Source organism: Pistacia vera, unplaced genomic scaffold, assembly GCF_008641045.1.
Source record: "Pistacia vera cultivar Batoury unplaced genomic scaffold, PisVer_v2 Contig609, whole genome shotgun sequence".
Taxonomy (NCBI): domain Eukaryota; kingdom Viridiplantae; phylum Streptophyta; class Magnoliopsida; order Sapindales; family Anacardiaceae; genus Pistacia; species Pistacia vera.
The window spans coordinates 729,056-873,234 of record NW_022196456.1 but is presented as its reverse complement, the minus strand read 5'-3'; the positions used below and the strand labels follow the sequence as shown (position 1 = coordinate 873,234).

At 37.1% G+C, this 144,179-nt stretch overlaps 14 protein-coding genes and 1 long non-coding RNA gene across 16 annotated transcripts; 7 read left to right on the top strand and 8 right to left on the bottom strand.

Moving 5' to 3' along the window:
- Positions 1-2,659: 2,659 nt before the first annotated feature.
- On the bottom strand, positions 2,660-5,937 carry LOC116110644 (putative disease resistance protein At3g14460). The gene is made up of 5 exons (XM_031396862.1): positions 5,569-5,937; positions 4,953-5,456; positions 4,005-4,751; positions 3,301-3,450; positions 2,660-2,737 (listed from the first exon to the last, which is right to left on the bottom strand). The coding sequence occupies exons 1-5, from the start codon at positions 5,935-5,937 to the stop codon at positions 2,660-2,662; spliced, it is 1,848 nt and encodes a 615-aa protein (XP_031252722.1).
- Positions 5,938-6,845: 908 nt separating this feature from the next.
- On the bottom strand, positions 6,846-7,943 carry LOC116110643 (putative disease resistance RPP13-like protein 1). Its single transcript, XM_031396861.1, has 2 exons — positions 7,368-7,943; positions 6,846-7,265 (listed from the first exon to the last, which is right to left on the bottom strand). Exons 1-2 carry the CDS (start codon positions 7,941-7,943, stop codon positions 6,846-6,848), a joined length of 996 nt encoding a protein of 331 aa, XP_031252721.1.
- A 29,630-nt stretch (positions 7,944-37,573) lies between these two features.
- Positions 37,574-38,482, top strand: LOC116110642 (pentatricopeptide repeat-containing protein At5g16860-like). Its single transcript, XM_031396860.1, has one exon. It carries the CDS (start codon positions 37,574-37,576, stop codon positions 38,480-38,482), a length of 909 nt encoding a protein of 302 aa, XP_031252720.1.
- On the top strand, positions 38,420-44,118 carry LOC116110678 (pentatricopeptide repeat-containing protein At5g16860). Of its 2 annotated transcripts, XR_004124937.1 has the most exons (3): positions 38,420-41,371; positions 43,104-43,369; positions 43,476-44,118. XR_004124937.1 is itself a non-coding variant. In XM_031396903.1 (2 exons), the coding sequence occupies exons 1-2, from the start codon at positions 38,811-38,813 to the stop codon at positions 43,105-43,107; spliced, it is 2,565 nt and encodes an 854-aa protein (XP_031252763.1). In that variant the 5' UTR covers positions 38,420-38,810; the 3' UTR covers positions 43,108-43,444. The 2 variants fall into 2 exon arrangements, 1 of the variants encoding a protein (XP_031252763.1); XM_031396903.1 differs by lacking the exon at positions 43,476-44,118 and having other exon boundaries at positions 43,104-43,444.
- Positions 44,119-47,458: 3,340 nt separating this feature from the next.
- On the top strand, positions 47,459-48,524 carry LOC116110683. Its single transcript, XM_031396909.1, has one exon. The coding sequence runs from the start codon at positions 47,621-47,623 to the stop codon at positions 48,407-48,409; it is 789 nt and encodes a 262-aa protein (XP_031252769.1). The 5' UTR covers positions 47,459-47,620; the 3' UTR covers positions 48,410-48,524.
- Positions 48,525-56,765: 8,241 nt separating this feature from the next.
- Positions 56,766-57,146, top strand: LOC116110641 (secreted RxLR effector protein 161-like). Its single transcript, XM_031396859.1, has one exon. It carries the CDS (start codon positions 56,766-56,768, stop codon positions 57,144-57,146), a length of 381 nt encoding a protein of 126 aa, XP_031252719.1.
- An 8,571-nt stretch (positions 57,147-65,717) lies between these two features.
- On the top strand, positions 65,718-68,184 carry LOC116110640 (pentatricopeptide repeat-containing protein At3g12770-like). Its single transcript, XM_031396858.1, has one exon. The coding sequence runs from the start codon at positions 65,718-65,720 to the stop codon at positions 67,677-67,679; it is 1,962 nt and encodes a 653-aa protein (XP_031252718.1). The 3' UTR covers positions 67,680-68,184.
- Positions 68,185-68,237: 53 nt separating this feature from the next.
- LOC116110639 (calnexin homolog) lies at positions 68,238-70,075 on the bottom strand. Its single transcript, XM_031396856.1, has 5 exons — positions 70,064-70,075; positions 68,877-69,980; positions 68,707-68,778; positions 68,470-68,592; positions 68,238-68,390 (listed from the first exon to the last, which is right to left on the bottom strand). Exons 1-5 carry the CDS (start codon positions 70,073-70,075, stop codon positions 68,238-68,240), a joined length of 1,464 nt encoding a protein of 487 aa, XP_031252716.1.
- A 986-nt stretch (positions 70,076-71,061) lies between these two features.
- Positions 71,062-76,382, bottom strand: LOC116110666 (DNA replication licensing factor MCM2-like). The gene is made up of 16 exons (XM_031396889.1): positions 76,144-76,382; positions 75,861-76,051; positions 75,107-75,442; positions 74,781-75,000; positions 74,494-74,701; positions 74,200-74,334; positions 73,920-74,111; positions 73,655-73,827; positions 73,373-73,561; positions 73,151-73,267; positions 72,722-72,806; positions 72,482-72,634; positions 72,246-72,371; positions 71,947-72,129; positions 71,425-71,592; positions 71,062-71,325 (listed from the first exon to the last, which is right to left on the bottom strand). Exons 1-16 carry the CDS (start codon positions 76,335-76,337, stop codon positions 71,209-71,211), a joined length of 2,787 nt encoding a protein of 928 aa, XP_031252749.1. The 5' UTR covers positions 76,338-76,382; the 3' UTR covers positions 71,062-71,208.
- Positions 76,383-77,549: 1,167 nt separating this feature from the next.
- Positions 77,550-78,648, bottom strand: LOC116110602. Its single transcript, XM_031396807.1, has one exon. The coding sequence runs from the start codon at positions 78,535-78,537 to the stop codon at positions 77,956-77,958; it is 582 nt and encodes a 193-aa protein (XP_031252667.1). The 5' UTR covers positions 78,538-78,648; the 3' UTR covers positions 77,550-77,955.
- A 25,846-nt stretch (positions 78,649-104,494) lies between these two features.
- LOC116110689 lies at positions 104,495-105,789 on the bottom strand. Its single transcript, XM_031396913.1, has one exon. The coding sequence runs from the start codon at positions 105,729-105,731 to the stop codon at positions 104,901-104,903; it is 831 nt and encodes a 276-aa protein (XP_031252773.1). The 5' UTR covers positions 105,732-105,789; the 3' UTR covers positions 104,495-104,900.
- A 4,432-nt stretch (positions 105,790-110,221) lies between these two features.
- Positions 110,222-118,011, top strand: LOC116110614. Its single transcript, XR_004124926.1, has 3 exons — positions 110,222-110,259; positions 115,726-115,789; positions 117,977-118,011. It is a non-coding gene; the product is annotated as an uncharacterized LOC116110614 (long non-coding RNA).
- A 13,637-nt stretch (positions 118,012-131,648) lies between these two features.
- On the bottom strand, positions 131,649-134,396 carry LOC116110675 (probable 3-beta-hydroxysteroid-Delta(8),Delta(7)-isomerase). Its single transcript, XM_031396899.1, has 4 exons — positions 134,151-134,396; positions 132,446-132,592; positions 132,228-132,336; positions 131,649-132,105 (listed from the first exon to the last, which is right to left on the bottom strand). Exons 1-4 carry the CDS (start codon positions 134,281-134,283, stop codon positions 131,841-131,843), a joined length of 654 nt encoding a protein of 217 aa, XP_031252759.1. The 5' UTR covers positions 134,284-134,396; the 3' UTR covers positions 131,649-131,840.
- Positions 134,397-138,396: 4,000 nt separating this feature from the next.
- LOC116110672 (60S ribosomal protein L27a-3) lies at positions 138,397-139,037 on the top strand. Its single transcript, XM_031396895.1, has one exon. It carries the CDS (start codon positions 138,476-138,478, stop codon positions 138,914-138,916), a length of 441 nt encoding a protein of 146 aa, XP_031252755.1. The 5' UTR covers positions 138,397-138,475; the 3' UTR covers positions 138,917-139,037.
- Positions 139,038-139,706: 669 nt separating this feature from the next.
- LOC116110682 lies at positions 139,707-141,635 on the bottom strand. Its single transcript, XM_031396907.1, has 4 exons — positions 141,408-141,635; positions 141,181-141,256; positions 140,979-141,074; positions 139,707-140,222 (listed from the first exon to the last, which is right to left on the bottom strand). Exons 1-4 carry the CDS (start codon positions 141,572-141,574, stop codon positions 139,896-139,898), a joined length of 666 nt encoding a protein of 221 aa, XP_031252767.1. The 5' UTR covers positions 141,575-141,635; the 3' UTR covers positions 139,707-139,895.
- Between the last annotated feature and the right edge of the window lie 2,544 nt (positions 141,636-144,179).

The window sequence follows — 144,179 nt, the reverse complement described above, 5'->3', positions numbered from 1 at the left end:
TTTCTCACTACTCATGATAATAGGCATGGTATTATGCATTGGTATGATGCATATGCACAAATGCATAGGATGTGCATTTTCTTTTCTGTTTTTCTATTTTCTTATTCTGTTTTCTGTTTCTTTACTTTGTATTTCTTTCTATGCTTCATTCTATTCTTTCTTTCTTTCTTACCGATTAAACTCGGCTGAGACATGGATTTGGAACCCTGGCCCTGTGAGTGTATTATCTAATTATGGGTATAGTCCTCATCCACATGCATTTCTAATGGACTGTACAATTCTTCTTTCTGATTCTGAGGTCGCTCACTAAAGGCGACGTGCATGCGGTGCTAGGTCACTCACGAGTTCTCCATCGCAACAACCTTCTCTTCTCTTATCTTTTTACACTTCTTTAAATAAAATTTTAGATTTATACTTCTTTAATATTTCTCTTTATTCTTTGTTCTTTAATGCTCTTATGAGTATGTATGCATGTAGATGGGCTCATGCTTATTATTCTTTCTAAATTCACATGTTTGGATGCAATAATGCAATATGGAATGTTAACATGTCATTCTCTACCATCTACAAACTGATCTCAAGGTATCAAGTAATCATAATCATGCATGCACTTCTCTTTGACATTTCATCAAACAATTTATATGCACACACAAACTTTAAATTGGCTACACTTCTACATCTCTTCTAAGCCACCAAAATTTGGAACAAAACTCACCAAAATCAACGTCAAACATGGCCAAGATTTACACTTCATAAATTCTACTCCAATTCTTCCATAATTCATCCAAACTCTCATCAAACATCAAGTACACAAACACTATTTCTCATGGATAAATTCTAACCATCATTCAACATCCATTCGATCAACAATTCTTCATATATAAGCACATACATGTATAAAAGAAGTTTTCAACACAATATTGCTTCAATCATGACTAGAGTTGGATTTACTTACCTTAGATGTGAGTAATCCAACACTTTAATAGTCTTCCTTTAACACAACTCCCTTTCTCTTAAATCTTATGAACACAAATCATAAGAATTCAACACTTTAAAAATTAAATCTTACATCTTAGTGCAAGGATCTTACCTAAGGATGCTTGGGATTGAAATTCCACTAAAAATATACCAAGATCTATGAATTTTCCTTGAAAAGTGATTGAAGAAATTTGAGAGAACTCGGGTGGAAAGTGGTGTGAATGGAAGGGAAATAATGGCTAGGGTTTCATTCTTGAACTCCTAATATAACAAAATATTATTTATAGTTTCCCATTTTACCCTTGCACTTTCTATGAAATTTCATCTATGTCCCTTAGTCAATTACCATAACACCCTCATTTTTACTAACTTCTCCATGTTATTCTACTTCTTTTCACTCCCCACTTTTTCAACTAATTATGAGTGAAAATACAATTTTACCTCCAATGAAGGTTTAAGGAATTTTCTTCACACTTGTTCAAGATAACTTTAACAAATTCAATTAAAGGTATTAAGGCATAAATAAAGTTACAAACCTCGATGTGGGCGTTACATGTTTGCTATAGGCACTCCGACGCTCAAGTCAGCAAGGTTGAGTGAGACTAATTTAGTGAGGGTTAAGGAGAGAGAAGGTTACCGAAAGTTTAGTCAGAGACTATAACTATGATTGTGATGTGAAATTCTCGAGAGTGAGAATTGCGGGGTCTGAAGGTGTAGTGTCTATCTCTTGTGAGAGGATTGGCCTTTATTTGATTAGTAACTGTAGGATCTTCGAATCCTAGTAGGACTGTGAGTCCTTGGAGTTGAGGTTTCATGAAAAGGAGAACCTTTGGTTCCCTTACCTTAGTGGAAAGAAGGAGTCCCAACGGGTTTAAGACACAGATTTTAGACGAATTAGAGTAGTGATAGACCTCTTCGATAGAGTTCAGAGAGTACCGAGGTAAGTAGGCAACCCTGGGCTCCAAGTAGATCCTAAGCCTAGAAGGTGGTCTAGGATCAGAGGGCCTGGGCCCAGATAAACTGGTGGTGTGACCTAAACGAATCGGATCTCTATTGATTAGGTCCAAATGGTGAGCAGTTGGATAGGTGTACCGGATTGACCTAATATGCAAACTCTGTTGCGAGCCCAATCGGAATTGGGCCTTCGGCTTCGATTTTTGTTGAAGATGTCTTCATCTTTGGGCCTATTTGGACCGAAGACATTTTTTGGCCTTAATATAAAGTATGATATGTTGTTTAGTGAAAATATAACTTGGACAACTTGTCATTGGAGCAATATGTATTCGCACGACTGCTTTTTCTCTTATCCTTTAGTTTGTAATAATTATTCTTACCTTTCTGTACAGTCCTACCATATGTTTGTTCAAATAGAGTATTTTATTGTATTTCAGAAATCTACAAAATACAATAATCTCAAAGTATCCCAATTCACTCATGCAATAATTTACATTCAATAGCGGGACTCTCAAATATGTCAGCGTAAGTCGATAATCCGTCAAGGTCATACGAAGTATAAACCATATCAAACAATGTCATAGGAAAGCAAATTGTTACAGCGACAAAAGCATTTCTAAGAAGTAAAATCTCCAAATGTTGCTGGAAAGAGTTCATCTCGAGGCACTTCATTGAAAAAAAAAATGCTCTCTTCAGTAGTCATCCTTTTCGTTTGCTTCCAACACTCCTATAACTGATCTCCAGGGAATTGCACACATAGATCATCAAGGATAAGTACTTCATCAACCATCAATTTCTGTATAATCTGCTGGAATGTAAACACATAATTTAGTTTATCGAAGAAATGAGTTCGATTCAGTTTGTCAGTCTCTTTTGTAGGCATCTTGATTTTTTTAAATTTGGACTTTAGCTCTTTCTAACGAGAGTTAACTCTTGTATGCGAGATTTCAAAGAATAATTCTGACTAGAAGTAGAGAAGAAATTCATTCGTGCCTTTGGATATTTGTCACTTTATTTGTCCACTCTTAGCATACTATAAAAATAGAACAGTACGAGATAGGGAGAGCTAAAGCCAAATTTTTCTGCTAATGATGACGGCTGTATCAAACTCGAAATCTACACATTGTTATTGCAGAATATCATTAGACCAAAGTGGCAGATCGATGTAATTGTTCTTGATCTTAATGCGTGCTTAAAAATTCAGAAAAAAATAGAGACTGATTGTTTAGATGAGCTCCCAAAATTGCCAAAGGTGCACATGAATGGATCAAATGAGAAGAATATGTAAATAAAGTCAAGTATTTGCACCTTAACAAATTGTAAAATTAGAGCCCAAAATATTCAATGTGCTCAGTGAATTCTGAATACCAAATACAGAACAGTCAGGTTGAAGGACATTGGATAAGCAACTTCAGTCTCAGCACAGGAGATAAGTTTTCCCTGATATCTGAAACTACTATTAGCATTAGCAAGCCTCTTCTGGAAAGCAAAATCAATTGCTAAGATAACTGCATCAAACTGAAAGCGTGAAAATATTTATAATGTATAGAAGTACTAATTAACATTTATGATAGAAAATTGGGGTATAAGATTTGGTAAGTGTAACAATACTCTTCAAAAGCTTACCATTGCACTTGGTGTATTGATGATAGATTACAATTCAGATTTCAGTTGCTTCCTTCATAAGAGATTAAGACACTCTGTTAGTATAGAATTCTGAATAAGCTGGTCATACTTTCAATTGAAGGTAGATAACTAGTTATTATTGACTTAACTAAGGACTGAAAATATCTAAATCGAAAAGTAGAATTGATTGACCTGATACTATTTTTCTAAGTTCAATTTTCCTCCTCTGGATTGTAGATAAATCTTCCATTTATTTCAACACAAGGAATGTCAACTATCTTAGACCACTCTCGTCCTTTATCTCTTCTACATTGTTTTTCTAGGAGAGGACATGAATCTATGTATAACCGCAAAAGTAAGGATAGCAAGCCTTCCTCTAGGAAAGATATGAGCCTTGGGCAATCCTCAATCTCCAAATTTTCAAGAGACAATAATTCTCGAAAAACCTTGGAAGATAAATATTTCAATTGCGGAAATTTAGAAATGACCAAGTGAGTTAGAGAGCTTGGGAGCATCATTCCCATCTCCTCCTGCGGAAAACAAACTACATCTGAACATCCACAAATCTCCAGGTAAGTAAGAGAGATGAACTTGTGAAACCCCCACTCCCTCAAGGACTTATAAATTTCAAGATTATTCAAAACTGAAAGTCCTCTTAGGCTGGTAGGACAACCTTCTACCAGAAATGATCTAATACTTGGACAATCTTCGATTTCCAAATATTGGAGACGGCCGAGACTTTGACTGTGGTTGGGCAGGCCCTTAAGTTTCTCACGTCTATAGAAGGACACCTCAATTAAATTGTTGTTGCGAAGCCCTTCTTCCGGGAAGGAAACAAGATTTGGACAGTCTGGCAAATCAATCTCGTAAAGATAGTTAAGATTGCGCAGTCCTTCAGGCAAGGAGTTAAGATTCTCACATCTCTTTATACGTATTGATCTAAGAGACATGTTACTTCCGAACTTCTCTGCTATCAACTCTAGCTTTGAGCAATCCCAGATTTTGAGATTTGTGAGTGACATAGGTAACTCTCCAGTTAATGAAAAAGTTGTGAGGTTTGAGCAATTCCGAATTTTGAGATGTTTGAGCTTGTCAAATAATTGACCTCTTGATGACAAACAGGTCAAAGATGGACAATTCTCGACATACAACGACTCAAGAGAAAAAGTATCCTCTATATCATCAAACAAAACCTGCAGGTTCCCACAATTTACTAGTTCAAGCGATTTTAGAGATGGAGGAAGATGCCCTTTTGCAATGGATGCTATAGAAGGATGACCTTCGATTCACAATTCTTGAGGACATGTATTGCCATGCTTTATTTCCTGTGTCAAGGATGATAGAACATCGCCATTTATAATCTCAAGCATCCTTAGAGGGGAAAAAATGCTGACATCTGGAAACGGAACAAGAGTTGGGGAATCTTGATTACGTAGTGACTTGAAGGAGTTGCAGGTTTGCAACCCTAGTGGTGGCGTCTCAAGAGAAATCTCATTGTGCCACAAACGGGCGAGTTTCTCACAATTAACGATACTTAATCGTTGTAATTTCTGATACCCTTGCCGTAACCAATTGTCAAACTCCGAAATATTTTCAGGAGTCGAAGCATTCTGTGAATTGGAGTCAGCTGGATTATAATTGCCCGTAGGAAGGCTTGGGCATGAAACCACCAACTGCGAACATTCGTGAATTTCAAGCTCCACCAACGAAGGAAGCTTGTCTGGTAATCTTCCAATGAGTTTGGGGCATTTGACAATTGAAAGCTTGAGGAGTTGAGGAAAAATTTCAACATTCTCACTTTCTTGGATTAGGTTCCAATGTATCCATTCTTGCAAATCCTCGGAAGAAAGAGTCTCTATAAAAAGCCTCTGAGCATCTCTCTCCAAAAATCTCAGAACCTATGTTTCTTATTTTTGTCATCCTTCTGATGGTGAGATCTTTGAGTGAGCTTAGTTGTCCAAGAGGAGGTAAAGATTAACATTCTGCATAACTTTCCAATCTTAAAACCACCAAGTTGGAGAAAGATGAATCTCCTATCCAAGATAGAAATCTCTTGCCACCATAGACATTGATTATGAGTCCTTTTATATTTCCATAAGGTCGAAGCATATCAAGTACATTTTCCTTTGCCGCCTTATTGCTTGAGTTATCAGATTGAGAGCGCCATTTCAAAGACAATATTTCTAGGTCTTTTTTATCTCTTAAAATCGTCTCTCCGATATCTTGTTCATTAGTCACATTCTCTAATCTTGAAATGAAAAGTTCTCCTTGGAGAAACTTTAGATCTTTCAAATCTTTCAATTGGGATCTAGTGTCTTTGCCCACAATAAAATTAGACAAAGTATGAAGACATTTCAATTCTTTCATTCCCAATGGCATATTTTTCAGTAAATTTACACCTCTAATATCAAGATGACGTAGACTGATCAAATTTCTCATATTGAGAGGCAACTTCAAAAGACGAAAAACAATTTCGTAATATTAAACTTTGCAAGTTGAGCAATGAACATATTGATTCTGGTAAATTTCTGATCTGAGTATGAGAAAGATTGAGGTACCTTAGATGTTTCAAAACTTTGATTGAATCAGGTATCTCCATGATATAGTACCTTCTTAAAGATAGCACCCATAATTTTTTGAACTTTAACAACAAATTAGAAAGCACCATATGTGATATATAATAATAATTGTCTTCATCATCCTCATCATCGTCTTCATCATTGTCATCATCACCATCATCGTTATTAACTTCAGCATTAGCATTATCATCTTCATCTTCATCGTCATCATCATGGTTTTCATTCTCATTGTCACCAATTAGTAAGACAATAAGCAGGAATGTTCTTAAGTTCTCAAGTTTATGGAAGATCTCAAATTTACTTTTGCCATCAAAAGTACGAGAAATATAAGAAGAATGGTGCACCCTTTCAACACTTTTCAATTGTTTATTCTAGGCCATTACATCCTCCAGCCTAAAACTTGATTCTTCGAAAACCCATTGAGCCAGACCGTTGACAAGGTCATGCATTAAAAACTTAGAATTATTACTACTTGATCGTTGAAAAATTGACCTTGATACTAGATCACGAAAATACTCACTGCCCAAGTCTTCTAATTGCTTGTTACCTTTGGATTCTCTAATAAGACCTTCGGCTATCCATAAAAGGACAAGTTCTTTTTCTTCAAATTCATAACCTTTTGGCAAAATTGCACAATAGGCAAAACATCTCTTCTCATGTGAAGGAAGATGATGATAGCTTAGCATTAACACCGGTAGGATCTCATTTTCATTTGGTAAAATCCCAAATTTTGCTGTTCAGTATGTTGTCACATTCATCATCTCTTGTCATGGAGTGTAAAAGTCCACCAAGAGCCCCTGCTGCCAATGGCAAGCCTCTACACTTTTCGATCACTTTTTCACGGATCATTTCCACATTTCTACGCGCACCAATATCTCTGTCGTCAAATGCATGCTTCATGAACACGAACAAACAATCATAATCCGATAGAAGCTTTAAGTTATAGTATACACCAGGCGCTATAGTCAATGCAACATCTTCATTTCGTGTTGTCACAATTATTATACTTCCTGAAGCTCCAACCATGAAAGGAGATTTTAATGTTTCCCACAAGCCATAATTAGTGCTCCAAACATCATCTAAAACTAGTAAGAATTTTTTACCAGATACTGCCTCTTTTAGTTGAAGCTATACAGGATTTAAATCCTTTAAATCACAGGATGAGAAAGTGATAGACTCCATAATTGCTTTTGAGATTCTCAAAATATCAAAGTCACTAGAAACACAAACCCATGCCTTTTTGTCGAACTTAAAATCTTCCATTGCCTTATCGTTGAACACATGCTGAGCAAGAGTTGTTTTAACGATGCCTCCCATACCAACAATGGGAATCACAAGAAAGTTGGCATAACCCGATTCAGCGGTTGACATGATTTTGATTATTCTGGCTTTATCTTCTTCTCTCCCATAAACAGCAGATTTGATTGGCAAACTTGTTGTGGGTGGTGGTCTTTGCCATTCAGCAGGAATTGATGACCCTCTAGCAATCTTCTCCAATCCAAGATTAGTTATTTGTTTACAGAGATCCTGCATCCGGCGAGTGATATCTTTTATCTTGGACCGCATGCTAGCATTGAATTTAATAGTACTTGGTCTGCAAGCACCGACGCAAGAAGGGATGCGACTTTGAGCCTTGCTAGTGCTAGCCTGATCCTCCTCCAACTTGCACCTTAGTACTTCTGTAGCGAACTCCTCTAGAATGTCCTCCACATCATAAGCCAAGTCTTGGAGATCATCCAACCACATTTTCACGGCCCCATTAGTCAGTTGCTTCTCCTCTGCATCGTTGAGCACAGCTTCAATCATCTTCAACGTTTTTTCCCACTTTTTTAGCTTTCACGCTACTCTCTCCTGCTGGACGCCAGTCTGTCAAACAGCAATTGAAGGAAGGCAGAGAGAAATACCTCTGATAAAACCATGGCGCAATTTCTCTTTTGGAAATAGGGTTATCACAGGAATGAGATGGATGAATGCAGGTAACATGGATTTTCTTTCTTTTCTTCGAGAGAGTTCTTTTCTTTTTCTTTTGCAATTAAAAAGAAAAAAATAAAATAATTAAAAAGTTTTAACTCTTCCCACTTTATTTAGCTTTTTCTACTTCCCCTTTATACCTTGTCTCTTCTTTCTCTTTCTCTTTGCTATTTCTTCCCTCCTAATAATTTTTTTTTTTTTTTGGTTGAAAATAAAGGTGCATAAAATCACTCACGACTCACTTCTTATCTATCCCAGATAACTCAGGGTTGGTTTGGTTTAATATTTCCCACTATCCTATTCATACTATTTTCAAAATATCAGTTTGTTTCCTATTTTGAAAATACTATTATATTTTCTTCAACTACATTTTAAACCTTTTAAGTTTATTAATTTAACTAAACACCTCCAGAAAAAAAATTTAAAAATTAATAAAAACAACTCCATTCACTCACATTTGTCAAATTCTGACTACATCGTCGGAAGGTAGCTGGAATCTGGTATAATGACACACTACTGGCTGGATCTGATCGGTAGTGCGTTGATCTATCATTTTTCGGCCAGATCCACGGCCAAAGACATGGTCGTCGTTGACAACCAAACATGGCCAGATCCACGGTGGATCTAGTTGGAAAAGGCCATCTCGGTGCACAACCAGTCAAATCCAGGCGGTTGTGCATCGATACGGTGGCTTCGGCCACCCTCCGACGGTTGTGGCTGGCTGTCGGACTTTAATGGGTGAGTGGGAGTGTTTTTGTAATTTTTAATGTTTGTATTACAGGGGTGTTTAGTTATTTAACAAACTTAGGGGGGTGTTTTTGTTAATTTTCAAATTCTACCATGTTATTCCCACCCAACTCTAAAAATATCAAAAATATTATCCAAAATACTAAAACAAACGCACCCTCAGATGTTCATAATTATCCAGTTTAATCCAGACTCTCAACCATACTCTTCTTAAGAGAGAGAACTCCAAGAAGCACAACTAATGAATATTATGCAAACAGGACAAGAAAAAACAAATCACTAATACCTTATTCTCTTCATATAAGCATCCAACTCAACCATCAAACAATTGCTCAAATATATAGACCTCACGAAATCGGGATAGATTTCATCCAAATGATGTGGTGTCTTGACTTTCGTGAACTTTAATAATGGTTTATACAGACCCCACAAATCGGGGTAGATTTCATCCGAACGATGAGATGTCTTGACTTGCCGACGTTTGTTTCTTGCGTTAAAAAAAAAGTGCATATGGTTCATATGGTGTATAAGCACAAGACTAGTCATGTCTTATGTAATAAGTCGGTTTGGTCATATGTTATTCATGTGCGAGGACAAGTGATGGTCAAGATGGGATCCGTTAACTCAAAATAGTCCAATCTCGACTTCCTAGACGAATGTCAATAAACATTGGAAAAGGGAAATCTCTGGCTAGAGTATAATGAATGTCAAATGAAAAGTAGTTTCATGTTGACGAGTTCCATTGTATCAATTGACAATTCGATTAAAGATTAAGTTAAATGTTTTGACATACTATGAATCATTCTTAATCGGGATTAGATAACAGAGAGATTTGACTACACGATACATACGATCAGAATAGGTTCATTGGAGTTTACACTTCATTGTGGTTTAGGGGTTATGGAACATTGCTAGACGTCTACCATAATCAGTGGGAGTTTCGATTATAAAGAATTATAACGAAACATATCAAAATCAGATATTGGGCCCACGGTTAGATCACAGTGAAATCAAAATGGTCACACATAAAACCAAGCTCAAGGAGAGAGAGTAATACATATAATTAATCAGATTAATGATGTTCGGACGTAAACGGTTGCATCCGAATTAATATATTGGTGAGAAATGATTATCCATGGATAGCTAGCACTAACCAAGGGTAATAAGGATTTATTAAATATTATTATTGAATTGGATTCAATGATGGGGGCAAAAGTGCATTGGCTTTATTCTAAAGAGTTAGAATATTTAATGGAATTAAAATTTGGTCTAATTATGAATTAACCATAAAACCAATGACTTGACATAAATATTTATTCTCAAGTTAATTTTAAATTGTTTGAGGCCTTCCCAAAACAATTTAAAATTACACTTTGTGCCCATGGTATATAAATTAAGTTTTATACCATTTTAATTCAATTGAATCAATTGAAACAAAAAGCAATCTCTCACTTTCTCTCTTACTCTCTCGGCTCTCTCATCTTTGGCTTGGGTGGACTTCATTTTGAGTTTCTTCATTTTCTTTTGAAGAATCTAGACTCCAAGTTTCAACATCAAGCTTTTAATAGTAAAATGAGTTGGTAATTTTCTATCATTTTCTTATTAGTTTGTTATCCGGGCTTGCGTGTCCTAAATTGGTTTATGTAATCGTACGACCGGACAAATGATGGAGATTCGATCAATCACCAGATGAAGATCCGCAAGGAGTAATAGAATTAGGTGAATAGTTTACCTAATTAGGATGTATATTCCAAAACCCCATGATCATCCCACCATGTTTTATATTTATATGGATGCATTTGAATTAATGTATGTGATAAATGTAAAACATTTTTTAATCAAAGGTTAAACCTAATAATCTCCCTAACAAACAATATTAGATCCAAGCCTTCCATTATGGGCCAATTAATTCTTTGGCATAAAATTAGAGATCCCAAGATTTCTATTATGTGAGAGATGCTAATTTTATGACATGGAATTAATTATCTTAGTTCTTGGATAGAAATTTTCATAATACCCAAGATTTCTATTATGTGAGGGTATAATGGAAATTCTATTTTAAGAAAGCATAATGGGTTGGATTTAACTAGTATAGGGTACCAAGATTTCTATTATGTGAGGTATCCAAAACTAGAGGCAATGATTGAATCATAGCTTATATAGTGATATAAAAGGAAATAGTTTCCTACTTGTTAAATTTAATTGACCAAAATTTCTATTATGTGAGGTTTAATTAAATTTAATAAAAATTTGATTCCCCACTAGAAATTTTTTCCAATGAAATTTTCAAGTAATCATTTAGGGGAGTATGGGATTTGAATAAAATAGTGAGAGCTAATAAGATTAACATTAAAGGGTTTGAATTTACAAGACACTAATAAAACTTATATTTTTCCTTGTAGTCTCTTTCGGTATTTTGTGATATTTAGTTAATGAAAATAAGCAATAACTTTCTTTTGAGGATTCTCGATAACAACATGCTGATCGGACCTAATTTTAATAATTGGTTAAGGAATTTGAGAATTATTCTCAATTCTGAAAAGGTCGGGTATGTCTTGGAAGCAGCCCTTCCACTTTCTTTGTCTCCTGATGTCACACACAAGAAATGGAAGTTTTCAATAAGTGGTAGAAGGATGACTTACGAGCTCGAACCTACATGCTAGTATCAATGAATGTTGAGCTCCAGGTTGAGCATGAAAAGATGGAAAGTGCGAATGAGGAGATAATGATCCATTTACAAGAGTTGTATGGTGAGAGCTCAGTGGTGAAGCAATACGAATTGTGTTTGACACTATTCACAATGAGGCTTAGGGAGGGACTTGCCCCAAATGATCATGTTATGAAAATGAGTAATATTATAGGGCAATTGCGTACACTTGAGATTGTAATGCCACACAATCTTGAGGTGAATTTGATTCTGCAATCCCTTCTACCAAGTTTCAAGCTCTTTTTCACAAATTATAATCTCAATAGGATTGAGCGCACTTTTGCAGAACTATCGAATGAGATTCAACAATTCGATAAGCAGGGAAGAAAGGAAAAGGGGCAAGATGATATTTTTGCAGCTTCTTCTAGTAAGACTAAGAAGATGCAATGGAAGCAAAAGAAAGGTCCAAAAGTTGGACCACGGAAAAGGCCTTTTAAGAAGGATGCTTCTAAGACTGAGAAGGGCAAAGAAAATGTCAATGATAAAGGCCAGTATTTCCACTGCAAGAAAGATGGACATTGGAAGAGGAATTGTCCTCTTTATCTGAAGAGCTTGAAGAAAGCTCTAGCAAGTATGTTCCATTCTTATGTTATAGAATTAGAATTAAATGTTAGTTCAAATGATCATTCCTAGATATTAGATTCAGCTGCTACATCTCACATTTGTGTTTCATTGCAGGCACTGCGGAATAATTTTGCACTGTTAAAAGGTGAAGTAATTTTGAAGATGGCAAATGGAGCAAAAGTTACGGCCAAGGTAGTGGGGACTTGCCATTTGACATTGCCATCAGGACACATTTTGTATTTGTACAGAACTTTGTATTTTGCCAAAGCAACTAGAAATCTCATTTCTATTTTTGTTTTATATAAATCTGGTTACAAAATACAGTTTAATGGAAATGAACGTCTAATTTATTTTGGAAATGAATTAGTTGGCAAAGCAATTAATACAAATGGTTTGTATGTTTTGTATGTTTTGGTAATGAATGATTATGACATAATGAATGCCATTACAAATAAGAGATCTCGAAATGAAATTAATTCAAAATTACTTTGGCATCATCGATTTGGTCATATAGGAGATAAAAGGATAATCAGGTTAGAAGCAAATGGGTTTTTAAGCCCATTGGGTTCAGAACCATATCCAACTTGTGAATCTTGTCTTCAAGGAAAAATGACCAAATCATCCTTTAAGTGTAAAGGGGAAAGATCTAAAGAATTATTGGAGGTTGTACATTCAGATGTATGCAGACCATTTAATGAAATGGCTCGAGGAGGTTTTCAATACTTCATTACCTTTACCGATGATTATTCTAGGTACGGGTATTTGTATTTAATGAAATAGAAATTTGAATCCTTTGAAAAGTTCAAAGAGTTTAAGAATGAAGCAGAGAAACAGACCGGAAAGAGTATTAAGTCTCTGCAATCAGATCATGGTGGTGAATACTTAAGTACAGAATTTCGAGATTTTCTAAAGGAGAATGGTATAATATCCCAGTTGACTCCTCCGTATACACCGCAATATAACGGTGTGTCTGAAAGGAGGAACTGTACTTTATTAGATATAGTACGGTCGATGGTAAGTTTTACAGACTTGCCAACGTCACTATAGGGATTTGCCCTTGAATCCGCTGTGCATATTCTGAATAGGGTACCATCTAAATCTATTAAGATGACACCATATGAGATGTGGTATGGTAAACCTCATAGTCTCAAATATATGAGAATTTGGGGTTGTCCAGTTTATGTCAAGATTGTCAAGACTGACAAGTTGGACGTTAAATCTGAGAAAGGTCGATTTATAGGGTATCCAAAAAATAGTTTAAGATATTATTTTTACTTCCACACTGATCAACGAATTTCGATCAGTAGGAATGCACACTTTCTTGAGAAAGATTTCTTAGAAGAGAGTGTTACGAGAAGAAAAATTGTGCTCCAGGAAGAGTCCGGGGAGCCTCCGACCGAAAATACTCAAATGGGTGGTCCCTCTCTGGAAACATTAATACCTTAAACGGTTTCGATTCGTAAATCATCTAGAGTATCTCAACCTCCAGAAAGATATGGGTTGCTTCATGAAGAGATTTTTGAATCTATCATGATTGGAGAAGTCAGTCATGGAAATGATCCTAGAAGTTATGAAGAAGCGATATTAGATATCGATTCTGAAAAAAGGCTAGAAGCTATGAATTCTGAGATAGAATCCATGCATACTAATCAGGTATGGACTCTCGTTGATCCTCTAGAAGGAATAGTTCCTATTGGATGTAAATGGATCTTCAAGAGAAAGATTGGCAAAGATGGAAATGTAGAGACCTACAAAGCAAGACTAGTTACGAAAGGTTATACTAAAAAACAAGGGTTGGATTATGAGGAAACTTTCTCACCAATCGTTATGCTTAAATCAATCAAAATTATGCTAGTCATAGCTGCACACTATGATTATGAGATATGGCAAATGGATGTCAAAACAGCATTCCTCAATGGATTTATTGAGGAAAATATCTACATGCAACAACCTATAGGTTTTGTATCTAGTTCTGAAAGAAATAAAGTGTGCGAGCTACATAAATCCATTTACGAGTTAAAAAAAGCTTCAAGAAGCTGGAACATTCGGTTTGATGAAATAATCAAAACTTTTGGTTTTATAAAGAATTCGGATGAACCATGTGTTTATAAATGGACAAAGGATCATGCAATCATATTTCTCATACTGTATGTAGATGACATACTATTGATGGGAAATGACATTGGGATGATGACTGAAGTTAAGTTGTGGTTATCTGAAACTTTCTCCATGAAAAACTTAGGAGAAGCGACCTACATCCTAGGAATTCGTATCTATAGAGATAGAACGAAATGATTAATAGGCTTATCCTAAAAGATGTACATAGAAAAGATGCTGAAACGGTTCAGCATGCAAGACTCCAAAAGGGGAATTTGCCTTGCAGTCACGGAATTCATCTTTCAAAAGATATGAGTCCAAAGACTGATCAGGAGTGTGAGCGGATGCATGGAATACCCTATGCTTCAGTCGTAGGTAGTCTCATGTACGCTATGCTATGTACTAGGCTTGATATTGCATATGCTGTGAGTGTTACAAGCAGATATAAGTCCGACCTAGGGGAAAAACACTGGTCAGCTGTTAAGACAATCCTTAAGTACTTAAGAAGAACTAAGGATCTAATACTAAGTTATGGAGGTTTAGAGTTGAAAATTGAATGATACTCTGATTCTGATTTTCAATCAGATGTGGATGATAGAAAGTCTACATCCGGGTTCATTTTCATATGCAATGGAGGAGCAGTCAGTTGGAAAAGTTCTAAACAATCAACTACTGCCGATTCCATAACTGAAGCTAAATACATTGCCGCTTCAGAAGCAACAAAGGAAGTTATCTGGATGCGCAAGTTCATGATTGAACTTGGTGTGGTTCCAAACATGGTTTATCCGATAACCTTGTACTATGACAATACTGGTGCTATTGCACAGGCAAATGAGCCAAGAGCACACCAGAAGTCAAAACATATTCAACGTAAATATCACATTTTGAGATAATTCGTTAGAGCTAGAGAAATTTTGGTGCAGAAAACACCTTCAACAGAGAATATAGCAACCCACTCACTAAAGCGATGACACAGAAGCAGTTGGACTATCATCTTGAGAAGATGGGTATTAGATACCATAGTGATTGGTTATAGTGCAAGTGGGAGTTTTGTTACTGTATGCCCTAGGAACCAATCGTGTTGTCGGTTTCAGGACATTATATCTTGTAAATGTATTATGAATAAAAGAAAGTGTTTTTATTTCACATGTTGATTTTCTACTTCATTTATATTATATTATATTTAATATTGCATGTGAAATGTCCGGATAACACGGATCTTCAGAAGATCAAATCATTAAAGAATTCCCTACGCAAGTAATGTTAATTGGGCAATAACATTGCATAGTAGGTATGTTGAATATCTCCATTGAATATCATGTGATGGTATTAGTGTGGGTGATTATAAGAAGTATGTCACCAAGGCATTAGCATGGATAAACGGTTAGTGAACTGTTTATCGAATACGACCGATTACGATGAATCACATGGATATGGTCAATGATGCATCGTAGGATCGTGCTAGTGTACCACTGATCTTTAGACCTGAGACATCATGATTGGATTCAACATAGGATGCACATGGTTCATATGGTGTATAAGCACGAGACTAGTCATGTCTTGTGTAATAAGCCGATTTGGTCATATGTTATTCATGTGCAAGGACAAGTGATGGGATCCGTTAACTCAAAATAGCCCAATCTCGAGTTCCTAGATGAATGTCAATAATCATTGGAAAAATGAAATCTCTGGCTAGAGTATAATGAATGTCAGATGAAAAGTAGTTTCATGTTGACGAGTTCCATTGTATTGATTGACAATTCGATTAAAGATTAAGTTAAATGTTTTGACATACCATGAATCATTCTTAATCGGGATTAGATAACAGAGAGATTTGACTACACGATACATACGATCAGAATAGGTTCATTGGAGTTTACACTTCATTGTGGTTTAGGGGTTATGTAACATTACTAGACGTCTACCATAATCAGTGGGAGTTTCGATTATAAAGAATTATAATGAAACATATCAAAATAAGATATTAGGCCCACGGCTAGATCACAGTGAACCAAAATGGTCACACATAAAACCAATCTCAAGGAGAGAGAGTAATACATATCATTAATCAGATTAATGATGTTCGAACGTAAACGGTTGCATCCGAATTAATATATTGGTGAGAAATGATTATCCATGGATAGCTAGCACTAACCAAGGGTAATAAGGATTTATTAAATATTATTATTGAATTGGATTCAATGATGGGGGCAAAAGAGCATTGGCTTTATTCTAAAGGGTTAGAATATTTAATGGAATTAAAATTTGGTCTAATTATGAATTAACCATAAAACCAAGGACTTGACATAAATGTTTATTCTCAAGTTAATTTTAAATTGTTTGAGGCCTTCCCAAAACAATTTAAAATTACACTTTGTGCCCATAGTATATAAATTAAGTTTTATACCATTTTAATTCAATTGAATCAATTGAAACAAAAAGCAATCTCTCACTTTCTCTCTTACTCTCTCGGCTCTCTCATCTTTGGCTTGGGTGGACTTCATTTTGAGTTTCTTCATTCTCTTTTGAAGAATCTAGACTCCAAGTTTCAACATCAAGCTTTTAATAGCAAAATGAGTTGGTAATTTTCTATCATTTTCTTACATTAATATGTTAATGTTATAATGGTTTGTTTTCTACCTTATGTCCATCATTTTGATCATTATTTTCTCTCCATTTTCATGTCCATAATGCATGAAACCCAACAGGTGTTCGGTTCCTAGTCACAATGAAGCCAGTGTCTTGCCACCGACATAAGACAGGACATAGTAAATCATCAACAAAGCCCGTTTTGTTTGTCCATGATGAATTCCAATATGATTTTTACTTCTATACACTGTATCGACTACTCATTAAAAGAAAAAAAAATGGTACGAGTCCATTTGGTTCACTCTTTAAAAGAGTATTCTACTTTTCTCAATCAGGTTAAACAGTAAAATATGCCTTTGGTTGCATATTCAATTCAAAACAATTCAAAATACTACTCTATTCAACTTTTTGACCGTTGTGAGTAGTCTTTTTCATAACTTTTTCGTGCTGACATTTATTCCTTCTTCTCCTTATTTACTCTTCACCAGAATACACCAATGAATCCCTTCCTCTCTCTCTCTCTCTCTTCATCCGTCAACAAAGCACGAAGCACCCATTTTCTTCTCTTCATCACTCAAAAGGCTTCCTACATTACTTTTTCTCTTACACCTTCAGACACCATTATTCCTTCTTCTCCTTCTTCACTCAACGTTTCAGACCTGTGAATCTCTTTCTTTGTTGCGATCTCTCTCTCTCTCTCTCCTTCCAGCAACAAAGCAATCTACATCGATTTTGGGCTTTTCCTCACTACTTCGTCACTCCGGTGAAGGCCACCTTAGTTCTCTCTTGTGTGGTCTCTCTCCTTCCGTCAACAACCCTTGGAGAAGCAAGCTAAAATTGCTATGGCATGTTGTGTAAGTCACAATTTTATCAGAAGGTTCGATATTGAGGCCCCTATATTTGAAAAGTTTAATGTCGATAGAGTTTATGAGGAAGGGAATGGGGCGAGTTCGAATCAACCACATCAGCGCAATACAAACGACATGAGAACTCTAAGAGATAACAAAACTAATGCTATGTGAGCAAAACATGAACCCATGTCGTAATTATTAATGGAATATAGGTGTACGAAAGATTCTAAGGGATGATTATTAGTAGCTTCGTATTATTAATTTAGATATATATTAATTTTGTGTTTTTAAATGATACATTAGTAGTTGAAATTATTACGGAAAATTGGTTTTTAGTTTAGTGATAGAAAAATTACCAAACAACTAATTAATATTATTTAAATGTGAATTGAAATGTTTCGGAAACAAGTAATAAATTTTTTTAATAAAAATGCACCAAAATGTTCTATCTTAAAATCCTTTTTGAAAAAATATATCAAAAAATTATTCAACAATTTATTTAACTCTAATATAATATTCAAATAATCTACCAAACACTTTTTCCAATTCAAATCATGTTCTACTAAATACAATTCAACTCAACTTTTTTCAAAATACTATTCTAAAAAGTATTAGAATAGTAAACTAAATGAAGCCTAGCTTTTGCTGGGATTATGTGCCCTACATCATATCCAATGAATTGGTATTGAAATGGCAAAATTGTTTTTAGTAGTATTGAAATTCAAATTTTACATTTTTAACAATTTCAACGGAGTCCGTAACTAGCCAAAAAAAAAAAAGTGTTAGTCAATTTTTCTCATTACAAACTCTAAAAGTTTATTATATCAGCAGTTTCTGATACAAGAGAAAATCGATTACCACCCCTCATATTTCAGAAATCATCAACTATGTTGATGCTTGATTTTGACACCAACTATTTGCATGTGGGAAATGCTAAAGAGAATTAGAAGTCACACATGATATGAGAGTATTGAATTTAATAAAGGGTGAAAGGCAACGTTTAAAATGGTTCGGATGCTCAAAAGCGAATCCTACGTCCACTGATATTATATTAATGAGAGTAAGGTCAAGTCGCGTTTAGCGAACTGAGTTACAGCTTAGAGAATACAAGAGAGAGAGAGAGAGAGAGAGAGAGAGAGAGAGAGAGAGAGAGAGAGAGAGAGAGTTATTCTAGAGTAAAATTAGTTAATCCCGCAAATGAGAGAGAATGCATCTATTTATAGTGGGATAAACCAAGGTAATGATTACTAAATCTGCAAGTGGATGGGTACCGTACAAATCCTTCTCTACGTCCCATTACTCACCTGCTCGAGTGATTTTCTCGACGTATGTAGGGATTGGACACGTGGACGATTTCCAACAATCCGCTAACCTGACACTTACCCACTTCACTGACAGAGGCATGCCACTTACATCATTATGCGACGTGGCTGCGTCTGAATGGTCGCAAAACCTTCCCAAGTTCTGACCACCCCATGCTGACAAGACTCTACATTAGCCCTATTTTTTCAGACATAACAGAAGTCCCCTAGTTTTTAAGGTTTGAGTATCGAACCTTGAGAACTTCCCAATTATACCTTGATTTGATATGTCCCGAATGACGCCTGGTCGATCCGACCTAGCTATAAGGAGGTCGCAAAACATTTTCTTACAAGTGACCTGATATGGTCTCCTTCCGCAAGGTTGACGACCTAGATTAGACCCTATTCAGTGTCGTATCGATGCGTCTCTTATCTTAACCGAGGTCCGCGACCTGGTTATACTTACCATATTTCTGCTGAAGGCAAGGAATCACATCGCTCCGCAACTGACATGCGACGAAGAGTGTTCTGTCCCCACGACCTATTCAGATGTTATCCATTGCGGTTGGTAGATAATCCATTAATGAAGTATCATTTATTCTGACAAACGTGCCCTGTGCGCAATAAGTGCTAGTCATACGTATTTAATGTAAGCCATGCTTAAACGACATTCTTTATCAGGGCATTAAATGCAGATGAGAGCGCATTTAATGTGGAGGAGGGAAATGAGCTATCGCTCGATTATTTCAATGGAGAGAAGCGATGATTGAATTTCTCAAAGCGTGGCGATTACTCCTTCTCGCTGATTGACGACACATGGTCGCGATCAATAGCGAGAGATGATTTCTGCCCAAACGTCGCTTGGCTTCGGAAAAACCAATCGCCATTTTCTCCACTATAAAATCTCAGGCTCGCCTTAAGCAATGTCATAACACCCACTCTTTCAGAAAAAGCAAGAAGCTTTCGCGAGGCTAGATTTTCCATTCTTCGAGTTGGTGCGCATTTGACGTTCATAGCAGGAAGTTCAATCCCCACACCCAAGAGGTAAAGAAGATCCTTCTATTACTTTCCTTTTTCTGTTTTGTAGATAACCATGCGATAACAGTGGGTGTTTTTCTAGGGTTTAAGGAAGACACATTGTGTTTTTCTGTTCTTCTACGTCATCGTATGAAACTTTGTACGAAGACTGAGTAATCCCTGCATGTCCCTCTTTTTCATGCCGTAGAAGAGATGGACCCTTCAGCAACCAGGACAGACGAGGGGACGAGCTCGTCGGTGCAGGATGCCCCAGCAAGTCCCTCGCAAGAAATTCTGTTAGTGGCCACCAGAGCAGAAATACAGAAAGCAGTTGACCAATACGCGCTTAGCGTAAACGTTTACCAGTACATGGCGCATACAGCTCAGGATTCGCTAGAGGGAATGGTTGTGATATCCAAGAATATATTCAAATACAGAGCGCTGCTTCCCTTCCATCCCTTTATAAGGTTGATTCTCGATCACTTCGGGGTCGCACCTTTACAGCTGATGCCCAACGTGTATATGATAGTCGTGGCTATGTATATAGCGTGCGGCAATAATGGTCTTGGCGAGTTGACTGCGCTAGAGCTCGCTTGCTCGTATTATTTGAAAAAGAGTAAGGACAAGGACTCGTATTACTTCTCGAAGCGATCCACGATTGAGGGAGGCATATTCAATTACCCTAGTAATGTCGAGCATATGAGACAAAGTTTTTCTTTTCCAATTACGATGGCATTTGCCATTTTAGGGACCCGAGTAGGTCTTCCCTTCTTTTACTTGGTAAATTTCTTTTCTTTTAATCTTTGCTAACGAACTCTTCCGTGTCTTTGTAGAAAACAAGACAACCAGGTTAACGGTTCTCACTGACTTTAACAGAATACAGCTTTTGGTCTTCTGCCCGATCAGAGTCGCGACGTAAAACTACTCGTGATGACTGCTAACTTAAGAAAGTATAGCTTTTTTAATTCCGAAGCGACCTTGGAATCCTTACCGAGTAAGTGTCTGTAGCCTTAGCCAATCTTATTTTTTGCATGCAGCGAACTATTTTGCTAACGATATTTGCATGCAACGACCATGCCACTCAAAGTACCCAGGTTGCTGAGAGCTAGGGAGTTCGTCTACCCTCAGGTTGGTACCACGGGACCAGCCGAGGCGAGCCCCGGTGGTACCCCTGTTGGAGGAACGTCGACGGGAGTGCCAACTCCCGTCGAATAGCCAGCGGATGCTCCGCAACCTACGGCTACTCGTCCTAAGCAGAAGACTGTGGCCCAAAAATCCAAGAAAAGGAAGCAGTTACAGGTCAAGGAGTCAAAGTCTGAGTCTGAGTCTGAGTCTGAGTCTGAGCCGGAGGGCTTGGGCATACAGCTTGGGAGGTCGTAGCCTTACCAAGCTTTTGGCTCGGGAGGGCCCTCCAGGAGCGTAACTGGCATCACACTTGCCTCTGAGGCTTCGCGTAGGAGGCAAGGGGGGACTGCGACTCCTGGGAGGAAAGGGGGTAAAGAGACGGTGGGCGAGACGCCACCTGCTGCGGGAGCTGGCACACCTATGCTGAACTCTATGCGGCAATTCCCGGAGCACTTGCAACCGGTGATGTTCACCCTACTAGAGTGCTAGCTCGTAGAGGCCTTTGAACAGTTCATGGCCTCTGACCCTGTGGACTTGATAACCATGGCGTTTCTGCTGCAAAGCCAGGTAAGAGGATTCGTCCTCGTTGAGGACTTTCTTATATTTCCCTTACTTTTTCAATGAAATGGAATTTAACCCCTTGTTCCCCTTGCTATGCAGTCTTTGCTCGCTATGCACTTGGCCCAACAGAAGACTCAACTGGGAGCTGCTGAGGGGCTCGTCGAGCTGAAAGAGGGGAATGCGCAACTGAAACGGGACATAGAGGCCGCGCAGATGGAGATGAACCTGTCTATCATTCAGGAGAACCAATACCTGTCAGAGAGGAATGCTACGCTTGACACGGTGGACTTTCAGAAGGCTGAGCTGGAGAAGAGGGGAGAGGAGATCAAGGAGCTCTAAAAGACAGTGGCCAGGCTTACCAAAGAGGCTGGCGAGAAAAAGCTAGAGCTACGAGCAAACTCTAAGCGGGCCTTGCGAGCAGAATAAGAAAGAGCGCGGTTGTGGGAAACCACTGAGAAGCAGAGGTGGGCACTTGAGGTAGAACTCAAATTTAACCAAGGGTGTGTTACTTCGTTAACCGAAAAGATGAAGCGACAAGAGCTGAAAATTGAGAGGAGAGTCGCTGACTGGTCGATCCAGTCCATTTATGCCCTACGACCAAAGAATCCGAACATGGACCTTATCGATCTCCCAGGTGACTACCAAAGGATCCTTGATTCCATGGCGCGGGTCGACGACGAGGAGGAAGATCAAAGGCCTTATTCGAAAGACGATCATCCAGAGGAGTATGTTCCGGAGGAACCGATAGCTGACCATGTGGTCGACGACCAACCTAGAGATACTAAGGTCGCTCCTTCAGGTTTATCTAAAGGGCTTGGGAACAAAGGCCAATGATTGTTTTTGCTTTTCTTTTTTACAACCATACTTGTGCTCGTATATCTGTATTTGCATTTAACTATAATAAGTAAAGAGACTATTTCTTTAATTATTTGTGAATACTTATAATTTTTCGTGCCACAAACATTACACATGTGGACGCAAGGTCGCTTTCTAACTATTTGTGATAGTACTTGTACAAATATTACATATGCGAACAAAAAGGCACACATGCGAGAAACAATATTATATAAGAGTTATCTTATTTACAAAGCTTAAAAGAGTAAATCTTTACAAGAAAATTAGAAAACGAGTTCGGAATTACTAATAATAGGGGCGAAGATGTTTAGCATTCCAAGCTCATGGTACTTCTGAACCGTTGAGCCTTTTAAGGTGATAAGTCACTGGTCGTATCACCTTAGCGACGCGGTATGGGCCTTCCCAATTTTGCCCTAATACTCTCGCACTTGGTTCTCTTGTACCGAGAAGGACTTCTTTCAAAACCAAGTCGCCGACCTGGAAGTCTCTTCTCCTAACTTTAGAGTCAAAGAATCTTTTCGGACACTACTGGTAGGCCGTTATCTTCAGCTGAGCCTTGTCGCGATGTTCTTCAACTAAATCTAGACTTGCACGCATAAGTGCTTCATTGTCTGTTTCATTGAACATGTCTCTCCAAAGTGAACCAGTCCCTACTTCCACTGAGATCATTGCCTCACATCCATACGCTAGTGAGAAAGGTGTTTCTGAAGTAGAGGTTCTCGGAGTTGTCCTATATGTCCATAGGACTTCTAGGAGGTCATCGACCCAATTACCCTTGATAACGCCAAGCTTAGCTTTCAAAGTATGCTTGAGGGTCTTGTTGACAGCTTCAACATGGCCATTTGCTTGTGGTTTTGCGACTGAGGCAAACTTTTTATGGATCCCTAGCTCATCGCAAAACTGCTTGAATTCCATGTTATCGAACTGCTTCCCATTATCAAAGATGAGGGTATGAGGAATTTCGTAGTGGCACACTATGTTTTGAAGACAAAGTCCTTGAGCTTTTTAGTAGTGATCGCAGCCAAGGGTTCGGCCTCTAGCCACTTAGTGAAGTAATCCACCGCAACCACCGCATACTTGACCCCTCTCTTTCCAGTTGATATGGGTTCAATAAGATCAATTCCCCATATGCAGAATGGCCAGGGGCTAGTCATGGTTATCAACTGGTGGGAAGGAACTCGTGGTATATTCGCGAACCGTTGGCATTTGTCACATTTTTTTACAAATTTGAAGGTATCCTCTTGGAGTAAGAGCCAGTAGCACCCTTGATGAACAACTTTGTTAGCGAGGAATCGCGCGGCAGTGTGGTTACCGTAGATCCCTTCATGTATCTCCCTCATGATATAGTCTGCTTCCTCATCAATTACACATCGAAAGAGAGGGGCGCTAAACCCTCTCTTGTACAATTGATCTCCTATAAGTGTGTAACGAGCAGCTCTAGTCTGCATGGTTTTTTGCCTTGATCTTATCGTTGGGTAAGGTCCCATCTCGGAGATACTGAATAATTAGGGTCATCCAGGAAACTGATTCTGTTGCATTCACGGCCTGTTCGGGCGAGCTGATACAAGGGATCTCTTTGAACCGAATGGGAATATTTTCTAGTGCATCTGAGTCCAACGACGAGGCTATTTTTGCCAAGGCATCCACGACAGAATTACTGTCTCTAGGAATCTGCGTGATCATGAAGTGTTCAAATGGCTCGAGCGCGGCCTTAGCTTTCTTCAAATAACTGTTCATGTTTTCTTCCTTGGCCTAATATTCCCCCAAAAATCGGTTAACAACCAGCATGGAGTCGTTGTGAATACTGATCGCGGTTGACCCCATTTCTTTTGCCAACCATAGACCAGCAAGCAATGTTTTGTACTCGGCTTCGTTGTTGGTCACTTTGAACCTAAACCGAAGAATACCGTGGATGCGAGCCCCTTCGGGACTAAAGAGGAGAAGGCGTGCCCCGGCCCTTTTCCTGTTTGAGGATCCTTCGACATAGAGGCTCTAGATCGATAGATTTTGAATGGTTTCTTGGGTGACTTCGCTGGCCTGTTGCTCGAATTCCTTAACCAGTTGATATGAGAACTCCGAAATGAAATCAGCAACCGCCTGCCCTTTAATGGTTGCTTTCGGTCTGTGTTACAGATCAAACTGACTTAGTTTCATCGCCCACTTGAGCAACTTACTTGAAGCCTCTGGTTTCTGGAGGACTTGCTTGAGCGAATAGTTGGTCAATACATGGATTGTATGGGCGTGGAAATAAGGTCGCAACTTCCTAGAGGCGATTAGCAAGGCATAAACTAATCGCTCCATTTCTGAATACTGTATTTCGGCATCTAGTAAACATCTGCTCGCATAATATACTGGTCATTGGACCCTATCTTCTTCCCGAATTAGAGCTACACTGACCGCATGCTGAGAGACGGACAGATACAGAAGCAGAATTTCCTCAAGGAGAGGCTTAGACAGAAGATGTGGCTTTCCGAGGTGCTCTTTAATGCTTTGGAAAGCCTACTCGCATTCGGGAGTCCATTCGAACTTCTTATTAGCCTTGAGTATGTTAAAAAATGGCAAGCAGCGATTTGTTGCCCTTGATATGAAGCGACCGAGAGCTGCTATTCGCCCATTAAGACTCTGAACCTGTTTTCGATTGGTCGGGCTTCTCATATCAAGGAGAGCTTGGATCTTTTCGGGGTTGATTTCTATTCCCCTCTGGTTAACCATATACCCTAGAAATTTTCCCGAGGATACTCCAAACGAACACTTGAGAGGATTGAGCTTCATTCTGTACCTCCAGAGTATACCAAACATCTCAATGAGATGCGTTATGTGATCTGAAGCGACATGCGATTTGAGCAGCATGTCATCAACATAGACTTCCATTGATTTTTTTATTTGCTCTGAAAACATTCGGTTAACCAGTCGTTGGTAAGTCGCCTGACCTTACCATCAATATTTAGGGCATGGCATATAACATTTCGGCTGATCCCGACCATGTTAGCATGAGTCCATGCGAATACGTCGATATTCTCCCTAAGGAAGCTGGTCAGGTCGTTGGTAAGTTGGGGGTTGAGATTACTTCGATTCTCAACACTCGGCTCGCTTTGATCGATCGATACCTCAAATAGGTCCTCGACCGGCCCATTGCAAGGGCATTCCTGGATGCGGGGATCCATGTTATCCTCAACTAGGCCAGGCTGTGGCTCGATCCTACTGATCGTCATTGCCTGCTCAAGGATGCCGACTAGAGTTCCTTTTCCCTTGCACGTCATCTGCACTGCCCTTACATAACAGTCGCGAGATGCGCGTTCAGATCCACTTACTTCCCCTGTCCCCGTCGGGGTGGGAAACTTTATCTTTAGATGGTAGATTGAAGTGACTGCTTTGAAACTTCATAGTAGAGGTCGTCCCAAGATGCCATTGAAAGCGGACGGACAATCCACTACTAAGAACTCAGTCATTTTGGTCATCTCGTTGGTCTCTCCCAACGTGACCTAGAGCGAGATCGTCCCTTTGAGAATCAAATGATCCCTGGTGAAACCATACAGAAGGATAGAGGCAGGCTTCAGATCTACCTCGTCTAATTTCATCTTCTCGAAGGCACGCTGAACAAGATGTTCATGACGCTTCCATTGTCCACCAACATTCTATAGACCTCGCACCGACCTATTTCAGGCGCGATGACGAGAGTATCGTCGTGGGGATGATGCAATCGCATCGCGTCTTTCTCAAAGAAGGTGATTTCTTCCTCCTTGCGAACCTTGGTGGGTCGCGGCGTCGTGCTCATCACACTTATGGGGTCATGACGGGCTGCGTAATCATACCTTTCTTGGGCACCTCGAGCATTCCCTACGAGGTGTAGTCCTCCAAAGATGATCCCCACACAGTAGAGACATTTGCGACCATGATGCTTCTTTCCCGGTTCCTCTTGATTTTTGTCCCAAACCGGAGCAAAGTCATCGACATACTCTTTGAAGTGCCCCTTCTTAATGAGGTCCTCAATTGCTTGCTTGAGGGCCTGACACTCATCGGTGTGGTGCCCATTATCCCGATGATAGCGATAGTATTTTTAATTGTTTCTGGTTGAAGGGGGATTTTACATGGGCTCGGGCTCTCCGAGCAAAACGGCCTCCTCTGATTTATCCAAAATAGTTGATACTAAGGCATTTAGAGGAGTATATTGACTCTTGTCGCGATCGCTATGAGGAACTACGGCATAGGATTTCTTGGGCTCGTACCGCTGCTTCTTTCTTTTTCGCTGATCATCATTAGCCTATCTACGATCAGCCCTCCTATTCTCCCCCTGGTTGGGAGCACTGCTCGAAGGACCAGGGTCGTGGTGGTTGAGTGCAGTCACGGAGTTTTCAATGCGGAGGTAATTTTTAGTAAGGTTGTAGAAGCAAGTGAGGGAAACATCATCCTCAGATTGCAGCTCCTTCCACAAGTCTATCTGCAGGCAAACTCCCGCGATAATGAGAGTTCGAATGGACTATTCGGGAGTGTGAGCCACTTTGTGGAGCTCCCTATGGAACCTGACTATACAAGATTGGAGGGATTCATCCCTCTCTTGCTGTATGTTGCCTAGGTAGCTTAGCGGCATTGAGAACTTCCTGTTCGCCTAGAAGTGCCTTAGAAATGTCGAGCTCATTTGAGGCCACGAGCTGATTGATCCTGCTGGGAGCGACCTAAACCATCGCTTGGCATCGGAGATAAGGGTTACCGCCAAGCAATGACATTTTACCAAGTTAGAGGCTTGGTGGAGTTCCATAAGGTCGTTCAACTCGTACAAATGATCCTACAAATTGAAATTCTCATCGAATGCTTGCATGTCAAGCATTCTGAATCTCGATGGGAGGGGAGCACCTAACACTGCCGGAGAAAAGGGAGACACCTCCGCGACCTACCCTTGTTCATTTTGTTGAGCCTTAAGCTGATCCAAAGCTTGTTGTAACTCCTCAATCTAAGGCAGCGGAGCTTTCTGGGGATCACTTTCCGCAACGTGAGTTCGACCCTCACGGTTGCGGTTGAGAAGAGATAGCAAATCGGACTCCTCCTCACCTCGGTCGAAAGCTCCGACCAATCTCGACACATGCTGGCTAGAGCCGTGTGATGGCATTGAGTGGTTCGGGGAATCTTCCCAACCTTTACGATGGTACGAACCGAGCCACGGACGATGGTAATCCCCTGCACGATGATAATCGAAGTCGTCACTTTGGCGATAATGGGAATCTCCTCGCCTTGCACTTTTGTGGGAGTGCCCGTACTATGTGGCACGGGATGGCTCATGCCATGACATGTCACCGAGTCGCAACGCCAGGGGTATTTTACCCGGGGTGCGATCGGTGTTTGCTAGTCCCTCGAAGCCTTTGGGTTGTTAGGCGCCACTTGCTTTCCCTTTCTCTGACGCGCTGCAATGCATGCAGCATGGGCTTTTGCCCTCTTCTGCACTTTCACGCGACCTGCAAGCGTCTTTGGCGGTGGCATCGCCTCATTGGATTCAGGTGGCACGACTCGATCCAATCGGTCTAGCCTTTGGCTGACCATTTGGAGAGTATTATTAAACCTCTCTAGGTAACTCATGACGGCTAGATCAAGCCACGAGCTTGAAGGGATATCCCCCATGATATTTTGCTGGACTGGCGGCACTTCGGGAGAAGTGTCCTCCTGTACCTGGGGGATCTCTTCATTGCCATAATTGGTGTGCTCAGATTCGAAACCGCGAGCCATTTGCTGTGGTGGGACTGATTAGTTAGAGATTTGTCTAATGAAGAGCAAGTACTAAATCAGGATCTCCTTCTAGCGCCAAGCTGTTGATGCTTGATTTACACACCAACTATTCGCACGTGGGAAATGCTAAAGAGAATTAGAAGTCACACGTGATATAAGGGTATTGAATTTAATAAAGGGTGAAAGACAATGTTTAAAGTGGTTCGGATGCTCAAAAGTGAATCTTACGTCCACTGATATTGTATTAATGAGAGTAAGGTCATGTCATGTTCAGTGAGCTGAGTTACAACTTAGAGAATACAAGCGAGAGAGAGAGAGAGAGTAAGCTATTCTAGAGTAAAATTAGCTACTCCCGCAAATGAGAGGGAAGGCCTCTATTTATAGGGAGATAAACCAAGGTAATGATTACTAAATCTGCAAGTGGGTGGGTACCGTGCAAATCCTTCTCTGCGTCCCATTGCTCACCTACCCGAGTGATTTCCTCGACTTATGTAGGGATTGGACACGTGGACAATTTCCAACCATCCGCTAACTTGGCACTTACCCACTGCACTGACAGGGGCATGCCACTTACATCATTATGTGACGTGGCTGCGTCTGAACGGTCGTAGAACCTTCCCAAGTTTTGACCACCCCATGTTGACAAGACTCCGCGTCAGCCCTACTTTTTCAGGCATAATAAGCTAGATGTTGATTATTACAAATTTAATAAAACTCAAGACATAACTATTTAAAATCTATCACTAACTACCTCAAATCCTAACTCCGTGGAACTTCTATTGATGAATCCATTTGAAAAGACTAAATTGCCCTTATTTTTTGACATTGAAAAGAAAAAAAAGAACCAATCCCGTTGAACCAGCAATGTAGCCACCGTGCCCATCTCATATCGCTGGGACAACACATAACAAAACACCTCCACACCAACCCTCTCAACTGGCCATCAACCACCCGCTAAACCTACCGTGCTAGCAGCCTTGTCTCACCAAATAACCACCACCACTTCGGCACCCACACAAAAAAAAACCACCAACACAACCCCCACCCCTACCTACCTTCCCACTACATCAAACCCTCTCCATCCCGCCTTCCCACCCCATTAAACCAACAAATATGCCGCCACAACCCACCAAGCAAACCAATCACCACCTCCGCAAAATAGCAGCCACCTCCGCGAAACATCACACACAACACATAGAAAGCAAATCAACCTAACTATACATCGCCAAATCAAAACCAGAAATTGTAATGATTTCACCAATTTCGACAATATTCTGTGAAGCCATGGTCAATTTATTTCTGTTTTCTGGTTCAAGGAGTAGTGCATATTTTAAGTACATGCTACCGTGGCATTCTATAATACATTCAAAAATTTAGTTCTAGAAAAACAAGGAAAAGAAAATATTTAATCATGCTCAAGTAAAATTGCCTAATTAAGGTCCACCTTTGATGAATTTTGTACATATAGCATCAATTTCCAAGGCTTCCTTATCCAAAAGGAACCCAAAGAGTACACCTTGTAGACAAACAAACATTATCTTAGGGATGGGCATAATCCCCGCCATGTGGGGGACTCGGCCCGGCTCGAACGAGGCAGAGTTTTCTCAAATTGTTTGGGGTTCGGGTCGGAGTCGGGCTGAAAATCAGTCTTTGAATTGTCCCCACCCTGACTTCCCTGACCTAGCCCATATATTATAATAATAATTACTATTATTATTATTATTATATGTATAAATATTTGTAGTAAGGTTTAATTTTAACCATTTGATCCTATATTAATTTGAATAGTTGAAAATCAATCAGTGAAACCATAAAATATACAAGAACAAATTATAATTGTGTGAGTATTTTATGAAACCATATACAAATGGAATAAATAATAATACATTAAATATAATGAATCATTATAAATATTTGTAATACATAATAAATATATTATATATGTATAATGTATCATTTGATATACATAATATATATATTGTTGTGTGTGATTTTTCCATTAAGCTCGGAGAAGTCAGAGTTCCGTGAGGTTATAGTTCAACCCAGAATCAGTTCGGCTCAATACTTGTCCGACCCAGCAAAAGCTCGTCAAGATATAGCTCGACCCAGCATAAGTTAGTCGCGACCAATCCTGACAGTTGTTCAAGCAAGTCACAGATAAGTTTAGATCCCAGGTATTTCGAAAGAGATCAGATCAACAATTATGATAGCGCGATCTTAGCGCTCGATCGCGAGAATATCAAAGTTGCATTGTAATATTGATTGCAATTCCTTTAATTTCATTATTTCCTTTGTAAAAAACTTGTATATAAACCCTCTCCAACGATGGAAGAGAGTTAGAAAATTTTTCTAGGCATTATATTAATTTCTTATAAGCTATCTAAGCAAATAAAAAAAACAATGGATGTAGGCTCAAGATTCAAACTTGCCGAACTACTTTAAAAACTTTTCGTGTTCTTTACATTATTATTTTTACATTCATTGCATTGCTAGTTATTCGTAATCACGCCCACATCGGTTTTGATTCCACCAAGATCAGTCGGATCGCTCTAATTGGTGTAATTCTTGCATCAACATATATTTTATATATGTATAACGTATAATACATATGTATTATATTTAATATGTACATTATATATTTAATTTCTTTTTGGATGATATACATTATAATTTGGAGAAAATGATAAGATAGGATGCAAAACCCCCAAACGGGGATTTAAGAGATTCCTCAAATTCTTCATTTGGGGATCGGGCCTAATTCGGGGATTCCCCAAATTTCCCGTTTGGGCTTTGAGCTGGGTCTGGGACCCGTGCCCATCCTTACACTATCTTAAGGTCTAGATTCAATCAAGAAAAAGTTTATATGTACACCACAACAACACAAGTGATATGAACAAACCCTCAAATGAGCAAACCCTCGATACTACTCCAAAGTAAATTTTTCCATCTAAAATTTGGACTAAAATTACTAGTATATACTCTATGGACTGGCATATTTACCCAAAATCACAACAAATCTCAATACAAAGCTATTATAATTGCATTTTACACAAATGAACAAACCAATTAAAACCGACTCAAGAAAATCTAACCCGTTTCCTATCACAGATACAAATGTATCACAAAAGATCAACACAAAACTCCGAATCTTCAAAACCATCAAATTTTTCCGGTTATAAGTTTCACACGTGTACTAATATATGAAAAGTTATACCATATGCATGATTTCCTATATGCACTATTTTTCCTCCAACTTACATAAATTTTAATCATCATATTTCAATAGTTGTAGATAATCACTATAAACTCATGGTTATTAGTATCCTACGATATTTAATACATATCCTACGATATGATTTGATACGGGTCGCCAACGATACATATCAGATAGTGTATCCTAAACTTTTCGATACATTAATATATATCCTACGATACGATATGTATCGGTTCGTATCCTTAAAAATATCGATACGACTTTATTAATTTGAGCCGAAGGCTTAAAAAAAAATTTGGTTCAGGTTGAAATAGATCGAGTCAAATCCGAGTCACCCAATCCGGTTCACTAAAACCCGCCCAAATTTACTCATTTTACATGGAAATAGTGAAGAGAAATATGTGTTGCTCATTTTGCATGATAATAATGACACAATTGGAGATATAGATATTGACATTGATCTTGGAAATACTATGAATGGTTGAGAGGAAATGATATAGATTCTTAATTTTGGTTATGTAATACCATACTTTAAAACTTATAATATCACAAAATTTGTTAATTAATCTTGGGAATAATATTAATTTTAAGAAAATTTTCATTTTTTTTTTTTTTTAAAGAGGCGTATCCTACGATATGATACATTACGCGATACACGATTTGAAAAATTAGGTTTCGATACACGATACAATACGTGATTTGACAATCATGTCTAAACTTGTATCCGCCATGACTCATTGATAACATTTACTTCAATTTCCTAAGATTTTACTCATAAAATACACAAAATTGCAGTCAACAAAATTTACCAAGGTCACTACAATAATGAACAACTTAAATAAATGAAATATGAAATCTTCAAAAACTCTCATGAACTTTTTAACAATTGTTAGTAAATTAAGAAAAAACACAGATTCCTAATTTATCCTAACATCATATCAACATGTCATTATTGCAATCACACTTCATTAATGAACTGCAATAAAAGATTTACAGCATAAATACCTCTTGTAGACCAAGTTACAGTATAGCTTTGCACAGAAATTTCCCCAATCCAAAATCCTCCAACTGCAGAGAAAAAAACAAGAACAACTTTTCTGTTTTTTTATTCTACGGACATTTCTTAATTTGCAATTCTATTACTCGTTTATATGTGTGCAGTTACCTTGAAGTTATCAAGGTAACTGCTTGGAGTTGGATTTGTGCTTGGAGTTGGATTTGTGTGTAGTAACTGTTGTAACAGTTACCATCTTTTATTTAGATATAAACTACAGGTGGGTTCCATCATGGTTGACCCACCCATGTCCAATATCTCTCCTCACACATGATGAGACTATCTTTTATTGTGCTTTTACAAGGTTCATACTTTAGTAAATATGTCGTGTGACCATATATACATTGAGAGCATATTAGTTATGTATCTGTTAGGAATATATTATTGCTCGAATAATGAAACTTGGATTATATGACGTATGCAATACCCTAGATTATTTATCACATCTTTCTCTAACAATCTCATTTATAATAAATATATGTTGTATTCATAATTATGTTTTGTCTTTACATAAAAGCAAAACATAATTGGTCAACCAATTAATACACAAGATTATAGTGTGATAACCCAAAAATGTAATCTTCCTCTTTTTTCGATTCTTGCAACTTTTATTTAATTTGTTTTTCCAGAAATGTCCCAACAGATTGAATTTTTCTCAATATTTTGGCAACACTCTAAGATACCAATCATTAAATAAAGTTTTCAATAGACAGAATAGAGTAATAAGGGTACTCTATGAGATTTTATTCTTATATAGGGTTTCTACAATGTTAAAGTTGAGATTTTGACTTTCATTACCCTCTTGGTCAATATTTTTGCACATGTGGTATGAATCACATACTACAACATTTTCTCATTTCCCATGGAGTGCATGTCTCTTTTTTCTTGTAAATGTCGTACAGATTTTAGTTCAGACATACCTAACGTCTAACTTGAGTTCACTCTACATATTTTTAATTCATCAGAACTCTAACATGACAATTAGACAGATAAAGTAATAACTTTGGATAATTTATCACTTACGGTCATACTTCATTATGACATTATTTTGTTTTTGTTTTAAGCAACGTTAAATATTTTAAGTTTGGCTCTCTATTATAACCTAGATAATAAGCTTAAAACAAAATAATGGAGACGATTGTCTGCATAAGAAGGCCAATCTAGTATATTCATTCGTTGTTGGCCAATATGGTCAAGTCTTGCATGGCATACATTCACATCATCATTATTAGAAGATATAATAAAAGAAAAACAAGCATAAGTATAATTATAACCAATATCTAGAACAATAAAATCATTAGAAATATAACCACAACCATAATAATTTGTGTCCAAAAATAAATTGACACCAGTACTTGAAAAGTACTAAATTTCAGGTCGGGTTGACCCATTTGTGCTTTGACTTTGTCAACTTGACTCCGTTGAGCGTTGACTGGGTTTGACTAACCCATTGACCACCCGGGTTGAATATCCGGGTCAACTTGACCCATTCGACTCTATTATGGTATCAGTATCAAAGCTTGGTTCTTGTTTTTTGTTTAGTGTTAAGATATGATATGATGAAATATACTTGATTATATATATGCTTATTATTTAATTTTGATTATTTCGTACTTATGTTTTAAGAATTGTTTTCTGGTAAAACTAATTAGAAAATTAAATTTCTTGTGAAATTATGGAGAGAAAGGTTTTTTAATCGAAAAAAATGGAGTTAAAATGGTTGAGATATGTTTAGCTCTTATACTTGGCCCCTGAACCATATGGACCGATTGATTTGTTTGTCATTTGATTGATTATAGATTTTCTAATTTAAGTCTGGACTGAATTTTTTTTATACCATATTTAAAAGTTAAAATTTCATTACTAAGAATTCAACCTCTCTCTCCTACGTGAAAGCCAAACCTACTGACCATAGAGCTAAATTTTTTTGTTAATCAATCTTGAATAGTTTAAGATATATTAGCTTAAGCCCAATCCATAACAAAGTCAAACGGGTCAAGTTGACCCGAATATTTGACTCGAACGATTGATGGGTTAGTCAAACCCGACCAACAGAGTCAAATCGAGTCAAGTTAACCCAGTAAAAGGGCAAATGGGTCAACCCGACCCAAAATTTAGGGTGCGGTGAGGGTCCCACGCATGCCGCGTTGATACCAACGCGAGAAGGCGCCTGGCGACGCATGTATAGGTTCTAACAATATGATTTTCCTTTTTTAAAAGAATAGAGTGTATACTTGGTATGAAATTGCGAGTATATTTTTTGTTTTTAAGCCATAAATACTTGTAAATAAATTTATTTGTCAAATATAATTAACCTTGATTTGATAAATGAATAAAAACTTTTTTGTATTTGTTACGAAAAAAAAATGTTATTTATAAACATGTTAAGGTTGCTAAAACACCCGCTCAGAAAGAAAGGATAATGAACATGATTAGAACTCTATAAACTCATATCTTAATATTAAAAAACACATAGGATGAGTTGGCATAAATAGTGAATCATTCCCTTATGTGAATAAAATAATGCAGGATATTGTCTGGCGACGAGGATTAAATACAATCTCCTTAGGGAGCGTTTGGTTGAGGGTTATGTAGGATTACTGGGGTAATGTCAATCTTATATTACTTGATTACCATATTTGGTTGTCAATTAATATAAGATACCGGTAATCTTCAAATACCAATAGTGGTTACTATTGGTAATATGGGAGGTAATCTGATTACCTCCATTTTCTTAGGTATTCTGAGATTACCCAGGTTATTATTTTTTGTTACAATTTTATCCCTTATTAATAAAATTTTTAGACAATAATACCCTTACTTTAAAACAAATTTACATTACTATCCTATTTCAATTTTACCCTTGTTTAATTAAAATTTTGGACAATAATGCCTTTATATTTAAAATAATTTACAGACCACCACTGCCACCCAGCCATCACCACCACTGCCACCCAGCCACCACCGCCGACAGCGAGCCAACCACCATGGGCCGCCGCCGGAAAATCACCGGAGTCCCCAAAAAAGAACGAGATTCGGTGGGAGACTCTTGGAGGCTTTAATATGGCCGTTTTCGGCCAAATTGATGGCCGAAAACGGCCATATCGAGCCAGATCTGGTCGGAAATGGCCAAAACTATTCTAGCCATTTCCGACCAGATGGATGGAACTGGCCATTAACTGCCAGATCTTGCCTAGACCTGGCCGCTAATGGCCAGGGATCTGGCCGTTAACGGCCAGATCTGGCCTGATATGGCCGTTTTCGGCCATCAATATGGCCAGAAACGGCCATATCGGAGCCTCTTCGTCACGGTGAGGTACTCACGGGTACTTTCAGAGATTTTCGACGGTGGTTTGCAATGGCGGCAAGCGGCGGCAGGAGGTGGGGGTGATTTTGTCATAAATTAAAGTTTTATATAAGCAGAGGTGTTTTAACTAAATCTGAAATATTGGGGGTTAAAAGAAATTATTCAAAAATTAATAATAAAAATAATCTTATATTAATATTTAAAAGGGGGACAATTTAATAATTTAAATAACACACCCACAATTTATTCCCCATGACCAAACATATTGATATTACATACCCACCAACTAACCAAACACATTTTTTTAAAGATTCCTAGTAATCTTCCAAGGTAATCTATCTTTCTAGTAATCCAACATTTCTAATAATCTAATATTCCTGAACCAAACGCCCCTTGAAGAAATTTTTAATTACCCTAGTCTCTTTGGTCTCAAATAAACAACACAAACACACTACATTAAGCAACAAAAATGATCATCAACTAATGCTACACTTACACAGTCAAGATCGCTACTTTGAATCCAGCAGACTAATGAAGTGACAACGCCACAATGAGTTAGGAGCCAAAGTTGTGATCTGAATTTGTATACATTTTGTAAAATGCCAAAAAAACAAACATCTGATCCGCACACAACATTTACTCACAAACTACTGAACCCAATAACGAAAACTCACATGCAATCTACTAAAAACCAAAAAGAAATGCAAAAGAAAAGAACCTGCCAATCCAGAAGGAAAGAGAAGCTCCAAGAAGTTTAGCTGAGAAGACGCATAGCACAGCAGGGAAGAACAAGAAAAGCGGCGGCCTCAAAGAAGACGGCATAAGGCAAACAAAGGGCCATGGTGAGAGTGAGAAGTCCAACAAAATCCGGCATCACCCAAACGCCGACTTGATCAGACCACTGGCCCAAAAATTTGATGGTGTATTTTCCACCATTTCGCCATACTTGTTCTTCTTGTTTTTGGCTTTTGTAAGACTCTGGGAAGCTCGGCATCTAGATTAAGACAACGTGAATATTGGCTTTGTTATTTTCTCAAACATATGGGCTCAAGGCCCATTTCTCAAAAAGCCCATTAGTGTAATTCACTCACATAATTTTTTATTTAGAGTATTTTCATTAAAAAAAAAAAAAAAAGCAAGACAAAACAAATATACTGTGTTACCGCAGAAAGCTCAAGCTCTACTCAGGCACCGTCTGTTTGGTTACAAAGAAAATGTAGGAAAATAACTAGGTGGATAAACTAACGTCTTTAGATGATAATAATTGGGTTTTGGTTTTTGAGAATTTAGAATATTTATTGTAATGTTTTAGTGTTAGGCTTAACCATAAACTTTCTTAATGTTTTAGTGTTAGGCTTAACCATAAACTTTCTTACACTTTTGTTTTGCACACTTGCTGTTTGCTGAAATGCTTGAGTTAGGATTCTATTTAAGTTAATTATTGTTATTGATAGTTAGATAAACTTGGAGAATTCAATGTCCTTCGACGATGGCTGTTTGTAGTTAGAAAGTTTAGGGATGATGATTATTCTTTTATTTTCCAGGTGCAGGTTTGCGAGTTAAGATTGTTTTTGTGTTGCATGAGAAGAATTGTTGGTTTGATGTTATAGATTATGACAAAGTGGATAAACCTCAACATCTTGTGATTTTTCTGTGGCAATTTGTGAGGTAATGCCTTTTAGTTGCTATATAACTAAGACCATCTTCTTGTTTCCGTTCCACATTGAATAATCATTCGAATCTCTTGTCACAAGCATCGCCATGCTACACTATCTTTTCCATGTTAAGATTAAACCATCATTTGCGATCAATCCATTTGCCACCATTAAGTATTTCTCCTCCTCAGCGCCTTCTATCACATCTTTTCTCCTAAAACAATGCAAATCCTTAACCCAAACCTACCTCATCCATCAGCAGATGGTAGTCCAAAACCTTACCCACATCCCCACTTCCCACCTCATTGCTGCTTACATTTTCCACAACTCTCCTTCCCATGCTCTATCCCTTCTGATACGCCGTTCACCCTCAGCTTCCTCCTCCTACGGGTGGAATATGCTAATCCGTCGTGCTGTTAACCTTAGGCTACTTCACAATGCACTCCATCTTTTCCTCCTTATGGTGAGGTGTGGATGGCATCCTGATCAGTACACTTTCCCTTTCGTCCTTAAGGCCTACGGGGAGCTCAACTACTTTTGTAGTGGCTCTTCTGTTCATGCTCTGATTTGCACAAGTGGGTTTGATTCAAATGTCTTTGTTTGCAATGCACTAGTGGCTATGTATGCTCGATGTGGGGCCTTGGGCTATGCTCAACAGATGTTTAACGATATGTATCAGAGAAGGATTTATGATAGTGTTTCATGGAATACAATTGTAGCAGCTTACATGCAAAGCGGCAATGTAGAAACTGGGTTTATGTTGTTTGATAAAATGACTGCTGATGTAAAAGTTCGGGTGAATGCTGTTAGTCTTGTCAATGTGCTTCCTGCATGTGCATCCGTTGGCTCGTGGTTGAGGGGTAAGCAAGTGCACGGTTATGCAATGAGGAATGTGTTGTTTGAGGATGTATTTGTGGGAAATGCATTGGTGGATATGTATGCGAANTTCTTACACTTTTGTTTTGCACACTTGCTGTTTGCTGAAATGCTTGAGTTAGGATTCTATTTAAGTTAATTATTGTTATTGATAGTTAGATAAACTTGGAGAATTCAATATCCTTCGAAGATGGCTGTTTGTAGTTAGAAAGTTTAGGGATGATGATTATTCTTTTATTTTCCAGGTGCAGGTTTGCGAGTTAAGATTGTTTTTGTGTTGCATGAGAAGAATTGTTGGTTTGATGTTATAGATTGGATTATGACAAAGTGGATAAGCCTCAACATCTTGTGATTTTTCTGTGGCAATTTGTGAGGTAATGCCTTTTAGTTGCTATATAACAAAGACCATCTTTTTGTTTCCGTTCCACATTGAATAATCATTCGAATCTCTTGTCACAAGCATCGCCATGCTACACTATCTTTTCCATGTTAAGATTAAACCATCATTTGCGATCAATCCATTTACCACCATTAAGTATTTCTCCTCCAGAGCGCCTTCTATCACATCTTTTCTCCTAAAACAATGCAAATCCTTAACCCAAACCTACCTCATCCATCAGCAGGTGGTAGTCCAAAACCTTACCCACATCACCACTTCCCACCTCATTGCTGCTTACATTTTCCACAACTCTCCTTCCCATGCTCTATCCCTTCTGATACGCCGTTCACCCTCAACTTCCTCCTCCTACTGGTGGAATATGCTAATCCGTCGTGCTGTTAACCTTAGGCTACTTGACAATGCACTCCATCTTTTCCTCCTTATGGTGAGGTTTGGATGGCATCCTGATCAGTACACTTTCACTTTCGTCCTTAAGGCCTACGGGGAGCTCAACTACTTTTGTAGTGGCTCTTCTGTTCATGCTCTGATTTGCACAAGTGGGTTTGATTCAAATGTCTTTGTTTGCAATGCACTAGTGGCTATGTATGCTCGATGTGGGGCCTTGGGCTATGCTCAACAGATGTTTAACGATATGTATCAGAGAAGGATTTATGATAGTGTTTCATGGAATACAATTGTAGCAGCTTACATGCAAAGCGGCAATGTAGAAACTGGGTTTATGTTGTTTGATAAAATGACTGCTGATGTAAAAGTTCGGGTGAATGCTGTTAGTCTTGTCAGTGTGCTTCCTGCATGTGCATCCGTTGGCTCGTGGTTGAGGGGTAAGCAAGTGCACGGTTATGCAATGAGGAATGTGTTGTTTGAGGATGTATTTGTGGGAAATGCATTGGTGGATATGTATGCAAAATGTGGAATGATGGAGGAGGCGAAGAAGGTTTTTGAGAGGATGAAGGTGAAGGATGTGGTTTCTTGGAATGCCATGGTTACAGGGTATTCTCAAATTGGTAACTTTGAAGATGCTCTTGGGTTGTTTGAGAAGATGATGAATGAGAAGATACAATTAGATGTTGTGACGTGGAGTGCTGTGATTTCAGGATATGCACAGAGGGGACATGGGTATGAAGCGTTGGACGTATTTAGACAAATGCAGTCTTGTGGGTCAAAGCCAAATGTTATTACTCTTATGTCACTTCTTTCAGGTTGTGCTTCTGTTGGAGCATTGCTTCATGGAAAGGAGACACATTGTTATGCCATCAAATGTTTTTTGAGTTTAAATCTAAGCGATTCAGGAGATGATCTTGTGATAATTAATGCTTTAATTGACATGTATGCTAAGTCCAAGAAACTTGATGTGGCGCGTGCAATGTTTGATACAATTGCACCAACAGATAGGAATGTTGTGACTTGGACTGTCATGATTGGTGGTTATTCTCAACATGGGGAAGCCAATGATGCACTAAGACTTTTTGCTCAAATGGTCCAGCAGGATAGATCTGTAAAGCCAAATGCTTTCACTTTATCTTGTGTTCTGATGGCTTGTGCTCGTTTGGCTGCACTGAGGTTTGGTAGAGAAATTCACGGTTTTGTTTTGCGGAGCCAGTATGAATCAAATATTCTATTTGTGGCTAACAGCCTTCTGGATATGTATTCAAAATCAGGAGATATTAATACTGCTAGAGTTGTATTTGATAACATGCTGCAAAGAAATGCTGTTTCATGGACATCCTTGATGACAGGTTACGGTATGCATGGGCATGGAGGTGAAGTTCTCCAGCTTTTTGATGAGATGAAAAAAAAAGGTCTAGTGCCTGATGGTGTAACCTTCCTTGTGGTGCTTTATGCTTGTAGCCACTCAGGAATGGTTGATCAAGGATTAAAGTATTTCCATGGCGTGAGTAAGGAATTTGGTATTAGCCCAGGGCCAGATCACTTTGCTTGCATCATTGACTTATTGGGTCGTGCGGGTCATTTGGATGAAGCTATGAAACTTATAAAAGATACGCAAATGGAACCAAGCCCTGTTATTTGGGTGGCACTGCTTAATGGTTGCAGGATCCATGCTAATGTGGAACTCGGGGAATATGCTGCAAATCAATTGCTAGAATTGGAGTCAGAGAATGATGGCTCATATACGTTGCTCTCAAACATCTACGCAAATGCTGGGCGTTGGAAAGATGTAGCCAGGATTAGATTTTTGATGAAACATACTGGGATTAGGAAGAAGCCTGGTTGCAGCTGGGTACAGGGAAAGAAAGGCACTGCAACCTTCTTTGTAGGTGACCGGACCCATCCACAGTCTCAAAAAATATACGAAATCCTTGCAGACTTGATTCAACGCATTAAAGCCATGGGATATATCCCAGAGACAAGCTTTGCACTTCATGATGTGGATGATGAAGAAAAAGGTGATCTTCTTTTTGAACACAGTGAGAAATTGGCTCTTGCATATGCAATCCTAACAACAGCTCCAGGGGCACCCATCCGGATCACAAAGAATTTACGCATCTGTGGTGATTGCCACACTGCTATAACTTACATATCCATGATTATTGAATATGAAATTATTTTGAGAGACTCAAGCCGCTTCCATCATTTCAAGAACGGATCTTGCTCCTGCAGAGACTATTGGTGACGCNAAATGTGGAATGATGGAGGAGGCGAAGAAGGTTTTTGAGAGGATGAAGGTGAAGGATGTGGTTTCTTGGAATGCCATGGTTACAGGGTATTCTCAAATTGGTAACTTTGAAGATGCTCTTGGGTTGTTTGAGAAGATGATGAATGAGAAGATACAATTAGATGTTGTAACGTGGAGTGCTGTGATTTCAGGATATGCACAGAGGGGACATGGGTATGAAGCGTTGAACGTATTTAGACAAATGCAGTCTTGTGGGTCAAAGCCAAATGTTATTACTCTTATGTCACTTCTTTCAGGTTGTGCTTCAGTTGGAGCATTGCTTCATGGAAAGGAGACACATTGTTATGCCATCAAATGTTTTTTGAGTTTAAATCTAAGCGATTCAGGAGATGATCTTGTGATAATTAATGCTTTAATTGACATGTATGCTAAGTCCAAGAAACTTGATGTGGCGCGTGCAATGTTTGATACAATTGCACCAACAGATAGGAATGTTGTGACTTGGACTGTCATGATTGGTGGTTATTCTCAACATGGGGAAGCCAATGATGCACTAAGACTTTTTGCTCAAATGGTCCAGCAGGATAGATCTGTAAAGCCAAATGCTTTCACTTTATCTTGTGTTCTGATGGCTTGTGCTCGTTTGGCTGCACTGAGGTTTGGTAGAGAAATTCACGGTTTTGTTTTGCGGAGCCAGTATGAATCAAATATTCTATTTGTGGCTAACAGCCTTCTGGATATGTATTCAAAATCAGGAGATATTAATACTGCTAGAGTTGTATTTGATAACATGCTGCAAAGAAATGCTGTTTCATGGACATCCTTGATGACAGGTTACGGTATGCATGGGCATGGAGGTGAAGTTCTCCAGCTTTTTGATGAGATGAAAAAAAAAGGTCTAGTGCCTGATGGTGTAACCTTCCTTGTGGTGCTTTATGCTTGTAGCCACTCAGGAATGGTTGATCAAGGATTAAAGTATTTCCATGGCGTGAGTAAGGAATTTGGTATTAGCCCAGGGCCAGATCACTTTGCTTGCATCATTGACTTATTGGGTCGTGCGGGTCATTTGGATGAAGCTATGAAACTTATAAAAGATACGCAAATGGAACCAAGCCCTGTTATTTGGGTGGCACTGCTTAATGGTTGCAGGATCCATGCTAATGTGGAACTCGGGGAATATGCTGCAAATCAATTGCTAGAATTGGAGTCAGAGAATGATGGCTCATATACGTTGCTCTCAAACATCTACGCAAATGCTGGGCGTTGGAAAGATGTAGCCAGGATTAGATTTTTGATGAAACATACTGGGATTAGGAAGAAGCCTGGTTGCAGCTGGGTACAGGGAAAGAAAGGCACTGCAACCTTCTTTGTAGGTGACCGGACCCATCCACAGTCTCAAAAAATATACGAAATCCTTGCAGACTTGATTCAACGCATTAAAGCCATGGGATATATCCCAGAGACAAGCTTTGCACTTCATGATGTGGATGATGAAGAAAAAGGTGATCTTCTTTTTGAACACAGTGAGAAATTGGCTCTTGCATATGCAATCCTAACAACAGCTCCAGGGGCACCCATCCGGATCACAAAGAATTTACGCATCTGTGGTGATTGCCACACTGCTATAACTTACATATCCATGATTATTGAATATGAAATTATTTTGAGAGACTCAAGCCGCTTCCATCATTTCAAGAACGGATCTTGCTCCTGCAGAGACTATTGGTGACGCTGGAATGTTACTGTCCAGTTGAGTAATTAAATGTTTTGAAGCTTTTGAAATGTAAATTTTTTTTTTCTGTATACTTTCATTATACTTTTTTGCCAGGTATTTGAAGTCGGCAAATAGAAATAGTTTTTTGACACTGCAATTTGTTTGTGTGTGTGTGTGTGTGTATTTAAAGGTTGTAATGGGTTCAATATTCTTTTAGTAAGCGAGTATTGGTAGCTGGAAGTTGATGGCCAGCTCTCTACTCTATGCGAAGCAATTCGTAAGCTCAAACTCCCCTTGTTACATTTTCTTGTTGGAGAGATTCGAACTAAGTCGTATGTGCTAAGTCAATTGTTTGAAGACATCTATTCTTATGGCCATTGCAGGGAGATCAATACAAATTGTTGATCAGTGCTCATGTTTACAAGAAGCAATTCTTTCTCAAACTTGTCCACTTCAAAAAATTAGTAAACACTTTCATTTCACTTCAATTCTATGCTTGTAGGTTCCCTGTGCTTGGCTAGTCTATGAGAATTTAGTCCCCAATTTTACCATTTATGATGTTGAATATCCAGATCATCTGTTTTGCAAGTTCACTGATGACAGTCAATACCTGAAAAGTTATGCAGAAACCATCAGGATGTGATTGTTTATAGACCAACATGGCTGTTGTTTTCATGTAAGGAGGAATATCATGAAAAGCCCGGAGGTTTGAGAGTTTTTTCACCCAAATATATACAAGGACTTTTTTTTTTTTTTTTTTTTTTTTTTTGTTTATGATGGAGAATAACAAATTCTGACTTGTGCTACAGAGAATCTGTTCCATTCATAGAAAAAATAACATTTCGCCTCATGAGGTTGGATGTAATGGTCCTTCTTTATGATTCTATTAATATAGCCAGTGAAAGCGTGTATGGTTGTAGGATGATTTACTGGCATTGTTACCGAACCAGGAACACAGGAAGCTTTGTTGATGTGCAGGCAGTTGGTATATTTTCTTGCGGAGATGATGGCCTTCACGTATATCAATTTTCTAGCTTTTGACGTGAATTCTGTCTTCAGCAGCATGCATTTTGTAATTGTGCTGACTTGTCATGCAGAATTGCTCTTAATAATATCTGAAATTGAAATTTCACTTCATTATTTTGTTGTTATTGTGACCATAAATTACAAGTTTTTCATGAAGAAGAAGAAAAAATAAAATACTCTTAATTGTAAAATCGTGTTGTGTAACATAACTCTAAAGACGTCAGTTTATTGAAATTTGTGTTCACTTCCTTTTAGTTTTTTGAAATATGTCCTCTAATTCCTTCCAACAAACAATTAGTTAGTGATAATTGGAAATACGAATCCCATGGGTTTTTGGCATTTTAATTTCCACATATGAATCACATGATGATTTCAACCGAAACCGAAAGCTGGCATTTAGCTAGTCTAAATCCAGACCGACATTACTCTTGTCTTCTACCTCTTTGGACCAAAACATAACACGTGCGGTTTCAGAGTCAAAGATTTTAGGTCAAAATCACATGCTTCCTCATTTTACTTTTGAAAATTCAAACTTCACCCCCCACGCTTTGGATTGTATTATTTTCTAAATTGGGATGGAAGTTTTTTGAGCCATGAATCCTTTTCCCTTTCGCTTTCGCTTTCAAATTTCATAGCTAATTTCTCCCGCATGGCATCGGACACAAACCTACCCTTTTTTTAACATAATGGAACATCATAATTTTTAGCCAATAGCTGGTGTTTTATGGTTGCTACCAAGCACACGTGATTTTAGCTGGCCTGATAAAATATTATTGATCACAAAGTTCATTCTTGGGCTCAAAGAAAGTTCATGATTGTAGATATAAAATTAATTAATTTTTTTTTTATGATAAAAAATAAGATAGAATTTGGTTCGTTAATTTTTTTTTAAAATACAATCCTAAAAACTAATACAAATCTAGAAAATGAAAAAATAAATACCGTTTTTTTTTCTTAATTTCTTTTACAATTTTTAACTTGGAAAATGGTTTTCGAATACCATCCTAAAGTCAAAAGAATATTTTAATATAACCTAGATTTTTAAACTATATTTTNAAAGTTCTTTCTTGAGCTCAAAGAAAGTTCATGCTTGTAGATATAAAATTTAAATATTTTTTTTTTTTATGATAAAAAATAAGATAGAATTTGGTTCGTTAATTTTTTTTTAAAATACAATCCTAAAAACTAATACAAATCTAGAAAATGAAAAAATAAATACCGTTTTTTTTTCTTAATTTCTTTTACAATTTTTAACTTGGAAAATGGTTTTCGAATACCATCCTAAAGTCAAAAGAATATTTTAATATAACCTAGATTTTTAAACTATATTTTAGTTTATAAAATTATTTTCGGATTACAAACCAACCTTAACGTGCATTATGAAACTTGCCCTTTTTTTTTTTTTTTTTTTAATGTGTAATTTAACTAGATATTCATTATGTTACTAATTATCATTACTATTATGATAGCACACTCATATTAATGGAACAAATTAATATTGCACTACACTTTTTAGTTCAACAATAATTAACTAATTAGATATTTGATAATATTACATGATCCATTAATATCACCCAGTTTACAAACTAAAATAATTCAAAATTGTGTCTTGGAACATGTTGGGTCAAACTTTTAAGAACCCAAAACCCCATTAATTCAATTAATATAATAAAATCAAATTAAATATAATATTTTGTAGTATCAGAGGGATCTCCTTGAAGAATCTCAGACACAAATACTTGTCGTACGCAACCTTAATACTGTGGAAGAGAAGAAAAAGATCATCAATGTATTTGCCTTTAAATGTTTGGTTGCTTTACATGTAAGTCACAAAGAATGAGGTCAATGGTATAAATTAAAACTCCCAGAAAACCCTCTTGGGAATTACTTGCATCTATTTTTTAAAAGGATAAAGTTTTCGATTGAATGGTCCAATCAAAATCTTGTTGATTAAATAAATAATATTGGTCATTTGCAAAATTGTAAAGTGTTGTAACCCTTTCATCAGACACATGCAGGAGAAATCCAACGATAAAAGAGATATTCTTTTGTAATTACACCAATTAATCACTTTGATTAGCTAATAATTATATGGTTAATTAGATGATGCCCTACCTAATAACACTTCATTCTACTTTCTACCTGCTTTTGCCTTAGTTAGTAAGAAATTTTATTTAACACAAAAACGATAATTTTATTTACTCTCATAAAAATGGTAAGAAATTTGTCAATAAACATACGAATAAAACTTGAAAATGTTTGATTGAGTTGTATAATATTTTAATGTTTTTACTAGCATCATTTAACAAGATCATATGATATAAATAATATGAACGCACCCAGTCCAATAAAAATTTACCTCTTTTTTATGTTTATTGTACCATAATTGATAAGAGTAATATTACATTTACACCACTCTTTTATACCATATTTATTATATCATGACGTGACATATGTTATAACCATATAAATTTTTAATTATTTTTAATTTTTAATATTATAATAAAATTTGTGTAGTTGTGGTATATGTCATGTCATGATGTAATAAAAATGATGTAAAAGAGTGGTGTAAATATAACATCATCTTTTTTTAAATCCAATCTAACTCCCACACCAAAAATATTAAAAGATAAAAAATTTGAATTAAAATTAAATTATGTAACCAAACATAATCCATATTTTAAAAATATAGAAGACTTGGATTTGGATATGTAGAGACTATTCTTATTTAACCCAACGCCATCTAGAAAGCTATTGTATTGGATGAATCCATACCTAAAAATAAGACGAATTTGGACTAGAAAGCTATTTGAATAGGATTAATGAAAGACTTAAAAAGTAAATTATGGTCCAAAGAGAGAGGTAGTGGAATCTCTCTGTCAACACCACAAACCTTAGACTTAAATCTTATGCTTATTATCTCTTACCTTTCTAAGGTTTAAGAAAATATTAACAGGGCCCCATAGGTATTACAAACTATCAACTACCTCCTTTCACATTTAATAAAATCAATACTTACTCCACTGATAGTTAATTTCGACTATCAAACTTCAAAATTAAAAGGATGTAAGTGATGATTTTTCCAAATCTAAAAGAGGTTATCATACCTTAAAAGGTTTGGTAAAGGGAGGTCATTAATGATTTCTCATATCTTAGGGATTTTACGAAAATTGCCTTAAACCTGAGGGTGATGCGAGATTAAATCTTAATTACCTTCATCGTAAGGGCGGGATCCAATTCAAAATTCCATTTGGCCTCAATATTGGCGTCCGGATAAAGGCAATTTCAGTCAAACTTCACAGTGTCAAACTTTCAATTTTTTATACAAACTGCTTCTCTTCACAAATTAATAATAAACATAAAACCCTCCTCTCACCAAATCCCAAACTCATCAAATCTCTCTCTTCTTCCCTCATATAAAACCATCGTCTTCTCCTCCTAATCCATCAATCCACATAAATTATTTGATTAACCAAGAAATCAATAGTATTATTATGTGCTGATGGGTATCAAGCTTTTGAATCTCCAGCTGATTCCATGGTGTTTTCACTTCACGGGCAATCCCATATCTTGTTTACAGCTCCAGCCCGACCAGTCGCGGCTCCGGACGATAAAGCTGATAAAATCCGATGGGTTCGTCAAGATCTACGACCGCCCCATCCATGTCTCGGAGCTCATGATGGAGTTTCCGAAGCATCTCGTATGTCGCTCTGATTCGTTTTACATCGGTCAGAAGATCCCGGCGTTATCGGAATCCGACCAGCTTCAGCTCGGCCATAAGTACTTCCTCCTTCCTAAACATTGCTTTCAATCCGTTCTTTCCTTCGTCACCATCGCCTCTTTGGCATCGCCGCAAGCTCAGCCGTCTTCCAGAGAGTCGAGAAACGCGTTTCTGAAGAAGGCGGCGTCCTGCCAGCCGTTTGATATACAAAAATCTCCATCTGGCTGTGCGAGAATACGCGTTTGTGATGAATTTATATCGCAGTTGATGGAGGAAGGGAAGATCAAAGAGGAGGAAGAAGAAGAAGAGAGTCTGAAGAATTTGAAGAGTAGAATATGCACGACGGTCCAGTTGCAGAAAGATTACACGCGGCTGGTGGGTTGTTCACGACAGTGGAAGCCGAAGCTGGAGACGATAAAAGAGAAAGAAAAGAGAAGACTTTCATCGTTTGGAATAAAGAGAAGGAAGAAATCTCAATCAAAAGGAAGCCATCTTCATCTTCATCATCATCATGTAACTTCAACGAAACCTCCATTGAAATCTAAGATTAAATCAAAAAAAGGATGGTAGTATTTAGATTTTTCTTTTTTCTTTTTAGTTTTCTGGTTGACTTTGTAAAATGATTATACTAGTTCTACTTTAGATTATACAAAAATTAATCAAAGCTCTCAAATTGATTATCATGTGAGTTTTTTTTTTTTTTTAATTTTTGTTTTGATTCATCAAACGTATTATCATAACCGATTTATGTTATTATTATTTAGATAAGTTTTTATTTGAACAAATACAAAAAATAATTTTACAACTCAATATTTTTAATAATTTTAGATTTTATTGACTCTTAATTTTAATTTCGTCGGTTTTCCTTGACCCCTTTTTTTTGTTTGGGTTTAGAATTTGAGGTTTCTTGTTTTCCTATAAAGTAGATATGAAATTTGGTGTAATTCTGAAAAGAAGACCAAACCAACATTTGGATATTGGTCGAAGAGGGTTGGCAATAAATAGTATTAATTGAAAGTAAATGATTTTGGTCCAATGAATGGTCAATTAAAAATGCAAGAGTAATGCTACGTCAATAACCTTTTTCATAAATTTCTGTTACAACTTTTGACCTAACAGCTAAATTGACACTGTCACGTCAAAATAATTTTGACTAGATCAAAGAAACGATCATTTCTTCATAGAGAACGATTGTTGTTTATTAAAGAATAATCGTTCTTCACAAAAAGAATGATCGTTCTTTATGAATGAACAATCAAAAGATTATCGTTCATAAATAAGGAATAACCATTTTTAATGGAGGAAAAAATCATTCCTTAAGGAACAATCATTCTTTATGAAGAAATAATTATTCATTCTAAGTGAATAACCATTCGTTTCTAATAGTGTCTTTGGTGTTTTGGGTACAGTGAGAAGTACTGACGTGACAGTGTCAATCTGTTGACACATTAAAGTTGTAAGAGAAGATTATAAGATTAAATTGTGTCTTATAATTATTCATTCTAAGATTATAAGATTATAAGGAAAAATCATTCCTTAAGGAATAATCATTCTTTATGAAGAAATAATTATTCATTCTAAGTAAATAATCGTTCGTTTCTAATAGTATCTTTGGTGTAGTGAGAACTGACGTGACGGTGTCAATTTGTTAACACATTAAAGTTGTAAGAGAAGATTATAAGATTAGATTCTACACCTAATATTATTCAAAATACAAAATTGTAGTGGGTCAAGGCTCCTAAATGATGGACAACAATTTGCATAAGTGGATTTTAGGACGTAGACATTTTAGTAAGAAAGAGAAATATGCACATCATATATCAAAATCGTCTAAATGAAATGGAAAATAAATATTATGCAGGCATTTTTTTTGTTGACGTGGACCACAAATAATCTTCTATTGCAAGAGTTCTAAATTATACGTTACACTACTAATAAGTTTTTGTATTCCAAATGATGTGATATTTAAAATTAATTTCCAAATGAGAATTTAATTGAATGGATAGTATAATACATTTAGGGAGTTGCTATTCTTACAAAGAAGCCTACAAAGGAGGCATACAAAGTTAATCTCCACCCTTCATCTTCATCATTTCCCTCTCTCTCTCTTTCTCTTTTTCCGTTTTTCTTTTGTTTTTTCCTTCACTTTGTAAGCTACTTTGTAAAATTCTTTGTAAGGATAGATTTATCCATACATTTATGATTATAAGTATATGTGCACTTGGGGATGACGTTGCGAAGATTTATTAGTTGAATGGGGTATTTATGATTACGGGGGAATTGTATCAAGTTGGGTAGGCAGAACTGGGAGTGATTGATAGGTGCCCAAAAATTCAAACTAAACGACAAAGTATGAGTCAAAGAAAGTCAGCAACTTGTTTCAAGTATGCGTGCCTGCGTGCGTCTACTTCATACTTAACGTGCGCAGTCATCCAACCTACGATGTCGTTTCTACGCAACTCTCTGTCTCACATGCTCTCAACTTCAATTCCTTTTCTTCTTTCTTCATTTCATATGCATGCACTTCCCAAAGTACATGCCTGGTCAAAATAGGTCAATTAGTCTTAGTCAATTATATCAAATCATTTATATATGTATATATATATTTTTTTTTTAGCTCCTTTTAATCGATGTCATATATAATTTTTCTTTTAATGTTATATGATCATAATAAACTAACGTTCATATTTAAAAAAAAAGGATTAATCATTTATATATTTATTCAACGATATTTATAAACACATGTTTATTTTGTTTCAAGACGTAATAAGATGTTATCGAGAATAATGAATGTGATATGCTTGTTTTGACCAAATTTCTTTTTCATATTTATGTTCCAATTTTGAAAAACCTCTAAAATACATTGTGCCTACTACATAAGTTAAAGAAACATTATTATTCATTGTTTTTAATAAAAGTCGATACTAAGTCAATATTTGGACGATAACATCACTAGCCATTCTATACTATTATAGGTTCATCGCTCCTATTATAATTCTATTATCATATTATAAAATTTAATGATAAACATATATATATATATACACTTACGTTCACCAACGTTACTCATGTAACGTTGATATTTTCATTAAATACAAATCAGTTTTAAAAATTAATGGTTCACATTTGTTATTTCAAATGTTTTTGTTTAGCCATTGATTGTGATTTATAGCTACCATTAACCAATGTCATTAAGAGTTTGAGGGAAGCTTGACTATATATAATGTTTTGGTCTCTAAGCTCAAGCACTCAACTAAAACAAAATACACCATCAATATTAGAGTGTCTTGAGAGCTTAGAAGAGTCAAAATACAGCTTCGTGAGTTTGTTTCAATAGCTGGAGGTAATCCTTGATTCTTGGTTTATAGTCTAAGAACATTGTATTCTTTGTATTTTTTGTTTATGTTATGCCTGAAAAGGTAGGGCTGACACGGAGTTTTGTCAGCATGGGGTGGTCAGAGCTTAGGGAAGTTCCGCGATCGTTCAGACGCAACCACGTCACATAATGACGTAAGTGGCATGCCCCTGTCAGTACAGTGGGTGAGTGCCAGGTTAGTGGATGGTTGGAAATCGGCTGTGTATCCAATGCCTGCATAAGTCGAGGAAATCATTGGGGCAGGTGAGCAATGGGACGTAGAAAAGGATTTGCGCGGTACCCACCCACTTACAGATTTAGTAATCATTACCTTGATTCATCCCACTATAAATAGAGGACTCCTTTCTCATTTGCGGTATTGACTAATTTCACTCTAGAATAGCTTACTCTCTCTCTATCTCTTGTATTCTCTAAGCTGTAACTCAGTTCGCTGAACGCAACTTGACCTTACTCTCATTAATACAATATCAGTAGACGTAGGATTCGCTTTTGAGCATCCGAACCACTTTAAACATCGCCTTTCACCCTTTTTTTATTAAATTTTCTCTTATCGCATTTGACTTCTAAGCCCGCTTAGCATTTCTCTCGTGCGAATAGTTAGTGTCAAAATCCAACATCAACAGTTTAAATTGAAGATAAGTTGCTTACGGTTGGTATCAGAGTTTTATAATACCTCTGCCTTGATGTTTTGCAAAAGGAATTTTTGAAGCTCTCTGTTCATGGCCGTTTGAATTTTTTTTTTTTTTTTTTTTTTAAAACAAAGTTTGCTTTTTAGTTGTTTTTAATGCAAATAAATTTTAGAAATTATTAGTAAATTGGATTTCTATCATTTCTAGGCTTTGAAACAATCATTTTGGCGTTTAAATGGTGGATTTCCACCTGGGTTTGGCTACTAGGTCGTTTTCGGTTCGGGTATCCGGTTTCAGACCCGATTAAAGGTTGAAGACGACTGGAGCCCAAGATTAATGACAGTCGTTTACTTGTCAATAAAAAAAATTAAATCTGACAATTCTGGGATTTGAACACGTGATCTCCAAGTAAAGAAAGTATGGTACCAAGCCAAACAAGCCACTTACGTTTTTGTCATTTGATTGGTAAAAGCAATTTATACTATGTCTAATTTTGCTCATTTTAATTATACATATTATATTAATTTTGGTTTAATCAAATGCATTTTTGGATAAGTTAAATTGTGCAAAATCCTAAATTAACTATGCTCATATTTATTTTTCATCAATTGATTATATCTTTTCTAAATTAATACATGCAATTTTTGAATGAGTATATATGGATAAAAGCATAAAATTAAATGTTATGCAAATTATGCAATATTTTATGAGAATATTTTATGCATAATAATAACATGTTAGTTGTAGATTGAATTATGCAATTTATTCTTATATTGAATTTTCTTATGCTGGAGACATATTCTCATAAAACTTAAATTTATAATGTCTTGTGATCCATATAATTTTAATTAATTAGAGATTAGCCACAACATCTTTAGTTAAATAAAATTATATATTATGATTGTTTAGGATCACATAAAGAATTATAGACATTAATTGTAATTAATTATACTTAATATAATAAATTTTAACCCACAAGATATTTTTGTTATATTTATATAATTAATTAGGATAGAATATCAAATTATATTTCTTAATTTATTTATAGGAATTAGGAGAAGGAACATAATTTGATAGTTTTACCATAAAGTTTAAGATAGAATATCAAATTACTTTCATAACATACCCACTAATTATGAATTAAGAACATAATTTGATGATTCTATCATAAGCTATACATGAATCTACTTGAATTAAAATTTAAGCTCACAAGCAAATTTTATGTCATTAGATTCAATTCTTACATGTTTTACATTGGTAAAACATGAAAATTATTAGACCTCAAATTTTGACATAAGCAATTTTAATTAATGTAGCTTCACAACCTGCTAGTTTCTTTGATATTCGTTGCGATATCCCTAAATTGAAAGGTGATAACTATAAGGTATGGAAAGAGAGAATTCTCCTCCATTTAGGATAGATAGATATTGACTATGCTATTAGGAAAGATGAGCCACCAACTATCATTGATACCAACACTCCAACGGATATCATGCTTTATGAACGATAGGAGAGATCTAATCGCCTCAACGTGATGTTCATTAAGACTAAAATTTCTGCTAGTATACGTGATTCCGTCGATAAGCATAAAAAGGCTTGGGACTTGCTGAAAGCCATTGATGATCAGATTATCACTTCAGATAAAGCACTGGCAAGCACCCTAATCATGAAGTTTTCATCCATCAGACTCATCAGCATGAAAGGTGTGCGTGAGCACATCATGAATATGAGAGACATTGCGGCTCAACTTAAGAAACTTGAGGTTGAGATGTCTGAATCCTTCCTGATGCATTATAACCTGAACACCCTCCCACAACAATACGAGCCATTCAAAATTTCGTATAACACACATAAGAAACAAATGGTCAATCAATGAATTAATGACCATGTGTGTTCAGAAAGAAGAAAGGCTTGTGATGGAGCTTGGTGAAAGTGCAATGCTGGCAACTACACGCGAGAAAGGCAAACCTCAAGCCAATCAAAAGGGGAAAGGTAAAATACCACCGCAAGCTAATATCAAGAAAGAGGCCAAATGTTTCTTTTGTAAAAAGAAGGGACACATGAAGAAAGAATGCCCCAAATTTCAGAAATGGCTTCAGAATAAAGGTAATCCAACCTCGTTTGTTTGTTATGAATCTAATATGGTGAATATTAATATTAACACCTGGTGGATTGACTTTGGATCTACAATCCATATTGCAAACTCCTTGCAAGGTATGCAAAATCTAAGGAAACTAGTGGGAAGTAAGCAAAGCATCTTATCTGGAAACAAGATGGGCTCACATGTGGAGGCCATAGGAACATGTGTTTTAACTTTAAGTAATGGTTTTGTATTAGAATTAGATAGGAACTTCTATGTTCCAAGTTTTTCACGAAACTTGATTTCAGTTTCCAGACTTGTACTTTTGGGTTACTCCTTTAATTTTTCAAACACATTATTTAGTTTATTTTATAATTTTAATTGTGTTGGGAATGGTATTTTGTCTAATGTTCTTTATCGTATTAATTTGCAAGACAATATCACTTATAATTCAATGCATGTTCACACTAGGTCTAAGCGATGTATTATTAATGAGGACTCCTCTATGTTATGGCATCGGAGATTATGACATATCTCCATAGATAGAATTAAGAGATTAGTGAATGATGGTGTACTTAGTACTCTAGATTTCACTGATTTTGAAACATGTGTGGACTGCATTAAGGGAAAGCAGGCCAACAAATCTAAGAAAGGTGTCAATATGAGTTCGGACATATTAGAAATCGTACATACTGATATATGTAGTTCAGACATGGACTCACATGGTTAGAGATGCTTCATCACCTTTATTGATGATTACTCATGATATATGTATCTCTACTTACTTCATAACAAGAACGAATCATTAGATGCGTTTAAAACCCTTAAGACTGAAGTAGAGAAACAATGCGGAAAGCAAATTAAGATAGTGAGATTAGATAGAGGTGGTGAGTATTATGGTAGATACAATGAGAGTGGACAAGCACCCGGTCCGTTCGCTAAGTTTCTTCAAGAACATGGGAGAGTTGCCCAATATACCATGCTTGGTTCACCGAACCAAAATGGTGTGGTAGAAAGAAGAAACCGAACATTATTGGACATGGTAAGAAGTATGCTCAGCCGCTTCAATCTTCCTAAGTCCTTGTGGACTGAAGCACTTAAGACGGTTGTGTATATACTAGACCGAGTTCTAACCAAGGTTGTCTCAAAGATGCCATTTGAATTTGAAAGGTTGGAAACCGAGTTTGCGACATATGTGCGTTTGAGGATGTCCGTCTGAGGTGAGAATCTATAATCCCCAAGAGAAGAAGTTAGACCCAAGGACCATTAAAGGGTACAAATTTTATTGTCCATTTCACAATACTAGGATTGTGGAATCAAGAAACGCCAAATTTCTTGAGTATGACTTGATTATTGGGAGCGATCAAATCAGAAACAATGTTCTTGAACATGATCATTCAGATTTTCGTCCTTCCACCTCAAGTGATAGATTGGTCATAGTTCACAACACCCCTCAAGTACAAACCAGTGTTGAACAGCCAATCATTGAAGTTCCACAAGCTGCTGACAATGTTCTAGTGGATCAAGTAGTTTAGGAATTACTAGAACCTTCTGAACATCCAGTTGAACCACAAGCTTGTCATGAAGATAATGGTACAATATTAAGGAGATCCACTAGAACTAAAAGGTCAGCCATTCCTAGTGATTATGTAGTGTACCTACAAGAATCTGACTGTAATATTGGAGGTGAGAGTGATCTCGAGTCTTTTTCACAGGCCATGAGTTACAAATAGTCAGAATTATGGTATAATGCCATGAAGGAAGAGATAAGTTCCATGAAGAGTAATGAAGTTTGGGATCTTATTGAGTTGTTTGATGGTGTAATAGTCATTAGATGTCAACGAGTCTTCAAGACAAAGAAAGACTCATTAGACAACATAAAGAGATACAAGGCAAGACTTGGTGCTAAGGGATTCACTCAAAAGGAAGGAATCGACTATACGCAGACTTTTTCTCTTGTATCTAAGAAGGATTCATTACGCATCATATTGGCATTAGTAGCCCATTTTGACATTGAGTTGCAACAAATGGATGTAAAAACAACATTTCTCAATGGAGACCTAGATGAGGAGGTTTATATGAAACAACCTGAAGGATTTTCCTCTAGTGATGGTGAGCACTTGGTTTGTAAGCTTAAGAAATTTATATACGGTCTAAAACAAGCTTCTCGCCAATGATATTTTAAATTCCATGGGGTAATTACTTCATTCGGTTTTGTTGAGAACCTCATGGATCAATGTATATACCAGAAGGTTAGTGGGAGTAAGATATGCTTTCTTATTTTGTATGTGGATGATATTTTGCTTGCAACCAATGATAAGGGTTTGCTATATGAGGTAAAACAATTCCTCTCTAAAAATTTCAATATGAAGGATATGGGTGTCACATTAGGGGTAGGATAAATAATCCGAAAACTAAACCAAAAATTAGGTTTTTTTACAAACCGGTTCGGTTTTCGGTTTGAAAAAAATTTCAAACCGGTTTTACCCTAAATATAAAAGCAAATTTTTTTTTTTCAATGAAACATAAATATTTGAATTTAGGGACTTAAATAAAACATTAAAGAATTTTAAGGATTAAAGGATAATTTGAAAACCGGTTAACCAATAACCGAACCGAAAATTCGGTTCGGTTTACATTCGGTTTTTAATTGAAATCGGTTCAATTTTCTGTTTGAATAAACCGGTTCGGTTAACCAGATTATCCCACCCCTATGTGACATCTTATGTCATTGGCATCAAAATCCACAGAGACAGATTACGAGGTATCTTGGGTCTGTCTTAAGAAACTTATATCAATAAGGTTTTAGAGAGATTTTGGATGAAAGATTGTTCACCAAGTATGGCTCCTGTTGTGAAGGGTGATAAGTTCAATTTGAACCAATGCCCGAAGAATGATTTTGAAACGGAACAAATGAAGAACATTCCATATGCTTCTGTTGTCTTAAGCCTGATGTATGCTAAGGTCTGTACAAGGCCTAACATTGCATTTGTTGTTGGAATGTTGGGACGATATCAAAGTAATCCAGGTATAGACCACTGGAGAGCTACAAAGAAAGTGATGAGGTACCTTCAAGGAACCAAAAACTACATGCTTATATATAGATGGATGGACAATCTAGAAGTAATCGGTTATTCAGATTCAAACTTTGATGGTTGTGTTGATTCACGCAAATCAACATCAGAATATGTTTTCATAATGGCTGGTGGAGCTATATCTTAGAGAAGTGTCAAGCAGTCCTTGACTGCTACTTCCACTATGAAAGTTGAGTTCATTTCCTGTTTTGAAACTCATTTCCTGTTTTGAGGCTACTTCACATGGTGTATGGTTAAAGAATTTCATATCTGGGCTTATAATTCAACTGCTGTCTTTATGGCTAAGAACAACAAAAGTCAAAGTCGAAGTAAACACATTGACATTAAGTACTTAGCCATAAGAGAACGTATTGAGGAAAAGAAAGTGGACATTGAGCACATAAGTACTGAATTGATGATCGTTGATCCTTTTACCAAAGGCATGCCACTATTGAAATTCAAGGATCATGTAGAAAAAATTGGACTTCATTCCACTATGTAGATGTATATACAATGTTTGAATGAAACTCTTATTTATTGTGATGTTTTCTCATATTCATATGCACCTTAATATCATTTGAGAAAACTCATCTGTAGGACCAAGAATAAGCATAGGGTTTATTCATTAAGTAAGGTTGTCATATATAAAGTAAACTTAAGAAATCAAATGCATTGTAGTACATAGAAGATAATACTCATTTTTTAGGACCTGTCGCCATGATTCGTGTATTTGTTTCTTAATGAAATAATGATTAAAATGTAGACCAAGTGGGAGAATGTAAAACTTACGTTCACCAACGTTACTCATGTAACATTGATTTTTTCATTAAATACAAATCAGTTTTAAAGATTAATGGTCCACATTTATTGCTTAAGTTTTTCAAATGTTTTTGTTTAGCCGTTGATTGGGATTTATTGCAGCAATTAAGAGCTTGATGGAAGCTTGACTATATATAATGTTTTGGTCCCTAAGCTCAAGCACTCAATTAAAACAAAATATACTATCAATATTAAAGTGTCTTGAGAGCTTAAAATAGCTAAAATACAGCTTCGTGAGTTTGTTTCAATGGCTGGAGGTAATCCTTGATTCTTGGTTTATAGTCTAAGAATATTGTATTCTTTATATTTTTTGTTTAGATTGCAGATAAGTTGTTTATATATTTATACCTTGTAGTCTTTTTGAGGGAATACCATTTTGTTCTTAAGATCCGACCAAAGTAACACTTTTTTCAATATTTTTGTTTTAATGGTTGCTATCTTTATTTTCTTATTAAATATTAATAAATTTTATAATATATCATTTGTAAACTTCAATAAAAATCAAATTAAAAAGATAACTTCAAATTCCAACCTAATACAAATTTACAATATATATTATAATTATATTTATAAAATCTAATTAATTGTATCAAAAACCAATACCCTAACCTGAAACACAATCATTTGAATTAATTTTTTTTTTGGGAAAAAATGTAATGGAATAAATAGCTTGTAGTTGTATCATGTAACAATGTCTTATTTAATTCAAGTAAATAAATAAATAGCAGGGGTATTGTAGATTTTACATAACAATAGAAGGTGTTGGTGAACAATTTTGTTTAATGGTTGCCAATATAAAGGTGATAGTGTCACTTCTTATAACATCAAGTGATAAAAAGTCATTTTTTATTAGAATAATACTATACCAGCATCTTATCTTACAAACATTTTCTCATAATTCTGACGTGACAGTTTGTAGTTGTTCAATTTACAACGAGCCTTACATGGGTTTTGCATAGGTCCCATTAATTAATTAATCAATTGTAAACTATTATGTCACATTAATTAATTACAAGTTGATCAATTATAAACTATTATATCAGAATTATAAGAGAAAGTTGTTGGTGTAGTATTACTCTTTTAATTATTATTATTAATACAATGTAAATGTGACATGAGATATTATTGCGATATATATTTTTGTCTGCATAATTTACCTTCATTGGATCAAAGCCCCGGAATTATTGAGTGTGAATTAATTGAAAATCTAGAATCTAGAGCCCCGTGAAGCTTATTGTTAAAATAAATAAAATTGGTTTTTATTTTTTGAATTAAATATTAAATATGTCAGAAATGCTTGACCAACTACCCCGATACCGATATTGCCCCTCCTAGGCTTATTTTATCTTTTAAATGATTCCTCACATCAATAAATCTAGTACATCATAGAATTTTCAACATATTATTTAAGTATAATATAATCTACTATGGGTCAGTTTGGTCCGGGGTTAAGTGACATTACTGGAGTAATGTCATCTTATATTACTTAATTACCACGTTTGGTTGTCAAGTAATATAAGATACCAGTAATCTTCAAATACCAATAGTGGTTACTATTGGTAATATAAGAGGTAATCTGATTACCTCCATTTTCTTAGGTTTTCTGAGATTACTAGGGTTATTTTTTTTTGTTATAATTTTATCCCTTATTAATAAAAATTTTGGACAATAATACTCCTACTTTAAAACAAATTTACATTAATATCCTATTTCAATTTTACCCTTGTTTAATTAAAATTTTGGACAATAATGCCCTTATATTTAAAATAATTTACAGACCACATGCCACCAAGCAGCCACCACCACGCCACCCAGCCACCACCGCCGACAGCGGGTCAACCACCACGGACCACCACCGAAAAATTACCGGCCAGATCTGGCCCGATATGGCCGTTTTCGGCCATCAAACGGCCATAGCGGAGCCTCTTGGTCACGGTGACGTACTCACGGGCACATCCGGCAGTGGTTCGCGGTGGCGGCTGGAGGTGGGGGTGATTTCGTCATAAATTAAAGTTTTATATAAGCAGGGGTGTTTTAGCTAAATCTGAAATATTGGGGTTAAAAGAATTATTCAAAAATAATAATAAAATAATTTTATATTAATTTAAAAGGGGGACAATTTAGTAATTTAAATAGCATACCCACCAATTTATTCCCATAAAACATATTAATATAACATACCACCAACTAACAAACATATTTTTCTAAAGATTCCAGTAATCTTTCAAGGTAATCTATCTTTCCAGTATTCAATATTCCCAGTAATAACATTCGTGAACCAAACGCCCCTATATGTCACCAATGAGGTGGGTAAATTTTTTTAATTTCTCTAATTACACATATATAAAAAACTACTTCCTCTTACATGATTTTCGTCAATCTACTTCCTTATGGGCTTCCAAGCTACTTCCTCTGGGCCTCGTTACTTCTTATATAATTTGTTAAGAAGCTCCTAAAATATTCATGTTCTTGTTACTCTTAATTGAATTATTGTGTCTTACTTAGCAAACAAAAAAAAAAAAAATTATGTGTCTTTACACGCTTTACACTTATAATCCATCCTATGTATACGTTAAAAGGTTCACTTTATTACCCATATGAGATCGCTTAATATGAATGCATCCACTATTATTGATTTTATTTTTTTTCAAATAAATTCTTATAATTATCAAAAATCTCCCTTAAAAATGCAAAACTCTCCATTAAATTAATCTTTGTATAATTAGCAAATGTCTGGTTCATATAAATAAACCGTACTAGAAAATGCTTAATATCTATTCATCATATGCCTCTTGGAAGCAATTTTGTTTCATGTCTTGTCAAAATTCTTTTATCCAAACCTACTTATTAGGTTAGGGTTATGAAAGTTGGATTAGGGTTTATGTAAGATAAAAGGTTAAAATTAAAACGAAAATAGAAATAGAGAAAAATGTATTTAAAAATTATAATGTTATTTCTATTAATTTTAATTAAGGCTAAACTTGTCAAAAAAAAAAAAAAAAAAAAATTCAGTTCCCATTAGATTGTTAGGTCTATTTTTATTTCAAATATATCCAAATTGTTCAATAAATTCTCTCTCATATTTTTCTTGTGTTTAATTAAACAAAAATAAAATTGATTAAAATTAAGTTTGTAATCATGTTGAAACTTAAAAGTTCACACCATAAGTTGATAATGAACTTGAAATTTTGTTGACTTCATATAAAGAATGAAAAAGTTTCAAAATTCAATGCAATATGAATTTTTAATTTTTCCCTACAAAAACATTGTAAGTTTTATTTCTTAACATTTTTATATCATTTATTGTCATAGAACTTATTTAAAGTTAAAAGCACTTTTGTAATTGTTTGGTTGAATTTCAAAAGTGCTTACAAGATTTTAAATTTGATTTAATCTATTCTTGTAATAATAAAAAACCTTTTTAAGTAAAAATATTAAAAGACTCTATAGACTTTCTAACTTTTTTTTTTTAATAAATTTCATAAAGAATTATTACCCTCACCTCCCCTAAGGTTTCAATTTAACAGTCACACCCCAAAGGTATGAAAAATTAGCTCTGACTCACACACTTTGAAGATATCGAATCCCTCACCTTATGGCTGAGTACTTTCACCCCAATGATACCGGTTAATATTTAATCCAGTTTATTTGAATATGTTAAAAACACCCCGTTGTTAGTGATATATTATACTCCATCCACTTAACAAATTTCTTAAATCCTTCAATAAAAAATTCCATATATTATTGAAATTGTGCTTTAAAGGGATGAAGTAGTAATAGTTATTGATAATTATCTTACAAAAAAATGGGATTATATGAAAAAAAAAATAAGTAAATTAATCATACAAAACTCATAAGATGCTTGGTGGTTAGTTTGTAAAGTAGACATAGAAAAGTAGGCTCTGTTTGGTTCATTATTCTAATAGTTTTTAGAATAATCTTTTGAAAAAAGTTAAATTGGGCAGGTATTACGATGTAAGATTTGAAAATAACAAAAATATCCCCTATGTTTATTATTTACTAACACTCCTATAATAAAATATTAAAAGTTAACAAAATACCCCCAACCCACCCATTAAATACGGACAGCCGAAGTGTTTTTGTAATTTCTAAAAAAAATATTTAGGGGTGTTTAGTTAAATTAACAAATTTAGAAAGTTAAAAAAAATTAAAAAATAGAATAATATTTTTGGATAATGACATTTTATTGTTTAACTTTTTAGGAATACTAATAATGTATTCCCAAAGCGAAACAAACCAAGCCGTAGTTTCTTTACTACGAAGACTAAACAAACATGTTTCCACCAAAGTTAAGCGAAATCCTAGGCTTCGTTTGGTTCAAAATTTGGAGGTTTTGGGAAAAGTTTTTTGAAAAAAGTTAAAAAAAAGTTGAATTGGCGGGGTATTACGATGTAGGATTTATAATTAATAAAATACCCCTTATGTTTGTTTTTTTCAAAATACCCCCTATAATAAAACATTAAAAGTTAACAAAAACACCCCAACTCACCCTAAACACCCCAGCCGGCCACCACCACGGAGGTGCCGGAGTAGCCTTATCGGCGAATGATTGGCTGGATCTTGCCGGTCATGAGTCGATATGGCCTTTTCGGCCAGATCCACGGTGGATCTGGCTGGCAAATGCTAGATCTACGGCCACTGGCCGTCAACGGTAGATCTGGCCGTATTTGCTCTCAACGACGACCACAAACGGTCGTCGTGGCCAAAGATCTGGCCGTCAACGGCCAGATCTTTGGCCTTAGATTAGCCTTTTTGGCCAGATCCACCATGGATCTGGCCGGAAAAGGCTAGATCGACGCACTACTGACAGATTCAGCCAGTAGTGCGCCATCCACCAAATTCTGGCCATTTCCCGCAGTGGTGGCCAGAATCTGGTAAATGGGATTGTTAGGGTGTTTTTGTAATTTTTAAAAAAATTTAGGGGTATTTAATTAAATTAACAAATTTAGAGGGTTTAAAAAAAATTGAATAATATTGAAAATAGTATTCCCAAAAATAGAGAGTTTTTGGGTTTTTTACTGTTTAACTTTTTGGGAATACTAAGAGTAGTATTCCAATCTTGAACCAACAAAGCCTAATGTAATACCATTGGTTTTATTATTCCAATATCTTGAAAGATTCAGCATGCATGAAGAGTGGTGGAGAGGAATGAAAGCATGAAAGCATGGATTAAAAAAAACGGTTTACATGCAAAGCTGGATATGAGATTATACCTACTCCTTTGCTGGATTGATGAAGATTAGTTCAAAAGGATGAACCTCCACACTTAACACCACCTTGAGAGGATTAGAGAGTGGCCTTGGCTAGGGAGAGAGAGCTTTTAGTTTGTGTTTGAGTGAACAAGTGAATAATGAACAAAAATGCAACCTTTTGCACTTATATAATTGGGCTATTTTGCAATTATTTATTTTTCACTCAAGCCCAATAAAATCTTATTTATAAAGGGACCCCACGAATTTAATATGCTACCCTTTGAATAATCAATATTATTCAAGGGCCCATGTAAACTAAACTAGTACATTAACAACCCATAAATTTACCCTTTTTACCCTTTAACTATTAAAAGGTTATTTTTGTTCATCTCATTAATCTTAACACTTTAAGATATAATAATTAAATATAATTAATTATTGCTTGACCATTTTAACCCTTAAAATGTCACAAATTGTTTTCTATGTAAATATACTATAGAAATCCGTTATTCCCTCGGAAGGTGCTAGCCCTCTAGATAATCATTTCTCTCTCTCATCATTCTCAACTTCTCAAGGCTATTGGTGTGACCATGTAGGTCCACGTGGATAGCGTGAGCGGTTCTGGATGAATCCGGAAACCCGTCGGAGGCCCACGACTATGGTAAACATCTAGCAATGTGCCTAGTCCCTAAACCACGATGAAGAAATACTTCATCGAACCCATTTCAGATCATACGTACCACGAGGAAAGTCCCTCCATTGAGATATCCTAATCGAGTAGGATTCATGGAACGTCAAAATCCTAAACGTTCTTCTACCGAATTGTCGATCAATATGTCGGAAATTGTCATCACAAACTTACTTTTGTGACTAATAATAGACTCGGCTAGAGATTCAATTTTCCGACATTTATCGATGTTCGTCTAGGAACTCGAATCGGATGGATCAGCGGTACTCCGATCCTATATTTCCGAGTCAAGGATCCCCTCGACCATCGTTCGTTTCGCATATGAACAACGCATGACCAAATAGGCTTTATGTACGAAACATGATTAGTCTCGTACTTATACACGATTGAACCATAAGCATCCATATCGGATCCGACTACAATGTCTCAGGTAAAGGACTACATCGTGCACTGTATAACCAAACGTAAATCATTGACTACATGCTTTTCCAGTGATTTGTCGTTATCGTCACGTTCGAAAAACAGTTCACCAACCGTTAATCCATACCAATGCCTAGTGACATGACTACATCGTCATCCGTACTTATATCAACTCATGATATCTTTCGGAAGCATCGGCTATGCCTACTGTACAATATAGTTGCCCAAATTTATATTGCTTCCGCAGGGAACCTTTTTCGATAATTCATTTACCTATTAAATGAATCATCTGGACAATTCATATACATACTTTATTTTAAATGCATGACTGAATAAAGGAAGCAATTTACATATATGAATTGAAGAACTCTTTCTTCTATTATTTATGATATATATAGATACAAGACAAAATACTCTGAAACCGACAACACGAATGGTTTCTAGGGCATACACTAATATACACTAACAATATCCACCCTTAAATTAACACAATTTCCTTTATTTTAACAGTGAAGGGGCAAATTGGTCTTTTTCTTTTTCCCCCTCTTCCCTTCCCATTTCTTCCCCAGTACGCCTCCTCCTCTCATCTTCTTCCTCTTCCCTTTCCCTTTATTCCTTATCTCCTCCTCCTCCTCCTATCTTTTCCTTTTTCCCTCCACACCTCCTCCTCCTCGGTGCCTCACCATCCCAACCCACCCCCTCAACCACCTTGACTCCCCTTTTCGCCGTCACCCTTCACCTCAAGTGTCGCACTTCGCCAACTTCTTTCCGGCAGCCCCATCACCAAAAATCTTCATCAAACCCACCATTTAACTCATCAAAGAGCCCTCTCCAACAACCCATGATTTCCATCCCCGATTTCTCACCTTTCAACACCGATTTAAGCCCTCTCTCCCTAGGGTTTCTATTTTGTTTTTTGCTTTTGCTTTTGTATTTTGTATTTTGTTTTATGTTTTTTTTGTTTTTCTTATTGAAATGGTGTGATTTTTGGTGGTTGCTATTGGGTGTGGAATGGGGTGATTTGGCCGACTGTGATAGTGGTTTGGACGCTGTGATGGTTTTGGGATGGGGTGGTTTAGAGTGGGATGTGGTGGTGGTGGTTTGGTATGCTGTGGGATTTGGAACGGGGTAATTTGGATGGCTATGGTGGTGGTTTGGGATGGGGTGGTTTGGAATGGATTCTGGTGGTGGTTTGGCTGGCTATGGTGGTGCGGTGGTGGTTTGGCTAGCTATGGTGGTGTCGTGATGGTTTGGAATGGGGTGAAGGGCGGTTTAGTAATAACATCCGTCAGAACCCAATAATCACTAACTGTATTAATTTAAGGGTGGGTATTTAAAATAAATGAAATAGGGAGTATTAACTTAGGCTTTAGCTAAACCTTGGGTGGGAATATTTTGTTTACTCTTACTCGAATAAGATAGATGGATAATATGCACCTAGGAATCTCCGCCAAAACTGAAGGATCTTTACCCACTCAAGTGTTCTCTCTCGGTTTAAATTTCAATCGTCTGCCTTTCCCCATTACGAAACACAACCATTAAACCCACAAAATCAAATCCCCGGCAACAACTAACCAAAATGACTACCCTTTCATCACCACACAGCTTATGTTTCTTCAAAACAACAACAGTGAACAAAACCCATCTACCTCAAACCCAAAACCCCGTAAAAATCACTTCCCCCCACCAACTGCTCGACAAAATTTCTGCCAGAAATACATTCTCTTGGAACAACCTTATCCAAACCCACCTGACTAACAAACACCCTCACAATGCGCTCTCTATATATCATCAAATGCTCCTCCTTGGCGTTCCTCCTGACAACCACACGCTCCCTCGAGTTCTAACCGCCTCTCGTTGCTCTGGTAACTTGAATTTTGGCAAACAAGTTCATGCTCATGTTTTTAAACTTGGGTTTTCTTCTGACCTTTATGTTATCTCTGCTTTGATTGATTTTTATGGCCGGCTTGAAAGCGTTGATTCTGCCAAATGTGTTTTTGATAAGTCTGTTAATAGTGGGTTTAATTCGGTTTCTTGGACAATGTTGGCTAGGTTGTACATGATGCAAAATAAACCCGGTTTGGCTGTTGAATTGTTTCATAGAATGGTGGAGTTAGGTGCTGAAGTGGATCATGTTGCGTTGGCAACGGCTATTGGGGCTTGTGGTGTGTTGAAATCGATGCAGGAAGGGAGAAAAGTTCATGGCGTTGCAAGGAAATGTGGGTTGGAGTTTGATGTGTTGGTGAGTAATTCGTTGTTGAAAATGTATATTGATTGTGATAGTATTGAAGATGCTCGTGCAATTTTTGTTAAAATGCCGTCTAAAGATGTTATATCGTGGACTGAAATGATTGGTGCTTGTGTGAAAAACGGAGCATTTAATGATGGCTTGAAATTGCTTCGGCAGATGGTTAAAGATGGAATAAAACCTGATGCGCTGTCATTTTCTAGTGTTCTTCCAGCTTGTGCGAGAATGGCAGCGCATAAGCTTGGTAAAGAGATTCATGGTTACTTGCTTAGAAATGGGATTGACTTTAATATTATGGTCCAGAATGCTATCATGGACATGTATGTCAAGTCAGGTTTTATTCAGTATGCTTCAAATATCTTTGCAGGGATGAAGGAGAGAGATGTTATATCTTGGACTGTGATGATATTCGGTTATACCTCACATGGACAAGGAGAGGTAGGGCTAAGTTTGTTTCGTGAAATGGAGAAAGATTTGAGCAGTGAAATTGATCAGTTCACTTATGCTACTGTTCTCCATGCTTGTAGCACTGCATGCATGGTTGAGGAAGGTTGGTTTTACTTTAACCGTATTAAGGCACCTAAGGTCACACACTGTGCTCTAATGGTTACTATTCTTGTTCGTGCTGGACTCTTTGATGAAGCAAGGATTTTTATTGAGGAACATCGAATTGGAAGGCATCCAGAGGTACTGAGAGCATTGCTGGATGGGTGCAGAATCCACAAGGAAGTGAAGATAGGTAAAAGGGTCATTGAGCAGCTTTGTGAGATGGAACCTCTTAACGCTGAGAACTATGTAGTACTATCAAATTGGTATGCTGACAGTGCAAAATGGGATATGGTTGATAAACTAAGAGAGACGATTAGAGACATGGGATTGAAGCCTAGAAAAGCTTATAGTTGGGTAGAGTTCCGAAACAAAATTCATGTATTTGGTACAGGTGATGTATCCCACCCAAGATCAGAGGGAATATACTGGGAGTTAGAGTGTTTGCTGAAGAAATTGGAAGATGAAGGACATAGGCCCAATCCAGATTTTAGCCTCCATGATGTAGATGAAGAACGGGAGAGCATTCAAATTGGGCATAGTGAAATGTTGGCGCTGTCTTTTGGTCTAATTAGTACACAAGCAGGGGCAACTGTACGTGTTACTAAAAACCTTCGAATGTGTCGCAGTTGCCATGAATTTTCAAAGTCAGTATCTAAGATAGTGGGGCAGGAAATAATAATAAAGGACCAGAGTTATTTCCACCATTTTAAGGATGGATGTTGTTCATGTGGGGATTTTTGGTAGTTCAGTATTCCAAATCTTGATGCTCTAGTCATTTAGGCCTTCATATTATAGCGTCACAGGGTTTACAGTGTGGTTTGACTTCTGATATTCCAGTTCGGTTCAATATTTGAAAGATGCTTGAGTTGTATGTGACTGGATTTTAAATTAACAATTTTTTAGTGATTTTTCAAGGATTAACATGGATTATTTGGTCTGCTGCCTAGCAGTGTTTGATAATTTGGGGATATTAGAAGACACAGAGCAGAGATGCAGGAAATAGCACTATTTAATGCCGTACTATATAAAGAGATTTTATCGAAGCTGTCTGAGGATGAGTAGAGATGGATTTCTAATGGTGAACAATGAACTGTCAAATGGAAATAAATGATGAGAATTACTTCCGAAGAAGTACATGAGGCAACATTATCAGGGCAAGAGGGTTTTGCCTATCTATAGAAAGTACTGTGCAACATAACTAAAATTAAATATTCAGATGCTTAGAAATAATCTAGCGACAGAAGTCCCTATTCTGATCAAAATGTCTTAAAACAACAACTGGAGGCCATTCACATGCCTCGTTCAAGCATCCCTTCTCCCAGACTTCTTACGAGGAACAGCAACTGCGGCTTTCTCATTCTCTTTTTCAATCTCATCTTCCTTTTCTTTGTTGCTTCCTTGATTATTCAAAGTTTTGGTGGCAGCATTGTCCTTTTTCTTGCCAGCGACATTGACCTGCATATTAGAAGGATGAAAATGTTAGTACAAGTGTGTCAAATTATAGTCCCAGCAATATGTTCGAGTTAGTGCTTACACTTGCAGAACATTTCTTAATGCTGAAGATGATTGTGAAGGGAATTGTCAGAATAACAACGATGATGGAAATGAAAACGCCAAGTGTTGCTTTAGGTTGATCTTCTACTTTCTCAATGATATCCTGCAAAATACAATCCTTGTTGTAAACCTTCTCCTAGCTGGATTTAGCGAAACAGTAAATAGAGCTACAGATTTCTACAAAACTTCTATTCAGACGACAAGTTTATTCACGCACAACAAAGTGATGTTTGTATGCTTCCATGTGAGGGTGGTCTGCTATCCTGAACAGCATGTTGACTGCCCATTGCTGCAATTTTTATTCAGAAGAATTAGTTATGGTGGGAAGTAATATGAAGTTATTATAATATGAAGAGATCCTTGTGTATTAGAGGAATACTAGCTTACCTGGAATCTGGTGACAAAATCTAAAGGAGCAAGTTCCTCAGCTTTTTGTTTCGCTTTCTCTACATCATACTTTGGCTTCCATGTTGTGTCCCTGTAACGGCTAGCAACGTGCTCATCCCTAGTTATCATAATGTTGTCGAACAGAAGATCCTCTTGCATTGTCCAGATCTCAATACCAATAGCAGCAATAGGCTCAAAATTGGAGGTATCAATCTCAAAGTAGTTAGGGTTCTTAATCATTCGGGGTTTCCAAATTCCCTTAAATTTTGGGTTTTCAATGTGAGGGCGCTTCCACTTTCCTTTGTAAGCAGGATTCTTCTTCTCCGGTCTCTTCCATTTGCCACAACCAGGTGCCGGAGCACACTTGGGGTTAGGAACTTTTGGGGGTTCCCATTCACCATCCTCCTCATCATCCCAAATTTCCGGCTTTGAAGCATCAGGATCATCAATCTCCGGAGGCACATCATCTAACCAGCCTTCAGGTTTTACAGCATCCTCATCTTCAATCATCGGAGGCGCATCCTCATCCCAATCATCAGGCTTTGGTGCTGATGGATCTGGAATTGTCGGACGATCATCCCAGTCCTCAGGTTTCTTATTCTTCTCGTCAGGAATCATATGAGGTGGAATCAATGGGGGTTTAAAATCATCCACAGAAAGCAGATACGCCATCCTTCGCTCATCCCCATCGACAAGAATGGAGACTCTATTATCAGGTCTTATTATTGCCGTGTAGACATGGGAGAGCTTATCGGATGGCACAAAAGGAGGCTCCTGGAGGTGATGCTCTGTGTACTCTCCATTCTTGGGATTCTTGTGGTTGAAAATGAAGTGAATTTTGTCTGTGGTGCCACATCTGTCAGGTCCAAACATGATGGAATATGGAGCTTCACTGTCAAAATTTTCAAGTTTCAATCCAGATTTTTGGGGTCTCAGAAATTTTATGTAAGCTCCCCCACATTCTAGCCCATTTTGGAGCCTAACTTCATACTGTAATACAGTTTTTTGGCCCTTCAATTTCACTTTCTTATCAAGCTCCTTGACAATGGCATATTTTTTGGCCTTCTCACTCACAAGAAGCCCGTAATCTTCATGCCCCTCACTCTGTGAATGCTTCCACACACCTATTGATGAGCAGAATCATTAGTAAAATACAGTAGAGGAAATAAATGTGAAGTGAAACAAACCTTGATATTCATGTTTTTGAGAGACAGTCCACCGGCCATGAAAAGGTTGGTTAAACGACTCATAAAATATCTGAAAAAAAAAAAGGGAAGAAAAGTAAGGAAAGAAAAGATTAGAAAAAGAAAAAGATGAGAGAGAAAAATTACAACGTCAGAAGTAGGTTTGATCTTGAAAACAAAGAAACCAAAGAGCAGCAGCAAAAGGGTTATCACTCTCTGCATTCTGTCAAACCAAAATTCAGAAAACCAACTGAACAAACAAATTCACCCTCTATCAATTCTGAGTCAACGACAAGTGAGGATCACATTACACTTATAATTCTCTTATTTTTACATTTATCAAAAATGAAATTTTAATCACCACCCACATATTAAAATATCAAATGGGTTATTTTATCACTTATTTTAAAATTAATGAAATCATTTTGATTATGTACTACTTGTTATTAAAAAAAATTATATTATTTTATTAGTCAGCAATAAGCGAGGATGACATTAAACTTATAATATTTATTTTGTATGATGATATAGAAATAGAATAAAAGCATATTTATTTTGTTACCAATAAGAGCTACAAAATTCATTTCGTTTTTGTTTTATTATATTGCATAAACGATCTTAAGTTCTTTTAATAACTAAATATGTTCATACTTAATAACTCTAATTATGTCATCAAAAATTATAATCATAGTCCAATACATATTAACGTTCAATACAATTTTCATGTAGTGATGTGATTCTTTTTAGGCCGTGTAATACAAATACGTGTTCCTGATTCTCCCTCTTCGTGTTGCAGTGCCCTATTGGGCCAACTTGAAGTCGAGATCATCCATGATAAAGAAGCCTACTGTCTGCTCGTCTCAGATATAGACCTACAAATGTATAAATATATAACTGCTACAATTGAGTTCAGCATCAGGAGAAGGGTATGTATTGAACAGAAAGCACTGAGTTAACAAATTCTAATACAGTATAGAGTTGAACATTTTTTGGATTGGATCCTGTTAAAAGTCTTCTGTGTAAAACCAATAACCAGCATTGTCTCTCATTTCTAGATTGCTCTTCCATCACCTACACAGCTGTGCATATAATTTGTTGAGAAGACACTGACGAATGATTGCCTACTGAGTAAAGCTCAAACTGTTGTATCATCTTGCTAACCGGTGTCTGATTATTCCTCGTTCTTCATCCAACTGAAAACCAGCTCCAGAAAATTCAGCACTAGAAAAGAATGGCTGTAGATCATAAATTTCACGTTCTTGTGCCTGTACAGAGAGCAGTTAAACTCAAATGTCAGTACTGTGATTGGCTCTGGAAGCTAATCTGGTAAGAAATTTGTGAGAAGAGCCTCAAGTTTTTGTTACCTTGTATTGAAGTTCTGCGATTTTAACATCAATATGGGAAAGCGTTGAAGTGGAACTATACCCAGAAACAATTTCTTCAAAGTGCAGTGCATTCTTCACAAGTTCACGAAGAAGTTCTAGCAGCAGCCTATTGTAGTCTTTCTTGAAAGTCATATATTTTCTGAAGCTCTGCAACAATATTAAATTTTTATCAAACATTATTCTCAGAAAAAATAAAAGTAGCAAAGTCCCACAATTACCACAAGAAAATAGTCAATTCGCTGTGATCAAAATGGCAAAAGTTTGAATAAGTCATATAATGTTAGCTGCCGATGATGTTCCTTCTCAACATCAAAGAACTGCAAGGAATTACTTTTAAGTAGAATTGATTGCGGTCTAATAGTGCATCATTTCCCTATAACTGTGCGTAAATCTAATTGTATTTGTGCTCCATAAAAGCACTATTAAATGTCAGATGAATAGAGCTAATTAAGATATTTAGAGAGGTATTTACAACCAAAGGGAAAGGATTTCTTGCTATACCTTTTGCAAAGCTTTTTGAACGCCAAATTTTTGTGTTGAAATAAATGAATCAAGTAGGACACGAATTGCCATGTCGACATCTTCTTGTATTACATGTTGCCTGAGGTGCATTCGGGCATGTGCTTCAGACATCCGTATCATTGATTCTATGTGCCTTACAGCTATGGGGACTCCTTGACCATGCTAAGGGTTATTATGAAAGAAACAAGATTTACCATCAGAATATCAATAAGCAAGATCACTGCATAAATCACTGAGTGAGAAAAAGTGCGATCAAAGGGGAAAAGAAAGTGACTCACCGAAGATTCTCTCCTAAGCTCAGCATAAACATGTGTGAGCTTATCCATGTCAGAATCATGCAACCTTGGGAATATGTTCAACTTTGCATAAGTAATGTATTTCTTAAGCAAATCTTGAGGAAGTATCTGAAAAAAACAAAGGAAGTAAATCTCTCATAATTATTGAAGTCAATAATCAATAGCAAACAAATCCACAGAAGCTGAATTAAAGATGGGGTAGGAATCAGAGTATAGACCTCAGGGTCAACTGGCCTATCACAGGCTTGAATATCTTCTCCAGCATCATTCATAGATTTCTCGTCTAAGTTAGTGCCCTTGGGCTGTGACTTGGAATGGCTCTCTACTACAAACTTTGCAAGCATCTCATCGGTTACAGGGTCAACCACATCCTGAAATTGATAACCAAATTCCTTCTCTGTTAAATCCAACTAAAAGGTAACATGAATAGAGAGAAATTGAGTTTTCAGAATAGTGACCTTCACAACACAGAGAACGTCAAAACGAGAGATGATAGGATCTGTCAGTTCAACATTTTGTGAAAATGTTTTTGAGGAATCATATCTGGAAACATGAGCAGATAAGATTTATCAATTAAACTTACAAGTAAATAATTCATTTTTTAGCACATTCAATCTGTCTGTTTGGTGGCCAATTGATAGAAGAAGGGGGGCTTTATTTGGTTGTTTTAATCAATATACAAGTAATAATTACTTCAGAAAAATTTATTAAGAACTGAAATTTTAAATGATTTTAATCTTGTATCAATTGGTCCATTCAGTAGGCAGTAAATCACATAAAAAGCCCTCAATGTCAACTCAAGCATAAATAACAACCACAGTGATAATCTAACTTCCCCTTGATCTTAGATAATTTTCCAACACAGATAAATTGATCATTAAACATACCTTCCTCCAACTGGATTTGCAGCAGCAATTACAGAGCAACGGGCCTGGAGAGAAGTAACAATACCAGCCTTTGATATGCTTATACTTTGCTGCTCCATTGCTTCATGGATGCTCACCCTGATAATGTTGATGCTCAGATAAATTCTTTGGAAGAGGAGAAGACGGAGGGTTGGAAGTTTAAACCAAACTATGTAAATTTAGAAGAGACTTGCACAACCTTACCTGTCCTGATCATTCATCTTATCAAACTCATCAATGAGACAAATTCCTCTATCAGCAAGAACAAGAGCTCCTCCTTCAAGGGTCCATTCCCTTGTGACTGGATCTTTGTGCACCGCTGCTGTCAAACCTACAGCAGAAGCTCCTTTGCCGGTAGTATATACAGCTCTCTGCCCAGTCTTTTCAACATATCTTCGAAAAGAGAAAACGCAAGATTGATTAGATGCATGATCACCATCACAAAGCCAATTAAGTCATTTCAAAATAGATTATGATAGTGCTTACTTCAGAAATTGTGATTTTGCCGTGCCTGGGTCACCTAGGAGAAGTACATTTATATCCCCACGAAGTCGGTGTTTCCCTTCAACATTCTTCTCTTGACCTCCAAACATAGCAAGAGCTAATGCAGTTTTTATGTCCTCATGGCCATAGATAGATGGCGCAATTGACTTGATAATCTGAGAGATTTAGTTCATAACACAAATCAAAAAAGGAACTTGATGATGGTACAACAAGGACATTGTTGACAAAATAAACTTCAGTAACATACCCTTTCTCCAATCCGTGGGTCTTTAGACAACTTCTCAATCTCTTCTTTGTCTTCCTGGGTAAGTTTGTAAGCAGAAAACAGGTCATGCTTCTTTGTAACATGGTTAGCTTCAACCACAGTGGAAAATACAGGAAATCCATTCTTTGTGTTCAAGGACAAATCAAAATTATTTGTGTATACCCCTGTGACCTCCTGAAATAAATCATATAAAAGATATTACAATAACAACAAAAGTATAATGACCAAGGCAAGGAACAAGCACACAAGAAGAGGATTTTACAATTTCTTCTCCAGGGCGGGCACAATCAATCAGGTCATTCAGCAGTATGACTTCCTTGTATCTTGGAAGCCGTCCTGCAGGCACAATTCCTGGGCTTTCTTGGAGTGTAAGTTTCTGATAATTCCTGTATATGGTCTGCAACATGGCATGGAAGATAAACATATCAGTTTCAACTTGCATTTCATTAAAATTCGTACTTTCATATGTTTTCAGTTAATACCAAAATACAAAATGAAAGTAAGAATTTTTCAGCAGAAAAAAGGGGCACTAACAGAAAGGTAGTAGAAGCATCACCTGTTCAATGTTGACAGTGAATGGCCCTTTTGATTGGCATTCAGGACAAGAGCCAACCTTGACTTCTGAATATGAATTCTGAAAAAATGGCCCCAAAATGGCCCCACACTTGTTGCAATCGTATTTTACTTGTTGCAACTGGGGAAAGACCCCAGAACGTCTAGTCACAACTCCCCCAATACGAATCATGGTGTTCAAATGGATTTGTCTGCAACAACCAAAGAAAGAGTAAGGTGGAGACCATAAGGGAAAAACGTTTCTTTATACCGAATAGACATCAGCATTACCTAATGTTCCGAATTTGATCATAAACTGGTAAGTTGGTGATTCGAACATATATCTTTTGATGAATGTTTTTATAATTTGGATGTAAATCGAACACAACTTTTCTGGCTACTTCTTCCATGACATCTAGGACAGATTGAGGGGCATCGGCCAGCCATATAGCAATATTGGGATGGACATAGATGAATTGCTTGTAATCAATCTCCAAACTACATTTATTAGCTGCATAAGCAACATTAAAGGTGTAATTTTAACATTAATCTCTTACTGTTTCAATTCTAATAATTCCCAAAATGAAAGAAAACCTATGCTGGAGCAGACTCTTTACCTGACACCATCTCATTGATCAAACGTACATATACGAAATCACCCTGCTCACTCTTGGCACTCACATAGGTTAGTAAGAATTCCCTAAACTTTTTAGCAATAAAACGACGAACTTCATCCCGGGTAACCCACTCTCTCAATGTTCCCTGAACACGATACATCTCAAACTCAGTGTCATCCCCATCATCATCCTCATATGGATAATCATCAGTAGCATCAGTCATGGGTACATCATCTCTTGGCGAACTTTGCATACCATCAGTATCATCCTGGCTTCTTCTTGGCCTGAAATCAGCTCTAGACCTCTTCGAAGGCCTATAGTTGTCATCATCAGTATCTGCAACCAAACCATAGAAAACCAACATTATAACCTTATCAGTCACTTTCTTTTTCAATTCTCAATACCCTCCAATTCATCTTTTCTACAAAGATTTTTCCAAACTAAAAAATGCTGTCAAACCACACAACTTAGTACTCAACAAACTGAACACTTCAACATTATCAACAAATATTTTTCCCCAAACCTATATTTCAATGAAAACTATAAAATACAATAATAACACAACCAATTACACGAACAACAGTTGAATAATACTAAAACTGATTTTTTTTAGCATAATTCGACAGGCTACAAAATCCAACCCGAAATTATATCCTAGTTCCATTTCTCAGTAAAATAAAATTATAAAAACAATGTAATTTGAAAATGAAAAAAAAAATTAATATCAATATAATCATCAAAAATAAATCCTTACCCTGATCATGAAGAAGCTGAGGAAGCTTTTTTCGGTTAGGGTTAGTTAAAACAACACCATCGCGAGCATCAAGTTCTATCTCGGCCGCCCTTCGATCCGCCATAATCTGATCCAAATCTCTCTCGTCTTCAAGAGACTCATCCAATCCAAGCGACTCATATTGATCGTGCTCATCCATTCGCCGATAATCACTGCATCACATTTCATTTCCTCCAAAATCAACCACTAAACCCTAATCAACCAAAAAAATAACCCCTAAAAATAACCAGAACTAATAACTTACTCCATGAAATTGTCATTGTACAGATCCTCTCCTTCCTCTTCTTCTTCAGGCACGTCCGGCTCGTCTCTGATGATCTCGGGATCCACCGCCGCCTCATCGTCCGTCGAGTAATTCTGGCTGGTGTTCGGTGGGAGCTGGTCGGAGTTGAACCCGGCGGACGTCGGTGAATCGGGCGTTGATGGAGTATCGGCCATTGGGTTATTGATCGTGAAGATGATGGATTAAGTGGAAAGATGAGATTTTGGTTAGGGCTTGAGATAGTGAAGTAACTAAAGTGGCATCATGAAGATACTTTTTGGCGGGAAATTTTAGCGCCAAAGGTGTGTGTTTTGGGCTTTTGTTTACAAAGTTGATTTATTGGGCCCAAAATTTCTTAAAATCCGGCCCGACTAGTTTAGGCTTTCCTATACAAATTTGGAAAATGTTTTTTAGCCTATATCAAATTTATTGGTATCCTTTTTGCTTAATAATTTAACCTTAATGAAAATTACTAGAAATGCACTCATACTCTATTTTACATTTTTGTTTTAATTTTTAACCTCTACTTCTTACATAAATGAAAATATATTACTAAACATAGTGAGAAAGTAATCACACAAAATGATGAATTTGAATATGAAGAAGAAATGGTAAGTTTCAAATATGAAATTGGGAAGAGGGAGTATAATTAATTAGGTATTGGGGCTAAAAATCATTTCCCTTTTCTACGTATAGAATTTTATTATTGTTTTTATAATTTTCCGCATGCTAATGTTGATTTTTGGAATAAATATTAAATTTTATGATTAATAGTCTTTCACATGACATAATGTTGTAGCGTATAGAAATTGAAGAGAGAAAGAAAATGATAAATAGTATTAGATATTTGGTGTGGGATTTATTCAATGGTTAATTGAGGCCACCATATAAACCACATCAATCAACACTTTGTAAAAGAGGTAATTAATTAAAGTGGTTTAATCAAACTCAAATCACTATCAATCTGATTGTTAAAATAGATGAATTGATCTATCACTCTTCGATCAAAACACTTTATCCCAATCTCATGAATTGCAACCAATATCAAAATTGTATTTTGCTCTCTGATGTACATAAAATTTTATGAAATAAGTTTAAGGTGGGAGATTTGCACATGGTGAATTGAGGCCACATCAAATATTGAACACTAATTGACTTTTTTGGTCTGCTTCGATTTTCATCACTATTAAGATATTTTAACAGGTAACAAATATAATTGGAGAAAAAACATTAATCAACTCAAATCACTATCAATGTTTAAAGCAAATTAATCAATTAGCTAGTATTTTAAAATTGAAATACAAGATTGGTTTATTAGATCAAAATTTATTTCATACAACAAAACTTTACACCATTAATATATAGTGTTACAACATATCGGCCTCGAAGGAAGCAATTACTTCCAAAAGCAAAAAATGCCCAGATCAAAAGCTACTTAAATATATATATATAATTGTCTCAAGATTCCTGATAATCGAGCTTACTTATTAAATAAAAGCAGCTAGATTCTCCTAAAAGAGCACTCATATACAGTGATCTCTCATCCTATACTGATCTGAACTTCTCCAAACTTTGAACATCTTATAGCACATATGCACCACTCTGTATTTATTCAGATAAAAGCTCATCAGATCAACTATCGGTTGAAGCTGTTTAACCAAAAACGAGTTAATAATGACACGTAGCTGAAAATTTTAACGTACAGAAACAAATTAATGAAACTGCATGCATGCAATGTTACAATATTACCATATTTCCTTAAAAATTAATTACTTTTTAATTAAATTTATTTTTTCAGACGCCTCTGGCAAGCATTTCTTGAAACCTCTTGAAAGATTGAAGCTTCTGTAAACGCATCTGTTTATGAAACCTCTTGATGAACAAATCCGCAACATGATCAATCTCTTCTTCCAAGCTGAAATCCTCCCCTCCTTCTTCTTTAGAATTCTTCACCAGATCGATTATCGACCCGCCTTGATCATCGTCATCGTCGTCGAACTCGAAACCCTCTTCGTTGAACAACGAATGAGTAAGATCTGGATACTTCTCGTTATCGTTGTCATTATCGCTGTTATAGTACTCCAGCTGATGCGTGTAGCTCGAGCTCGACTGAGTTGGCTCCGTGGCAGCGATGGCATTGTAGAGAACAATGGCTTTGCTCTGATCAGCTTCATGATCATCGTGGTGACCGAGGATGCCATGAATCTTGTTCGAGATCGTGCCGAGAAGAACTTTCTTGTTCTTCATTAAAGAAAACATAATGAGGCGAGCCTTGACCGCGCTGGTTTTGTTCTTGACAGACATGGATTTTGCTTTAACGATAGAACTCAATAGGCAAATCACTTTCTTGAAGAAAGCGGAAGCCTTTTTCTTCATTTTTGGGTTGTAATTAAACAGAGATGAATTGAAGAATCTGAAGAAAAACAGACAAAGAAAGAAACCAGGAAAAGTTAAGGAAAGAGAAGGGAAATTTTGGAGGTGATTTCCGAGATTAGGGTTAGCATGAAGAATAAGGCTGTGTTTGGTGGATTTAAATAGAAAGCAAAAAGCACAAAGTTGCTTTTAGGGGTTTTGGTAGTGGGGTGAATGTGAAAGTGGGTGACAAGCAAAAAGCATGCCGAAGCTTCTCAAAGCAGAAATCATCAATGTACCAACCACTTGGAATGATACTATTGGGTACAATTTTAGGTGGAATTACATTTTAGTCCTTATGTTTTCGGCCTTAAAGTTATCAAATAAACACATTACACAATACCATATTTCTCTTTCAGTATAATTTTCAAATCAATTAATGATCAACTAATGGTTCATTAAGTGAAATGACTAAAAGGCTAATAGTTGAAACAAAAGACCGAATTCTCTCTAAAATTATCCAATCAGTGGAAAAGTTAGGGTATTTTGGTAATTAGAAAGTTGTTAATATAGAGCTCGGCTAATCAGGAGATGCCACGCATGGCGGATAAGTGCAAAATAATTTTATAATACAAGAAAGAGAAAGGGGGTCGAGAAAGCAAATTTGGAGGGTGAAAGAAATAAATAAAAAAGCTGCTGTGAGAAAAAGTGATTTCATAAAAGCAAACTAAAGATTCTACCTCCATTACTTGTTTTCTGCATGGCATTGCAAGATATGTTAAAACTTTATAGTTAAGATTTTTAATTTATTTAATATTTTCAATAATACTTGAAGATCATATTAGAGGTAAAGGTAGAATGTTTCATATATTATTATATGGATATAAATATAAAACTTCCTGAAGTATAATAAAAAACAAAAATTCCCTTGGGGGGCGTTTGGTTTAGAGAATATTGGATTACTGGAAATGTTAGATTACCTTAAAGATTACTGTGAATCTTTAGGAAAATGTGTTTGGTTAATTGGTGGGTATGTTATATTAATATATTTGGTTGGGAGGATAAATTGGTGAGTATGTTATTTAAATTACTGAATTGTCCTCTAATTAAATATTATTATTATATTATTTTTTAATATTGACTATTATTTGAATTATTATAACCCCATGTATTTAAAAACTTAGCAAAAACAACCCCATAATAAAAGTTTGGAAAATCAACAAAGCACCCCCACCAACGCAGCCACTGCCGGCCGCCGACAACCGCTGCAGGCTGTTGGCAACCGTTGCAGGCTGTTGGCAACCTAACATCGCACGGAAGGTAGGAAATGGCCTCTGTGCGCCGTATGGCAATTTTCGGCTAGAGATCTGGTCAGAAATGGTCATACGGCGCACGGAGGCCATTTCCTGCCTTCCGTGCACCGTTAGACGTTACAGATCTGGCTGTCGAAGACGGCCATTTTTGGCCTTACGTATGCCGTTTCGGTGGCAGCAACGGTTGTCTGCGGCGGTGGTTGTCGACGGCAGGTGGGTGGGGGTGCTGGCTTGGGTGGGCTGCAATTTATTTTGAATTCAAGGGTAATTTTGTCCAAAAAGTTAATTAATTGGAGTGAAATAGTAAAAATTATATTCATGTAAATGAATTTAAAAATAAGGGCATTATTGTCCTAAAATTTTATTAATAAGGGATAAAATTGTAACAAAAAAAAAAAAAAACCCTGGTAATCTTAGAATACCTAAGAAAATGGAGGTAATCAGATTACCTCCAATATTACCAATAGAAACCACTATTGGTATTTGAAGATTACCGGTATCTTATATTACTTGACAACCAAATATGGTAATCAAGTAATATAAGATGACTTAACCCTAGTAATCTCACATAACCCCCAACCAAACACCCCCTTGAAGTTTCTAAAATAACAAAAATCACTCTACTGTTAAGAAATTGTTAGTGAGTCACTAAGATGTATACCGTTAAAAGTTCATAAATATTATCAAATTACCCTCTCACCATTTATTTTAACAACTAAAACTTAACGGTAAAGAGATTTATGTTATTTCTGAAATCTCAAGGGGATTTTTGTTATTTTATCATATTTCTAACCCTTGATATAATAAAGTTGGGTTAAATTATTATAACACAAAATTTTGAAAAGAATTTAAACAGGTTTTTTGTCCATAGTTTCTATCAATCACATTTTCAATGGACTTAAATGATAAGTTAGAAGTAATTATTTTTGTTGATGCGTGATTTTGACACCAACTAAAAGCACGTGTGAAATGCTGAGCTGACCTAGTAAACACACGTGAATGGGGGTATGAGAATGGATAAAAGATGGAGAATGATGTTTACAATGGTTCAGATGCTTAAAAAAGCGACTCTTACGTCCACTGATATTGTATTAATATATTGAGGTCAGGTCGCGCTCAACGAGCTAACTTACAAGTGACTACAAAGAGAAATTATGTATGCTATTATAGAGAAAAATTAGCTAATCCCACAAATGGGAGAGGAGCCCTTTATTTATAGGGGGATGGATTGAGGTAATGATTACTAAATTAGGAAGTGGGTTAGATTTCCATCCAAATCCTTCCTTGTGCCCTGTTATTCACCTGCCCAAGTGATTTACTCGATTCTCGCAGGGATTGGATACGTGGATCACCTCCAGCCTTTCACCAGCTTGACGCGCACCTACTGCACTGGCAGGAGCGCGCCTCTTGCGTCAGCGCGCGACGTGGCTGCACCTGAACGGCACTTGGACTTACCTAAGCTCTGACCACTTGCGCTACAGGGTTCTACATTAGCCCTACTTTTCCAAGCATAACAGAAGTCCCCTAGTTTTTAAGGTTTGAGAATCGAACCTTGGAAACTACATGTCATGCCTTGATTTGATGCATTTGAACATCGGTTGACCGACTTGAATGCAGAGAGGTCGAAGAAACATTTTCATGCAGGCGACCTGCAATGGCCTTTACTTTAAAGGTTAGCGACCTGTATTAGACCATATCCAGTGCCACGACGATGGCTTCGATCTTCGCCCGAGGTTCACGACCTGATTGCACTTTGCGAATTTTTTTTTTTTTTTTTTTTTTTTGCGTAAGGCAAGAGATCGTATGGCTTCACAGCCGATATATGTCCAAGACGATGAGTCACGTCGCTTCGAGGTTGACACGTGACAAGATCGAGGCGTTGTATCGTTTTGTGATGAGACATGAGCCGAAGAGTGTTGTAGGTAACGACCTCTTCAGATGTTATCCGTTGCACTTTCATAGCTGATCATTTAATGAAATATCTTTTGCTCTAAGAGACGTGTCCTGTGCGCAATAAGTGCCAGGCATGCACATTAAATACGAGCCATGCTGAAACGACATTCCCTGTCAAAGCATTAAATGCGGATGTGAGCGCATTTAATGTGGAGGAGGGAAAACGTGTCATCGCTTGAGTGTTTCAACGGAAGAGAACGACGATTCGATTTCTGGAATTGTGACGGTCACTCTTCTCCGCTGATCTATGACACGTGGTCGTGATCAACTGTGAGATGCGTTTTCCGCCCAAACGTCGTTTGACTTTGGGAAACCAAAACGCCATTTCCTTCCCTATAAAATCCCAAGTTCACTTCATGTAATGTCACAGTGCTCATCTTCTCAGAGAGAGAGCAAGAGATTTCCGTGAGCCTTGGTTCTTTGTCTATCAGATTGGTGCATGCTTGATATCTGGAGCAGGAGGACTAATCTTCTCATTTGAAGAGGTAAGGATGATCCTTCTGCCACCTTTACTATTTTTTCTTGTTTTCAATAATTGTTGTACGATGATAGTTTGTCGGAAGTTGATCGGAGATGAAACATTCTCTTTGGGATTGAGCCATTGATGGTGGTGCTAAAGATATCATGTTAGGGTTTTTCTAGGGTTTAAGGGATGAAGTATTTTCTTTTTCCTCCACGTCATTGTACGAAACAGTGTACGAAGACTGAGTGATTCCCTGCATGTCACTTTTCTTTTTAGATTGTAGAAGAATGGACTCCCCAATGACCAGGACTGGGGAGGATCCCCATCAAGAGATCCTGTCGATAATTACTGCCGATGAGCTCTAGAAGGTGATAGACCAATACGCTCTTAACGTAGAGGTCTTTAAAGATAGGGTACACACAGCTCGGAGTCCGCCACGAAGGATGGCTGCGATCTCTAAGAATATCTTCAAGAGTGGGGGGCTGATCCCCTTCCACCCTTTTATCAGGTCAGTCCTCGATCATTTCGGGATCACACATTTACAACTCACGCTGAATGCGTACATGATAGGTGTGGCTATGTACATTGCATGCGGCGAAAACGGATTGGGCGAGCTAACTACGCTAAAGCTCGGTTGCTCGTACCTTCTAAAAAAGAGTAAGGACAAGGATTCTTACTATCTTTCCAAGCGACCTACCATTGAAGCGGGAATATACAGTTACCAGAGCAACGTAGGGGCATACGAGACGAAGTTCTTTTTCTTTTATCATAATGGAATTTTCCATTTTTAGGAGCCAAGTAGGTCCTCCTTTCTTTTGAGTTTGCGAATTTTCATTCGCTTTTTGCTAACGAGCCCTTAGTTTCTTCGCAGTTAACAAGATGACCAGGTCAGAGCTCCTTGAGGATTCGAATAGGATCGCTAACTTCGGCTTTTTGCCCGAAGAGAGTTGCGCCGCAAGATTGCTCGTGACAACCACAAATTTGTAGAAGTACGGTTTCTTCAACCGAGAAGCGACCCTAGAGATCACACCAAGTAAGCTTCTTGAACTTAGCCTTTTTGACTTCGCATGCAACAAACTGTTTTACTAACGATGTTCGCGTGCAGCGACCATGCCTCCTAAGGTGCCCAAGTCACTGCGACCATGACAATTTGCCTTCCCCAAAAAGGGTGCCACCGGACCAGTTGGAACGGCTTCCAACGATCCCCTTGACGGAGGCACATTGGTAGTCGATCCGGCCCGACCTGCGGGCGCTTCCCAGCCTTCAGCTGCTCACCCGAAGCAGAAAACCACGACCCAAAGGCCTAAAAAGATGAGGCAAATTTGGACTGAGGAGTCGGAGTCCGAACCAGAGGGTTTGGGCGTCCAGCCTGAAAGGTCGTAGCCTTACCAATCATTCCACTCGAGAGGGCCAGCTAGGGCTCGATCGGCATCTCCATCGCTCCTGGGGGTTCGCAGGCAAGACAACAGGCGACCGTAGTCCCTAGGAGGAGGTCGGGAAAGGAGTCGGCGGAGGGAACTCTACCTGTTATGGGCACAGACACCCCTATGCTGGAGTCAATGGGTTAGCTACCAGACCATCTGCAGCCAGTAGTCTTTGCTTTGTTTGAATGCGGGCTTGCGGAGGGTTTTGAGTAGTTCATGGCCTCCGGCACTACGGACCTAATAACCACGTCCTTCTAGCACCTGAGCCAGGTAAACGAGCTGCCCTCGGCGAGGACATTTGCTTTTGCGATATAAAGAACTAACTTTATTCTCTTCGTTATGCAGGCCCTGCTCTCTATGCACCTGTCCCTACAGAAGGTCTAGTTGGGGGCTGTTGAGGGACTGGTCGAGATGAGGGTAGAGAATACACGGCTCAAGCAGGAACTAGAGGCCGTGCGAGTAGATAGGGACTCGTCCATCGCTCAAGCAAAACAGCATTTGTCCGAAAGGGATGCTGCACTTTGCGCAGTGGACTTTCAGAAGTTCTAGCTGGAGAAACGTAGCGAGGAGGTGAAGGACCTCCAAAGGACCATGGCCAGACTCACCAGGGAGGCTGGCGAGAAAGACTAGGCACTGCAAACGACCTCTGAGCGGGCCTTGTGAGCGGAAAGGGAAAGGGGCGAGTTGTGGGAGAATACTGAGAGGTAGCAATCAGCGCTTGAGGCTGAGCTCCACTTTACTCGAGGTCGCGTCACTTCGCTAACTGCGGAGATGCAACAGCAGGAGGCAGAGATCGAGAGTAGGGCTGTAGAATGGATGATTCAGTCCATCTTTGCCCTCTAGACGAAAAACCCTGAGATGGATCTGTCCGACCTCCTTGAGGAGTATTGGACGAACTTGCTTCCATGGCACGGGCCGAGGTTGAGGAAGCGGCTCGGGGACTCGACCTGGAAGAAGAGCATCCAGAGTTCGTTCTAGAGGAGCTCGCACCCGAACAAGCGGTCGGCGACTAGCCTGGGGATGAGGATCAGTGATTTCCTTCTGTAGTCTTTTTCTTATCTGCCCATGTACTTTCCCTTTTTTATTATGAATAAAGACGTCGCTTTTCACAATCTTTCATGAGTACTTACAATTTTCGTATTCTTACATATGAGATCACATTCTAACTGTTTACAATAACATTGGTACAAGTTTATGTGAACAGAATTGTATACATGGGAAAATGATTACAAAAGAACAGAATTGTACACTTAATATTTACAAAGATTAAGAAAAGTAAAATCTTTACAAGGAAACAATTGAGTTCAGAATTACTGATAATATGGTCGAAGATGTTCAACATTTTAAGCTTGCGGTACTTCGGACTATTTAGCCTTTTAAGATGATAAGTCCTCGGTCTTATCACTTTGGCGATGCGGTATGGGCCCTCCCAGTTCGGTCCCAAAACTCCCGTACTTGGTTCTCTAGTACCGAGAAAGACTTCCTTTAAAACGAGGGCACTGACCCGGAAGTCTCTTCTTCTGACCTTAGAGTCAAAGAACTTTTTTGGGCGTTGCTGATAGACTGCTATTCTTAGCTCAGCCTTGCTGCGATGTTCTTCAACTAGATCCAGACTTGCGCGCATGAGCACTTCATTGTCGGCTTCGTCGAACAGGTCCCTCCGAAGTGAATCGGTCCATACCTCCATAGGGATCATCGCTTCACAATCATATGCTAGCGAAAAAAGGGTTTCTGAGGTAGAGGTTCTAGGAGTTGTCCTGTATGCCCACAGGACTTTAGGAAGGTCGTCAACCTAATTTCCCTTGGCTGCACCAAGTTTGGCCTTTAGAGTGTGCTTGATGGCTTTGTTGACAGCTTCAACTTGACCATTTGCTTGTGGTCTTGCAATTGAGGCAAACTTTTTGTGGATACCCAGCTCGTCGCAAAACTGCTTGAATTCCTCGTTATCGAACTGCTCACCGTTGTCAGATATGAGGGTATGAGGAATCCCATAGCAGCACACAATGTTTTTGAAGACAAAATCCTTGAGCTTTTTGGTGGTGATTGCGGCTAATGGTTCTACTTCGTCACACTTGGTGAAGTAGTCTACTACGACCATCGCATATTTGACTCCCCCTTTACCAACTGGCATGGGACCAATGAGATCGATTCCCCACATGGAGAATGGTTAGGGGCTGGTCATGGTTATCAGCCGGTGAGAAGGAGCTTGCGGTATGTTCGCGAACCGTTGGCATTTGTCACACTTTTTGACAAAGTTGTAGGTGTCTTCCTCGATCAGGGACCAGTAATATCCTTGACGAACAACTTTATTGGCAAGAGATCGTGCGGCTATGTGATTACCGCAGATCCCTTCATGTATCTCTCGCATGATGTAGTCTGCTTCTTCGCCGGTTATACATTGGAGAAGGGGGGCTCTAAACCCTCGCCTGTATAACTGGTCTCCTATTAGTGTGTAACGAACAACTCTTGTTCGCAAGGTCCTTGCTTCGACCTTGTCGTTGGGCAAGACCTCATCTCGAAGATACTGAATGATAGGGTTTATCCAGGAAACTGATTTTGCTGTATTGACGACCTATTCGGTCAAGCTAACACTAGGAGCCTCTATGAACCAAACAAGAATAATTTCCTGTGCATCTGAGTCTAGTAATGAGGCTATCTTTGCCAAGGCATCTGCCATAGAATTGATATCTCTAGGAATCTGTGTGATCGTGAAGTGCTTGAATGGCTCGAGTGTGGCCTTAGCTTTCTTTAGATAGCTGATCATATTTTCTTCCTTGGCCTGATATTCCCCCAAAATCTGGTTGACAACCAACATGGAGTCATTGTGGATACTGATTGCGGTTGATCCCATTTCTATGGCCAACCGCAACCTAGTGAGCAGAGCTTCATACTCAGCCTCATTATTGGTCGTTTTGAACCCAAACCGGAGGATGTCATGAGAGTTCCCTCGGGACTTAAGAGGAGAAGACTTGCCCCGGCCCTCTTCCTGTTCGATGATCCGTCGACGTCTAAGCTCCAAGTTGACAGATTCTGAATAGTTTCCTGGCTGACTTCGCTGGCTTGTTTCTTGGATTCCTTGATCGGATGATATGAGAATTCCGAAATGAAATCAACAACAGCTTGCCCTTTGATAGTTGCTTTCGGTCTATATTGCAGATCGAACTGACTTAGTTCCATGGCCCATTTGAGCAATTTACCCAATGCCTCTGGTTTCTAGAGGATCTGCCTGAGTGGATAACTTGTCATTACATGGATTGTATGGGCGTGGAAGTAAGGTCGTAACTTTCGGGAAGCGATCAGGAGGGCATCATTTCTGGATACCGCATCTCGACATCTAACAAACGCTTGCTCACTAATACACTGGCAACTGAACCTTGCTCTCCTCCCAAACCAAGGCTACACTGACCGCGTATTGAGAGACAGACAGATACAGGAGGAGGATCTCTTGCGGGAGAGGCTTGGACAGAAGATGTGGCCTTCCGAGGTGCTCTTTAATGCTCTGAAATGCCTGTTCGCACTCAAGAGTCACTCAAACTTCTTATTGGCCCTGAGAATGTTGAAGAATGGCAAACAGTGATCTGTTGCCCTCGATATGAAGCGACTAAGCGCCGCTATTCGCCCATTAAGACTTTGAACCTGTTTTCGTTGGTCGGGCTTTTCATGTCGAGGAGAGCTTGGATTTTCTTGGGGTTGATCTCTATTCCCCGCTGGTTAACCATGTACCCAAGGAATTTTCCTGAGGATACTCTGAATGGGCATTTGAAAGGATTGAGCTTCATTCTGTATTCCCGGAGGATGTCGAACATCTCAGTGAGATGTGCTATGTGATCTGAAGTCACATGCGACTTGACTAGCATGTCATCAACATAGACTTTCATTGACTTCCTAATCTGCTCAGAAAACATTCAATTAACTACCACTGGTAAGTTGCACCAGCATTCTTTGGGCCAAATGACATAACTCTATAGCAATATAACCCCCAATCTATTACAAAGGAGGTATAATCTTCGTCCGGCGCATACATCAGAATTTGATTGTATCCCAATTATGAGTCCATAAAACTCAACAGCTCATGCCCAGAGGTGGCATCCACGAGCTACGGGCACAAGCTGGTCGATCCTTGGTAGGGGAAAATTGTCCTTGGGGCAGACTTTATTGAGGTCGGTGAAGTCCACACAGGTCTGCCACTTGCCATTAGATTTCTTTACTAGAATTAGGTTGGCAACCCAGCTTGAGTAGAGCATTTCTCGGATGGACTCATTCTGAAGGAGGTTATCTACTTTGATTTTCAAGGCAGCATACCGCTCTGGATCCATCGCCCTTCTTTTTTGGCGGACCGGTTTGGCTTCACTATCAATGTTCAAGGCATGGCAAATGACGTTCGGGCTGATCCTAATCATATCGGCATGCGTCCATGTGAACACATCAATACTTTCTCTGAGGAAGCTGATCAGGTCATTAGAGAGTTGGGGGTTGAGATTGCTTCCAATCCTCAACACTCTGCTCGGCTCGCTCTGGTCAACCGACACTTTTGTTAGATCCTTAACTGGCCCGTTGACAGGGTATTCCTGGATACAAGGATCCATATTATCCTCGACTGGGCCAGACTGTGGTTCGATCCAATTGATCGCCATTGCTTGTTTGGGAATGCCACGCGAGAAGTCTTTCCCCTTGCACGCCATCTGCACTGCCTTCACATAGTAGTCGCGAGATACGCGCTGAGATCCGCTTACTTCCCCTATCCCTGTCGGGGTAGGGAACTTCATCTTGAGATGGTAGATCGAAGTGACTGCTTTGAAGTTCCTTAATAGGAGTCGCCCTAAAATGCCATTGAAAACGGATGGGCAATCCACTACTAAGAATTCAGTTATTTTGGCCACCTCGTCAGAGTCACCCAGCATGACTGGAAGCAAGATCGTTCCTTTGGGGATCAGATGATCCCTTGTAAAACCATATAGGGGGATCGAGGTGGGCTTCAGGTCGGCCTCATCCAATTTCATTCTCTTGAAAGCTGGCCGGAATAAGATGTTCACAGCGCTTTCGTTGTCCACCAACATTCTATGGACGTCAAAGCGCCCTATTTGGGGCGTGATAATGAGAGCATCATCATTGGGATGATGCAATCAGATTGCATCTTTTTTGGAGAAGGTGATTTCCTCCTCCCTGCGAACCTTTGGTGGTCGCTGCGTCATGTTCATCACACTGATGGGGTCGTGATGGGCTACGTGAGCATATCTTTCTTGGGCACCTCGCGAGTTTCCTCCGAGGTGCTGTCCTCCAAAGATTATTCCCACGTTACAAACACCCTTGCAATCACGACACTTCTTACTTGGTTCCTCTTGATTTTTCTCCCTTACGGGAGCAGAGTCATCAACATACTCTTTGAAATGCCCCTACTTGATAAGATTTTCGATTGCCTGCTTGAGAGCTCGGCACTCATCGGTGTGATGCCCATTGTCCCTATGATAATGATAGTATTTTTTACTGTTTTTGGATAAGGAGGGACCTTTCATGGGCTCAGGCTCTCCGAGCAGACCGGCCTCTTCTAATTTATCAACAATGGCCGAAACAGATGCATTCAAAGGGGTATACTGAGTCATGTCACGATCGCGACGAGGAACTGGAGCATAAGACTTTTTGGGCTCGAACCGAGGTTTCTTTCCTTTTCATTGATCGTCATTAGCCTATCTACGATCAACTCTCCTATTTTCCCCCCGACCTAGTGCATTGCCAGAAGTGCCGGGGTTGTGGCTGTGGAGTGTCGCCACGAAGCTCTCAATACAGAGGTATTTCTTTGTAAGGTTGTAAAAGCGAGTGAGAGAGACATCGTCCTTTGATTACAGCTCCTTTCACAGATCTGTCTGTGGATGAACTCCCACAATGATTAGAGTCCGAATGGACTCTTCGGAAGTGTGAGCTACTTTATGGAGCTCTCTATGGAACCTATCGATGTAAAATTGGAGGGATTCATTCCTCTCTTGCCTTATGTTGCTAAGGTAGCTCAAAGGCGTTGAGAACTTCCTATTCACTTGGAAGTGCCTCAAGAATGTCGAGCTCATCTGATTCCACAAACTGATTGATCCCGCCGGGAGCGACCTGAACCACTGCTTAGCGTGAGATGTAAGAGTTACTGCCAAGCATCGGCATTTTGCCAAATCAAAAACTTGATGAAGTTCCATCAGGTTGTTGAATTAGTATAAATGATCCTGCGGATCAGAATTTCCATCAAACGCCCGCATATCGGGCATTATGAATCTGGACAGGAGAGGGGCGGCTAACGCAACCAGAGAAAAGGGAGACGCTTCTACGACCTATCCTTGCTCATTTTGTTGAGCTTTTAGCTGATCCAGAACTCGCTATAGCTCCTCAATCTAAGGCAATGGAGCCATCTGGAGATTGCTTTCCCCCATGCGGGTTCGACCCTCGTGATTGCGATTGAGGAAAGTCCGGAGGTCAGATTCCTCCTCGCCTTAACCAGTAGTTCCGGCCGCTCTCGACACACGCTGGCTAGAGCCGTATGATGGCGATGAATAGTCCGGGGAACCTTCCTCACCTCCGCGGTGGTACGAACCAACCCACGGATGGTAGGAACTTCCCGCGCGACGACAATCAAGGTCGTCATTCTGGCGATGATGAGAATCGCCCCGCCCGTACTTTTGTGGGAATGCTCGCGCGATGTGGCATGGGACGACTCGTGATGTGACCTGTCACCGAGTCTTTGAGCCATGGGTATTCCCTAGTTAGTAAATACGGGTACGGCAAAAAAAGGGTACGGGTATAATACGGCAAATGGTGAAAAATACGTTTATAAAAATTCAGCCATAAAATTTGGATAGGAAAAATATGGTATGGGTTTATACGGGTTTAATACGGTGTATTGTCAATAATACGTTTTGAAAAATACGGCAATATTAATCTTAGTTTTAACACTTTTATGGACTACCTGGTTAAAAGCAAAGTATTCAATTAACCAATAACACAAATACACAATATATAACTGATATTCAAATTATAGTCTCCAGACTCAAACACAATATTTAGCCAAGATTCAACTATAGTGTCAAATTAAACACATAAGTCATAACAAAATCAAAATTCAAAGTCGAATAAGAGCTCCAAACAAATAAAATACACAAATAATACAACAAAGATTCAAATTATAGTTTGTAACAATAACTTACAAAGTACATAAACAACAATAAGTCAACAACAACTCAAAAAAGAGCACTGATTTTTTACTGATTTAATTGGTAAGTAAGCTGTTAAATTTTTTACCTATATATATATATATATATGAAGCAACTATAAGATAGATAAGATGCCTTTTATTCATACCATACTTAAAGATAACCATGAGACTAACCTCATGGCATACAATGCTGCAAATAAATAAAATATTAAAAGAAACCAAACATGTTTCAAACCAAATGACAGACACATTATGATAAATAAAATTAAAGACTCAAACACCCTAAGGCATGAATAAACTAAACAACCTGTGTTCTGGCAGACACCCTTTTCAACATTCTAAACCATCAAGGATTTCAGTAAAATATGTCTGAATCCAGGATGATTATATCCATGAGGAGGCACCATATTCAGATTGAAGCCAGCAGACTGAAGATCAAATGGAAGATTAATCCCTCCACCACTTGATGAACTCGCTCCAAGAAACTGTGGAGGACCAGAATTCTAGATCATAATCTTCTCAGCTTGCTTTGCCGCATTCTTCTTCAGCTCCTCTAGCGCCACTTTTAACTGCTCAAGTTGTGGAAAACTAAGGTCTTCAATCGGATTCTCCCACCAGCACTGAGCCTGAGAAGCCTTCCTCATCTGAATAAGCTCTTCAATCGGATTCTCCCACTAGCACTGAGCCTGAGCTAAGAAAGAAGAACTGCTGACTGTCGAAGAACGACTAAATGAGATTTGTTTTAATTTTTTGTAAAAACCCACCAAAACAACGTCGTTTTGGGGGTGTGAGATTTTGTTTTTTTTTTTTTTTTTCAAAAATTCGCGAATAATTCGCTAATTATATGGGAAACCTTATTATACGCAAATTATACAACAGATTTTACAAAATACGTATATGCGTCTTTTATACGCGAATTATATGGTTGTCCATACAATTCACGTATAATATGCGTTTTTACTAACTAGGGGGTCTTCTACCTGGGGTGCGGTCGGTGTTCATTAGTCCCTCGGGTCCTTTAGGCCGGTTGTTCGCCACCTGTTTTCCCTTCCTTTGACGTGCTGTAGTGCGAGCGGCACGGGCTATCGCCCTTTTTTGCACATTCATGCGACCTGCAGGCGTTTTAAGCAGTGGTACCGGCTCATTTGATTCGGGTGGTGCAACCCGATCCAAACGGTCCAACCTTTGGTTGACCGCTTGGAGAGTATTGTTGGACCTCTCCAGGTAGCTCATGACGGCTGGGTCAAGCTGTGAGCTTGAAGGAATATCCCCCACGAGATCTTGCGGGACTGGGGGCACTTAAGAAGAAGTGTCCTCTTGCACCTGGGGGATTTCTCCCTCACCACAGTTGGTTTGCTCAGATTCGAATCTGCGAGCCATTTGCTATTGTAGGACCGACTAGTTAGAGATTCTCCTAATGAAGGACGAGTACTAAATCAGGCCCTCCTTCTAGTGTCAAATTATTGATGCGTGATTTTGACACCAACTAAACACACGTGTGAAATGCTGAGCTGACCCAGAGAATACACGCGAATGGGGGTATGAGAATGGATAAAAGATGGAGAACGATGTTTAAAGTGGTTCGGATGCTTAAAAAAGCGACTCCTACGTCCACTGATATTGTATTAATATATTGAGGTCAGGTCGCGCTCAGCGAGCTGACTTACAAGTGACTAAAAAGAGAAAATATGTATGCTATTACAGAGAGAAATTAGCTAATCCCACAAACGGGAGAGGAGCCATTTATTTATAGGGGGGTGGATTGAGGTAATGATTATTAAATCAGGAAGTGGGTCAGATTTCCGTCCAAATCCTTCCTTGCACCCCGTTATTCACCTGCCCGAGTGATTTTACTCGATTCTCGTAAGGATTGGACACATGGATCACCTCCAGCCTTTCACCAGCCTGACTCGCACCTACTACATTGGCAGGAGCACGCCTCTTGCGTCAGCGTATGACGTGGCTACACCTGAATGGCACTTGAACTTACCTAAGCTCTGACCACTTGCGCTGACAGGGTTCTACGTCAGCCCTATTTTTCCAGGCATAACAATTTTCATTGTCAATTCTTCAATTTTTTCTGTCATTAAATAAATCAAAGTTTTCGAATTTGTATTATAATAGTTCTGTCAAAATTTTCTATCACGATAATTTGATCCAATAGAATTAATCAATATTTGAAACGTTTTTTTACCTAAATTATAACGCATTTTTTTATGCCTTTTGATGTAAAACTCAAAAAGTTTAACTGCGAAATTTCAATCTAATACTTTGGATGGCTGAGACTCAATATAACTTACATAATGCATTTTAGAATTGACACAATTTGTATAAAATTTTAACCGTTCAAATACATTAATTTAAAAACTTAAAAATTGTGTTAAATTTATGTAAAAGTATATATTAACATAAATTTGACAAATACATTGGGCCGTTGACATTTAAAATTTTGAATAGAATTTTCAAAAGTAGTTTTTAGATGTCATTTTAGCACTTATATTAAAATAATTTGTTTTCTTCTATTTTTTATAGTTTTAAATTTTAAGAATAGTTTAGAAGTATTTTATCAAACACATTTTTAAAGATTAAAAGTATTAAGATTTTTCAAAGTGAAAATGCCTTCTTCAAATTTCACTTACTAATTAAATTTATACTCAATATGTTTCCATAATTTTGAAAAACTAATACATATAACCTTTATAAAATTGAGTACACTAATATTAGATTAAATTAAAAATAAAAATAGCATGAAAAATAAAAAGAAAAACACAACTTATATGACTTACTAATGAAAATACTTTCCAGAAATCATTTTTCCTATCAATTTTCAGCAATATTTTTGGTTTTAATTGTACTTTCCTTTTTCATGTAATTAGGCATTGATATTTTGATTCTATATTGAGTATAAGCTATTTTCCAAAATTATGAACATTATTTGATAATTATTTAATTTTTAAATAACTTAATAATGAGTTTACTTAGAAAAAAAAAAAAAAAAAAGAATAATCATATAATCATATAAAGAGTACTTAAAAAGTGCATATAATTCAATTAATTTCTCTATTATATCTTAATATCGAAAATTATTTCTCAATCATAAATAAAACTTAATCTTAAATTTCATTTTTAATTAGTTCTAGCCTTATCCTAAAGGACAAATAGCACATGCTTTGCTCATTATATATTTATATTACAATAAAATCCTTTAAATAATAATAATAAAAGAGATTATAATATTTTTATTTTTTGGGGTTAGCAAAAGCCTAAATCTAAATTAAGAGATGCAATGAACTTCATAAGCACATGCCTCCCATTTGAAGAAACAACAAAATAAATGCAAATTCTATAGCTCAAATTGATCCAATTTTAGTTGTTTCTAAGAAGAGGCAATTATATTATTAGCTTTTTTGTTTTCCTTTAAAGGGAAAGAATCCAAACATGTCAACTTCTAAGTTGTCGATCACAAAAGCAGAGTTTAAATTTTTGTTAAATCTACTAAAATATCAACCAGCATGATGGTTAATTAATTAATTAACTTTGATTCAAAGACGCTCTTTAATTAATTAACTTTGATTCAAAGACGTTCTTTAATTAATTAGATGCCGTGTATCTAAGCTAGCTAAAAGAAAGGATTAAAACTTGAGATACTTTAACTCTTAATTGTATGATTAAGTAAGTTTTGGTGTAGGTTGTGACACCTTAACCCAAACTTGAGATTATTTTTTAAGGAAAAGTGTTAATGATGGTTTAAAGCAAGATTAACTAATGGTTGGATGCTTAGCGTAAATAAATAAATCCCCAAGTATCATGGGCCTTTCTCATTAGGCTCATACAAAAGAGCAAATGACATGCTCCCACCCAAGGTTTAGTGAAATGGTAAGTTCTCACCCCTAGTTTCATATATTCCAGATTCTCACCCTTAAATTAACAGAAAATTGTTTAATGTAATAGTTAAAGGGTAAAATGGTCATTCTAAATCCCAAATCTCATTCGACCGGAATTGCATCCAGATTGGTGCGATTTGGCCAGAATTACATTAGGCTGGGTGCGGTTTCGACACCTAGACCTCCACCAAATCCAAACTTCATCTCTCCCTCCTCAAACCACATCAAACCCAAATCCAAACTTCATACTTCGAAATCAAAACACCCTAGATCCAAAAACTAAAATGAATCAAGAATCCAACAACACACAACTCATATCAAGCAAAGATCCAAACTTTCTCCACAAAAAACTCGAAACAAAAACCAAAAAAACAAGGAAGATCAGTCGCAAAACAACCAAAGGGGCAATGGACAACATTCAGCGAGCTACCAAACGTCGGGGTAATGGGAGTTTTGATGAGGGGGGCCGGTGATGTTGGGGGGAGGGGGGGTGACGAGTGGATTTTGGCCGTCGGAATTGGTCGGAATTCGACTTGAAAAAGTAGAACCCTAAACCTAGAGGCAGCCCACGATTGGTGGGAACAATCAGGTGGAAATCATGGGGGTTTTGGTGTACAGAGGACAGGGATGCTGGTGGTGGTGTCAGGTGGGATTGCTGTCGGAATCGACCAGAATTCAGCTTAAAAATATAGAACCCTAAACCTAGTGCCGACCAACGATTGGTAGGAGCAATCAGGTGGAAATCATGGGGGCTTTGGTGTAAGAAGGACGGGGACGCTAGTGGTGGTGTCGTAGGAGGCCAACAACGTAGGAATGGGAGGGCATGAAGATGGGAGAAGGAGGGGTGGATGAAGAAGAAGAAGATGGGAAAAGGAGGGGGAGATGAAGAAGAAGAAGATAGGAGAACAGTTTGGCAATAACACTTTTACATCTGTGTTAGAACCCAACAATCATAACGGTGTTAATTTAAGAGTGAAAATCTGAATTATATGAAACCAAGGGTGAGAACTTTCCATTTCGCTAAACCTTGGGTGGAAACATGTCGTGTGCTCCAAACAAAATAACCAAGGTAAGTTGGCTTCTTTCATTGTCAACTTAGCCCATACGAAATAGATCCAACCAATGTTCCATGGATTTAGAACGAGGAAATGATTTTTATCCCCCATATGTTCAATTTTAAGTGATGATATAATTGTAATACAAAAAAATTCTTTTTTCTTCCATACTTTTACATTAAAGCTTTATATTTGTAGTTATCAAAATTCAAATATAATTTTAAATAAGTCAAAATTAATAATAAAACATAATACAAAATTAATCAACATCGTTATCATATAATCAAGGTTTAATTTGTTTACAGAATCACAACCTCAAAGCTCTCATAATCAAATAATTACTTCAAATCCCACCTTGACAAAAGAAAAACCCAATTTCATTCCATTAAAACAAAACACCCGATATCACAAATTCAAATTGAGGCAATTTCGGGTTTTATTGTTTATTGTGGTTGATTTATATTTACTTTTAGTTTTTAATAACTAAAAATATAAATCTTTGAAGTAAAAGTATGGAGGAAAAAGATTACAAAAAAAAATATATTTTTTTTATGACAGTCATATCCTCACTTAAAATTAAAAATGGGAGTTAAAAAGAGAAAATTAGTGAGGTGGAGGTCAAATGTTTGGTATGCTCAATATTTTTTTTATTTTTTTTGTAAATTCATGCATGTATGGCCCTAATTATTCTATAATTAAATTAAAAATGATGATATGATATTATGCACAAGGCTACCATGTTTGATCATTTTAGTTTATTCTTTAATATTTTATACTAATATTAACATCAATAATATTACAAATTTTATGTTCTATATTAAAATTTAAGAGTTTTACATTTAAACTTACTAATATACTATTCAACTTGGTTTACAATTTTTTTTTTTCGATACCAAAAAGAAAATAAATATTTCATTGGTATTTATTAGAAATTTTTCTTTATCATTATTTCAATGGTGCAAGCAAGTCTACCATTCACATTGTGGAGTGTTTAATTAATTTCAATGGCATTGACTTGGAAATTAAGAAATCGAACTTCATTGACTAAAAACAAAATTTGACTTCAATAGTGAGTTAATTTTATTTGTTTACATTTAAATTATTAATTAAAATAGTATTCTAAATATATAATTTTTTTTTAACACTATCTTTTGCTCATAATAGCTTCTAAATATTCCACAACTAATTGTTGATATAAATATAACAAAAGTTATCATTCTTTTCTGATTTGAACTCTTCTAAAACTTTCAAAAATCTAAAGTCATATGTCTACTTTTGATTATGTAAGGTAATTTTTTTTTTTTCTCTTTGGGGCCGTTTGGATAGGAGGTATATAAGATAACGGGGATAATTTTCATTTATTTTGTATGATTCCTGTGTTTGGTTTGCAAGTAATAAAATATTATGGTAATCTTTTATTACAAATAGTACTTACTGTTTGTAATGTAGGGGGTAATTTTATTATCTTTATCATTCTTTTCTGATTTGAACTCTTCTAAAACTCTCAAAAATCTAAAGTCATATGTCTACTTTTGATTATGTATAGGGGTGTTCACGAGCCGAGGCAAGCCGAGTTTTCGGCTTAACGAGCTCGGCTCGTGAAATGGGGTTAAGAAACGAGCCGAGACGAGCCTTAGATTCTATGGCTCGGCTAAGGCTCGTCTCCACTTGTAATGAATTTGAGAGTATTTCGAACCGGCTAGCAAGCCAGCTCCAGAAAATTCTATTTTTTTTTTTTTAGCGTCTGCCCTTTTTCTTATTTTCCTTTAATTTTTTTTTTCTTTCTTCTAAACTGTAATTATTGTCTAAACTGCCATTTTTTTTTTGTTTTTCTTTCTTCTTATTTTTTTTTTTTTTTGGTTTGGCGTCTGCCCTTTTTCTTATTTTCCTTTAAACTGTGATTTTTTTCAAGTTTGTCACTGAATTTCCCTTCCCTTTTAAGTTGTGATATGAAGTGTATTTTATTGTAATTGTTTAATTCTCAAAATCTTTACTGTTTTCAGCTGAAATTTAACTTAAAAACTAAAAATTAAAGTTGATTTTGCTTCTGAAGCTTTAAAATTACTTGTCTTTTGATGTTTGACTCTCATTTTCGTCATCCTCAGACAACTTCTCAGTCCCACATATTGCAATTTTTTTCTTCTCATGTCCTCATACATCACCCAACAATTAAACCTACTTAAAATAAACATTAAATGAAATGCTACTGGTACATACAATTTATCATTCAACATAGTGTATGTAACACAAATTAAGTTAAGTGAACTAAAGGTTTTTTGTTTAGTTCATTTGACTTAATTAAGTTTTCATCAAAATGAAATGGGGGGTTAGCATAACTATACATCAAATGACATCTCCAACCATAAAAAAATATATATAACAGCAAAATAAAATATATATAAATTATCGAATGACTGGAATCCTCAAAAGATAATTGGATGTATGTCCATTGTAGCCCCACTCTTCCTACAAACAAATTAATGTGAAACACATTAAGTACAATTGTCATTTTATATAAACCATAAAGATGAAAATGCAAACTGAACACAAAACTAATAAATATAGACCTACAGAATCCTACTGCCATAGCCAATAACTCACGGGTGAATCAACCAATCTGCTGACTCCCATCACCTAACAGGATAGGAAGCTGAATCTCCAAGTGATCCTCCTCTTTTTAAGATAAGAAAGAGATAAAAATAAATTGTAGGTTATAATAAAGTAATTTTAAATATTGAATTAAACAAAAAAAATAATCAATGCAACTTACTTTGCACATTTTCTTTACTCCATTCAAAGTGCGACATCAGTTACATCCACATAACAACATCTCCACCATAGTTGGTGACAAAGAAGCTCGGTAGTTATCAATAACCCTACTCCTAGCACTAAATGCAGACTCTTAAGCAACCGTAGTGATCGGGATGGCTAGTATCTCACGAGCCATCTTAGACAATATAGGGTACTTGGTTGAATTTGCCTTCTACCACTGTAAGACATCGAATGAGTCATGACCCCCCACACACTTATGGCTTCCCTCTCCCAAATAAAAGTCCAACTTAGACTTACTAGGCTCAACAGTTTCAACCACATCCAGAAAACTGCTAAAATCATCCCAGGCCTAGGCTCCCTCAACCGTAGCTACCTCACCAATGGCTCCATGTCCATCTCCTTCTGATATAGAAGCACGGGCGATAGTCACACCTTGATTAGCTTGAACATACTCCTCATATAACTCATACAATGCATCCCGGACCGTCATCGTATTTGCTCGCGTTTGCCTTAGACTACATCTTAGGGAATGCCCGCTGAATAACCCTCATTTTCAACTGAGGATCCAATCTAGTAGCCATAGACATCAACACATTACATTCCCCCCAATATTTATCGAACTTCTCTTTCATTTTCCTAACCATTACTCTAATAAAATCATCTTCAGATTCACTTTTACTATCCAACATACATTTCACTATACACACCTCCTTCAAGAATAAATTAGACATCAGATAATCACTTCCTGAAATGAGTTTGGTTGAACCACTGAATACTTTTAAAATGTCATAGACTTTCTCCACTTTCTCCCAATCCTCGTCACTCGGATTATTATGATAATTGATATCCCCCTCTTTCAATCTTTGAAAAACCTTTTTGAACTTAATTGTTGTTGCCAACATTTCATAGGTAGAATTCCACCTTGTTTTACAATGGAGAATAAGTTTCCAATATGGCAATTTAAGTTGTTGAACAATCTCAGAAAATACCTTAAGCCTACTTTCTGAACTGTTGATATATAACACACTCTCATGGATGTCGTCAATGATGTGCCTAATTTGATAAAGTCCATCTTGAACAATTAGGTTCAAGATGTGTGCCAACATCTTACATGAAACAGTTTACCTCCACAAAGGAGTTTTCCCAAAACTTCAAAATTTTCCCTCAAAACATTAATCGCAACATCATTACTTGAAACATTATCGACAGAAATAGTATATACCTTATTTTCAATTCCCCATTCATTAGGCACTTGAAAATGCCGTCCGCAATCGCAATACCAGTCCGGGGAAGAGGTAGATGAACAAAGTTGAGGATACGTTTATTCAGCCTCCAAGTACTATCTATCCAATGCCCGGTCAACACCATATACTCCATCTTTTGATTCCCTGAATTCCATAAGTCTGTAGTCAAACTGATTTTTGTCATACTCTTCAACAAAGTCTTCAATTTGACCTTCTCACTTTTATATACCTTCATACAATCTTTTTTACAAGTATGGTGAGAAACCAGAGTCCATCCAAGAATCTCATACTTCATCATATTGTTCAAGCTCTCTTCCTCCACAACTGTAAATGGATGCTCATGCATGAGCACCCAATGGGCGATAAGTTCCCTCATTTTTAACATGTCAAACTTCCCACTTAAAACTGGCAAAATAGTAGTTGCAACATAATTACTGACACTCGAAAAACTAATATGTTGTTGTCTCATGGAAGATTTTCTCCTTAAACACAGGTTTAAATGTCTATTAAATGGGTGATGCTTTCGGTGGGATTAATACACAACTTTACTTTGCAATGAATACACTATGCCTTTTTGGTACCATTAGGGAGTACTACCTCCTTGAACTCCATCCATACCACTGATGTCTTCGCTCTTTTTTTCTTATGAATTGGATTTTCATTCTCATCACCATTATTCGGGCTACTAATACTTTGCTTCGTATTTGTTGTGGTTGCATTCAAGTTAAGGTTACCGCCTAGTGTATGGTAATTGTATCTTGTATTGTAGGGGTGCTTGAGGAAGTACCTCCATTTACAAACCTATAAATGAAAAAAAAAAAAAAAAAAAAAAAACCAGTAAGTCATAATTGTGGATAATTGTGGATCAAAATACTACAAAAAACAATAAATCATATGGGAGAATTTAGTCACAAAAGCTAGACTAAGAGGTAGAACTCAACTAACTTAGTTTGACTTCAAGTAAAGTTAATGAGTTTCACTTGCTTAAATACAAGGGCATCAATTTGAGCAATATGACTTTCTTTCATTAAAAGGTAGCTCTAATTATAATTAATTTCTCGTGTTCATCGTTTTTACCATTCAGCAATTTTAATTCCTCAACTCTGTTTAGTCTAAGGAGGACTAACATGATTACTAGACCCACTTTTGAAAAGATTCTTTAGAGATTTATAAACCTAAGTTAGTTGGAAAGAGATTTATAAACCATCATATTTATAAATCTCTTTCCAACTTTTTAGTCCAAGATTTCTCCCCCTAATATGCCAAATAATTTTATATTTTATAGTTATACTTTTCAAACTATCCTTTCGAACACTTTCCCAGAGCACTAGAAAACTTTCTTTTTCATTCTAAACATTATCATCCATGATATTATGCTGATAATTGATAGAAAATTAAGAAACAAAACTCAATTAAATGAATAATAATAATAATAATAATAATAATAATAATAATAATAATAATAAAAAAAAAAAAAGATATCCCTGTGATTTCTACGAGTGCTTAACGAAGGCATGCCTTATAGATTAATATAATTAATCAATACTATATACATGTCAATTCAAATGCCCTTTACCCTTTTGCCATTTTACATTACACTGCCCTTTACACTTTTGCCATTTTACATTACACTGCCATTTACCCTTTCGCCATTTTACATTACACTGCCCTTTACCCTTTGGCCATTTCACATTACACTGTCATTTACCCTTTTGCCATTTTACATTACACTGCCTTTACCCTTTTGCCATTTTACATTACATTGCCCTTTACCCTTTTGCAATTTAATACATAACAAAGCCCCCAGTCCCCACCACCAAATGCAGAACCACAACCACAAACAAATTTATAAATTGCCCTTCTGCTATCTACTGTAAAACAAATCCCCACAAGTAGAAGTCCATAGCCACAACCACAACCATAGTCCACAAACAAATTAACAAACTCCTTTGCAATTTCAATTTTGTCCCACAAGTCCACAACACAACCACAACCACAAACAATAACAAATTAAGTAAAGCAATTTAAACAAACAATGAAACAGACTAGCCTACATGGCAGACTGCTCTTCACAGACAGTACGCAAACATTAACCAGGAATCCAGGATACCAGATCAAGGGCTCAACAATTCTTGTATGGGTTTCACAGCAACACCATGACAGTCAATGACCACAACACGGCAGACTGCTCTTCCCTGAATTGTTTCACCAGAAAAAGACCCCTGTTACAGACAAACAATTCACGAAAAACTAGCTTAAAATTCCATTGACATTGTTCACAAAAATCAATCACAAATGGGTTTCATAAGCAACAACAGCTGAAGAACAAAGCCAAAACAAACAACCTTACCCCGAGAAATCGATGGTCGATGGCGTCGTGGATGGCTTTTACAGCGAACAGAGAAAAGACAATGAATCGTGGCCAAGTGTCAACTAGTTGTAAATGAATACACCCTGTGCTTTATATAATCTCTCCCACTGTCGACAGCGTCGCATATCCCTTTCACGGCGAACAGAGAAATGCAAAGAAATGCGATGAAAATCCGACGAAGAAGATGGTATCTAATGACAAAAATCCGACTGGAAGTTGTGCTAATGACGACGACGAAAATCGTGACTTTGGGATGAGTTTTACGACAAGTGTTCATCTGTCATGAAAATCGACGATTTAGGGATTTTAATAACAGGGGCCATTTTGTTATTTTTTAAAACTTGTGTTTCATAATTTTTAATTAATCCCATTACTTCAGAAAACCTCAAAAAACCCCCCAGTTTTTCGAGCCAGCCTCGACTCGCGAGCCTAACGAGCCGAGCAGGCTAGTTATCAGACAAATTGAGCCATTAACGAGCCAAACTCAAGCCGAGCAGGCTCGTGAGCGGCTCGGTTCGCTAAGCACTCCTAATTATGTAAGGTAAATTTTTTTTTTTTCTCTTTAGGGCTGTTTGGATAGAGGGTATATAAGATAACAGGGGTAATCTTCGTTTATTTTGCAAGATTTCTGTGCTTGGTTTGCAAGTAATAAAATATTACGATAATCTTTTTATTGCAAATAGTTTTTACTGTTGGTAATGTGGGGGGTAATCTTATTACCCATTTAGGGGCTGTTATTAAAACATTATCAAGGTTATCTAATTTTTCTACCCATTTTGCCCTTAATTAAAAACCATTTCGAACACAATTACCCTTAAATGTCTACCAAATAACAATTACCCAGCCTTCCTAAATTTGAGAAATTTGCTAAAACACCCTAGCCACAAAAAAAGTTTAAAAGTTAACAAAATACCCTCAGCCACCCAAGACCACCGTCGTCCATGACTGACTACCGTCAATCGCCGGTATCAGTAGCCGTAACGGTGCACGATTGACGGGATCTAGCTAGTCGTGTGTCGATAAGGCCTTTTTAAGCCATGGATCCATGTCTGGAAACGACCAGATCTAGTGTTTATATGGCTGCTTCACGACCAAAGATGTGGCCGTGAAACAGCCACAGATTTGACCGTGAAATGGCACGGCCAAAGATCTGGCCTTTTCATGGTCAGATTTGTGGCTGTTTCACGGCCACATCTTTGATCGTGAAATGGCCATAGATCTGGCCATTTTTCGCTTTGCCAACGCACAGCCGGCCATATACGGCTAGTCGTGCGCCATTTCGTCAACTATCGGCGGTGGTCGCTAGCTGTCGGTAGTGGCTTCGGGTGGATAGGGGTGATTTTGCCATAAATTAAAGTTTTATATGGCTGGGGTGTTTTAGCAAAATTTCAAATGTATGGGATTAAAAGAAACGATTCAAAAAATAATAATAATAAATATTATTATATTAATATTTAAAAGTAAGGGTAATTTAGTAATCTATATAACATACCCACCCATTTATCCTTCTAGCCAAACATATTATTCACCAATTTATTCGAACTAACCAAACACATTTTCTAAACATTCCCGTAATCTTCAAAGTGATTTTTCTTTTCGTTAATATAATATATCCATATAATAAAACATTATATGATTTAAATACTCTCTTTATACATTCTTATCACTATTGAATCATCAATAATAAACGAATTATAAAGAGCGCAAAACATTAAGTTAAAAATTAAATCACATCTTGACCCTATATATAATATTACTGGAGATTTAGTCCAACAAATTAGTCTTCACCTATATCAAATAGAAATTGCGTCAAAACTCTAGAAAAAAAAAAATAGAAAATGGGGATTAATTACATCGTTGAATTAGTAAGATTATTAACTTGTAAAAACAAAAATTTCTTCAAGTTGTTATGGTTAAGTGAAGGCAGCATCAATGAATCCTTGTCTTGATTTGGCCCGCAGCAACATCAATGAGTCCTTGTCTTGATTTGGCCCCCAATTCAAAGTCTCCCGTGAGGTCGACTGACCTTGACAACCATTTATACAATTTTTTCACTAACAAAATTTTAATTAATTTATGGGTTTATTCTTGGAATATTTTTTATTTAAGTTAACAATAATGTTATGTTTACTCATGAGCTTATTAACCACCTTATTATCTTTGTTAAAATTACATATAGTATCCGTATTATGTGTATGATACTCGTACTATGCGTTATATTTACAAAGAATAGTAAGATGGTTAATAAGATCATGAATAAGCATAGCATTACTCGTTAAGTTAAAAGCAAAAACGAATTCGAATAATCTTCTCATATGAGCTTTTACAAACAATACAACTAACCCTTCTCTCATGTCATTAGAATCCATAATAGTGAACTAATAAAGTGATACATTGTTACAGAATAAACAAAACGTAAACATAGTATCAATTGAAACAGAGATTTCCAAGCTATAATGCTAACTCATATTTTCATGGCACTGCAAACTACACAACTCAATCACTGCTAGGATTCATCTGTATTATCCTCGAGTAACGCTACTCTTGTATGAACCATTAGAGCTATCCAAATAATATAACATATTCCTAACTACTATTAGCCCATAGTATCTGACTTAAAGTTCGCCTGCTACTGCTTTTAAATCCACATAAACCAGAGATTTGGAAGCTCTGTGTTTTGGACCTGGTCAGAGCTTCCATGTTTCAAAATCAACCCTGCCTAATGCCCAATTCCAGAACCACCATACACATTATAACCATAAGTTGACTCCAACATGTACCATGGTCCCGGAGTTTGTATGTATGGATGACAAAATGACCCATTTGACATCATAACAGGATGCATAAGTTGTTGTCTTGGTGATAATACCAGCGGTGATGGTTGAGTCGTACCATAAACTTCTGTTGTTGATCTATACTCATACTTTGGCAAAGGTGAACAATAGCCTGGTAAAGGAGATTGAACCTGAACATAATCCAGAGAAGGATAACAAACTTTCTGCGACTTCTCATCGTATTCCAGTGAAGGGTACTGAACTTTTGCAGAAGTATGAGCAACTTTTGTTGGTAGATTTACTTCAGGAGAAGTTGTAATACCCTTCTCAACGATCTTCTTCCCATTAACTTTATAAGAAAAATTCAGAACCCCATTAGGCTTTCCATCGCCGCTGCGAACTTGATACCTGACAAACCTCAGCGCTCCATTGAATTCATCGATCAAATCCTGCAACGGAACTCGAACTTTCCCAATAGTTTTGTTGCCATAAACAACACCTTCACAATTCAAATCAAAGCTGACAAAAAGATGGCTGAAATCATCACCAAGAGCTCTGAGATTGAATTGCAACAGGTGATTCCACTCAGGATGTGAACCTCCCTCTCTGTCTATGGGAGTCTTTTGGCGCTGCAGACACTTCTGCTGCTGCTCTTTCTTCTTCAATTCGCCGTCGGCAATGGAGACTACTGCATACACAGATAGCTTCTGGAAGAAGTTAAAGGTTTTGAGATCAGTGCAGGAAATAACTTTGATTTCCAGGGTGCTCCACTCCATTATATTTGCCTGTTTCCTGGTAACAAGGAGCAAAATGAAGAGAATAAAAAGGATATAAATTCAGAGGTCCAGACCTGGTCTATGCATCATGATGCACGCCATAGACTTATAACTAACGTGTCCCACACTGGCTGACTTCCTTGAAAATTTGAAACTGTGACACTTATGACTAAGTTATATACTCTTATTTTAATTTTAATAAGATTTGACACACTGGTATCCCTAGCATAGAAAGTCTATGTGAGTTTATAAGTCTTGGTTTCCTTCAATTTAGCAGACACTTTTTGGGTGAAAAACATAGCAAATCTGTGTTGGTTAGACCAAAGGCTGATAATATGTATTTAGGATCTTCTCAGTTAAACTGGATGTGTTTTGGTTACTCAAAGTCTCAATTAGATAGGTACATTCTTACGATTTAGATACAAAACATATAATATGTACTCAAGATGAACGATTTGTACTTAGATGGGTTTGGATATTTAAAAAATCTGTTTTGATAAGTCTATAATCAAAAACAAAAGAATTTGGATTATAATATATTTATATTGAATACAAGCACTGTTTTAAAAACCAGACCGGACTGGCTGGTCCAGAAATCGACGACGTCTCCCTTCCTCGCCGAAAATCGACGATGACAGCTCCGTTCCTCGCTAGAAATCGACGGCAACAGCTCCATTCGTTGCCGACAACTCCATTCCTCGATCCAGATAATAAACACGCCATTCCTTGATCCAGCTTCAATAATGATTTCGTTGCAAACTTTATCTGGAGCAATGTGTATGTGCATGTATTTTTTGAATTCATGTGTCCTATTATATCTTAGGAAAGATTATGTTTCAAATTAGCAGAAAAGTGGTGTGAATCAGCTATATAATTTGTGGATGAGCAATTTTGTCAATTCTGTATTGATAGAATGATATTTTATTCTACTGAAACCTATATACAATTCAGCTATCAAAGAGCTCTCTTTTTCACTGGAAAAGCAAATAAATTGAAAAGGCAAGGCTCTTGCAGTTTTGATCCTAAAATTGGGTACCCTTTTTTTTAGTTTTCTTGTGTTTTTCTTGATGGGTTCTCACTCTTTTACCTTGTGATCTTGCTTTATGTATCTGGGTTTACGTTGTTGCTTTGGATCAGTGCTTGGTCTGGTCAAAAAGCTATGATTTTTGTTATCAAGATCTGGTTTTTGTGTTCATTCGAGACTTGATCATGTTCATATCGTTTGTTCTGATGATTTATGGTTTCCATATTAAGTAGCTGAGGTTTGTGTATTCTAGTTCTTGGTTGCATGCTTCGTGGTGTCGATTCCGATGGACTCTTTGCCAGAATTAGCTAAAGCCTTACACACATCCTTCTGAGGTTCAATGGATGCCTCAAGCAGACCCTACAGAGCAATGGATTCTCCTAGTAGAAATTACAGAGGTGCACAACCAATAGGATCCCCTAGTTTTTCACGGCAAAGGTGCAGATAAAATTTAGTGTGTAAACTGTAAACCAACAATTTTTGTCAACATGATTTTCCCAATCCCGTGTGTATGCTGAAGTGTTGTATTTTAATTGTTCATACATTTTATTGAATTAAATCATTATTCTTTCTATTGTAAATCCCACCTTACGAGTATATTTGATTTTGGAATGTTGTCCCTGCCATATTTTGGTTATACTCTCTGACCTTGATTCAGAAATTTCATCATCAAATTATAATTTGATTACCTTTCTGTTCAGTGGCTTCTGATATGGGAATTATATTCTTACTTATTATGTATTTTGTCATATACAACATCATGTTTGGATTTAGACTTTGGATTGTTGTTAAATACTTAAATTATGTTGGGATTGTTGTTGAATTTGAACTTTGAATCATGTTGGGCAGTAATTAAGTTGTAATTGTCTTAAAAAAAAAAAAAAAAAAAAAAAAAAAAAAGAGGTTTTTTTAAAAATATGCTGACATCATCATGGTGTGTGATGACGTCACCAGTCCAACCGGCGGTCCAAGTGGTTGGACTGGTTGAACCGTGACCTGGGCAGCAGAGCGGGTTGCCCTCTGGTCCAGCTTTTAAAACAATGAATACAAGTACAAAAGGTTTTTTTGGGGTAGACACTTTACTGTACTAAGTGTTTTCTAGTGAAGATTAACTTTTGCTGAATAATTATTGGAGACAAGGTTTTGTGGTATGAATATGAAGTGAGAAAGTGAACTTGAAAGGACAAGATCGAGAAAATGTTTCTAAAAGATGCTCAGCAACTCACCTTTTACATTATTGATGTTTTCTCTTAAGCAAATATCAACTTAAAACCTAGAGATGCAAGATGCCATTTAACATCATCAAATAAATCCAGAAGGCAAAAGGCAAGAAGTTTTCCACATCTCATTGGGGCATTTTATTAAAAGACCAAATCAAGTTCAAATTTAATTAAAAGGCCATGCAGTTTTAAAGTGTTAAGTAAATAGCTTTATTATTGATTAAGGTTAATTAAACATGATTAGTGGTTAATTGAGATTAACGAAGTATTGTGTAATCTTTTAAAAATTATTATATGTCCCCAAAAAGCCAAAATTCTTGCAAACAAACCCGAACACATTTTTCTTCTTCCTCCCGCCATTAACGCACCTCCCCTGGTTGCTGTTTCCTCTAAGCTTCGTCTACATCTTCTCCTTCCTCCGCCATTAACATCTTCTTTGCCAAAGTTTCGCCTCCTCTTCCTCCTCCTCCTCCTAACATTTCGTCCAAGCATGTGTATCTCCTCTTTGCATTTTAAATTTTGATTTACAAAGATTTAATGATGGATTGGGTTTGGGTTATGATTTTGATTTAGTTGTTTAGGTTATTGGATTGTGTTTGATGTAATGCAAGTTGAAAGGAGTGAAATTTGTTGAATATTTTCTTGCATTGTGGGTGGCTAGGGGTGGTAGCACCGATTGTAGGTAGAGATGACTGAAAAATGTGTTCTAGATCTGATGGATCGCTTAAGCGATTTATTGTATCGCTTAAGTGATTTATTGTATCGCTTAAGTGATTTATTGTATCGCTTAAGTGATCTGGTAGTCTGGTATAATGCAACAGATGGCAGATGGCTTAAGCGATCAAGTATATGATAGAAGACCGCTTAAATGATCTGCTATAAGTCTGGTATATGGCAGCAAATCACTTAAGCAATCAAGTATATAGCATAAGTATATAGCATAAGATCGCTTAAGTGATCAAGCTTATTTATACTAGATTGCTTAAGCGATATACTTGATTGCTTAAGTGATCCAGTAGGCGATATACCGGATTGCTTAAACGATACACCACATTGCTTAAGTGACTCTAGAGGTGCTTTTTAAAATCTGTCGACCCTTAATATATTGGTTAATAATTTTCATTTTCTTGCATTATAGGCACTTGGCTATTATTAGACATGGGACAAGTGGTTTTGGGTGTTGAATATTTTGGTGAGTGGGCGGAGGAAGAAAGTTGCTGGAAGTGGATTGGAAGAGCAAACAAGTTAAAACAATTATTGTGAGTACAGAAGTTAGTTTTGATGAGTTGATTGATGAAATCATTAGAAGAGGTGGGTTGAGTTGCTCACATAGTGATATAGTTGTGAAGTATATTTTAAGCAGAGCTCCTACAAAATTTAAGGTACCCCTGTTGTATTAATGTCTGATGAAGATGTGAAGTTATTTATGCTTGATGTGGGCGATAATGGTTCGAGGCCAATTTTAACGGTTTCGATAGTGGATAAAACTTTGGAAGTTGGTTCAAGAGTAAGCGGTGATTTGGGTGGGGAGAATGTTGGTTTTAATTTCAATTATGAGGACATTCATTTCTTCATTGAAAAATCAAGAGTAGGCGGTGATTTGAGTGGTGAGGAGGACACTGTAGAAGAGGTTGGTTGTAATACCCCACTTGAAATACGTAGCCACTGTTTATGGTATGGCCTAAAGGAATCCTGAATTGCCCCTAAATGAGTTTATATATGATTCATGTTCTTTGGTTGAGTTTAGGTTTTGGGTTTGGTTGAGTGTGGACCCTTGAATTGATCAGACTTAGCAAATTTTGGAATTTCCAGTCTTCGCCGGGGCGAGGAGAAGCTTCGCCGCGGCGACGTGTGATTTTGTGTTGGTGGTGTTGGTTCTGGACTATTTCGCCGGGCGACAGGAAGTTTTTCGCCCGCGCGACGGGACGGCAGAAAAGATCTTGAGTTTTCTAGAGAATCTCTTTTGGGACACAATGACCAATCTACCCCTAATTAGTAGGAAAAGTGGGGAAAATGAAAGGAAATTTTATAGAGATTGTGTTTAGATGGGGGTGTATTTGTAAAGAATCAAAGGATATATGGAATTTTCAAGAAAGAGTAAGGGCAAATGGGAAGGGTGGATATTATATGAGTTAATAAGGGTTGAGTTCTCTAAACCCATTCATTTTACCTATTCCACCGCCTCTTCATCTCCCATTTTCTCTCATTTCTCACTCAATTTTCAAGGGATTTTTGAGAGCCTTGAGTTGGAATTTGCCAAAGAAGTGATCCTAAGCAAGAAGAGGTAAGAATCCCTACTTTAAGATGAATTTTATGCATGTAAGGGTTAAGTTCTTACTAAGTTTATGCTTAGGAAATAAAGAAAGTTATGATCCACAAGAGTAGAGAGCTTTAGTGAGAACTACTCAAGTATGAGGTAAGTAATCCAACTCAAGCTAAAGTTTAAGAAATTCTTAAGTAGAGATTTATTTATGCATGTTATAGATGCTTATTGAGAAATGGAGTAGAGATGTATGTTTATTTGTTGGAAATTGAGTTGAGAGAGTATTTATGTTATGTTGTTTGGATATTCTTTATGGAGAGTGTTTATGAGTAATAGTTTGAGATGAAGTTGAGGAGATTAGTATGTATTTTGGGAGTGTTTTTCTGATAGGGTTTATGCCCATAAAGGGAATACTTCCATCTGGATGGTTAAAAAGAGAAGGAGATTGTAGTTAGAGAAGAGTTTTATATGCACATAAGTTGTTTGATGAAATGCCTAAGTGAAATCTCCCTGTCACTGCCGTACTTTCTAAGTGATTTTTGGGCATGTTACGGATTGAACTGGGCTAGACCAAAACATAGAAGTATAGCCCTGTTTCTAAGCTTTGAACGAGACCAGAACCGTAGTAATCAGAGGGTGTATAATGAAAGTTATGGTCTTTTTTGTGTGACCTTTGCAGAATGACAGTTTTGAGGAAATCTTGCATTTGGCATTTCAAAGTGCATTAATGAGTATGAACCATCCATATGCATTAGTTGGGCATTAAGAAGTAGCTTGAGAGAGATATAGAGAATGTTAGTATGAGCTACCTTATGAGTACTAGCTTAGAGTAGAAAATTTTGAGTATAAGCTATTATAAGCAATAGCTTGAGTAAGAAAAGTAGAGAATGTTGAGAATAGCAACTCTTAAGAGTAAAGAGAATGAGAATACTCTGATAGCAAAAGAAAGTTAGAAAGAGTAGAGAATTACTCTAAGAGTTAAGCTACATTTGATAGTAGCTAGTGATGAGTAGCTAGAGAAAGGTAGAGATCTTGTGCACAAGAGTTGAAGAGGAGAATAGGTAAGTTGTGCGATGGGAACCTGTGAGTGACGAGTAGAGTCACGCAGAGTGGAACACGAGGTTCCAGCCGTGCCTCCGGTTAGATGAGGCCGTGACCGTCACGCAGAGTGGAACACGAGTTCCAGCCGTGCCTCCGTTAGATGGGCGTGATATTCGAGAGAGAAGATTGTACACTCATATGGCCAAGGTTCCGAATCCATCATAACTAAATCCGATCGGTAGCGAATTGAGCGGAATTCACGTAATGGTACGCCCAGCCGTGCCTCCGGTCAATGAGGTCGTGACATTCCAATGAGTAAGAATGAGAAGGAAAGAAATAGATAGAACAGAGATGAAAAAAGCTAAGAGTTAGCTCAATTATGATAGTAGCTTGAGTATGAGTACAGCTTGAGAAAGAGATGAGCAAACATGAGAAAGAGTAGAGAGAGATAAGAGCATAAGACTAGGTTATGTGATGGGGAACCCGTGAGTATATGGGTAGAGTATCCCGCATGTACGCCGCATTGAGAGAGCGGCATGAGTATCAGTAGAGAATGTGTGAGCCCGTGAGAGGGCATGCGGATGAGGGCTATACCCAGTACCCGAGAGAGAGATTATACACTCACGTGGCCAAGGGTTCCGAATCCATGCATACCAAGTCCGATCGGCTAGAATGAGAAGAAGTCACATAGAACGGGAGCAGTCCCGACCGTGTATCCGGAAATGAGGCCGTGACTACTAGAGAGAGAGTTAACAGAAAGAGATTATGAGAAAGAGAAACAGAAATGAAAGGATTAATAGCAAGAATTAAAAATGAGAAGCTTGAGAAATCTTGAGAAAGAATAGATAGAAAGAGAGGAAATATGAGAAAGAATGCGAAAGTTTGAGTTAGTAAGAATAAAGAGTAGAAGAAGAAACATGCAGTTCTTTTACATTAGTTGCATGTACACCTCATAGATGTATGTACCATGAATTCTTCCATGGTTAGTGAGATATAACGAATGAGAAAAGAGAACCATGATTTTCCTTCTGGTAAGTATGATGAGAATAAGAGAGAACCATGATTGCCCTTCTGGTGAGTAAGAATAAGAGAAAAAGAACAGAGAGAAAGAAAGAGTAAAAGCAGAACAGAGTTAAAGGGAATAACATTATTAGAAAAAAGAGAAAAACAGTGAGAATAGAAATAGCAGAACATCGGTAAGGAAGAACCAAAGATGAGTTGCGGATATTAGTAGTGATTTACTTACTGCATTGTTGTGCTCACCCCGTTGTTCTTCTCTGTTTTGCAGGAATTAGGAGCAGCGCGCGATGGACGTCGAGGAGCGAAAGTATTGGCACTACTGTCTACCGCTACATATTTGTAGTATTAGAAAGTTTTTAATACATGGTATTTTGTATTTGTAAAGAAGTATTTTTGATGAGTAAAAAAAAAAAAATTTGAGCCCACTATCTTTCATATTATATACATATCTATATTTTACATGGTACGTATTCTAAGAATATTACTAAGAGGAGTTGTTACATTTTTGGTATCAGAGCAAAGGTTTTGGGATTTGACAGTGTGCCATTCTCGCCGCCATGACGTTCCATAGCCCGCTGTCAGTTAAGTTTTTCCTTGCTTAAAGTGTTATTTGAGTTGTTTAATGTGGTTGTCTTTTAATGAGATACAAGACCCGAGTATAGTTGAGAATAAGAAAGCAGTGATGCAGGGAAACTTACTTCCCCGAGTTGAATTAGAAAGGATTGAAACCCCATCCAAGTGCGACCTACTAGAAGAGAAAGAGAAAGTCGATACCTCAGATGGTATAAATCGGATTGAGTCGATTCATGGGTTTCTAAGTTATTATCAGCCGTTAGAGTTTAAAAATATACAGACTCGTTGGTAGTAAAAGAATGGTTTAGCGCTGAGTGGATAATAGACAGGGAAAAGATCCGGTACACCATTCTCTTGTCTTAGAGGGATGCCCAGTTTTGTGGGCATTAATGGAGGATACCCACGTGGTTGGGTCATGATTTGAGAAAGTTTAGAAGATGGTTGAAGTTGAGATCAGTTGGCAAAGTTCCTAAGATGGTACAAGAGTTTATCATTTTTAGTAAAGATTGAGTACAGTGAAGAGTAGACATGAGAGTTACTCCCTTGTAAGGTTTGTATTGGGAGTAGTGAGTACTCCAGAATTGAGAAAAGACAGGTCCATGGGCTAAAATCAGAGGAATTAGAACCCCCTCGAGCTTAGAGTGAAGTTTGAGAGAAGGAAGACTTATTCAGTAAGGTCGTAGTGATCCATGAAAGAGAGTAAAGTTATAATTGATTAGATAGTGTCCTTTGCCCTACTTGGATGTTTTTGACCGGTTCCCTAAAGGAGAGATGGAGTGGAGGTTGATTACCGAGGAAGAATGAGAGTCACTCATAATATCATTTCCAAATTGCAGCGGGCCATTCATTCAGTATGTTGAGTAGTAAGGTGAACGTTAAGAGATGTTAAGAAAAGGTATTTTGGACAATAGTTCATGTTGGTGCTGATTAGTGATGTCCCATAACCAGATCCAGAGTGTGCCAGTAGTCTAGATTTTTAGAGGTATTTCTGAATGAGTTATCGGGCTTACCAAGAGCAGTTGAGTTTAGTGTTGAACGGCACTGGGGACAGCACCGATTTCTAAAATCCCTTATCTAGTGGCCTAGCCAAGCTTCAAGGATTAAAGAAGTGTCTTCAAGAGTTCTGAAATAAAGGTCCTATTCGATCGAGGCATTCTCCCTAGGGAACTCTGATCTTGTTTGTAGGGTTTGTAAGGAAGAAAGAAGGATCATACGAATGTGTAGTGATGACAAAGAAATGAGTAACCGATGTGAAATAAATGCCCGTTACCATGGACGGTGATCTTTAGACCAGTTAGGGAGTAACATAGTATTTCCAAGAGTGATTGGGGTCGGGGTATCATCAGGGTGTTCTAAATTGTCTTGCTCAGTTATAGTAGTCTTTACCCTGAAGTTCGAGGCATTACTTTTATGATCCCAGAGTAAGTTTATACCAACCCTAAGAGTTTAATGAATCTCCTTACTTAGAGGGAATTGAGTATGAGGCAAAGAGATCATTTCACAAGATTTCCATGTTAATAGTTCAGTCTCAAATAAGTGACTCTTTATGAGACTTCATGGCAGACTATGTTGAACTCCAGTATACGAGATGTGTGAGTAAGAAAGATGAGTTAAAGATAATCCTTCGGCTAGAAATGACTCAGGATTGATCGAAGAGATAAAGTTAATCAGAAATAGAAGAGATCAAGCCCAAGGGAAATAAAACGTTGACAGATTTGAAGGAAAAGTTATTGAATTCAAGTGAGTGTTAGAGTGCTTTATTTTAAGACTTTTTCCCCTACGACCGGGTAACGTGTTTAATAGTAGAGAAAAGTTAGCACCGAGGTAGAAGTCCATGTGAGATATTATATGAGTGGGAAAGGTGTTTGTACTACCCACTAGTATGGACGAGTGTATATAATGTGTTTTATATTCGATGCTTCGAAAGTATACAAGTGATCCCTCCCATGTTTTGAGCATTGAGGAGAGATTGAGTTCTATGTTTGTGGAGTGTCCAGTCTAAATTTTGGACAAGAGAATCAAGGAGCTCCCAAAACAAGAACTGCCCTCCAGAAAGTATGGGAGGTAAATCAAGGTATGTAGAATCGTTACTCGGAGGTTGTTCATCGAATTCGGGGACAAATTCTTTTAGGGGGGGGGAGAATTGTAATACCCCACTTGAAACGTAGCCACTGTTTATGGTATGGCCTAAAGGAATCCTGAATTGCCCCTAAATGAGTTTATATATGATTCTTGTTCTTGGTTGAGTTTAGGTTTTGGGTTTGGTTGAGTGTGTACCCTGGAATTGATCAAGACTTAGCAATTTTGGATTTCAGTCTTCGCCGGGGCGAAGGAGAAGCTTCGCCGCGGCGACGTTGATTTTGTGTTGGTGGTGTTGGTTCTGGACTATTTCGCCGGGACGACAGGAAGTTTTTCGCCGCGGCGACGGGACGCAGAAAAGATTCTTGAGTTTTCTAGAGAATTCTCTTTGGGACACAATGACCAATCTACCCCTAATTAGTAGGAAAAGTGGGGAGTAAAATGAAAGGAAATTTTATAGAGATTGTGTTTAGATGGGGTGTATTTGTAAAGAATCAAAGGATATAGATGGAATTTTCAAGAAAGAGTAGGCAAAATGGGAAAGAGTGGATATTAATGAGTTAATAAGGGTTGAGTTCTCTAAACCCATCATTTTACCCATTTCCACCGCCTCTTCATCTCCCATTTTCTCTCAATTCTCACTCAATTTTCTAAGGGATTTTGAGAGCCTTGAGTTGGAATTTGACAAAGATGATCCTAACAAGAAGAGTAAGAATCCCTACTTAAGATGAATTTTATGCATGTAAGGGTTGTTTCTTACTAAGTTTAGCTTAGGAAATAAGAGAAAGTTATGATCCAACAAGAGTAGAGAGCTTTAGTGGAGATACTCAAGTATGAGGTAAGTAAATCCAACTCAAGCTAAAGTTTAAGAAATTCTTAAGTAGAGTTTATTTATGCATGATATATATATGCTTATTGAGAAATGGAGTAGATGTAGGTTTATTTGTTAGAAATTGAGTTGAGAAGAGTATTTATGTTATGTTTGTTGGATATTTCCTTTATGAGAGTGTTTATGAGTAATAGTTGGAGATGAAGTTGAGGAGATTGAGTATGTATTTTGGGAGTGTTTTTCTATGATAGGGTTTATGCCCATAGAAGGGAATTTACTTCCAATTCTGGATGGTTAAAAAGAGAAGAGATTGTAGTTGAGAAGAGTTTTTATATGCACATAAGTTGTTTGATGAAATGCCTAAGTGAAATCTGCCCTGTCACTGCCGTACTTTCTGTGATTTTTGGGCATGTTACGGATTGAACTGGGCTGAGACCAAAACATAGAAGTTATAGCCCTGTTTCTAAGCTTTGAAACGAGACCAGAACCGTAGTAATCAGAGGTGTATATGAAAGTTTGTCTTTTTAGTGTGACCTGTGCAGAATCAGTTTTGAGGAAATCTTGCATTTGGCATTTCAAAAGTGCATTAATGAGTATGAACCATCCATATGCATTAGTTTGCATTAAGAAGTAGCTTGGAGAGAGAATATAGAATGTTGAGTATGACTACCTTATGAGTACTAGCTTAAGAGTAAAATTTTGAGTATAAGCTATATTATAAGCAATAGCTTGAGTAAGAAAGAGTAGAGAATGTTGAGAATAGCAACTCTTAGAGTAAAGAGAATAGAATACTCTGATAGCAAAGAGAAAAGTTGAGAAGAGTAGAGAATTACTCTAAGAGTTAAGCTACATTTAGATGAGTAGCTAGTGATGAGTAGCTAGAGAAGGGTAGAGATCTTGTGCACAAGAGTTGAAGAGGAAATAGAGTAAGTTGTGCGATGGGGAACCTGTGAGTGACGAGTAGAGTCACGCAGAGTGGAAACGAGGTTCCAGCCGTGCCTCCGGTTAGATGAGGCCGTGACCGTCACGCAGAGTGGAACACGAGGTTCCGGCCGTGCCTCCGGTTAGATGGGGCCGTGATATTCAGAGAGAGAGAGATTGTACACTCATATGGCCAAAGGTCCGAATCCATGCATAACTAAATCCGATCGGTAGCGAATTGAGCGGAAGTCACGTAGAGTGGTAGCCCCAGCCGTGCCTCCGGTCAGATGAGGTCGTGACATTCCATGATAAGAAGAGAAGGAAAAGAAATAGATAGAACAGAGATGAGAAAAAGCTAAGAGTTAAGCTACATTATGAGTAGTAGCTTGATATGAGTACTACTTGAGAAAGAATGAGCAAACATGAGAAAGAGTAGAGAGAGATAAGAGCATAGACTGTTATGTGATGGGGAACCCGTGAGTAATGGGTAGAGTATTCCCGCATGTACGCCGCATTGAGAGAGCGGCATGAGTATCAGATAGAGAAGTGGTGTAGCCGTGAGAGTGCATGCGGTGAGGCTATACCCGAGTACCCGAGAGAGAATTATACACTCACTGGCCAAGGGTTCCGAATCCATGCATAACCAAGTCCGATCGGCTAGAATGAGAAGAAGTCACATAGAACGGGAGCGAGTCCCGACCGTGTATCCGGTAAGATGAGGCCGTGACTACTAGAGAGAGAGTTAACAGAAAAGAGTTATGAAAAAGAAAAGAAATGAGAATGAGTTAATAGCAAGAATAAAGAATGAGAAGCTGAGAAAGCTTAGAAGAATAGATAGAAAGAGAGAGATATAGAAAAGAATGCGAAAGTTTGAGTTAGTAAGAATAAAGAGTAGAAGAAAGAACATGCATTCTTTTACATTAGTTGCATGTACACCTCTAGATGTATGTACCATGAATTCTTCCATGTTAGTGAGAGTATACGAGAATGAGAAAGAGAACCATGATTTTCCTTCATGGTAGTATGATGAGAATAAGAGAAACCATGATTGCCCTTCATGGTGAGTAAGAATAAGAGAAAAAGAAACAGAGAAAGAAAGAGTAAAGAGCAAGACAGAGTTAAAGGAGAATAACAGTATAGAAAGAAGAGAAAACAGTGAGAATAGAAATGCAGAACATCGAGTAAGGAAAGAACCAAAAATGAGTTGCGGATTAGTAGATGATTTACTTACTGAGCATTGTTGTGCTCACCCCGTTGTTCTTCTCGTTTTTGCAGGAATTAGGAGCAGCGGTCGGATGGACGTCGAGGAGCGAAAGTATTGGCACTACTGTCTACCAGCTACAATATTTTGTAGTAATTAGAAGTTTTTAAACATGGTATTTGTATTTGTAAGAAGTATTTTTTGATGAGTAAAAAAAAAAAAATTGAGCCCACTATCTTTCTATTATTACATATCTATATTTTACATGGTCCTTATTCTAAGAATAGTACTAAAGAGGAGTTGTTACATTGGTCATGTGGGGCAAAATGAAAATGTGGACGAGGAGGACCCTGTACATATTCCCATAGATGTAGAGATGTCTATAAATACAGATTATGTAGAAGGTGTAGCTTGTGAGGAAGAGAACACTATGGTCATTTGTACAGGTTCAGAGGTGGCAATTGCTGGTAGTAGTGAATCACCTCACGTTTTTACTGATGGATTTGATCTGCGCGTAGGTTATTTATTTGACAACAAGGAGGAAGTGGTGAAGAAGCTAACTGCTCGACAAAACGCCACAACCACCTGACAATCAAAACCAACTACATAACCCCCAAATTCGCACAAACCAATCAATTTTTTCATCAAATTCAAAAGCACCAGTAAAATATGTACATTTTCTTCGCCGGCGTCCTCCCCCTCTCCTGAATTCTCGTCGGCATCCTCCTCTTCAGAACTATTTTCCGATTCTCCTCTCTGTTCTTATGCCACCATTGTCCCCTCTGCCTCTGGACCACCTTCACTAATTGGATGATCCACCGGAGTGTCTTCTTCGACAACCTTTGAACAGCCGCCACTTCCAGAGTCTAGGATTTGGAGTGGGGTTGGGTTTTCCTCCTCTTTGTGAATATCAGCCATGATTTTGTGTAACGAATCTTTAGGATCGAATATTGGCCGGAAATAGAAAACTTTTATCGCAGAAAATCGCAAAGAAATGGAAGGTGTTTCGTCGGTCATTTTTTCGGTATACTGCTCGATTAAGTGATTTTGAAGGGAGGGGATCGTTTTTTAATTTTCAAAATTTAAACAAATTTCCATTAATTATACTATTACCCATATACATTTCAATCTTTTCACTCTAGCCCCTTTTTGCATGTTTAATTACAATTAAGTGTGCCACGTCATATTTTTAAATTTTAAAAAAAAGCCTCCGATTTTCAAGGTTATTTTTTTAAGTCCAAACTTGGGATGTCTAGGGAGTTAAATTTCCTCCATCTCATTGCTATAATTTGTCACTCCTTGTGTGATGTTAAGTTGTCACCAAACTCATGCTCACTATCAAATTAAAAAACTAACCTGTTAGGTGATATTTAACCCGTCTTTGAAGCAAAGATCAAACATGATGGATAAAACAACCCTAAACATGTCAAGAGAAGATTAAGAGTGTAAGAAAGATGACATGATAAATGGCGGCTGATCCACGCATCCAATTCATCAAATTAAGCACTAGAAGTTGCTAGTTAATGTCAGAAGGAGGCAAATGATTAAAAGGCCATATTGGCCTTGAATTTAACTAAAAGACCATGTAGTTTTTTAGTCTTGACTAACTAACCTTATTTTTTATTAAGACAAACTAATAACAATTAAACACTAATCATGGCTTAATTAGGATTAATAAAGTATTGTGTAATCTTTTAAAAATTAAAATATGTCCCTAAAAACCTGAAATTCTTGTAAACAAACCCAAACATAACATCTTATTCTTCTTCCTCCCGCCATTAACGCATCTCTCCCCTAGTTGCTGTTTATTCTAAGCTTCATCTACATCTTCTTCTTCTTCCTCCTTGCTATACATATTCTTCTTCCAGCCATTAACACCATCTTCTTCCTCTGCCATAGATCCTCCTCCTTCTGACATTTCGTCCAGGTATGTGCATCTCCCCTTTTCCATTTCACATCTTGATTTACAAAGATTTAATGATGGATTAGGTTTGAGTTATGATTTTGATTTAGTTGTTTAGGTTGTTAGTTTGTGTTTGATGTAATGCAAGTTGAAAGGAGTGAAATTTGTTGAATATTTTCTTGCATTGTGGGCAGATGGGAGTGGTAGCACCGATTGTAGGTGGAGATGACTGAAAATGTGTTCTGGATATGATGGATCGCTTAAGCGATTTGGTGTATCGCTTAAGCAATCTGATATGTCTGGTATAATGTAGCAGATCGTAGATCGCTTAAGCGATCAGGTATATGACAGAAGATCGCTTAAGCTATCAACTATAAGTCTAGTATATGGTAGGAGATCGCTTAAGCGAGCAGGTAAATGGTAGAAGATTGCTTAAGCGATCAGACTTATTTATACCAGAAGCGATCTATTGGATCGCTTAAGCTATCCAGTAAACGATATACCAAATCGCTTAAGCGATAAACCAGATCGCTCAAGCGACTCTGTAGATGCTTTTTAAAATCTGTCAACCCTTAATACATCAGTTAATAATTTTTTTTTTCTTGCATTATAGGTACTTGGCTATTGTTAGACATGGGACAAGTTGTTTTGGGTGTTGAATATTTTGGTTGGTGAGTGGGTGGAGGAAGAAAGTTGATGGAAGTGGATTAGGAAGAGCAAAGAAGTTATACCAATTGCTGTGAGCACAGAGGTTAGTTTTGATGAGTTGATTGATGAAATAATTAGAAGAAGTGATTTGAGTTGCTCACGTGGTTGTATAGTTGTGAAGTATGTTTTAAGCAAAGTTCCTAAACATTATAAGGTATTTCCTGATATATTAAAGTCAGATGAAGGTGTGAAGTTATATATGATTGATGTGGCTGATAATAGTTCGAGATCGATTTTAAGGGTTTCTTTTGTAGATAAACCGTTGGAAGTTGGTTCAAAGGAAAGGGATAACAAGAAAGTTGGTGGAGAGAATGCTGGTTTTAATTTGAACTATGAGGGCATTGATTTCTTAGTTGAAAAATCAATAGTAGGTGGTGATTTGGGTGGTGAGGAGGACACTGTAGAAGAGATTGGTCATATACAATAGAATGAAAATTTTGACGAGGAGGACCTCGTACATGTTCCCGTAGATGTAGAGATTCCTTTAAATACATATTATGTAAATGTGTAGTTTGTGAGGAAGAGAACACTATGGTTCTTTATGCAGGTTCAGAAGCGGCAATTTAGGTAGTAGTGAATCAGCTCATGTTTTTGCTGATGGATTAGACTTGCGCGTAGGGTATTTATTTGACAACAAAGAGGAAGTGGCAAGGAAGATAAAACTTGTTGCCGTGAGAGGTAATTTTGAGTTCATCACCAAAAAGTCTAATTCATCGGTAGTGACGGTTGCATGTCTTGACTGAAAGTGCAAGTGGTGGGTTTATTGTAGAAAGTTGGTGGAGTCCAAAAAATTTATTGTTAGCACATATACCTGTGAGCACACATGTGGGTTGGGACATATTTCAAGTGAGCATCGACAAGCCTCTGCTAATGTTATTGGACAATTTGTCAAAAGTTAGTTTGTTGAAGGGAAAGGTCTATATCCTAAGGACATTCAGAGACTTGTGTGTACAGAGTTGGGATGCGTTGTTAGTTACTAGAAATACTAGAAATGCTGGAAAGGGAGACAACATGTACAAGATTTTGAGAAGGGCACGCCAGAGCACGAGTATGCAGTATTAGAAGCATACCGTTATATGCTTGAGTTGACAAACCAAGGTAGCAAGACGGCTTTGAAGTGGGACAAGAATATGAGGTTTAATTATTTTTTTGTTGCTTACGATGTTGCTAGAAGGGGTTTTGTAAACATGAGAAAGGTGTTGGCTGTTGATGGTTGCATTTTGACAGGAAAGTATGAAGGTACATTGTTGGTGGCCACTGCACAGGACAACGAGAATCACACATATCCCGTTGCATAGTAAGTGGTTGACTCTGAGAACAACAAGTCATGGACTTGGTTTTTTCAGTAATTACCTATGATAGTGTCTGATAGTAACGAGTTGTGCACAATATCTGATAGGCAAAACTCTATAAAGAAGATGATTACCACTATTTACCCTGAAGCACATCACGGATTATGTATGAGGCATTTTAGTGAGAACATAAAACAAAAGTTTAAGTGTGCTGGCCTCCTTCAGACATACTACATGACACCAAAAGCTTATCAAGTTGATGAGTTCGAGGAGCATTTCCGGAAAATCCGAATCAAGGATGATAGAACTGCTAAGTATCTTGAGCATGATGTTGGTTTCGAGCGATGGAGTAAAGCTTACTTTCCTGGAAGAAGGTTTGATGTCATGACCACGAATATAGCCGAGTCCATAAATTCAAAGTTGTTAATAGAAAGAAAGTTTCCAATAGTTTCCCTTTTTAATGCAATCCAGAGAACATTGTCACAGTGGTTCCATGACCGTTGTACGAAGTCAGATAATTTTACCACAACCCTTATTCCGTCAGCTAAAAAATTATTGTGAGAATGTATGGAACTGTCAAAGACACTGTTTGCCTATCCTCTTAATGCTCAAGAGTTCATCGTGCGTGGCTATGGTCCGAATGCCCTAGTTAACCTTCTTAGTAAAACTTGGAGTTGTAAAGTGCTTGACATTCAACGTTTACCTTGTCCTCATGCACTAGCAGCACTGAAACACCAATAAAAGCCGGATTTTGGTTCAAGAATTTACTTGGAACTTTTCTCCCCTCTCTATATGGAAAATCACTACACGCTGGCTTATTCAGAAACGATATATTCAGTTCCTCTAGAAGAGCAATGGGTGGTGCTGGTAGAGTTGGTTAACATTATCATCCATCCGCCATTCAAGAAGATAGAAAATGGGAGAAAAAGAGTTAAGCGTATTCCATCAGCCTGTGAGGTTCTCCGGAGGATGAATAAATGCTCAATTTACAAGCATTCTGGCCACAAGAGAAGCAATTGCCAGAATCGATCATATGTAGATCCAAAAAATAAGGTTCGAATTGATCAGTAGCAAGAAAGCAAGCAATCTACAAATAAGATCAGATCGCTTAAGCGACCTAAGATCGTTTAAGTGATCGGTTGTTATCTGTAGATAACAGCCGATCGCTTAAGCTATCTTAGGTCACTTAAGCGATCTAATTTTCAGATTTGCAGATAACAGACAATCGCTTAAGCGATCCTTGGTTGCTTAAGTGATCTGCTGCTCAGATCAAATCTAGTGACCACTAGATCGCTTAAGTGACGCTTAAGTGACGTAAGGTCGCTTAAGCGATCTTTTCTTATATGCAGATCTAACAAGCAGATCACTTAAGCGACCGAAGATCGCTTAAGCGACCAAAGTGATCTGATGAAATTATTATGTTTCTCGTTGTGGTGCATTAAACTGATTTTATGTCCCTGTATTTCCAGGTATGTCATCAAGAGGAAAGATGAAATCGAGAGAGTTGCCAAAGCTAATTGTTGAAGAGTTGTTGTTTTCAATTTTTTATGTTTTAAATTTAATTGTTACCTTGAATAAATCATCCTTTATAATGTATTAATTCAAATTAATTATTTTTCATTTTCATCCATTTTAAAAAGGGTTTAAGTAAGTAAAATTTTGCATATTACTTATGTACGACACTGATGCGTGATTTCACAAACATGCATATGTACAAGTATACTAGTCACAAAAAGTAATAAAGTGATAAATAGAGTATCATTCCCACGAGGATAGTGTTACTAGGTACTAATTTCTCTAGTTTAAGTCCTAATTGAAGCAACATTAAATTTGATTGATGGAAAATTAACAAACTAAATACAAATTAACAAATTATTAATGAATGATAAAAAAATTAAAGCAAAACCCAACAACTTAACTAATTAAACAATGCTAAAAAAATGCTAGGGTGTTGATTTCACCTAGATATGCTAACCCAAATCATAGAATCTGTTACCCAAGTTCTAATTCCTTGATTGAAAATCGAATTCCCTAAGTTGAAAGACATATCTTCTCATGCTATATTTTCCTACTTATCCCTATGAAGCTTCCACACCCAACAAAATGAATATTAATAGTTCAAAGTCTTTTAAGCTTTATGGAATTCTATCTAGATTTCATAGATCGCGTTTATCCATCTCTAGTTTTCGCTCAATCTATGGTATTTATCCCAAGAGGCACAATCACAAATCACTTCTCAGTCTCATTTTGAACAACATACATTTGAATGGTGATTAAGCATCCAAAAGTCATTAAGCAATGAGATAAACACTCAATCATGAAATTAAAACTTTTTGTAAATCAAAACATATAAATTTGAATCATTGTATCAAGGTTACATCAAAACCTAGCTAAACAACTCAGTTCATACTCAAAAACAAAACAAAATAACAAAAACAAACTGAATCAAGGTTCATCATTGAAAAACAAGAAAAGATGGAGAAATCTTCTCTAATTTGAAGCCCAAATCTTCAATAATCTTCTCCTTCCAAGAGCTGCCTTCCAAATGACGAACCAAGACTCTTTTCCCTTCCTTTTCATCCTAATTTATACCTCTCTCACTTAAAGATGAAGCCCTAGCAAGCCAAAACGCATCGTTTTATTTTTCACATCTGATGTAGTTTCACCGCGACAAATATTTTTCCTTGACGCGGCGAGAATCTTTCAGGAAAAATTTGAGCATTATATAGTCTAAATCTAGAAAAGTGTTAAACATATTAATTGTAGCCCTTTCCATTATATTTCTACTCGTTTAAGAATAAACCCAATCCAACGTCTACAGCGCAAGTTATGGAAAAAATACCTAAGCACGTCCAAAGACGTTTTTCTTCAGTTTCCAACGTATTGTTCACGACTTTAGGCATAGTTTTCACCCTTGTCCAATCCGAATTAGGAAATACCCAAAACATGAAAGTTGTAGCTCTGCTTCTTATCTTTCCAAAGCTTCTAAATTCAGGCCATTCCGAGTTTCCAAGCTGAAGTTACGCAATTTACACTCAAAACTGTCATTTATGCTCAAAATCATTGTTTAGGCCTGCAAAGAAAAATTAATAGAATTAGGTAGCATTTATGGCCCAAATTGTATGAGAAGTATCCTAAATCCTATCAAAATTCAATGCAAAATCATAGGAAAAAATAAGATTATCAGACACTAATTGCTACCCAAAGAAGTAAAACAGACAAAATAAATATTATCAACATAATTGTCGTATCAATCAATCAATCAATCAATTTACTGAATTAGTAACGAGTGTGACACATTAGTAGAAACGTACCTCATTTCACAAATATGGATGGTTATGATTGAATATAGAGCTCACCCACAATATGGAATATAATTTCTCACTCAAACGTGCACAATATCAAAAGATCGGCAAGATAAGAAGCAAAATGGCCAAGGCCAAAATTGAAGAATCGCTTAAGTGATCTTTGTTCTGCTTGGACATGATCGCTTAAGCGACCAAAGGTAAAAGTAAAGAATCGCTTAAGCGAGACATTAAATTGCTTAAGCGATCGTGTACCTGGGGTGACTTGATTCTGACTTGGACATGAGTGCTTAAGCGATCATCGACCAAGAGTAAAAGTGAAGAATTACTTAAGTGATACCTTAAATCGCTTAAGCAATCGTGCACCTGGGGTGACTTGATTCTGCCTTGGACATGATCACTTAAGCAACGAAGGATAAAAGTGAAGCATCGCTTAAGCGATCTTGATCCTGGCTTGTACATGATCGCTTAAGCAATTGAAAGTGATTGCTTAAGCGACTAAGGTTAAATATACTGGATCGCTTAAGAGAGACCTAAAATCGCTTAAGCGATCCAGTATAGTTGGATGACCTTTATTCAGCCTTTGACAAGATTGTGTAAGCGATTTATTATCGTTAAGCGAAACCATATATCGCTTAAGCGATTAAAGGTAATTTACTTTGGTACTTTAAAAACATTATATACTTTAATATTTCTTTTCCATGTTTATGTACCATGTTTAAGTACAAACGTAAAATAACTAATTTAATTCAAATATGATTTTGAAAAAAAAATCGATTAAGTGATATAAATAATCAAATCAATTGACACAAGACAGATCATGGTCCACTGAACTAATCGTACAGTCAAAATTGAAGCTTATTTCAATCTAATCATTCTCAAATACATCATCCATATTTATGAAATCAGGTACGTTTCTACTAACGTGTCATGCTAGTGTGCTATGACATTCATCCATATATCATACGGTTGTAACCTTAATATGTGTTGATGGAATTAGGTTGCAAATAATCCTTCTTAATTGACCTTAATAAGTGTTACTAACCGATGTCGCTTAACATTAACGTTAATAATCATGTGATGTTGTCAACGTCCGAAGTTCACATTAACGTCACTTAATATGGGACAACCTATTCCAAAAAAAAAAAAGGAATCGCTTAAGCGATCCAGTGTTGATAAGCTTTCATCGCTTAAGCGATCTTGTGAAAGGCAATAAAAATAATTCGAATACACTGGATTACTTAAGAGATTTCATTTATCGCTTAAGCGATCCTGTGTATTTAGCCTTAGTCGCTTAAGCGATATGGTACCGTCGCTTAAGCGATCATGTACAAGCAAGAATCAAGATCACTTAAGTGATGCTTCACTTTTACCCTTAGTCACTTAAGCGATCATGTACAAGGCAGAATCAACACCTGCTCAGATGCACGATCGCTTAGGCGATTGTTCGCTTTTACCCTTGGTCGCTTAAGTAATCAAGTCCGAGGTAGAATCAAGATCTACCCAGATGCACGATCGCCTAAGCGATTCTTCGCTTTTACCCTTGGTCGCTTAAGCGATTTGGTATCACTTAAGCGATCAAGTCCAAGGCAGAATCAAGATCTGCCCAGATGCACGATCGCTTAAGCGATTTACTGTCTCGCTTAAGCGATTCTTCGCTTTTACCCTTGGTCACTTAAGCAATTTGGTATCACTTAAGCCATCAAGTCCAAGGCAGAATCAAGATTTGTCCAGATACACCATCACTTAAGTGATTTATGGTCTCGCTTAAGCGATTCTTCGCTTTTACCCTTGGTCGCTTAAGCGATTTGGTATCGCTTAAGTGATCAAGTCCGAGGCAAAATCAAAATTTGCCCAGATGCACGATCGCTTAAGCGATTTATGATTTCGCTTAAGCAATTCTTTGCTTATACCCTTGGTCGCTTAAGCGATTTTGAATCGCTTAAGTGATCAAGTCCATGACAGTATAAACATCTACCCAGATGCATGATCGCTTAAATGATTTATTATCTCGCTTAAGTGATCCTTTATAGAAAACCCTTTGTCGCTTAAGCAATATATGTAGTTGCTTATATATCGGTTAAGCGATCATGGGCAATACATATTTTTTCCAGCTTTTCTCCTGAATTTTGACAAACTAAAATCACCAACACATATTAATTCCATATTTTCTCCTGAATTTGACAACTTAATTGCATCAACACATCAATGTCATGTAATAAGAATACTAAATAAAAACAAACTCAAAAGAGTGAGAGAAATACTGAATTGATTTTGTATTAATCTAAAATGTGTCAATTACATTAAATTACAACATTATATACAACAAATAAATCTCTTATATACACCCAAAACAAAAGCAGGGCTGGCCGCCTCCATCCCCCCTCTTCATCATTCTCTTTAGCCACTTCTCCATCCTCCAAAATTATCCAGCACACCTTCAGCATCAGCATCAGCACCACAACCCAAGTATCAACAGCCTGACTCCTAACAACACCAGCTGATCCAATTCAAGACAATCAAATTATTCAAGACAACCCAATAAGACAGCATCACATAAACTACAAAATTCTAAGTCCAACTTCCATACCTTTTGATGACAGCATCACCAATGACTTGGATTGGGTTATGGTCAGTCAAAAGGGATCCATATGCCCATAGAAGCACTCAACAGCCCAGCGCTCCAAACAGTTGCTTATTGTTTCATCATTCAAGTCATGCATCGGGGTGTTGGTCATGTCGAACTCAATAAATTTCAGTGCATATGCCTTGCAATCATCACTACAATAGGAGGAAGATATTAGTATTAGAATCAGCTTATAAAACAATTGTATTATGTAAGTTTTATACAAAATTTACCTTGAGTCATTTGTCGGGACGAGAAGGCGCTTGAGTGGCCACTTTCCTATCAATAATTCATCACCCAAGTGCTGAAACATCCCGCTATCGCACAACAGCCGTGGGAACAATACACACAATGGTTGCAACTCCGTCTCCAAGTGTCTCTCTCAACAAATACTGGGGTTGCAGTCAAGGATCTGCAGCAAGCCCTCCTCTAGTAGCGCGATGACGGTTATCTAATGCATATCCTTAATGTTCATGATATAGTATGCTCTTTTAACGTTTGCCCAACTGTTGCCATGTTTGGGCATTCCCCCCCGTACATACTGCATCATCCTATCATCAAACTAAAAATCATTAGAGACACCGTCGAAGTCATCTGTGGCCAATCTTTTCTGCTTGCCTCCCCTTGTTGCACCTCTACCAATGGCCTTTTTCATTAAACTGTCATATGTAGTTACTAGCGTTTGGCCAAAGGCTACATCGGTGATGGCACAGTGTAGATACAAAATATCACCATTACTGCTCTGTCATAGCCTCATAAGTGCCAATACCTCATCGATGTGCTGCATTAAATAAAAACAACATGATAAGTATATAATACCTCATGGAAAACATAAGCAAAAATGACTTACCAAGCTGTCGAGCCACCTGCCCATCGTCAACATCTTTTCAAACCACTCCTGAGGATAATCTCCTGTCTTGCACTTCACATGCCCATCACTTCCAAAATCATTGTAATAGGCATAGAAGAGTTTTTTCTTTTCCTCATCTATTGGCCTATACAAGTCGACCTTTAACTCCTCTGTTTTCACTTGCCCACTTCCTCCGCCTTCCTCCTCCATTTTCACTTCCCCACTTCCTTTGCGTCCCGCCTCACCCTCTTCAATTTTCACTTCCCCACTTCCTCTGCCTTCCTCATTACCCTCCTCCTCCATTTTTGCTTCTCCACTTTCACGGACTTCCTCATTTTTTTTCTTCGTTTTCCTCTTCTTTCCATACGTTATTGCCGTGTAAGGAGAAATTGCATGCTTACTCTTTCGGCTCTCTCTTTTATGCTCAGGTTGCACTTCAACCACTTTCAATACCCCACCAACTTCCTCCTCCACCATACCAACTTTCTCCGCCACCCTATCAACTTTCTCCTCCACCATTTTCATCCGCTCTTCCATCTTCTCAAACCTCTCATAAATGGTTGTTGTAAAACTCTCAAACAGACCGTTTATGAGGTCAACCACCTCATCCTCCCAACCTTGACGCCTCAGCAAAGCGGTACTTGTTGTACCGGTCTTCCAATTGGGTGGAAGCGTAAGAACCTCTTCATCCTCTTCCCTCCTACCGATTGGAGCTTCATCATCCTTGGCGTCAACAACATTCTCAAGTACTAGCCCTATAATTGCACTTACATGCGTGACCCCTTCTAGGTCCCGCATTAGGCGATATATTCCTTCATCTGCTTCATCCTTCAGTGCTTTGAACGATGTAACATACTCCTCTCCCACTTCACCCCCAGTAGTGGTGAGGAAGGGACGGACAACTCCCTGCAATAAGAAAAAAAAAATCAATCAAATCTAAGCCACATTTAAAAGCAAGCGCATATTCAAAAGATTAATCATTTAATCTTACCTGAGCCGCTTAAATTTCGATTTCTATTTTGTCGTAATCCCAATGGGTACACTTCTTGATATGCCACCGTAACATCCTAGGAAATTGCGATCGCTCATCCGAAGTCTTCATCCTCCCCCCGCCTTAGCCAGGACAGGGAATGCCTCATACATCCAAGCCTACATTGTAAAAAAATAGTTCATATCATAATTGAAACACATATAATACAAAAAATATAACAAAAAGCTATTAATATTTACCTGCATTGCCCATGGGAAGCCAAACAAATTGTACATGCTCGGTCTATTCTTCTCGACATATTGGCGTTGCTTTAATATAATGTCTTTTCCTTATAGGGAGTTCATGGTTAGCTGAAATGATAGTCGTCCCCATGGATAAGCATTAAAGAAGTCCATGTTGCTTGCAAACTTCACCCAATCCATATTAACAGCTTTTGTTGAGTCATAGTCATTAGGATCGAATGCACGAACTATACTAGGCACATCTTGAACCTCTCTGAAGAGTTATACCCACCTTCTTCTAACCTTTCCTCTAAATTGCGTCTCGTAATAAACGTCTTCCCCCCAAAACCTTTTTAGCCAAGTTATCGGTTGCCCTACTCTTCTTTATTCTCTCTTGCTCTGCCGCATCTAGAAATGCCCCAGATCTTAATCTTGTCATCAGGGCATATTCTATCATCCCAAAACGCAGTGGCTTTCCATCCACCACGAACCACATTTCTTTTTTTTCTTTTTTTTCTTTTTGGCTTTTAACTGAGTGCAACAATATATAATGCACTTCCCCCATAACGCCTTTTTTCCAATTTTTTTCGATGTTCACAAAATGACCGAAACAACTCTCTTTGAATCGGTCTATACCCTTCTTCTGTTCCCGTAAAATCTTCATTATTCTCGTAAAAACTTGCCAACTCGACCTAACTGTCACCGTTACGAGGAAGTACTATACCTTATCGCTTACAACCTCCAACCCATAGTCTTTATAATTTATGCTTTGGAAAATTTGCATAATCGATGTAAACTAAACATAAAAAAAAAAAAAAAAAAAACACAATAGGCTGTCAATTTGGGGGATATGGGCTTCGAGGGCATCGGGGAGTGGGTGTTTTTGGCCTCGAGAGGACCAGGGAAGCAAATGCACTACAAAGGCTGTTGTGGTAGGTTCCATGAGGTTGGAGGGCTGAGGATGGCAGGAGGTGGCAGAATAGGGGGGCTGCCTTGCATATTGCAGGGCTGGCCACGCACAGCGCGCGCAGCCCTATTCCGCCACCTCCTGCCATCCCCAGCCCACCAACCTCCCACAAACAACCTCCCTACGGCCTCCCTTGCCTTCCCTCATCCTTTGGAACCCAAACAAAGCCACTCCCCCAATGCTCGCCAACTACTCGACAAAACGCCACAACCACCATAACAATAAAACCAACTACATCTCCCCCAAATTCGCACAAATCAATCAAATTTCTCATCCAATTCAAAAAAACAAGTAAAAAATGTACCATTTCTTCACCAGCGTCCTCCTCTTCGCCTGAATTCTCGCCAACGTCCTCTTCAGAACCGTTTTCCGATTCTTCTCTCTATTCTTGTGCTGTTGCCATCTCATCTGCCTCTAGACCACCTTCACTCATCGAATGATCCATCGGAGCGTCTTCTTCAACAGCCTTTGAACTACTGCCGCCACCAGAGTCTAGGATTTGAAATGGGGTTGAGTTTCCCTCTTCTTTCTGAATATCAACCATAATTTTGTGTAAGAAAGCTTTAAGATCAAATATTTACCGGAATAAGGCACTTTCATCGTCGAAAATGGCAGAGAAATCAAAGGTGTTCGTCCGTCCTTTTTTGGGTATTTGGGTCGATTAAGCAATTTTAAAGGGTAGAGGTCGTTTTTAATTTTTAAAATTTAAACAAAGTTCCATTAATTATAATATTACCCACATATGTTTAAATCCTTTCAGTTTAACCCATTTTACATGTTTAATGAATCATAAGTGTGCCACGTCAGTTTTTCTAAATTAAAAAAAAAAAAATTGAAAAATATTTTAAGATCATTTTTTTTAATGAAAACTTGGGAGGTCCAAGGAGTTAAATTTTCTCGTTAAATTTCCTCCAGAAAGAAGCACCTCTGGTTGATTGTCATAAATTATTGTTTCAACATAAACCCACTTGAGGTTTAATAAATTAAGAACGTTACCATTATATGAAATAACAACACAATGCAATACGTCATCCCATACTACCACGTTCCCAAATGAAATATACTGGATGCTACCTCAGCGAACTTTGGTCTTCTTCTGGCCTTGTAGCTGAACAGCTGAACATATCTTTTTCCAACACCGGATACATATGAGTGAAGGTATTACAACCCACGAGGCATTGGCAGCAACGTAGTATGCATAGTAGTAATATGGGCTTGCAGCAAATTTATCGCCTTCCAAGTAAGAAGTTATGAAGTATACAGCAGTACCGTAGAGCTGGCCAAGAGAAATTGCAAGTTGAAGTATGTAGCTGTATGACTTTCCTTTAGCTATAGCAATCCTGCAGAAATCAGTTACCATTAGGACCATCATTCATACGGAATTTCAGGAAATAAAATCGGATTTTAGACTAGCGAAATAGAATATGAAATTATCATTTTGTGAAGTCAAGTGAAGTCTTACACTGCTAGAAGACTAGCAGGGCCCTCCAGAACTGCAGTTAGTCCTTCAACAGCAACAACTCCTGCATCTCTTGCCGCATATCTTGAATCACCTTTGCTGTATTCTTTCCCTGCCAGCTTTCATATATGAGTATCATCCACTAAAGGACTTATGGTTCAAGAGCAATCTTAACTGATTTTATGCCAATTGTCATAGATGAAAAGAAAGAAATGACTTACAAACTTCAGCCAAATAACATCCAGATTTGTCCTTATAAAATTCTGGAGAGAAAGCAAAATAACCCTCAAGAATCAAGTGGGTAAGGCCGGTGAAAGCCCACCAGCACATGAGCCATCTGTCAATCTTTGATATTTTGGATGACCTCCCTGGTACCAAAAAAAAAAGATGTCTAAAGAGTTAAGAGCTTGAAAACCAAACTATTTCTCAGAATGTCAAATTAGTGAACAAATGGGCAACCAAAAACACAAAAAACGAAGGAAAGATAATCCTTCATTAGCATAGGCATTAAGAGTGACAACAATTACAAAAAACATGAAAATTATAGCAAAGCTTCATCAAACCACTTTGACGTACAATCCAAATTCCTTTTCCCCTTGAAAATAAGGATATTGCAAACTTTTGAGAAAAGCATTTGGTTGAGAGTCTATAAAATAGTTTTTGGATACAATTCTTGAACCCATTTTAAAGTTGAAAACCATTAAGAAAATGATGTCTATTATTTTTCATGAGATTGGGTCTAAATTATACCCAAAATTAAACAGTATCTGACAAATCACAAAGCAAACTTCACTAGATTTTAGATGAAAAACCATCACTCCTATTTGTGATAGTCAACTAGAAAAGATTGCCATAACTCACAACAAGAAGGCATTACATTAGGGACCATTGCATGATATTGTTACAATACAATGTCACTGAATAAGTATAAACAACTTTAATACATAAATTTTAATACCTTCATCAACTTCTAAAACCTTTTTCAAAAACCAGCAGGCATCATCATCTTTAATAGATAGATCATTCTATCCTACTGGCTTGAAAAGAACATTATCGAACCAGCTAACAACAACTGTCTGACAAAACTTAACGATTACATGTTCCTTGATACAAAATTCGCATTACATTACCAACGGTCATCCTTCTGTGCTAGACCATTAAAAATATCAAAACAGGTGTTGCATGTGCAGACCATAGTATTATTGAGCCAATTTTCTTAATTCTTTCAACTTACATATTTAAGTCAAACCCATCCGTGCCCTCAAGCACGATTCAATCGCAAGATCTCTTGTACAATGCCAAGAGATACAACTAACTAAATATTACATTACCAGAACAAGTCATTCCCTCCAACTTTCTTTTTTCGATTTTCTTCTCAAACTTACAAATTTAAATCAAATCCCTCCGCCTGGTGCTAGCACAATCCAATGCCAACTAGACCATTAACGATACCAAAACAGGTAATGTCCGGCCGGACAATAATATTATAGAGCCAAGTTCCCTAATTGTTTCAAACTTACAAGTTTAAGCCAAACCTATCCAAGCTCGCTCGAGAACAATTCAATCTCAAGACCTCTTGTAGAACTCCAAAAGATACAACCAACTAAATATTACATTACCAGAAGAGGTCATTCCCTCCAACTTTCTTTCAATTTTTTCAAACTTAAGAATTTAATCAAATCCCTCCCGGCCAAGTGCTAGGACATTCAATTTCAAGACCTCCCGTACAACTCCAACAGATCCAAACCAACTGAAGTAGCCACTTAATTATTTATTCCAATCCCTTAACAGATTTGAAAACGGAGCCTAAAATCAAACAACTCAAGTGTATAAAAAGTTCAAAACATAATTATCATTTAACGAAATTTCAAGGCCAAAATAAAAAATCTAAGAACAGTAGCAAGTAAAAAGAGAGAGGAGGCAAACCAGAGAGAACCCAGATGAGGAAAACGACAAGGAGGGAGGCGATGCCATAGACAGCAAGAATGGTGGACTGAGAGAGGAAGTTGGGTACGTAATCTTCAAGATTCAGATCTCTGGGCGTATAGGGATGGCTCATTTTTGGCGTTTTTCAAAGTGAAATTTTACTCCACTTTGGTTCACCAATTTTTACTGTATTTATACTCACAACACATCTGAGCCCATGATGCCGACGGCCCCGCCGGATTTTTGCCTAACAATAATATTACACTTCTCTCTCACAAACTTATATAATAAAACATAATCAGGTGAAAGTTTATTTTAAATGAATAAGGTAGTTGACAAACACTTCTCATAAATGCTAATGTGGTAACTCACATTTGGTCAAGCGAGACTCATTGTTAGATAGACAGAATTCATTGCAAGTTGACAAATTATAAATTGATATGTCGCGTTTGTGAGAGAAAGTTAGTGTTAGGACCAAATATCGTCTTGAACTTGACGAGGCTCAATAACGAAATAAACATATCATGGCCCAAAGCCTCAACCCAATCCCGATTGGGCCTACGCTTAAAATCATCTTGTGACCTACCCACTCTATAAGTTGGGCTATCCTATAAGTTAAGCTAAACTAGGTTTCAGTCCATTAGCCTACAACAGTCTATAAATAGGAAATCAGAATCTCATTCTATTTCCTCTTCTACTAAGATTTCAAATCTAACTTAAACTATTAAACTTGATTTGATAAGGTCAATAAATCATATCACTTTCAGATTATCTCCCAAAATAGGACTTAGTGCCCTACTAAGATTCCAAATCTTATTTAAACTATTAAACTTAATCTGATAAGGTCAAAAAATCATATGTCTTTCATGATAGGGATTGTCTCCCAAAATAGGACTTAGTGTCCTACTAAGATTCCAAATCTTATTTAAACTATTAAACTTAATCTGATGAAGTTAATAAATCATATGTCTTTCTTGATAGGGATTATCTGCCAAAAAAGAGGACTCAATGTCCTACTAGGATTCTAACCCCTTGGGTTCACTATAAAAACAGAGGCTTGCCCTCTCATCAAGGGACAATCTCCCGTAGTCAATTTACACTACTTAAAACCATCTATTTGCTCCCAATAACCCGACGCCTCCGCCGTAGTCCTAGCTTCCAGTAAGACTCTTAGTAATTTTTCATCTCCTTAATTCTTATCAAATAATCTCTTTCAGCCTTGCTGACTTGAGCGTCGGAGTGCTTACTCCAAACACCACCTTGGTGTTTCCGGAAGCTTCACACTTGCCCTTTCATGTGTGCAGGTCTAAAGGATTGTCAGTGGCCTCAACCTCACGGGATCAAACCCTATTTTCATGACGGTTGATTTTTTGCATCTATAGTTAGTGAGAAGGGTTTGTGAGTGTAATATTACTTAGTTCTTCAACGTGACAGTTGATGATACAAGATGCAGTTTCAAATTGGGCAATGTTACCTAAAAGGCTAAGACAGTAAACTTAAATATGATTAAGAGCTTTTGGTTGAGAGAATGTTGTATTATTTGAATATTATATTAATGAGAAAAACATTACATTATTGGAAATGTTATATTAAATATGTTTGGTTAGATTGAAATAAATTGATGGGTACAAATAATTAATATGTTTGATTGAAAGGAATAAAAGAATTATGAGAGAAGTTTTTTATTAAATTACCTTTCTTTTTAATATTATATTATGGTATTAATAATATTATTATATTATATTCATATTATTAGTAATGTTCTTGTTAATAAATTATTATATTATAATATTATTAATAATAGTTATTAATTAAGGGTAAAGTTATAACAAAATTAAGATTATTAAGTAATCTTAGATAAATAGTAATGGAGGATTACCACAATCTTTTATTACTTGACAATTAAATATGGTAATGACAATAATATAAGATTGCACTCCTGGAGTAATATGAGATTCTCCTCAACTAAACCCACCTTAAGGCTAATAACCCTTAATTCTCCCGGGGTATTGTAAAATAACAAAATTTCCCCTAAAAAATCGAAAATAATAGAATTTTATCTGCCCTTAAGTATTAGATATTAAAATAAAGAGTATGAGAACAATTTTTTAATATTAACTCATAACACAATATATTTTAATAATTCACTAACAGATTATAAACAATAGGGGGTTTTTGTCATTTAAAAAAATAATGGGGGACTTTGTTATTCTGTTATACCTTAGAGGGTCTGCTTCCAGCTCTTCCTGTTATTTAATTATATAGAAGGGGAATAAAAATCTTCTTACCATTGAGATTTTTATGTCAAGAAACAAAAAATCATAGAAGAACAATCCGTTAATTTTTTATTCTCATGATATATTAAACTCGAATGGATCACTAACGTTTGACCAAGGCAAAGAGATTTGTGTTGTTTTTGAAATCTCAAAGAGAATTTTATAATTTGACCAAACCTCAAAGGGGGTCAAGGTCAATTCCTCTGTTATATGTATCAAGTTGATATATTAATTGATGCTATTAATAACGTATTAATATTATATTAATTAGAGAAAAAAAAAATTAATCACATTAACCTATGACTAATATGATACTTATACATCATCAATGACATCACTTTTGTACATATAGTATTATTACTAGTTACATCTATATACATATGTTATATGTATGTATATCAATGGGTATTACGTGTGCATTTGCTATAACTCATTAGAGTAGAGATTATTAAAGAATAGATTATGAAAACAAGCTTTCATGACAAATTTGTTAGTTGCTTGGTTAACAAAATGTAAAAGATTTTTTTAGTACGAGAATTAATCAAATTAAATTTATAACATAGAATTTGACATTTTTGAAATTTTAATATTTTAAATATTTAGCGTGTTTGGTTAGGCCTATCCATGAGTTAAAAAAGCTTATTTAAAGTTATAAATATTTTTGAATTTGTTTTATGTTGTTTGTTTGTATTTCAAAAGTGCTTATAAGATTATATAAATAAGTTATTTTACGACTAATCTTCTCGCATAAGCTTTTTGAACTTATTTAAAATGCTAAAATTTTAAAAATATCCCTATTTTATTTATAAATTTGACTTGATCTATTATTATATATTGAAAGCTTATTTGATAAATTAATACTAAAAAACTCTTTCATGTAATCCTAACCAAACAAGTAATAAAATTTTCCCCAAAGTTACTCTAATAAACTTTTCTTTTGTTAGCTCTACTTAAAGAAGTCGTACCCTGAGCACTTTTGGAAATCAAACAACCTAAAAAAACCAAAATTGTTTATGACTTTAAATAAACTCTTTTGGCCGATAGATAAGCCCAACCAAACAGGATATGCATCTAATAGATAGAGAAAATTGGATGATCAACTCCTAAATCATTGATCCATCTATATTAATGGTTTTAATTGTGAATATCATTTTATTTCTTTAATACTACTTTTAAGATAAATAATTGATTTAGAGATGATAAAACTCTACTATAAAAGAGAGAGAAACAAGTTTAGAGATGGTGAGCAAGAATTGAAGTGATAGAGAAAACAAAAAGAAATTTTGGAAGAAAACAGAAGTAGAAAAAGGGTATTTTAATAATAATAAAAAATATTATTGTAGATAGAATAAAGTACTTAAATAAATTTTATTTATAAATGGGACTTACAAAAAAATTTAGTGGGGCTTAAATAACATCACTTGGAGTTTAAATCAAATTTTAGGTACAACTTATTTGAGTTGAGCTTTTAAAAGAAGAGTTTATTGAAATAGAGCTTATGAAAATATAACTTTCATGAAATAGTTGATAGTTGTTTGACAAGGAAAATTTAGAAGAATTTTCTAGTTTGAATTTACTAAAAAGGCCTTCAATACACACAAATAAATCAAGTCAATTTTATGAAATAAAACAAGGATATTTTAAAATTTTTATTACTTTAAAAAAGAGTTTATGGGAGAAGCTAACCCTAAAATAATTTATTTCAAATTCTATAAACACTTGTAAAATGCACTTTTGAAGTTTTTTTAGGTTATTTGGTAACATTTCAAAAGTATTTATAAGATTTAAAATAAATTATTTTACAGTTTATGCCAAAACTCTTTTTTGGTTTACGTAAAGTGTAAAAATTTCATAAACATTAATTTGTAATATGTCATAGGAAGATTGTTGGGCCCATAGAGACATTACAGGACCAACTTGAAAGCCCATTAGCACCCACCAAAATCTCCAAAACCCTAGCCGCCCCACCACTTAAATTTCCTCTTTCACCTTCCTTCTCTTTCCTCTGCCCTCCAATCAACAACCCCAATCCTCAGACCTCCCAAAAAAATGACGACCAGATTCAAGAAAAACCGCAAGAAGAGGGGCCACGTGAGCGCCGGCCACGGACGAATCGGGAAACACCGGAAACACCCCGGAGGTCGCGGAAACGCCGGAGGCATGCACCACCACCGGATCCTCTTCGACAAGTACCACCCGGGGTATTTTGGTAAAGTGGGTATGAGGTATTTCCACAAGCTCCGCAACAAGTTCTACTGCCCCATAGTCAATATAGACAAGCTCTGGTCGATGGTTCCGGAAGATGTGAAAGAGAAGGCGGACAAAGACAATGTTCCATTGATTGATGTCACGCAGTTCGGTTACTTTAAGGTTTTGGGGAAAGGGGTTTTGCCGGAGAACAAGCCGGTCGTCGTCAAGGCGAAGCTGGTGTCGAAGACAGCTGAGAAGAAGATTAAGGAGGCTGGTGGCGCGGTGGTTCTTACTGCTTAGGGGTATTTTGATAATTTTCATTTCCCTTAATTGTGTTGGGACTTCTAGATTAAAGATTTTGATATAATGTTGTTTTAATCTTAGTTTGATTTCTATATGATATTTTTCCATGATCTTAGAAGAAGATTTTGATAGAAGATCATTTCATGAATATAAATATTTCTTGCTTGTTATCTGGATTATATTTGTGGTGACATAATAATTCATATATTTTAGGAAATGATTTTTGGAATAAAGAAAAGGTAAGAAGACATAAAATCTGGTAATTTATAATATTCCAACATCACTTTAATGTTAGGAAAAACATCATTCCACAAAATCTGACAATTAATAGCGTGTCGACACATCTGCAATTACAAAAAAATCTAGAATACATCCGGTATCACATCATCCATACCACTGACTAATGCATTTATACCATGAACCAATATATTGTCTCTCTTCGGTGTAGTTATTAATTTTTACTATAATTTGGTCCGAGTCATGGTTGACGTGGTACCATAGATCTTCTCCTGAAACTGGTTACAGTCTTCTATTGGGATATGAAGATGATATCTTAGCTTTATAAGCAATCTGTTATGTATTATATGCTTGTTTGAAACTTTTGACAGAAAATCTTAGTCTTGATGGAAATTCATAATGTATGTTAAGAGAAATTTTAATTATGGATAAGTATTGACACCAATACCATTTTTAATTCATTTATAAGTTATAATCTACTATCTAGCCAGCAATTGCTTATAATTTTATTTGGCAGTCGAATTTAGATGTGAAACACTCATCCCATTATAATAAGTTCATAACATAAGATACATAAAGTCACACTTGTCAATATAACTGCGATCACTTACATAATAAGCCTCTATACATGCTTCAAAATATCTGACATTAAACACATGTAATCCAATTTCGTTTAGTAAATATTAGAACGATTCTGCTGATCTACCAAATATTAGAAATAGGAGCAACACAGCAAGCTTCATTTCTGCTTTCTAGAATTAGGGTTATCCTTCCTTTTAGTGCCTAATTCTGCGGCACACTTGGAGGCCATGTCCATTGCACTAGACAACCAATATGCACCTTTGGTTACATAATCATTGTTAACTATTTTAGAACCAACATGTTCTGCAGCCGGCTTAGCTGCGGAAACCAGTGATTTTGTCCTCTCAATCATAGCTCTACCTTTCTCTGAGAGCTTGTAGTTTTCCTCTACCTCCTCTCTGGTTTTGTTCAACACTTCAACCCCTTTTGAAGCAATAGCTTGCATTTCAGCATGTATTACTGGAATAAATCCTTGGTTTTCGCCCTTCCGTACAAATATGGAACTCATTATTTATGCCTTGTTTAGAAGAGCTGAAGTTTATTGAAATTACTTTTATAGAATCATAGGAAACATAGAGTTGTTTGCAATTGAATCACAAATCAACAGAGCATGCACCGATTTTTTGTTGGCTTATAAAATATTTCCAAAGCATGATTGTGCACACAAAATACATTTTGATGGATATCACTGTTACTCTGTTAAGATATATTGCCTTACCTTATATCGATAGATTACCTTGTGTACATTTTAATTTTCTTGTATACTCAAAATTTTCTTTTCTGTATTACTTTACACTCATTTAGTGTAATTCATAGTTCAGTTCAATACTAGTCTAATCGATGTTCAACCCTGCTTTCTCCTATTGTAGCCTATTTTCTAACATGGTATTAGAACTTCGTTGTGCTCTCTCTTGATAGATTTATTTGGAACAGTTTTTTCTATCATGGTATCAGAGTAGAGAATAACACTTTTTTCTCCATTTTTCTTGGCATTGAATAATTTATATTATCAGTTACGGTTGAAAACTCAGAGATTAGTAAGTGAAGAACTCTGTTTGCACGAACTGAGAAAATTGCAGAACCAAATAAATTATAATGACCAGTTCAAGAATTAGAAAGAGATGATAAATATTAATTTCTATGAGATTGATATAACTTAAGAAGACAATCTAATTCTAATGCAGCAACAACTTGAAAGTGTTTTCTCCTCTATCTTGTATTGTTAAAGAGAGCAGCATACCTTCTTGGTCTCATTAGTCAGATTGTTTGGACTGGGAGGATTTTCTGAATCCTTTGCAGGCAAGATGCGAATTATTTGCCCACCAAAAGCAGCTTCCTGAAAACAAGTGAAACAAACATTACTGAGATTACCACACAGATAAAGATCAATTCAGTAGAGAATCTTGATTGTAAGACAATAAGACTGATCCTTTCTTGCTTACATCAAGGAGAAGGGCAGTTTGAAATGCATATGGCTGTGCGAATGTCACCAAAGCCGTCTGTGATTTGTCTTTATTTCTGCGAGAATATGATCAAATAAATAAACAGTTCGACTCTTGTGAATGTCCCAACTTTTCCAAAATCCAGACTTTAACTCCCGCTAGCAAGAGTTTATCTTGTTAGCTATAGTTTGAGTCCAGATTTTTGCATTAATGAAAGTTATGTTTACCTATAGAGCTGGATTTTGTTGACAGTTCCACAATGTGAGAAGAAGGTATTGAGTTCTTGAGGAGTAACCCTGGAGGAAATCCTGGAAACCTGAACGGTTAAATTCAGAGGATGCATTATGAGTAAATTTTCTCGATTGATCGGTACCCATTCTATGTAGCCTTCCATCGATTTTGATGCACAAGAATCTGAAGCAGATAACCAAAAGATGAATAATTTTACAGATGGATAAATAAAGGGGCTTAGAATTTATTCTCCTTTCACTAAAGTTGCCAGAAAAATTGTTCGCGATATTCCAGATAACTACTGGCCAAAGAACACTAAATATTCCAGCTTATCTATCAAGCCTAACTACATTAAGTTAATATATACCAGTTGAAAATATGATGCCAAACTTTCCAGCACTGTAATGTCTGCTTTGGAAGGAATGTCATGTAAAATATCAATTTGGATGCTGACATGTGATAAGTCACGAAATTGATAAAAAAAATTTATATATATATACAACACTAAATGACAGAAGTCCTCTGAAATTTTGTGGTTGATAAATTGTAAAATTTTATCTTTTAGTCTTTATTAATATATTTTCTAGCGTCACTGTGGATGCATTTGAGAATTCTCGTGTACGTGTACTAGTTTTGGCATATTTAGTTGCTTAAAAAGCTCCTCAAGATCACCTTCTTCAAGTCTATTATCAGCAACAGAACATGAAATGCCATTAAGCACACTAACCGTCATTCTTGTCAATGGCAACCAAGAAAAGAGGAAAAAAAGCGGTGTTTTAAAACCCGACCCGGTCGGTTGAACTGGTTCAAGCGGGACTTGGGACACCGGGCCAGGTTAACAATTTTCCTATTTCCTAAAACCCTAGAATTTGGGATGATGATCGACAAACAATTGAAGGTTGGGATGTTGGGGCTGTTGAAGAGAAAGTGCCGACGAGTGCAACGGTGGCGATGGAAGTGATTTCTGGTGAGTTAATCGACTGGAAATAAAAAAAAAAACTGGTGGCGGCAATAGCTGGCTTTTGTTGGCAATTGGCAAGGTGAACGAGGGTAGGGTAAGATGAGTTTTGGTCAGGAGACCGAGGGGAGTATTTTCGTGGTAATGGGGAGGGTTGTTGACACCAACGGTGGTGAGATCTGGCCGAAATCGGTCGGTTTCAACTAGATATTGAGTAGATTTTCGAAGGAATGAGCTCAAGGGATGATTGAAATTGTATTTGGTGTGTTGTTGCTGCCAACCGGTGGACCGACGTTTTGTATTTGAGGTGTGTTTGCTAAATTTCAAACTTATAGGGACTTAAAAAATTTTTAGGGGTTCATTTGCTAAATTTTAAACTTTTTGATATAGTCGGTCAAACTAGTTAAACTGGTCAAGCAAGTTGTCGCGTTTCACCCAGATTCGTTATTAAAACATTGAAAAAAAGATCAGACAAATATCAAAATTCACAAAACTAAAAATAATGAGCATCATACGGTAATAAGCTTTTAAAGAGTACAAACTACCTAAACAATAGTCGAAAACCGTTGATCAGAGATGGCAAGCATGGCATAGCCTGATCGAAGGCAATCCAATCCATTATTGGTTGCATGCCAGGTTGTGTCACGGTCAAGAATACGTTTGCCGACTCAGTTGGGCTCGTTTGCCGGGCCAAGCAGTAACGTACTTAACCGTGACATGACCCATCATGCAGCTCATTATAGGTTGCCTCCAAACGGTCGTGCTGGCACGATACGACCCATTGATGCAAAAACAATAATACAAGATGTTATAGGGAGGTTATTACTAACCACGCTTATGGTTTTATTAATTAACGGATATATGCTTGGTTTCGTGCATATATCCGTACACCTGAATATATATTTTTCATGTTTATCATGAGTAGGGAATTCATCGTTTAAAAATGAGTAATATTAGCTTTACAAAGAGATATACAAAAAGCCATATAAAGAGTCAAATCCAACCCTTGAAAGAAGAGAAAAAGAGAGAGAGAAAGAGACAATCATGAATTTCAAGGGCTGGATTTGACTCTTTGTATGGCTCTTTGTATGTCTCTTTGTAAGACTAATATTACTCTTTAAAAATTGGAGTGTTTTTAAAACTAAGGGGTGGATTTTTCTCCTAACCATTCACCTGAATAGATATTTTTTCAATCCCTATGTTTTAAAACCTAACAATGTCACCCCTAATGATTAACAATCTAGAAATGTAAATAAAAAGCTTAGATAAGCACAGGAAATACATAAAATTTAATCCACAAAATAGAGAAAAAAGTTCTCGCAGTTGTAGTTGAGAACACGTTGAAAACCAAGAAAAAGCTGAATGTGCAAATAGATTTTTAACTTTTAAGAAACAAAATTGATCTAATCACTGGTTTTGTGTTTCTCCATATGAACGCCTTGTTCGGCGATGGGCGGCTCTTTATGCTAGTGGAGTGGAGGATGGGAACAGGATTGCAGGTGACCATTCCCTTAGCCTTCAAGTCACGTTATGGAGGGTTTAAAACTTTTTTTCCTGTACTAAAGCCCCTCACAGTTTATTATGATTTCTTTGCCACCCTTTAGAAGACTAAAAACTCCTACTTATAATTTTTGTCTTTATTACCCTACTAGACATGGGACCCGTGCGTTACGCGGGTATGTTTATTCAATGTTTTTTAAATAGATTGTAAACAAATTTATTCTAACAAAATAAAAATAATTAGTTTAAAACATAATAAATGTTAAATTATACAAATTTTAAAGTAAATATAAATTGTATATATATACAA

What these genes read in the sequence shown, in the direction of transcription:
- LOC116110644 (XM_031396862.1), bottom strand. Translation starts at nt 5,937, where the DNA reads ATGCCATTGGGAATGAAAGAATTGAAATGTCTTCATACTTTGTCTAAT. An exon ending in ATTCATCTTTCTCCAACTTG is followed by an intron (nt 5,457 to 5,568) that starts GTGGTTTTAAGA and finishes TAAGAAACATAG; the next exon opens with GTTCTGAGATTTTTGGAGAG. An exon ending in ACCTGACTGTTCTGTATTTG is followed by an intron (nt 2,738 to 3,300) that starts GTATTCAGAATT and finishes ACATTCCAGCAG; the next exon opens with ATTATACAGAAATTGATGGT.
- LOC116110643 (XM_031396861.1), bottom strand. Translation starts at nt 7,943, where the DNA reads ATGATTGAAGCTGTGCTCAACGATGCAGAGGAGAAGCAACTGACTAAT. An exon ending in AGTTCGACAAAAAGGCATGG is followed by an intron (nt 7,266 to 7,367) that starts GTTTGTGTTTCT and finishes AATCCTGTATAG; the next exon opens with CTTCAACTAAAAGAGGCAGT.
- LOC116110678 (XM_031396903.1), top strand. Translation starts at nt 38,811, where the DNA reads ATGCTACACTATCTTTTCCATGTTAAGATTAAACCATCATTTGCGATC.
- LOC116110683 (XM_031396909.1), top strand. Translation starts at nt 47,621, where the DNA reads ATGGGTATCAAGCTTTTGAATCTCCAGCTGATTCCATGGTGTTTTCAC.
- LOC116110641 (XM_031396859.1), top strand. Translation starts at nt 56,766, where the DNA reads ATGGCTCCTGTTGTGAAGGGTGATAAGTTCAATTTGAACCAATGCCCG.
- LOC116110640 (XM_031396858.1), top strand. Translation starts at nt 65,718, where the DNA reads ATGACTACCCTTTCATCACCACACAGCTTATGTTTCTTCAAAACAACA.
- LOC116110639 (XM_031396856.1), bottom strand. An exon ending in ATTTTGTCACCAGATTCCAG is followed by an intron (nt 68,779 to 68,876) that starts GTAAGCTAGTAT and finishes TAAAAATTGCAG; the next exon opens with CAATGGGCAGTCAACATGCT. An exon ending in TTAAGAAATGTTCTGCAAGT is followed by an intron (nt 68,391 to 68,469) that starts GTAAGCACTAAC and finishes TCTAATATGCAG; the next exon opens with GTCAATGTCGCTGGCAAGAA.
- LOC116110666 (XM_031396889.1), bottom strand. Translation starts at nt 76,337, where the DNA reads ATGGCCGATACTCCATCAACGCCCGATTCACCGACGTCCGCCGGGTTC. An exon ending in ACCCACGGATTGGAGAAAGG is followed by an intron (nt 73,828 to 73,919) that starts GTATGTTACTGA and finishes TAAATCTCTCAG; the next exon opens with ATTATCAAGTCAATTGCGCC. An exon ending in TTCAAAAAGCTTTGCAAAAG is followed by an intron (nt 71,593 to 71,946) that starts GTATAGCAAGAA and finishes ATATTGTTGCAG; the next exon opens with AGCTTCAGAAAATATATGAC.
- LOC116110602 (XM_031396807.1), bottom strand. Translation starts at nt 78,537, where the DNA reads ATGAAGAAAAAGGCTTCCGCTTTCTTCAAGAAAGTGATTTGCCTATTG.
- LOC116110689 (XM_031396913.1), bottom strand. Translation starts at nt 105,731, where the DNA reads ATGGAGTGGAGCACCCTGGAAATCAAAGTTATTTCCTGCACTGATCTC.
- LOC116110675 (XM_031396899.1), bottom strand. Translation starts at nt 134,283, where the DNA reads ATGAGCCATCCCTATACGCCCAGAGATCTGAATCTTGAAGATTACGTA. An exon ending in CCTCATCTGGGTTCTCTCTG is followed by an intron (nt 132,593 to 134,150) that starts GTTTGCCTCCTC and finishes TTTTGGTACCAG; the next exon opens with GGAGGTCATCCAAAATATCA. An exon ending in CCTGCTAGTCTTCTAGCAGT is followed by an intron (nt 132,106 to 132,227) that starts GTAAGACTTCAC and finishes TGATTTCTGCAG; the next exon opens with GATTGCTATAGCTAAAGGAA.
- LOC116110672 (XM_031396895.1), top strand. Translation starts at nt 138,476, where the DNA reads ATGACGACCAGATTCAAGAAAAACCGCAAGAAGAGGGGCCACGTGAGC.
- LOC116110682 (XM_031396907.1), bottom strand. Translation starts at nt 141,574, where the DNA reads ATGGAAGGCTACATAGAATGGGTACCGATCAATCGAGAAAATTTACTC. An exon ending in AACAAAATCCAGCTCTATAG is followed by an intron (nt 141,257 to 141,407) that starts GTAAACATAACT and finishes ATATTCTCGCAG; the next exon opens with AAATAAAGACAAATCACAGA. An exon ending in TGACTAATGAGACCAAGAAG is followed by an intron (nt 140,223 to 140,978) that starts GTATGCTGCTCT and finishes TTTGTACGGAAG; the next exon opens with GGCGAAAACCAAGGATTTAT.